General features: G+C 43.1%; 2 protein-coding genes across 2 annotated transcripts; one reads left to right on the top strand and one right to left on the bottom strand.

The window, feature by feature from the left end:
- Nucleotides 1–2219: 2219 nt before the first annotated feature.
- Nucleotides 2220–37639, bottom strand: PAXIP1 (PAX interacting protein 1). The gene is made up of 21 exons (XM_075144167.1): nucleotides 37448–37639; nucleotides 31901–32035; nucleotides 29909–29952; nucleotides 25056–25119; nucleotides 23932–24045; nucleotides 19398–20042; nucleotides 15772–16495; nucleotides 14873–14967; nucleotides 13813–13908; nucleotides 13371–13508; nucleotides 11860–11981; nucleotides 11121–11305; nucleotides 10943–10986; nucleotides 9873–9940; nucleotides 9367–9469; nucleotides 6837–7005; nucleotides 4944–5044; nucleotides 3612–3746; nucleotides 3457–3532; nucleotides 2840–2899; nucleotides 2220–2389 (listed from the first exon to the last, which is right to left on the bottom strand). Exons 1-21 carry the CDS (start codon nucleotides 37532–37534, stop codon nucleotides 2373–2375), a joined length of 3222 nt encoding a protein of 1073 aa, XP_075000268.1. The 5' UTR covers nucleotides 37535–37639; the 3' UTR covers nucleotides 2220–2372.
- Nucleotides 37640–59629: 21990 nt separating this feature from the next.
- On the top strand, nucleotides 59630–61653 carry HTR5A (5-hydroxytryptamine receptor 5A). The gene is made up of 2 exons (XM_075140811.1): nucleotides 59630–60367; nucleotides 61321–61653. Exons 1-2 carry the CDS (start codon nucleotides 59630–59632, stop codon nucleotides 61651–61653), a joined length of 1071 nt encoding a protein of 356 aa, XP_074996912.1.
- The last annotated feature ends 60243 nt before the right edge of the window (nucleotides 61654–121896 follow it).

The following is a 121896-nucleotide window of genomic DNA, read 5'->3' as shown; positions in this document are numbered from 1 at the left end:
TGATATGGCAATTCATCGTTCGTAAGGCACACAGAAGATATGCTGAATGCATGAAAGGTAGAAAGTATTTATTGAAGTTAACAAGTTTTGTGTATCACAACATTTTCAAAAGTCCAAAAGCTACAACAGCTGATATTTGTTTTAAAGGAAAAGACATCCAAAAACTTTCTGCAACCTGGTAAATAGTATAATGAAGAAAGTCTCAAGCCATACAGAGATTAACACAGATTTAGATAATTTCAGTATTACATATTCTGAAGTGCATTTGAAGGAAAAAAAAGAAAGGGCGTACTGTTTTCTCCATCAAAAAAATAGTATTTATGCAATGCATTACTGAAGTTCTTTAGGGTGGGATTCATCTCGCCTATTTTCTGTGTTCTGAAAGATGTGGATAACTAGTTTGCTAAACTGTTAAGAGATGCGCCCTCTGCAGGGGTCTAAGTCAGGTTTTAGAGATATTCTAGAGATATTCTCTCCCTCCATTGACAGTAAAGGGAGACCACACTTGCCAGGTCTACATGTCTGAACAATTTAAGTCGTTTGCACAACAACTCATCAGCCAACAATTAACTCCCGCTGCAGTCCCTCCTCCTTTTTCTACTATTTTTAAATGTTAAAGCATAAAATCATGTCATCAACTTCCAACCTTAGGTCTCCACGTTAAAGACTTTTTCCTAATCTATCTCGTAATGAAGAAGAAACTGTATTATGGAGAGCTGAACATCACACTAAGAAAAATCACACAAGTGCCGTTACAAGTAAACGGCATTTGGGGAACTGTACCATTTTCTCCCACCCTGTACCACACCTTTTTAACCTCCAATGCACCTAAAACCATCTTGAACCAAAGTATAACATTCTTATTTACTATATGTTGTCACCTTACAAAAGTCATGCTGATCGAAATTTTACCATTCTTGTTATCATCATGTAGCCCCTTATTGCTGACAATAGAAACGACAAATACAGCAGTAAATCAGGATAGCTGAGGAACCCACAGCCAGCAATAACAGGCAACAGGCGCAGTACTGACCTCCGTGGGACTTCGCTTGTCCTGAAATTTACTCCCACTGTGTTCTTACAGCTTGAATTTGTCACTCGCTTTAGCATTTTGTTGAACTGAGGCATGGGAAGAAAGGCAACAGAAATAGTGGTCAAGTATCAGGTGGATTTACATTTTAAGCCACAGCACAAAAGAGAGATTTGAAATCAGTAATTTCTCTGTAGAAAGCTTTGCATAAGCTAAAAATAGTAGCCTACCTCCGTTTAATTATACTGCATTTGTAAAAGCTTCTCTGTAAAATGGTTCTGCATAAAAATACAAAACATTTGAAAAAAACCAGCGTGATAAGCTATTGTTTAAAGTATTTTTTTATCTTGTATTTTGAATTGTTTTGTGAATGGTTCACAAGGTGCTATAATACACTTGCTGTACAGGTAAGTGAATATCTGCAATCCCCAACCAGAGTTTAATGGCTTGCTGATCAAAGAGTAAATGCTTTTAGGATGACTTTTTAATCTACTAGAATCTAAACTGATAAAAATGGTAAAGTCAGATTATTAGAACTGAGTGTGTATTAGGAAATACAACTGAATATAGATTTGGGAGACTGTTTTTTAATATTTATTTAGTAAAACTCACTATACAAACAAAAGTTATCACAACAGCGTAATATGCGGGTTTTCTCCTTCCTTCAAGCTATTTCTTTGTTGCAGTAAAAACACGTATATACATTTACAACGATTTCCCTTTAAAGCACTGGGATTTCATATATTAAAACATACCTGGTAAAATAAGCTTAAAATAATTTTACATTGCTTGGAAAAAGATTTGAGTAATTTACTCTTACCAGAGTGCCATTGTTGCACAGTATTCAAAAAAATGAACCACCACTAAAATATAGAGTAAAACATTTAAAAGTACATTTATTTAAAATGTGGGCAAAATATCAATATAAAAGAAAATAGAGTATAAGAAATAAAAATAAAGTACAAAACATTTTCATCTTCAACATCCATAATTTAACAGATAGCAAGCCCTTTTATTTTTACATCCAAATTACACTTTTGGCTGAAGTACCATCATTTACGTTAAAAGGTTTAAAAACGGGCTAATCATGATAGCTAAAGTGGGCTCTTTTAAAATGGTAGTATAATACAAAACATAGTAAATTATGTTTCAGCATAATAAAATTACACATCCTAAAAAAGATGCAGTTTATTTTTGCTTTCCTGCTTTAAACTGCTCATCATCCCTAGGAAAACAGCTGGAAAACAGCATCCACAGGAAGTTTTAGTTGCTTTGTACAATGGCTGAACAGCTAGATTTAATGCTCCAAGGATTCCGAAGCAGTAAGGCATTTTACTATCCATCAAGTAAATTTATACGTATGTTTGTTAAGAAAGAACAACTTTAAGAAAAGACTGGAAAATAGAACGTATATAAAAAACATGCATAAAGACATAGAACTCTTACTGGTCCCTCCACTGCATTTATCAAACAGGGTTTATAATCTTCTGCAGTAAAAAGCTATTTTCCTCATCTGCAAGTAACTCCCGACAAATATTTTCTGTAGTGACAAGTTTTTTTCCTGTTGCGTAATATTCTACTACTGTTACTTACTGACAACCCTGCCTCCCACCTCCACTGAAGTATTTCCTATCAAAAAGTAATTCCGCTTTGAATTTAAGCTAGGTTTATGGGTGTTAAAACTACCCTCCTATCAAGTAAACATTACACATCCTAAAAACCAATAAATAATTAGTTCCTAATTAAGAAAAACTTCTAGTAAACCACACTTCCCAAAGCAGCGGACAGCCTTTACACAAAAAGGATATGATTCATAATCCAGTGTTTGAGTAAGCACCCCAGTCAGGACAAACTCAGCATTGTGGACATCTGAAAATACCAAAAACATGCATACAGTTTACACCCTACAAGGACATTCTTCCTCATTCTGCATGTGTGTCAGGAGGGGCCATTCTGTACCTTTCTGCTCTTCACGCAGAGGCGTAAGGGAGTATTGCCCCACCACTACCAGGACCCTACTGTTAGCCGTCACACACTTCACACCGACTAGACTTCCCCGTGCACGTCTTTGTTAATAAATACAGCACGTCTTGGGGTTCTACACCGATAACGTGAAAAACCCCAAATCTTTAACTAACCTGATGAATACTGAGACAGTAATCTTGCCTCACGCAGGACTGAAGCCCCAAGTTCATGCCTACCCTTCCAGAGATTTATGGTGACCTGGCTATAAAATACCTCTGTTAGAAATACCTAGCAAACAGCTGGCTCAGATTTCTCCATGGTTTGCAGGATAGACCATGTATTCCTCTATTATTATCTGAAAGCTTCAAAAGATGTCTGTACTTGTAAAATAATAATAGTATTTTTTAAAAAATCAAAGTAACAGCTATACTGTTCAAATTACATTGATAGCTTATACATACCTATGCCTCTTGCGAAATATTCTCGACATAAATGAAGGTCATTTTCACAGGAAATCAAGATTATCTCTGGCAAACTCTAAACGAAAGAAACTAATCGTAAGCTGAGAATAACACAGTAAAATATTACCAGTAAATTTTAGAAAGCAACTACACACTTTATTCTGCTTATGCTCCATGAGTTTTCGAAAAGAAGGTTGTTTAGATAATACTTTTCCTCCTGCGCATTCCACGATAGCTTTCATGGTGGAAAGACTGGGACAAATTCCAGGTGTAATGTAAAAATATTTTCCCTAAAAAGAGAAGAGAAAGAATAAGAAAAAACATTATTTTGTTAACTGATTTCTGCAACGCATTAGATTTTATTATCATGTGACTCTTCTCTTACACAATCATGGGGCAGGCTTTGTAAGCTGGTGTTAGTTATCACAGCTTATGGTAACAAATTCATCAGCTGATGAGTTGTCCTCAATTACCGCTGATGTTTTCCCTGGAGGGGCAAACCCACAATTTTGGGGTTTTGAACACCTTAGGTGTGCCTATTTCAACACCTGTAAAATAACATCCAGGAAACCTTCAAATGGCCACTGGTTAAACCATGGTAACTGCAGCTTGGTAAGACATCTAAGAACAACAATGCTCCTTGCTTCTTCAAGCACAGGGACGTCTCAAGTGTCGCAAAAGAACTTTCAACTTTTAACTAATAGCCAATTTATTACTTCCTGACAAAAATTAGCCTACTACTTGACTGAGACCGATACAGGTCATCAGATCACAAAGTAGATTATCTCTGTTTACCAGTTAGGAATAAAAAAAAACTTGCTATTTAGACTGCAAAACTGAGTGAAATGTAGTGTTTAGCTTTTATAATAAAAGACATAGATTCTTATTCATTACAGGTTGTAAAAATACCCTTTTTAGGTGGTTTGCCTCAATAAAGAGTCTCAAATTCAGTTACACTGAAGAATCTCTAGCAACTTGGATCTTCAGATATCTCTCTGCACTGTAACATAATTTTAACCGGAGGCATGAAAACCATCTTGCACCATCCTCGCAAACAGCCTGGTGGTAAGTGCAGTCTCCGAGGAGAATCAGACTAGAACTCCCTGAGGCTGAAGTGCAAACTCACTTTCAGACTTCCATTTTTATGGGCAAGTGCTTTGACTACCAGGCTGGTGTTAAAAAAAGAAGTGGCCTTTTACAAATAACAGAGCAATGTTCTAAATTTTTGTAAGGGAACAAATACTGTTAAGTATACTGAGCATGTTTTGTTCACATCTACAGGATCCAGTCACTCAGAGGGCTTAGATCCATCCCAGCAATGCTTAGGCACAAAGCAGGCATAAAGTGAAAAATAAAATTTATAACTAATGCTTCACATTATATGCTGGTCTGTTTTACTGCCCTCTGCTCCAAAAGCTGTGGTCCCAATGCTGAAAAAATTAGGTTGAAAAGCTCCAAGTATTTAAATGCCCTTTTAAACTGCATACCTTGAACAGTGGAGCTACTTGTGCTCTCTTTAGGGACTCCTCTAAACTAAAGCAGAACAGCACCTCAGCTTCAGCATCTCTGAGCACAAAGTTCTGCTCATCTGAAAAAGAAAGACTGACGATGTAACGCATGAAAGACAAAAACATCCACGTAATCCAGGATCTAATCTGATTAGAAAATGTTGGTGGCAGAGTGACTCTAAATGGCAAACACTCACTAACTTTAACATGATTATAATACTGCCTTTTATTAGGCGCCTTACAGGGATGACCCACGATTACTTGGAGAATACAATTGTGTGTGTATTTTACATTTGTGTATCTAGCAACAACCACTGTCCTATAAAGTCCCTTTTTCTAACTTATTGGAGGAACTTGCAAACTTTTATTTGTTGATTCTCTACAAAAAAGGAACAGAACTATTAAGTTTAAGTTCAAATCACTGTGACAACCTATGGGAGCCCAGAAACTGTCTTCTGTCCAGAAACGCAGCCTTAACAGAGCAAACTTTCCATCTGTTTCCCTTGTCCTGTTATTCAGCTGATTTTTCAGTTTTTATTAGGGATGGAATTTCAGTCTTAACTTCACCTTTCCACAAAAAGCTATGTCAAACATATTTCTAAATCAGATTTAATTCAAAACACCAAAGTTTAAAGAAAAAAAAAATTTTATATGGAGAACAAATTGGTCTTTCTAAGGACAATTTTGACAACCTGCCAGAGATGCTGTTAATATTCTTCCATAAAACAAAGAAAACCAGTAGGACACTTCTTCTAAACAACTGCCATATTTTCCATCATTGTACTACGTATAAAAGCGAAGGCAGCCCATTAGCTACAAATCTACCGAATTTCAGTAGACAAGTAAAGTACTTCAAGTCCTATATCAAAACAGTCATCCTTCTAAATCCCCAGACCTTCTTTACCTTCTAATAGCTTTCAAATGGATTGATTTCTCAGTTCACTGATGCTGAACCAAGCAAGTTTCCTTCTCCAGATTTACAAAAATGTTTGCTGGTTTATTGGTTAATTATCCATAGATTTAAGTCTTTGTGAGGGGTATGCAGCAATGTTATATATTTGCTCCTTACAAACGGATTATATAAAAAGCATAAAACAATCATAAAACAAATAATCAGCCTTTAAGAAGATTTTCTTCAGATCCAACAACCTTGTCAAACAGACCAAAACTATCTATTTTGTTATTTTCAGTTGTCAACAGAAAAGCAGTATAAACACAAAGTTGATATCTTCCAACACAGTTACGGTACTAGACTAATTAATTATTTAAATGCATTTTTTGTATGTATTTCCAACAGTGGCTTAGTGCTTTACAACTTATATTTTAGAAAAATTATTGAAACCAAAAGCATTTAGGGCTTAAAAAGTAATGTAACCATAGGTAAAAATCTGCAAATGTCTATATGAGAAAGAAATACAATGCTTAACAACATCCAACTATTTAATCACCCTAAAGCAAACTTCTAAAGTATTTTTTTTACTTCATTTAATGCGAAGAAACTGTATTAAATCAGATGAAAACTAAATGAAACAAAATGTTCTGTCGAAAGAGAACTTAAGAAAAAAAAAAATTACATAATTTCTTCTTATGACAGCTTTATTTAACAATACCAACACAACCTTCTACCTCAAGTGAAATTCAAACTAGCTGCTAGTACAATTGTTTAAACATCACGAGTTATGAACTATGCCAGTCAGATTTGCTGTAGACTTAAAATCTCTGCTTTCAAAACTGAAATCTTTAGAAAACTGGCAAGAAACACTAAAGTCAGAAGTCAAAACAACGAAGTATATTTAAATATGCATGCCATCTTCGCACACTTAAATCAACAAACCTATGTTTACTATAGAAGTTGATACTAGTTGAACTTACCAACAAACTTCTGGCATTTGAAACACTCTTCTAACCACTCTGGAGTTACTATGTGCTTGACTACAGAAATTGCTGTCAGGAACTTGACAGTTCGGGTCACTTTACTGGCAATTAGATGGGTGCATTTCTGGGCAGATTCTGCTACTTCACCTCCAAGGATATACAGTTTCTGAAAATTGTACAAAACACAAATCAGAATGGAATAGTCCTTTAAAAATTGGAGGAAAAAAATGAAGAATCATAACATCACCATCAAATAAAACTAAGTTCCTAATGAAACAGTAAACAAGAGATTTCTCTATTACAGTCATTCCTAAAGCTGATTAATTTTGACAGAATTTACAGCCATTGAAAATCCAGGTATTTTCAGACATAAATTTAATCTGGCAAGACTGAAAGCTACATTCCACTTCTGCAGTTTTTTTGGTTTGGGTTGTGTTTTTTTTAAGTGAGGAAAGAACTGTAAGATACAAATTAAAAATTTTTAAGTGAAACATTAAGACAGCAGAAAATTTAATAATTTTGCTCTTTTCTATGGGAGGTATAATATACACTGTAACTACAGTAAACTTAACTTTGCTAGTCTTTTCTTCAAAAGAAAAGCATCTCATGAAAAACACGTATTCTTTAAATGCACTAGTTCCACATGTATTTCTCATGATACTGAGCAACTATCCTTTTTTCCTTGGTTTAAACTATCAAACCTAAACTAACTCATCACAGTTGCTGTCTTGTCAGTTAAGATACAAATCATTATCTGAAAGGATTAGTAATACAACTAATCAACTGGTGAGGCATATCAAATTGCCATAGGTGTTAGTTACAAATAAAGAGTGCTTCCTCCCATAAAAATTTAAAGAATGAAAAAATATTTGGACAACTTTAGTATCTATGCGCCATGGATTTCTGATTTTCTTTGACAAGCATTTTGTACAAACAAATAAAAAACCCACCAATATGTTCAACTATAAATATTGACCATACTAGGGTGATTTTATTACATCAGTCATCAGGAGTCACAAATGCAGGAAGGCCTACTGCGTGTATGAAAAACCCTAAAAGATCTCTGACATCCCTCTGTACTCTACTGATCTGATAACAAGGAACAAGTAGGATAGTCAGCAACAATGTTTTAAACTTTTTTTTACTGCGCTGGCTTTCTTTGATGGTTTGCATAGAGATGATACACAAAAGTATTATTTAATGACACTGAACCTCTCTACTATTTATTTCCTTCAGGGTGTGTGTTGTGAATAGTACACTTGTACACCTAATGAAAGGCAAAGGCCGTTATTTTCATAGTTAATACATGTTCACCTCAAACACTGTATACCTATGAGTGCAGATCTTACAAGATTTCCATTCTGCTGTTCAAGGAACCCTTTGGGCATACAGGAAAAAAGACTACCCCTCCATCTCAAGAAGATGAGAAGTATCCAGCCTCAGCTAGGTATCCAAACTGAAAAGTCTTGATGGTATCATCACTGCCAAGTTTAGATTCAACTTCACAAGCCTTGAGGCTGAAGCTCATTTTTTATATTTGTGAGCCACAGCTGTTACCAAAACAGATTCTCCATGTAATTAACCTGGTACCAACATGACAGAAAATGAGGAGCTGACACCAGAACTTTATGGGATGTAATAAAAAATATTTTGTATTCCAAAATATTTAATATCAAGCTTCAAATGCAAACACTGCAAGGGGAAAAAACCTCCAAAGTCCAACTACTTTAAAAACAAGTTTAGGTATAATATAAAAGATATTAGATATTTTTGAGCACACTGAAGTGATGCATATTTCTAAGAAATGTAGCAGGCTCAAACTAGGCTTTATTTATTTTTGATTATTGGAACAGGCATCAGTGGCAGGCTCTTTCAGGCACTACTGAGGTCAGCAGTTAAAAAAACTCCGTGCCTCAAACCTCAGCCAACACGAGAAAAATAATATAAATGAGAAGTTCTTTTGGAACAAATATTTAGTAGTTACTAAGGTTCAAGGAATGACTGGATTTTTATACCTTTAAAAGAAGGTTATAAATTATTTAGATTTAAGTTTTGGGACAGCTTTATTAGGGAACAGAACAAAATCTCCATGGGAACTTATTATCTCACACCTGCCATAAGCTTTGTCATCAGCTTTCTTTGAAGCATCTGGCATTACAGATAGCACCTACACTAGAAGAATCTTGGTCTTATCTAGTACAACCATCACTACTTTTCTCACCTAAATTTGGTCATGAAGTTTGCTGATTTAAAAACAAATGTGGAAGGGCCTTTCTTGCTTTTTAAGACAATCATATGGAAAGAAAAAACAAGTAGCACAGAAGTATGAACGAGTTAACAAAAGCAGAACAGTTACCAACTAAAACTCATTTCACATAAATCTACACTCTAACCTCAGCCCCAGTAAGTATGGGGTTTTATCCACTAGATGTATGCAAATCAAGTCTTAGACAGCAAAACTTCAACATCAAGAAAAAAGTTATCAGATGTTTCAGTGTAGTTCACAAGAGATAAGCATGAAAGTCACCTTAATGTACTGTTGAACTTGCATAGGTTCAAATCCTGTGAAGAGCACCATTGGCGTCAATTCTGGGGTGAGTTTTTTAGTAGGTGGTGGTAGGTCTTCAATCCTAAAAAATACATGAAATACAGCAGGCTGTGAAGTTTGGGCCCAATGTTGTATTATTATTATTATTATTATTATTATTATTATTATTATTTTAAAACTAGACAAGCAAACTCTTGCAACTTTTACCAATGGAAGTACTCAGATGAATGAGGATTAGGCAGAATCAATCTTCTTTTGAAGAAAAAATTTTTATTCTGAGAACAGGACATGTGTCTCCTGTTTCTGTTCTCTCCCAATTCTCTTACTGCTTCACACTCTAATTATTATTTTATTCCTGCCAGTTGAGTAGCTGGCAATATGGAAATAACATTGCTAGTTATTTCGATTCGCAGGGCACAGGATGGAACTTTTTCTGTAGAAAAGTAAATTAAGGACTACCGGCACTGATTGCTCGCTATTCTTACCTTGCTCTTTTGGAAGATGGCTGAAGACTGGATTCATTTTGCTTTGGTTTCAAAGGCAACCTCACACCCTGAAATTAGATCATCTACATGTCTATATCTGAATTGAGCAGGGAAACCAACTTCTATTCTGAAAGACGAAAACTATACACCGATATTCTGAGACTATATTAAAGAAAATTAAACACAAATGAAAAAGATATGCTACTGAATGCATACTGGTGTACCTATTGCTTACACAACTGACTCAAGAGCAAAGCCGAGCATTAACCAAAGTTTCTCCATACAGTTATGTAATCATTTACGTGAACACCAAATAACATATTGTATTGGACGTTCTACATATTCAGAACAAGGAAACAGTTCAGAAGATAATAGGCAGCTTCCACCTCAGCTCTTACACCTGTCTCATGTTTTGCATGTTTCACAGAATACACTACAGGACAAAAACTAAATCTTTTGGTTTTTTTTTTAAGGTACATTCTTTGTATCCTTACTGTTGTTCATTTACACTGCTCTTATTTCCAGGGTTATCAACTACACTTTTCACTTTTTAAAGCAAGATATATTTTTAAGTTATAAAATATATAGTATATATGCCCATGGTTTTAGTTGTTAGAATATTTCAAAGAGATGATATAAAGTAGTTCCACCCTTAATTTACATTATCTATCCTATTTAAAATTCAGTCAATATTCGAACAAAATTCTTACTGATTTTTGGTGCTCTGCCTTAAAAACCCTTATGCGGCCTAATATGCAGATAGTGTTAGGTATTGACTGAAAAAATACTAAGCCCTTTCTAAAGGTCTGATGTAAAAATTGAAGAGTGAAGCACCAGCCCAAGATGTCTCAAAAGTAACTTGATTTTGTATCACAGTGCAGGTTCTTAGTTGTGCAAAGATTATTTCTCAGATTTCTCAAAATAAAATAGAGAGAACACTAGCAAGAAGTACAGCCAGGAAGTTCAGTACGGGTCTGTGTAAGTCCCTCTGGCATGTTGCTCACACACATTAAAAACACAAAAGAGTAATCTTATAAAAATAGCTGTATATATACAATAATTCAACATACCATTAGAAGTTCTGGTGATACCTTTAATGGGACTCTCCAAGCATCTAGGAAATGAAGAACAAAACAAAAATGAAACCATTGCAAAGTTATTTGTAACAGAAGACAGATGCTTCTATTGATTAAACAGGTACATATATAAATGCTACAGAACACGGGATTTTGGGACTGAAACTCTTACCCAAAAGGTTTAGAACTAGATGTTGACTAGGAGAAAGTGGATCTTGAAGACTGAATACTGTATACCGACTGTGCTGTATCTGCCGTAAAGCTTCAAAATTTCCTAGCAGTATGTCACAGAGCCATTGCGCATTTACACATGGTATTCTCCACTCTTTAGCTTTCTCATACTTCAAGCCATTGGGCCTTATTGGTCAGAGAAAAAAAAAATCATATTTCAATAAAATAGGTAAAATAGCAATTTCTATTAATAAACCTAACATACCAATATTCCTGTGTTGGCTTATTATCTATTTTAACCGTGACAAAGTAGCTACTCTGGAAAAATGCCTTTGCTTTACATGCTAGAACAAGTCAATTAGGGGAGTATTTCTGCCCCAAATGGAATCAAGTTAGACCTAGTTAATTTTCCCTCCCCCAACGTTTTAAAACAATTATTAAAAAAAAATATTTTACTTATAGATGATGTAACAGTCAGCATCACTTATAAAATATTGTAAAACAGTGAAATTAGAAATGACTTTTCTTTTGCCTGTCTTCAGAAGGCCAAATTTATCATGTAACAGTGTGCAGTAATTTAGTACAAGAAACATCATCACGAAGTTTATTGCTATCAAATCGCAAAATTGGTTAAAATTAACATTCTTATAATGAGATGTAGTTAGCACCTCACGTTAAGAAAAGCACTAACTGGCAATCAGCAACTGAGAACGTGAGTACTGCAGAGAGAAACCACTTACTCTTTACAGATGAGAACTGTATTGCTGCGACACAGATAGCCTGTGTATTTGGCACCTGCTAGGTAGGCCATTAGTTTGAGGTCATCTCTGTCACTATCAACAAATCCTGTCACAGAGATTATCTACAGATAGAAAGAGACAGTTACAAATAACTGAACATAGATGGTACTTACAAAACACTCCTGTTGAAAATATTTTTCTGTTACTAACTTTTTTACATTACAATGAAATATACAGTATCATAAGTATGGCATATAGGCACTTAATTAAAACATGGCTTGTAGGATACTTAAAGCACAATTTAAAAGTTACTGTTTATACATAAACATTTCAGGTTTCCAGCACTAGTTCTGACTCAGGAAGAATCATTTTCGTTCTGCTGGTCAGCTTTTTCTCATTTACAAAGACTACAGTTTTACTACGAAAAAGCTCACAGCTAGTTTTCTTCTCACACATGCCTCACCTCTTTCTTCTGCTGCAGTTTATATTCAGGGAGACAGAGAAACACTTATACTTACTGGCCCTACTCTACTTTTTCAAATCTCCTGAACGCTCCGCTCTACCCTGTCATGAAGCCAAATAAACTGTGCCAGCTGATCATAGGTAGGGAACTGTAATTCCACCTCTCCCGTTCTTATCCTTAGTCTTGCCAAGTTTTCATTTTTGCCATTCTCTCCTTTTATTTAGGAAAAGGCAACAGCAATTTTGTTGTTGATAATAAACTACATCTATTACGTTACATATTACATTTACTACTAGCCACTGTGTTCACATGCATATTGTTATATTCTAATTTTCCCAAGCCTGTATTTCTTTTTATGCCTTTTAGAACAGGCAAGGCCTAGAACAGGCAAGGCCTAGTAGCAAGACCATCATACTGCATGTCTGCATCCAGCACAAAGAAATCCAATGCCAAGACGTACTTTGGCATCTTGTTTTACGTTGCACAGTGTATTTCAAGATGCATCTGATTCAACTGCAAGTTTGTTTCAACCCCACAAAATTCAACTTCCCCAGTGCTCCTCATTGCACAGGCTACTGCAACTGTGGCCTCCTATTCTCTGATAAACAGCAGAGGCTTCCTTTTCTGATATCTGCTAGGTATTGGCCCAGAAAAAGAAAAACCCTCAAAAAATGCCCTCAAAATATTGGGTTATGGTAAAGGAAGCATATACTGTTAGATGTGCTGTCAGCAGAAAACTACGCAGCTTGGATTCCTGTCATCTTGCTATATATAACTCATGTAATCTTTGCACCTCAGTTTCTAAGACAATAATTCACAAACGCAGGTGTTACTCCTCACCACTCAGAACGCGGTAAGACTTGCAAAGCACTCTGAATCACCCCGCAGTATGCATCACATCAACATAGGACCTTAAGATTAACAGAAGCTTGTCTTCCGAGACAAAAGAAATGTGCGTTTTGCTTTGAGTAAGCACTTTCCAGCTATGTTTTAATACTGCTCATGTAATGAACCAAGCATTTGTTAGACATAAGCTTTTTCTTCTTACGTGTTGAGAGCATGGCTTTCCTCCTGGTGGAAATGCCACTGGAAAATGAAGAGCTCGATGAGGTGGTACCATTTTCTTCTTCTTCAAGATTGAGTTCAGCCAATGTGCTGTAATACATCTCTTCCTTTCTCTTAAAGCCTATGAATTCATGCATAAACAGCTTTTAAAAATCAAAATACATCTTTATTTTATTCTAAACTTTTTCTACAATACAAAGCTTTGATTTTAAGCATTTGTTTTTCTCTACTTTTTCAGGATCCTTCTTCTCATAGCATGCATTATGAAAGTTTGTTACACTATAAACCACAAATCATAAAAAAGCACATCATGAAAAACTTTAATCTTATACTTACAACCTAAGCCTGAAGTACTCACTGAAAAGTCCTACTTTTCCAGTAATAAAATGGAAGCATGCATGAATACATGTTACTAGTTTGCTTACCTGAGCATACATGTTACTGACTTGGCTTTCACACAGAAGATGTGTACATCTGCTTGTAAGGGTAGGGTCCACTGTCCCACCATGTGCTTGAATGATCTGGTAACAGAACAAACCCAAAACTTCTTATATATACAACAATTTTTAAACTACCCTAAGAAACAAACAGTCTGAAATTAAAGTCTACTCTTTAGGACACTGCCACTATTAGCACCATTTCACTGAAAAGTTACCCCCCCAAAAAGGTTTGTTATCTAGCTTAAAAACATTTTTGAAAAAAAAATGGAGAAAACAAAATTAAATATGCACCTTTTCACTGAGCTACAAAAAGTCTATTTTTTAGAATCAATTAAAAAACAAATAAAGATATATAAACAAAAATAACCCTTTTCACGGTTTTTATTTTTGCAGTATAACTACTAAACAATTTTCCATGAACTATTCAATTCTATCTCAGCAATAAACACAAGTGCTGTTAAAAATGTCAACAGCTTACTTGATTATGCAAAATTGTAGGGAAAATTCAACTATAAAATCCATCAGAAGTTTCTGAAGAACATCAAAGTCCTCTCATTTAGGAAAGGATACAATCAGATTTTTCTGAAAAATAGAAGTTGGCAAAAAATAGAAACACTCTATTCCTCCATCTTATTCACTCAGGTGGATACCTCACAGGCCACTAAATGCCAAAATTATATGGAAAAAAAGAGTCTTTTTATACAATCAAGTTAAAGATAGAGAGCAATGCAATATTACATTTGCTGCACTACAGCTGCCTGATTAAAAGCATAAATAGTCAGGAAATAGTTAAGGTTGTAACTTATTTAGCCAATGTTCTGACTAAAGACCTAATTCTACCAGGCTGCACATCTAAAGCATTTTTATTACTTTTTCTGGTCAGTTGCAGTTGAATAATGGTTTTTAGATTGCAACACAAACATTACACAAAAGGATGCCTAAAGAAAAGTGAACAGTGCTGTAGTACTTCCAATCATTCCTTTTAGGATTTAGTCACTGTGACATTATGTTATCATAGTTTTTTAAAAATACAGCAGAATCTTACCCGTTTCCAGGTCGCTAAGAGCTGTTTGTCAGACATCTGTTCCGGGTAATCAGCAATTGCAAAGACACAGCCCAGTAGGAAATACTCTTCTGGAACTGGAATAGTTTAGCACATAAAAGAACAAAAAATTAAATACAAGCCTAAACATATTTGCTACACTAATCTTTCCTATTACCAGGTTATAAACTTCATTCAATTCTGAGGTAAATCTTTCTTGGAAAAAGTAGGATCTACAATTTCAAAGCTGACAGCCACATCTAAAGGCACAGTTCAGCCCAGGGTTTGTTTTTGTTCTGGGTGGTTTTTTCCTGGAGGAAGAGAGGCTAAAGGCATAGAAGGAAGGAACACCAAAAGGAAAACATAAGACAACAACTTACTCTTTTATATAGATAAGCTATGAAGAGTCAAAACAATCAAAAAGCTTTCAGTTCTACTAGCATGGACAGAATTCAAAGCAAGGTATGACAACTTTCTATCCAATACTGAATCCTCACTGATTTACTAGTATTTCCAAAATTTAAGCTGTCTCTCGAGTTGTTACCCTCTTTGAAAGCTTCCCCTTTCCCCTCTTCCAAAGGAAAAAAAAATTTTAAAAATTATGGTGTGCATACACTAACACTGTTCTCATAGCATAATTTATATGCTAGTGGCATAAAGTATATATTTGAAACGAGAAAGTTCTCAGTGCTCTCAGGCTTTTCAGATTCCTGGATTATCCTTAGTTATAATTTAAATCTGTTTGCCTAAAAATTAGTAAAACAGGCCCTGAGCCATGAATGGCGTTTCTAAGTCTTACAATCCCATACTGTAAACACGGCATTATTTTTTGATCTTCTAACCCACATTATGTCATGTCATTAGCGACTTTCTTCCAGGATCAGAAGGCAGTAATTACTAACTCTCAGCTGCTGGATCGTGTCCAAAAAGCGGCTGCTGTTGCAGTTGTTGCTGTTGCTGCTGGTGGTGTTGTGGTTGCTGGGCTGCAACTTGATGCTGTAGTGTTTGAGATGTCTGAGTTAAGTGTTGTGTTGCCTGGTTCTGCATTTGCTGTTGCTGATGCTGTTGGTGCAATCGCTGTAAGTGCTGCTGCTGCAATTGCTGCTGCTGTATTTGCTGCTGCTGATGTTGCAGCTGTTGTTGTTGCAGATTCTGTTGCTGAAGCTGCTGCAATTGTTGCTGCTGTAGCTGCTGCTGCTGCAACTGATGAAGTTGCTGTTGCAAAGCATGCTGCTGTTGGAACTGGAGCTGTTGCTGAGGACGGTGAAGCTGCTGTTGCGCATGTAACTGCTGCTGTGGAAACTGAAGCTGCTGTTGTGCGAACTGGTGCTGCTGATGAACTTGCTGTTGCTGTTGTGAAAACTGATGAGGCTGTTGCTGTTGAAAAGACTGCTGAGAAATCTGGGGTTGTTGCTGCTGCTGCTGTTGTAGCTGCATAAGTTGTTGAGGTTGAAGGTGTAAAAGAGGATGGTGCTGTTGTTGCTGTGCTTGATGTGACTGCTGTAATAAATGTGTCTCTGGTGTTAGTTTCACTTGACTAAACAGCACCGCATTTGGATGTCCCTGTTGGCTATGATTTACTTGTTGTTCTAAACTTTTTGTAGGTGCTGAAAGTGATTGTAATATCTAGAAAACAAAGATTAATTTTGTGACCTTTTTTGTTGTCATTCAGTTTCAAAAATATTTAAAGAACTTCTGGGAAAATACAATTCTCAAAAGAAAAGAACCCCATGCTTAAAAACATTGTGAGCTAAACAGAAATCTTTAACTGTTAAAAGCAAAATGAAAAGACGGGACTTACACATAGAAAAGCATGGAGCTACATGTGGCTTCTAATATAAGGCAATGCACATTTTAGCAAAATTTAAGATTAAAACCCATCCCTGTATTATTGATGATATCGTCAATACCATTATGACTATTAACACTGTATTAATAATTACATTGATCAACTCAATCAACTGTAATATTCATTTTACAATCCTGTTGGCCCATAAGTTCAAGGTTTAGTTCCATAGTCTTATTTTCTTTAACTTAAAAACTGCTAATAATGCTTTTACTAATTAGTGCTGTTTGAAACATGGGAACTTAATACAACCTTGCTTTCTTTTGAACCAATTCAGGAATATTTAGCTCTATTCTTTAAACTGAATCCCAAAATACAAAGAAAAACACTGATCTGCTGAGCACTAATAGTTTCTTGGGGGAAAAAAAAACTAACCAGCCCATACTTAAGAATAATAGATTTTAGATTTATACAGAGTGCTGAAGTAATCTGGAGTTTAATTTCATTTTTAGATGTATAACTCTCTATTAAGGGAAAAATCATTTCACACTAAGCAGACACAAGTTAGCAAGTGAGCTTTTAAAGCATCAGAAAAGGGAAAATTAGGCAAATTCCTAATAGATTAGGATGAGTTCTATACATTTATTAAAATATTTTAATATAAACTACCTATTAAAAATTAGAAGGAGCAATAGGAAACTCTAGACTTGCCATTCATAAAGTCTTTTAAATATGAAATCAGCTTTGGTAATCCTGCAAAGCTTGTTTCCTTCACCCACACTATTTCATCACATACAGTGTAAACTTCAGTGGTGTGTGTGTGCGAGAGACGAATCAAAGCACATCACTAAAACACAAAGCCAATTAACGGTATGCTCTCGATGAGACGCCCATCAACTCTTCATCAGAGGTGGCTCAGTGTTTTTTACAATGCGGTTCAAAACATCTCAGGTTTCATCTAAGTAATTTTGATGTTGTTGGTATAGCATACGTTTACAACCACGATTATCAATGCATCCCCCATCACTAATGTCTAGACAGCACCACAGTATAAACATTCAACAGCTAAAAATAACATACACAGAAAGAATGTTTCCGTGGCTCAGTATGAGGAGAGATCTTCGTGCTGCTCTCAACAGAAAGTCCCAAAAGTCAAAATTACAAAAGCTTCAGGCCACATATTTCAAAATAAAGGGATAAAACTTTCAAAAGTATCCTAGGGCTATATTCAGAAAGTAACTCTGTATCTGCAAAATGCCTTATTATTACAGATCTTGCCATTCAGCAAAAATCTGAGGTTCGAATTAAACGTTAACTTTCCAAGATTGTGCACCAAGACATGGAATCCACCCAAGACTGGTACCCAAGCAGGATACAAAGTACAATTTAACCTAGCCAGAGGGAAGTTATAAGGAAAAGGTAGAATTGGTATTCCTCCCTCTAGGAACAGATTCACAATTCTAAGATGCAAAGCTTTTCTCCACATGCTAGAGCTAGCACAGCAACCTACGCAGCAGCCCGATACGGTACTTGAGAACAGTCCTTGCACACCATAGTCAAGTCCCTAGTCTAACAGACTTTTGGAGAACAAAGTCTAGCTGAAGTACGATACCATCAACTGCCCTGTAGCTCTATAAATATTGCTTACAGAAAAATACTTCCACAGGGATGCCACTAAAGAGTATTTGATAGCACAAGGACTGGGTTGTAGATGCGGTGTTCAGACACGAAAGCATCAGCCAACTTACCAGCACTGGCCAACTGGCCTGGACTTTGGCGGTTCTGCTCAGTCCTTACCCAAAAATCTCAGTCCTTAAACAATTCAAGGCACTGAGAAGAGGAATCTAAGACTCAATTTTAAAAGGAAGCCTGCATTTCCGTTTCACATTCAGAAGTCATATAGACAACAAAGAACCAAGATTTCTGAGTGACTCCACTTTTTGTGTTTAAGTACTAGCTGTAAGCTTCTATATTATTCAGGCACCTTTGAAAGTTTTACCTTCAGATGAACATCCAAATAAATGCACCAGGACAATTATTTAAGTAAAAGATATGTCTAACATTTACCAGCACCTACTTTTCTCATGTTCCCTTCCCATGAACATCTTACAATTTCAATGCTGCAAGTTATTTCAGTGCATGCTCACTTGCTTTTTATTTTCTTCTAAAAATAAATTCAATGCAAAAGCTGCAATTATTTCAACTATACGAGTGGCATAAGAACTTGTAAGTTAGGACTTCTGCATCATAATCCTGACTATACTATATAACAACTTAATGATGCCCAGCAGAACAACACAGCATAGAACCGAACCTACTGTGAGAACAATCAATTTCACAGTTTTATGTGTTTATAGCACAAATAATTCCTTGCACTGAATAAAAAGCTTGAAGGGTATGAAATCAGGTTTCCTGAACTAGCTAAATAATTCTAAATTAACAAATATTTTTTTTTTGCTCTTACCAAGAAATCAATACTGAAACTCTAAACCACGCTATAGTTAAACATAGCTTTAGTCTTCCAAACATTTTTTCCAATTGCATTCTTACTTCTGTCAACCTGCTAGGAATGAAGTTACTTATTATGGAGAGGTTACTAATCCGGCCACAGCTTCTAAGTAACACGGAGAACTTTTAATCCTTTGTACATTTAAAGAACAATAAAAGGAAATTGAAGTTCTTGGATACGATAGTTCCTAAGAAAAAGTCCAATATCTTATAAATTAAAAATCCAACACTTACATGTGCTACATTTGATGGTCTATTAATCTGCTGAATATCAGCACTATTAGTAATATTCCTTAATGTCCGCACAGCTGGACTCCACGTAGCCATCATTTCCTGTCGATCAGAACTTTGGGCACCTTGTACTGAAGCCATTAGATTGCCTCTCATATCCGGAGGCAAAATATTACCTGGCACTGGTGGGACATTGGCACATAAATTAATTAACCCAGAGTCTTTCCCTTGAGGCAACCTACGCTTTGCTGCAGATGCCTGTGGGACTTCAGCTGGTGTCCAATTCAAATTCCTTTCTTGCTTTTCTGGAGAGGAATCTGAAGAATCATCAAACATCAGTTCCCCTTTTGCCTTATCAGCAGTAGTAGATTTTGGTGAAAATACTTGATCACCCAAAGGTGATCCTTCTCGAGAAGATGCTGGACTTGATAATTTTTCATCAGTACTAGCTTCATTTTGAGAATCTTGTTCTTCATTTTCTGCTTCCTCCTCCTCTTCCTCCTCCTCCTCTTCCTCCTCCTCGTATATAATTAAACGAGGATGATAAGGAGTCTCCTCTTTTTTAGTCTTATCAGTTATAGAATCCAGTACCCAGTCTGGTGTTACAATTTTAATGCTGTCCCGTTTACAAGCACATTCATATTTTTCCTGTAAAAAAAAAAAAAGAAAAAAAGATTTTATTTAAAGACAAAAAATCCCAAATAATGTTTTTGAAGACAGGGCTAGAGCATGGAGAGGCAGATCACAATAACAGAAAGTGATCTCTCCCAGAACCAACGGGACAAACTACACTGCTGTGCGTAACCATGAGTCCGAGAGATTAAAACAAAAACCTCCACATTTACAATATAAAGGACTCAGAAGGCACAACTGCAGAAGATTAAGTCTTCACTTGCAAAAACACCACTACCCAAATTCTTCTCAAACCCAATCACCAAAGGACTTGAAAATCATGAAATTTGGTTCTTTTGAAAAAGCCTTCAGAACTCCAGCAGCTAGAAACATCACAGTCAATACTAAGATGCAGCTGATTTTTAGGTGGACATTAAGGTGAGTCTAAATACAGTTAATATTTAGATTTTCTCCACTTAAAAAAGCAAAAAAACACCAAAAATCAAACAAACACCAAAAAAAACACCATGAAAAAGCATTTAGGGAAAAATCAGAATTTCACAATAAGTAGAGACAAATATTTACAAGGTGATCACTGAAAAAAATGCCTTTCAGCAGGAATACAAATCAGAAACGGGTCGGATATTTCCCATACGCCTTCTCAGAAGCTGAGAACTGTAATGTTGCCCTCAACTTGAAAGTTACACTTCTGTCCAAATATTAGCTAAATCCATTTCAATGAGAGGTTATGATGCTGACAAAGTAGAAAACTTTATCCCTCTCCCCTTCCTTCCCATTTCATCATTTGAAGATCTATACAAATAGTAAAACTTCACTGTTTCCTTTCCTAAGAAATAGAAATAGGCACAGGATCAGTGCTCTATTTATTCAAACATCCTCTTTGATGGAAGCCCCTCACAAATATCAAGGCAGTGGGAAAAAAAAAAGAAAACTTTCTTTAGAAGATTTGAAACTAGTTTCAGGATCTCATATTTAAAAGTGATTGAACCGGGATTTTCTTTGTATGTCAAACAATATAAATTAACAACCAGCACATTCAGAGGAAATTAATTTAATTTAATGATTCTCTAGAGTTATTTCCTACAATGAAACTGTCATTCATACACAATAAAGAGATTACAGATGAAACCAAGTTTATTTGCAGATATGAGTTTTCATTCTTCCTTTGTGGTGAGAATTATTAAGAATCTTGTTTTACCATCTTGTGTCTAGTCAAAGCAATCATTTAAGTTTTCACTAGTGTCAAAACTGTTCTCATTACAAACTGCTGCAGATTCCCTTGTAGTAGTACGTCAGAGCAGCAGGACTAGAAGCATTTTAAGTAATCACCCTATACAATTGCTCCCATTCAATGATTACGTAAATTAAACAAGATATTTATTTTATCCTACAGATATGAAATGCTAATGTGTTTTTTTCATTTTCTTGACTGGCAAGCTCCAGATAACATCCTTTGCTCTAAAAAGCTTATGATTTAAGGCAACACTTCTTAAATGTGTATCATTGCCTCTTAAAAACACCATTTTAAGTAGCAAACCTCTCCGTCCAAGCATTACGTTTTGTTGTGTTGGAGGAGACAACTAGGGTGGTGTTGGGTACACCCTTCTAACTCTTCCACAGGAGAAAGACCATGCACTTAAAAAAACCCCAAAACCCCAAAAAACCACACTCCCGCCCAAAAAAAGAAAAAACAAACTACAAAGGTTCTTATAGTTTTAAATGAAACAGGGAAGAAAAAGCAAGCATTTCCCATGTCCACACTTTCTCTTCTCAGAATGCCAGCCCACATTTTATTCTAAAGCACTTTCCTATCTATTGCACACGTAAGTTTATTGTCATTCTACATGTTTTTCTCTATCTTCGTATCAGATAGCTTACACTAACGCCAAAATATTAAAAGGGTCATTGGTGGGACAATAATATACTCAATTTGTATAAAACAACATTAGAAACTTGACAAAGTTTTACAGATTTATGTAAGGAGGTAGTGTATAGAACCTGATCTTAGAGTTACTCACATTCAAATAACTAACCTGTGTGACCCCTCCCACTGATTGGAAATTAAAAAAAATGGTGATGGAAATGTGCTCATGTTATTAAAGGACAAAAAATAAAACACACAAGAATAAAACCAAAAACTTGCTCCATCCACCACATTAACTAAAAGCATCCAAGCAATCATTTTTAAGTGAGCTTCAATTTGTTTTAAGTATTTTCAGTCTCTGAACAAACACACTAAATCTATTACAAATGTACTACTTCTTCAGGAAGAGGAGTCCCTGAACACTTCATGAAGTTTCAGTGAACTAGAATAACCAAAGCATTACTAGCATTATAGTAGAGAAGGCTATTCTGATGTGCTTAATGCTGCCTTTAGCCAGTTTCCTCATCTTTCTGATGCAGTTTCCCCATTTGCATAAAGACAGCAACATTTGACTTCCCACAGAGAAGTAGGAAGTCAAATGATGATACTAAATTAGGAGGAGCTGTGGACTCCCTTGAGGGTAGAGAGGCCTTACAGAGAGATTTGACAGAGAACTGGGCAATCACCAACCACATGAAATTTAACAGGAGCAAGTGCCAGATTCTGCACCTGGGAGGGGGTAATCCTGGTTATATGCACAAACTGGGGGACGAGAGGCTGGAGAGCAGCCTGGCGGAAAGAGACCTGGGGATTTGGGTTGATGGCAGGTTGAATATGAGTCAACAGTGTGCCCTGGCAGCCAAACCATGTCCTGGGGTGCATCAAGCACAGCATAGCCAGCTGACTGAGGGAGGCGATTGTCCCACTCTGCACGGCTCTGGTGCAGCCCCACCCCGAGTACTGTGGGCAGTTTTGGGGACCTCAGTATAAGAAGGACATCAAATTATTAGAGTGTGTCCAGAGGAGGGAGACCAAGATGGTGAAAGGTCTCGAGGGCAAGACTTATGAGGAGCAGATGATGTCACCTGGCTTGTTCAGTTGGGAGATGAGAAAGCTGAGGGGTGACCTCAGTCTACAACTTCAAGGGGGGCAGCGAAGGGGGGGGTGCTGATCTCCTCTCTCTGGTGACCAGCCATAGGACACGAGGAAATGGAATGAAGCTGCGTCCAGGGAAGTTCAGATTGGACATTAGGAAAAGGTTCTTCAGTAAGAGAGTGGTTGGTCACTGGAACAGGCTCCCCAGGGAAGTGGTCATGGCACCAAGCCTGTCAGAGCTCAGGGAGCATCTGGACGATGCTGTTAGTCATATGGTTTACTTTTAGGTAGTTGTGCGAGGAGCAGGGAGTTGGACTCGATGATCCTTATGGGTCCCTTCCAACTTCAGATATTCTATGATGGGAGTGATTTGAAGTATGACTACTTTACCAGCAGTTGGACAGGAATGTTGTGTACTGTTTATCCTACCATCTCTCTTCAAGAGGAATGACTTGAGGGATTTTGAGAGTTCTCTTTTCTTTTAGGGAAAAAACCAACAACAAAAAAGAAAATAACCTGTTCCTCCTTCTGCTCTCTTTATTCCTCTCTCCCTCATAACATCCAAGGGCATTTTATGCAATTTTTCAATTTTGCCCTTCATTTTTCTCCACTGATTCCGTATCTACAGATTTACAAATCACAATCACTAATGATTATGACATGCCAAAATCAGGTTAAGACAAACAGAATAAAGAATAAAAGGCTTTATTCAACCAGAAATACAAATACCAATATGAAATTGGACATCTTTTGAATTAATCAGGCTTAATGCCATGCAGAAAAAAATACGAACTGAATAGCTGCAATACATAATTGTGTTGAATTTAGCTCTTCAAGACTAACCAACAGTCTTAAGAATCCTAACTTTAGGGAGATGGAAAATTTTTGATTATTCAAAAGCAAATGAGAGCTACAACAAGAATTGTACATGTAATAAACTCTTACCCCCTTTGGCTCAGGTACAATCAAATGAGTACACTTATTATTGAGGCTCAGCTGGCAATTCCCTCCATAAAAAGTAATCAAAGCCCATAGCGTACTTCGGTCTTCAGATGAAACCTAAAATGAAGGTAAATAAGCCTTTTAGATTCTATGCAGCCAGCTGCCTTCTGCTTGGAAGGATTTTAGTACAATCCATGACATACCATTTACAAGTCTGGCTAATGTATTACCTATCACTTTTAAATACAAAATTAGCATGAAAGTTATGGACAAAAAAGGGTGATAAAGAGACGCAACAAGAAAAGACATTAAACAACCATTTTTAACCTGCACAGAGAAAAAACATTCTTCACTCCTGTAAAACTCAACACTAATATATCACCTTCCACAAGAGAAAGAAGTTAGTGATCAAGCAAGGAATTATCTTAAGACAACTTGTTTAAATTCATTAAACAGAATTTTAACAAGTAGACCAAATTAATAGCCTGTGTAAACACATGAGGTGTTTATGTCTAACAATTTATGTCACAGCAACATCATCCCCCCCCCCCGCCAGAAAGCCACATGTATTTAAGCCATTACCATTCAGAGTTAGTGACACTATTATAGGAATAATTTTTAAAAAGTCTAAAGCACATATACGCATATATTCCATTAGCACCTAGGACCTTATCCTGTCCGTCTGCACGCACACACTGGTCACCGACAGGCTACTCACAGCTCTATAGAGCTGGCTGTGAACACAAGCCCCTGAAGCACCACCTTTCCACTTACTTTACTCACTGGCACCCTTGTTAAGGTTTCAGTGCATAAGCAGGTAAACCATGTTGACTGAATATTGTGTAATGCAGAAATAGAAGAATAGGAGCAAAGACTTATAGTCTAGTGTACTCTGCATTTTAGAATCACCATATGGCTGAATACAAAATAAACTACTGATTGAATGTTCACCGTTTGAAATGTTCATGCCCTCATTTTCAGTGAAAAACTGTTTTAGGTGATAATTCACCTAACACACAGGAAAAAAGTCATAGTACAACAGGAAAACTGATATCTCTCCTCAAAAAACAAAAGCATCGCACACGTATTGTACATTGGAGTAGACTGAAATATGGTTCAATTCTTACCTGAGAGAGACAGGCAGTGACTCCAAAAAAGATCTGACACGATTCTGGAGAAAAGCCATTTACACTGGAAAGCAGGTGTCAAGGATGCAAAATAATTTAAATGAGAGCTTCCTGAGGGCCATTAGAAGGAAATTAAATAGTACTTCTCAGATATTATCAAGTATTTGACCATTCAAAAACTACAATCTTTAAAAGCATGTTGTCTGTTTCCAGTTCAAGTTGTATGTGTCAGGAAAAAAATGAGGTGCAAATTGGATCAGGACACCTCTAATATGACCGATTTTGGTAATATTACAAACTTGCCTCTTCCCAGAACATCTCCCTCAGCCCATCTCAGGGTCCTAAACACAGAAAGTTCAGCTTATAGGAATCAAATCATTACCAAGAGCTTCCTTTCATTATCAAGTGCTTATCTTCCATGTTTAAAAATACAGGAGAATCTGAAGAAGAAACTTTTGCTACAGTCAGCAACAGATAATATAAAAAGAGTATGATGCACAAGAAATTTGATAAAACAAGTCAGACCAAGAAAAGTGTGTTTTTCTAAAATAAAAGCTAATAGCAGACACCTGTAGAAAGTCACAGTGCCTTTTTTGCATGCTTATTAAAAAATATGGCAATCTGTGGATGACTTCATTTAAAACCAGTAAGAAATAAAAGCACAGTCTTAAAAAAAAAAAAGTTTAGAAAGTACTACAGAAGCCAGAGGTTTCAAAAATGGCAAAGTTTGGTAACCACATGGTAGAATTTTGGTCGAAGACGTCTTTTGGAACCAAACCTGCCCTTTACAATTTTGCAAAGACTGGAAAAGTAGAAACAGTTCCCTAGCATATAGCATGGTTATTAAGTCCACAAAAAGCACTGAAAACCAAACATATCAAGGGGCAAGCTTGTGAGAAAAACAACAAACCAAACAAAGTATTAAACAGATTAACTGCAAAAAGTAGTAGGCAAGTCAGTATAAACAAGTATCAAATCCTCCGCAGCTGATTTGTTCCTACGGAGGGAACATGGGAAGTTGGCCAGGCAACAGATATGGGGGGGAGGGGGAGGCGGAATCTGGGAGCTACTGCAAAAAAAAAACAAACTGAGAAAACATCACACTGGGATGTAAAAACAGAAACGCAGCCTGAAAAACTAACATGAAGTTTTCCACCACGCTTTCAAAATTCAACAAGACCTCTGGTAGCAATGCGTATTTGTTTTCAGATGCGTGAAAGAGATAGATAAATGAAACAGTATGAAAGAGAGAGCTGTGAGAATTTTTACAGACCTAGTAAACATGACTTACAAGAGGAAACTCAAAGACCAGAATTGATGTGTTTAAGAAGCTAAGATGACACATCTTCAAACCCTTTAAAGGCTGCCAAATGAAAAAAGAAGTAATTTGTTCTCCCTGTTCAGAGTCACTCAGATAAATCAAAACAGGGTTAGATTGCAGCATGGTAATGGGGTTAAACTCTACCAACACAATAGTGAGGCACTGTAAGGTGACTGGGGAGACTATGAAATCTCCACTACAGGAGGGGCTTTGTGAAACAGAAGAGAACAGTTTGATAGAAGTGACCTGGGAAAGACAGACGGACCAGCTGACTTCTGTAACTTCCCTCCCTTTTCTGCACTTTCATAACGATTTTGTGTTTAAGACACATGCACACCTTGTTGGAAAAAAGGACTACAGACATAGATGTGCATTGTGTTACAAGTACACACTGAGATTTTTGTAATGAAACAAAATTACTTTCCTCGTGCTGTTGACAGATGCCCCAGCATTTGAGACCCAGAAGTGACAACACACAGCAAGCTGACAACAAAGCCCAGAGCACTTTAAAACTTAAGAATAGATTACTGCCGTTATCCAGAATACTCCAAGAAGTTCAAGTCTGATGAATGTCTTAAATTTCACTGTGTTGCTCAGTATCTCATCTAAGGTAGAGATTCAGTACTGGATCTTTCAAAAGTGTACAGTTGTCTACTTCCTGCCTTAACATCTGCTCCTAGCACATAAAGCAGCAACTGCTCAGTATTTAACTTTTAAGAGGTCCATCAGTTTGACTGCAGCTTGTGCTCTCTAAAGAATAGGAGTGAAATAGACCCTCTTAAAACAGTTACAAGCAGCACAACAATAAGGTTCCAAGTGGGTCTGGAAAACAAAAAAGAGGGAATGCAACAAAACTCACTTTTTTTTATCTCCCAGCAACAAAAATTCAGAAGTGCTCTGACCCTCTTTCATCTGTACAAGACCATGGAAAAATAATCCTTCCTCATTCTTGCTTTTGCTGCTATCAAAAGAATTAAGAAAGAAATCACCAGCCCTCTTTATGGCATTATAACTGAGGTTTTCACACACAAAACTCTATTTCCTCTTCAGGAAGGCTGCTTCCAGATTAATTTTTCTGTTACTTCCCTTCAACTGCAGGTTAGTCAGATTTTGCTAACATCAGTTAGCAGAGAACGCTCTGCCTTCTGAAGTTCCCCCTGATGAAAACAACTTTCACAGTGGAATGTTAAAATGTATTTGTAAGAAACAGGCAAAATTATTACACTTCTATATTGCATTAAATCTTTCTACATTAAACTTCACCTTTAACAACTGACAGGCAAGTACCCATCAAGTAAGTACCAGAATTGGTAAGCAAACATAAAATCTTTAAGGGTCTTATTAGATCCATATATTTAACTGACAAAAGATGTTTCTAGGACTTGCTTCTTCAGTAAATTCAGTGACAACTTTGAGTACTACATCTCCAAATTAAAACATAAACAAAAGACAAAAATGCAGAATCTCAAACCTCTTCCTAAACAGGGTCCAAAACCAATCAACTGGAAAAAGTAAGCTATTCCTATTAACTACATTTTTTTCATTATAGGAGTACCGAAAACCCTAATGAAAGGCAGAATGCCACTGCACTAGAAGTCATAAAGAGACTGAAACAGAACAAAGTTAAGTCTTAACAACACATTTCAGTGAGCCCTATAAGGCTCAGAATAAAATCTAAAAGCACCAGGTTCTAAGGACATGAAGCGCTAGAAAGAATAAAGGCAAAGGTCCAAGGACACATTTATTGCTGACAGGTGAACTTCCTTCTTCCATGCAACCCAAGAATATGATACCACTGAGACCTAGTCTTTTCATTTGGCCATTCCTATATACCCACAATAAAGACTTCCTGAGCAATAGCCATTCAGGGCTACATTCACACATTTATGGTTTTACCTGTTGATTTCTCTTCTGGGTATGTAATAACATCAGCTCTTAGAGCATCCCTTTAAAAACTTTCAGACAGAAGACCAATGTTCTAATAGTGCAACTTCTCCATGAGAAAGAACAACACTAATAACGCAATGCTAGATTACTCAAGCCTGAAAAGGTAGCTAACTCCAAGCTATTTCATTATTTTTTCAGCCAGTCCTCAGAACAAGCAGAAGGCTTACAGACGTGTGACATAAGCAACCGTACACTCCCATCCTGATGATGAAAGGATGATAAACACATTTTTTATTTCCAGATGCAAAACACAGAAATCATCAGCCTAGATCACATCACAATAATCAAATTATTTTTAATACAGGAGTAGCCCTGCTAATTTGGGGTTTGCCATGTAATGTTTGGTGTATTTTTTCCATTTGGAAGCCAAGTCATTCATGGAAGACTTTCTTCTGCTTAGGTCAGAAGACTATCCATGACGATGGCAAGTGTTTCACACTAACTGCTGAATCCTATTTGAGATGTTGATTATCGTAATCAAAACAGCTGCAAAGACCTCACTATATCATTTTATCTGATGATTCAATGCTTTCTCTTCCTACAGCTCACTCCCTGAGCTGAATTCTCTTGGAGAAGTAGAGAATATACAGGCTATTGCCAAAATAGTCGAGGCACAGCGAGATGCAAAGGCACATACCTTGAAATACTGGGTATAAAACATGAATTCTGAATCACTAAAGCACATTAAGACCTGAATTTCTAATACGAACACCTGGATTCTTGCATCTACCACCTCTTGTTTTCTATTATAGACACGACCACCTGCTAACCTCGTTCCAAAATGAGATCTCATGCCTGACAGCATATCTCCCTAGTCCTGGCATTGTTTGCTGCAATCATCCACTCGTATCTGTACTGAAACATATTGCTCTGCTTCAGCTTTTCCATATACAGAATCTTCTTCATGAATGGTCTGAGAAAAAGATGCATGAATTTTTTTCTATAACAGTAGCCATCGTCACCATTCCTATAATCCGAAGAAAAAATTGAGGGGAACATAAATAAAGCTGAAAGAGTAACAACTGACAAGAAGAGAAAGAAATATGCCATCCATATGTAAGAATATATGCTCTGAACAAGTTAAGAAACATAAATCTAGCCAAACATGAACAACAAGGCAAGGACAGACTACCACAAAAAAGGGAATACTAACACTATCTGTTAATAAAGTGTTATTTACAATACAGTGTTGATATGAGTTATTGCATGTTTATCCCTCACTTAATTCTGCTTCTAGAAAAGGCAGAATAGGCCATTCTACTCTGAACCAACATTTGCCCATTTACTGCACTCCAGCGTTTTTCCTGGATCCTCACAGTTCATTATCAACTTCCAGCTAAAATGTTTTGAGTCCATTTGATGACAGTTTTCTTGCAAGGGCCTATTAAGCATCCAAAATAGCCAGAGGGACAGGAAAACTGAAGACAAAGAAGCTCCAAGCACACTGCAATCTTGGCAAGCAAAATACATGCTATCATTTAAAAAATTTAAGCTGTGTATACTTAAACCAGTCTTTAATCCCTCGATGGTATCTATTTTAACATGTTTCGTATAGAATTGGCTCAAATTTGAACTTAAAGGATACGGCAGAAGAGCTCCACAGCGAACAGACAAGATCACCCAGGAAGGCTGAAAAATAAAAACAAGACATTAAAAACCTTGGTCTGCACGTGTGAAACGTGAATTATCTTCCAAGTTCATACTATAGCTAGTTTCAATATACATTTCCAAGCTTTGAAAGTCTAAGTGTTTCACAGACATTGTACTTAGGCCTTTACAAAAAAGACTGTTCTGATTTATTTGTAAGAGATAATATAAAGACTGCTCAAAGGTTGTGCAGCATTATGGGAGCAAGACCCCTTTCTCTTGCCCTTCTGTTGTGCCAGGAAAACCATTTACCGTATTTATTCATCCTCTCCCTTTTTTCAGTTTTCCATGCTCTAAAAAAAATCCCCTACCTCACACTCATCACCAAGGAATCAGGAACCATAACCTCATATAGAAAGAAGTTTCTAAACACACAGCGATGAGAGCTGCTAAGCACACAGGTGATGACCCCTAACTGACAGTATTCTGGGACAGCGTTCCCCCCTCTGGGAGAGAGGGGGGTGGTGGAGAGGGGAAAAGATGTAGGACAGTGGTCCCAATACAGCATATAAGGAAGAAGGGGGAAAGAGTGGCATCACATTCAGTATGAAATGACTTTTCCTCAAAAAACAAACAAACAAATATATTGTGGTAACTATGTATACGGTGTCCCAATTCTTGCTATTACCTCTCCCTTAGAAAAAGGCATTAAAAAATGAACTAAAACCATCTAATTCATAACTCCTCAATCCTCTGCAAAAAACCTGAGATATTCCTCCCTCAAGTTTTTCTTTTTCTCTATGCCTTTTCTCTCGATAACAAGCTACCTTTGCCTCTGACCTCTATTCGTTTAATACTTAGCCTAATTTTCTTGATTACAGATCACACTGTGATGTTTTCAGCTCAAACTAAGTGACATTACTGAAAGACTTGTTCTCTTTTGGCAAATGAAAAAGTTTAGCCAGTAGCAGTTATAAAGAAAATTAAATTATTTAAGTAAATGGCATTAGAAAGCAGAAAGCACTGTTACGACGCTGATGTCCTTCCCTCACGTGAGAATGGCAGCAGTCGTCTTGTTTATAAGATTAAAATTATGCCACAGAACACTTCAGAGAAAGGAACTAAAAATTAATCAGCATGCCCACTATAACCATAAGGTCTCTAGCTAAGCACCTTTTATTTTTTGGAATTAATTCATACTTCTACACTGTCAGGTGAACTCTCATGACATAAGCTATCAAAGTTCTCTACTGCCACCTGCAACCATACGGAAAAAATAACCCAAAATCATGTACCCAAAGGTATTGGCAGTGAAATACTAGTGGTTTTTCTTCTAATCACTCTCATGACTTGCAGAGTGACAAGTTCACATTTTCAAACATGAAGTCCAGAATCTTTCACTGGAGAAATAACCCAGTATTGCAAGATAGTAACAAAATACCGTAATTCCAGTATGAGTAAAAAAAAAAAAATTAAAAACTAAAATCAAGAGAAAAAAAATCTAATTTTCTACAAGCTCTTGTTGTTTAAAATTAGCATAGCACACACATGCAGAATCAACAAAATCATTTTGCACCTTGCCAATTATACATGTTTAAAAAAACCCCTAGCAGTCTACTACTTATTCTAAATTGAGGTTTTCCATTGCCAGAAGCTTGTAAGAACTTTCCCATCAGAAACATTTCTGAAGTACAGCTAATTGGACACCATCTCACAGATAACTGAAGGAAGAATCTGGAAGAAAAAACAAAACAAAACAGAAAACAAAAAAAACCACCACCAAACCACTGATAGATACAGAGCAACAAGAGAAAGGAGAGAACAGAATTGTAAAAGTCGTCTATCAGTCAGGATAAAAGTTTGTGTAACAAGAATAAAAGATTTTTAAAGATATGTTTCATTTGGTCATCATCCAAACCTGAATATTTTCTGTTATAATAATGAAGTATCCATATCAGTACTTTGACAATATCATGGATGAGTCATTTACCTTTACCACAGGGAGATCAAAAACTTCACGAGATTCTCCAACTTCTGGATTGTCCCCATCTTCTGAAATAATATGTGAAGCCAGTGCATTGTAAGAAACTTCCTTTGCTTTCCCAGCTTTCAGAAGTTGAATAACCTAAACCCAGAAGAGAACAGGGAGAAGTCAACAATTTTTAGCACCTTTTATATAAGAAAAACGTTAATGCAAGAACACACTAACACATGAGAGGAATGAATACGATGTTCTCTCTTGGTTGTCCTCCTGTAAGTGGCTAGCACTCTTTTTGAAGTTGCCAAATGCATCCCATTGAAAACCTGATCACCAATGGTTTACACCTCTGACATATTTTAATCATACACGTTGAAGATTTACTTTCGAAAATAATTCAGACTGGGGCAGAAATCTGGAAAGTGTCAAAATTTTTCCAAACATATATTCCTCAAAAAACATCTCAAGATAATTCTCTCAGGCAGGGTAAGAAAACCCTTCTCCTCAGTGTTTCTTTTTATATATGGTAGCTTTGGAAGCATTTGAATATGCTGTAAAAGAAGAGCTTGAAGTTGAAAAAAAGGTAACCCAACAGTTACCTTAGAAAAAGTAACATTATGACTGTACATTGCAGTCTTCATAGGAATTCTTCCAGATTTGTCCAGTTATTTACTTGGATAGAGAAAAAAAGATGTTCATGCATTTTCTGTAAATGTTCATTTAACAGCTAAGAAAAGAATTCCACCTTCACCAAAGGCATTTGGTTCCAATATTTCCAGATCCAACCAATATACCTCATCTGAGAGCATATGAGTAAGTCTGAAGAAGCCACCCAGCTGCTCCAAAACAATGCAGCCAGACAGAAGAACCGAGGACAGAACATGTCTAATACCCCCTTGGTATTAGAAGGATCTGCAAGCAAAAAAAAGTTGTAACCACTGCCTTGAGAAGAGAAAACATTCTAACAAAGAGCTGACGTATTGGGAAAAGAAGTGATGGAGGACGAAGACTGATTTAGAGAAACAAGAAAGAAAAAAAGTAGGACACACACCCCCTAAGTTACTACCTTAAAGAGCTGGAATTGAAATGTCTCACTCCATCACTCTGTCCTCAGAAAATGCAAAACAATGCACATCTCACAAAGCACATCTTATACCTATTTTTGCAAGGCCCATATAGAAGATGTTGGTTTAAGACTTCAGCATTCTCTCAGCTCAATTATAGAGATCTGTATGATGAATCCAGCCCTGCCCCCCAAAAACGGGACTCACTTTTATTTGAATAAAAGTAACAGAGAAGGTAGTGGGGTGTAGAGGGAAGGAAGAGAAAAATGTTTTAAAACAATAAGGTCTAGAGTTCAAATGTTAAAAATGCCAGTTGAGATTATTCTTTCCTTTTTCCTTCTATTATTGGGAAAAGAATAGAGTTTCACTTCATAATGATTTTGCAGAACCAAACTGGTATGATGTTTATCCTCCAAAACTTGCTAGGGACAGATGTGTATCCCTCAAAACCTGCTAGAGACACTCCCTTCCTAACAGGACGCTCTCCCCACAAAAGCGAACAGCAGAGAGCAAGGCATTGCATTTATCAAGCAAAATATTAAGAAATTGGTCCTTAAGCAATAACTACCTACCCTCTACACTAAACAGGAGAGAGAAGGCACTGAAAATGAGACTCTTCCAAAACATGGTGTCGGACTATTATAAAGCATTTATGCTAAGCAGAAAAATAAGGATGGAAAAGCCGCCACCCAGTGAGGAGACAATTTTGGCATTTCCTGGCTGAAGTACTTGACTTTAAAACTTTTTAAAAAAAAAAATCAACTTTTTTCTGCAGTGGACGAGTATGTGATATTATCAAATTACAAAAGAACTACTCTAAAATAACCCAGAAAACTGATCACAAGCTTGCCGTTCTGGCTGCCACACAGTCAGGAACAGGAGAAAATATTTCCATTTTACACACCAATCTCCTAAATCACGGGATACCTTCCTGCATGAAATTCAGTTAACTGCAAGGTAACACAAGATGTTATCATTCCAATGCGAGAAGTTTAATCAAAATAAAGCACTTTTGAAAATCGCAGATACTTAGGAACAGCTCCACCACGCAAGCTCCTTGTCTCGCACAGCTCTGCCCCAGTTACAAGCCCCGTTCAACTCTTTGTTTAAGGGAAGGCTAAAAACAGGAATTGATGTAACGAAAACTGAGCACGTAAATCTGACAGATAGCATGAGAAAGAAGTTACAACTGATGAGCTAGAAGTACAATTTTTTTTTTCCTACTGAAACAATGCTGCATGAAAGAATCTGTGCAAAGAGTCTGCTTATGCAAAAAGTTACACTAGTTTCAGGTAGCAAGTTTAAACACTATAACTATGATAGACAGTAACTTCATGTGATTATTTAAAGCGGTATGAAAAAGACTTTTCCTAATTTAGCTCCTGTCAACTTCAAAACTCCTCTCAGAACATGACTCCTTCAGTTTAAGTAGTGCCTGGAGTGAAAAGTTTTATTGGCACAATTAAAGAACTACACCTATACTAGTACCAACCATATACCTGTAAATAGAAAATAAAATGCTGAAAAAGCCCTAATATGATCATTTATAAATCCTGCACTTTAGGTGTTAGCTTAAATCCATTAAATGAAATTTCATTTTTTGGGCATATAAATTTTATCTTTGTTCTCTCCCTCCAAAGTCTGCGTTGGAAGAAACAAGAAGAAAAGTTCAAAACTAAGAAGACAATGGGCATAAAAAAACATTAAAATAATAATAAAACAAAAGATAACCAGAGACCAAATATCCTGCTCAAAGCCCTTATGCTGCATTGCATTACTTTTTATCTCTTTCTGTATGAAATACTGATTTTAACTGGTGTTAGCAAAGCACGATTGTTTGGGTTTACATCTTTTAGGAAAGCAGGAAAAGCATTTATTAAAAAAAATAATAGCTGACATCTACTCCTCACTCCCTGTAAGGTGTGAGCAGCCAAGTGCACGTCCCAATGGAATGGATTTAAAGTTGAGAGCCAGCAGCCTACTTCTCCCTCATTTGCCAAAGAACATCTAGGCACAATTCCAGACTTTTGTTTCCCTTCTAGTTTATGCTGCATATGTTTTAATAGGGTATGCAGTATAGTGGGTATGCAGTTATTCACCTGAATATATTACTTTTTTTCTTTCTTACTCTTGGATTTGTTTTGATTAGAGTGCTCACTTATGCTAGGCCTGTTTTAATATTTCTTAAGATAACTGGTTTTCCATGAAACCATTTGGAAATTTAAGCTGCTCCTCCCCAAAAGATGAAGCAAGAAACTTCTTTTCAAAATCAAGCTAGCATCCATTTGTATATGAAGAAGTAAAAAGTGCCAAATATATTTGTAATTTTTATATTAGTAATGGAACAACATTTCACTATAAGAACTCTTTTTAAAACCTATTTGTGGAGTTCAATTCAGAATGTCTCCTTTCTGTCTAGGTTCAAAACACAACCAGTAAATACTCCTCCTGTTCGGGTTGTTCCCAGGGTACCAGAGGGGGCACCTGCAGAAGGGAGGACAAAGGCACCCACGAAGAACCGGCCCCAAGCTCAGCACAACGCACTTACTCGCTCTGACTCGGCTCTGCCACCCAGCCCAGGCAGGACTCTGCCCTCCCCGGCCCCTCGAGCTCCCAAGGGCTCAGCAGCGCGGACAGGAGCGAGCCCTGGCCTCCCTGTAACGCTGTGCCACGCCAGCAAGCCGTTTCAGAAACCAGAGCAGCGGAGGGAACAGTGTTTAAACAGGCCAGCCAGCCGCAAAAACAACTCAGATGCACAGGACTTCTCAATTCGGGCATCGCTCATGAAAGTGGCTCAACAGCTTCCAGCATGACCTGATCTTGGGAGCAGCATAACCACTTCTGTGCAGTCCTGCGCCTGACCTCATCAGCTCCACCAGAGCCACCTTCGGTGTCTGCTGCAACCCAGAGAAGCCGTCCACAAATAGAGGAGAATTTAGTGTACCTGATTTAGAGCAAATCAAAGCCTTAAGACAATGACACTAACTGCTAAGAAGAATAAAACTTAACATAAGAAAGAAAGCCAGCTTAAGAGAATGCTTGTTTACTCACTCTGTGGCAATACCGCTGATTGCCTTGCTATGTCAACACAGAACTAACTACATGCCTTTCGGGACACTATTTATATGATAAATGATATACAAGAGTCCTATTGTTTTTTTGCACTCATCTTCATACACATAATAATATTCCTGCTATAGTTTTCTTTTAAATACAGGAATTGTTATTCAAGCTGTAACACGCTGTCAAAAATTTTATGTCTAAAGACCTTGGGGTTTTTTCCCTGCTCTTTAACTATACTCTTAGACTGTATTTATTTTTAGCATACGATTGTTTTATTCCTAGGAATAAAAACCATCTCAACAGGTCAGCGTCTACATCTCAAGTTCATTTGCTGGCTGTAAGAGCCAGCAAATGCCAGAACATGAGATTAAAGGAACCCAATGCTGAACAAAGATTCCACTGCAGCAACTACTAAAGCAGCCAAGACTTTAATTTCAGTGTGAATTCGCACAAAGGTGCTGTCCTAAAGCTAGATACGGTACACTTCAAACACTTGTCTAATTGGACATGCCACAGAAACTTTTTTTTTAACCACCTTCACCCAACATGACTGGGTGTTATTAACTATAAGGCCAACTTCGTCAACCAGGGTATTGCCCTAGGCCCGAGTAGGCCAACCTTGTCATCCAGGGTACTGCCCTAGGCCAGAGGGCTGGACGGTCATTTGTCAGCACCTTCTGCTCCTTGCCTCTCCGGACCAGGGCAGAGAAAACACGGAGATGACACCTCCAACCACATCGGCACCCAACGGGTCCGAAAGGCCCTGGGGCGGGCGCCAGAGCCGCGGGGGTCCTGAGACGCGCCCATCCTGTGGGGCACACACGGAGGCGGGAGGGGAGCGGGCCAGCAGGCACCCCCGTGTGGGGAAGAGCCAGCCAAGCCCTCCTTCGTGCAGCCTCCCCGCGCCGAGAGCGGCCTGTCACTGTCCCCGTCCTGAATCCGGACACAGCGGCGGGGCGGGGGCGGGAGGGGCTGGGGCTGGCACAGCGGGACGCTGAGGGCGGGGGGCCGAGCGCGGCCCTGCGGCGCGCCCCGCACCCGGGGCGGAGGAGCGGCAGGCAGAGCCGCTGCCCCGCGCGGTGGCCGGCTGCCCGCCCGGCCCGGGCTGTAACAGGAAGTCCCTTCGCCCGCCCCTCCTCCGCTCAGGCGGCTACGGGGCCTGCGCGCCGGGGCCGCGGGCTCCCATGGCGGGTGGTGGCGCGCTGGCCGCGGGCACGGCCGCTACCGTCCGTTACCCCGGCCCCCCCCACTCTCCCTCAGGCGCGCGCCCTCCCCGGGAGGCGGCAGGGCGCGTGCTGCGAAGCAGCGCGTGAGCCTCGAGCCCGCGCGGGAAGTGTCCGGGGGGGGGAGGGGAGGGGGGGAAGAGGAGCTGGACGATCCCACAGTGCCCCCCCGGGGGGGGGGGAAGGGGCGGGGGGGTGTGACCCGGTACCTTGGGGTCGATGTCTCCCACCACGAAGAACTTGACATCTTTGAACATCTCCTCCGGGACTTTCAGCTCCTCCTCGTCCGCCGACATGGTCCCGGCCGCCAGCGCCCCGCCGCGCCCCCCCCCCGCGCCCCCTCCCCGATATCCCCCGCGCTCACGGTGGAGAGCCGCCGGGGCCCGGGTCTCCCGTCCCCTCCCCCCGCCGAGCTGCCGAACCGCGCGAGCAAGGCGCGCGCTGCGGCACACACCATCCCCCGCCGGGACGCAGGGGGAGTGGAAGGGGGAGGGGAGAGCCGCCCGGACAAAGCGGCTCCCCCCGCCCGATCAGCCACCCCCGCTGCCGCAGGACAGCGCCCGCTCCTGATCCACGGGCGCTATCGCTGCTCCTCCCCGTCTCTCCGAACCGGACCGGGAGCCAGCATCCGGGTCCGAAGCTCCCCCCGTACGGCACGCAATGGACTCGCCCCGACCGACAGAGGCGGGCAGCGGGGATACCCGGACCCGCCCATTGGCAAACAGGCGAGCGAAGGGGGGAGGGGAGCGCACCGCCCTCCAGCCCCGCCTCTCGGGGCCGCCCCAGGCCCCGCCCCCCGTTCCCGCCGGGTGTGCGACGACGACGCCCCTCAGGCGCCACCGCCCGCCCCTGTCCCGGCTCCGCCTCGCCCGCCCCCGCACCTCGCAGGCGGGCACCCCGGCGGGCGAAGGGGCCCTCACAGGGCCGAGGGGAGCAGTGGGTGGCGGCCAACGGCCAAGGGCCGGGGTTCCAGTGTCCCCCCCGAGTCCTGGCCCCCCAACTGGGCCTTGCGTGGGGCTGAGGGCCCGGGCGAGGCTGGAGCCGCGCTCCTCGTACTCAAAACCACCGTGAAAGCGAGGAGTGAAGGCCTGTGGTACTCCCATTTCCTTCACTGTTCCAGGCTTTCGTCTCTGTTCATCAGGGGAAATCCAGCCACAGCCAGCGGCTCACCCCTGCAAGCAGCGACAGACAATATCCTGTATACGCTGTACACAGGTTACAACATTTTGCCCCTTCCAGTTTCAAAATATTTTTTCAATTAATCAAGAACCTTTCGAAATTCAATCCCTTCCCCAAAAAAACGTTAGCCCTTCCAGCTGGGAGGGTCTGCAAATCCAATAGGTGTAATACGTATTCCAGCATCCAACTCATTAATGAACATACCGACTACTACCGAAATCAGACATTTTCCCTCAAAAGCCTACTCAAAGCGTCCTTCTATGTTGACAGTAAACCATTCAAACCTAGAGGGGGATGTATCTTACCTAACTTGAGATAACTGGTCAGAAAACAGAAATCATCCCTTTACCTTTATATAAATTACCTTTATAGTCAACAGAGAGAAATGAGCACTTTCAGAGCCTGATTCATCTGGTGTATTTTAAATATCCGTGCATTGTCAGATAAATCTTGCCCCCGCACTATGTTTTCCAAAGGAGCTTTGGACTCCTCATAATACTTTTACGTGGACAATATTTCCCTCCCATACTTAAGAGCGATGTTACGAGATGACATCAAAAGGCTTACTGAAATAAAATACAGGACACCTATTGTTTGCATCCCATCTACAAGGCCTGTCACACTTTCCCAGGAAAAAATTAGATTTCTTTAACCTGAGTTATTCTCGAAACACACCTGGTAGAAACTATTAATCTCTTTACAAGCAATTTATTATTTATCCAGTATTTTGGGGGGAGTTGAAGTGAAATTTATAGTATATAAGTTCCTAACTTCCTTTCTGTCCCTTTTCAAGGAGGGCGCTTCATCTGCCTTTCTTCTGGTCTCCTGGATCTCCACAATGACATCTACCCCTTTCCATTCCAGCTGTGTAAGAAATACCCAACCTATCACCTCTTCTTTTCCCACTCCAGAAAGAGATCTTACCCTTTGATTGCAGGTTTTTTTGTATTGCCCCCCCAATTACAATTTACTTTTTTGGTGAAAACCGAGGTAAAAAGTCCTTAAGCTTTTATACGATACACTTTTTTCGTAGTACAGGAAAAAAAAATAGAAATAACCATCTGCTTTTAAATCTGTTTATCCCTTTCGTCCAATAATTCATATTCTCACCTCACTTTCTATCTTTTCTAATAACTCCTGTTTAGGGTCATTTTCTTCTGCCCCAAGTATGTCCTGGACACGTCTCTCAGTCTTTCCATTCATAGCCACTGTCCAGGCCCCAAGTCCAGCCCTTGCTTTCTTTGTTCTATAATTTTCACTCTTTCCAACTCCATTTTGGTCCATTTTGACTTCTTCCCCCTAAATTAGAACTACTTTGACCAAAATCTTCATTCACCTGCAGCGAAATGTTTTTCTTATTCTTCTTGATCTATCAGATATCATTAACACTATTGCTTCCTGAGTTTCCTTTCCTTTTGGATTTCAGTGCCTCTGTAATCATCTGCATCTGCCAGCACCGGTAATCCTCACCTCTTTTCTTTCATAAATACCGCTGTCTCTCAGGTTTCTCTTCCACATATTTCTCTGAGTTCTTTTCTCTTCATGATGTCATTCATTACTTGGCTTCATCTTCTTTCTCAGTGTGATTGCTAAATTGCCCCTTCTCACAAGAGTACTTTCCTTACATCTAATCTTATATGCTATTGCATATTCCCGCTCCACACAAAGAAAACCAAAGTGATTTGCCCTCTTGATTTCTCTGCTCAGCCTATTTTCTTTGTTACTCTAATGAGTTCCCCTGGCCTTCCTATCCTTTGGATTTACCATAGCCACATTATTTTTAGTTCTTCGTACAACTCCAGGATTACAAGTATTTCAAATCAGGCACTATACTAATACTAACAAAGAATCATAATGCAAACAACCAGCACACTTTGAATGTGAATGTGATTTGTAATAATAATGCCCCTTCCCAAACCTTCAACTGACATTGTGCTATTGCAGCATCAGGTGGGGCTACTTTGGATTTTCTGTTTGTTCAACTAGTCAAATCAGAAGAATATGAGATAAATTCAGTATTTTAAATCCCAACAATTTGAAAATTCTCTACAGTATATTATATATTAGCAATACAAGGTCAGATTACTGTGTTAAATCACTGAAATTCATTGCAAAAGCAGTTTTCCACAAAAAGGTACCCATTAATGAGGTGTCAACCTTATCCAGAATTGTTCTTTTGACTAATTATGACAAAAAAACAAGAATAAAGTTTAATTCCATCCACAGTATGGAAGTGTAATGCAATGTGAAAAAAAAGAGAGGTTAAAAATTAACTAAAACAGCTTTACCAGAAGAAATTTGTTTTATAAATTCAGTCCTGGGAAGCAAAGATAAAGTTGTTGGACTCCTGACCTGGGATGTGGGACATGGACATTTGGGTCTGTCCTTCTCTTTCTGAATGGAGTAAAAGCAACTTCACCAAGGCAGAAGGTAGGTATGGCCGCTGGATGCCTACATCCTCTGTATGTTCTTTAACCACAGAGCTTTTGATAAAAATGGGAAGAATGAGACCATCACATCCTCCTTCCACCAAACGAATAAGCCCTGAAAGCAGCTCCTGGACAGAGCCCTGGAGCTGTGCTTGGTGAAAGAAGAAGGACTTGGAAAATCTTGCCTGAGCTGGAGTAGATGTCAGGTAGGTAACCAGCTGTGCGGCACAGCCAAAGCAAAGGCATTTCTGTATGTGCCATGAAACAATGCGCAGCAACAGGTCTACAGAAAACTTGCCTGGTAGAACTTTAGACACCTAATGGTTTTAGTGGCCCCGAGAAGTAATTTTGTAAATCTCAGTATTGGATTTTGGGTCACATAGAGTGGCTGTTGTATTATAAGCAGTGATACTGATCTTCTTACACAGCAGTATCTTTTTTTTATCTGCAGTTTTGTTGGCTTCAGGATGACCACTCCCAGGAAAAAAGACTACTCACATGAGTCACAAATTCCTCCCCTTAATTATCCGCCTTTATCAACGATCTGGACGAGGGGATCGAGTGCTCCCTCAGTAAGTTTGCAGATGACACCAAGCTGGGCGGGAGTGTTGATCTGCTGGAGGGTAGGAAGGCTCTGCAGAGGGACCTGGCCAGGCTGGATCGATGGGCCGAGGCCAACTGTATGAGGTTCAACAAGGCCAAGTGCCGGGTCCTGCACTTCGGCCACAACAACCCCAGGCAACGCTACAGGCTTGGGGAAGAGTGGCTGGAAAGCTGCCCAGAGGAAAAGGACCTGGGGGTGCTGGTTGACAGCCGGCTGAACATGAGCCGGCAGTGTGCCCAGGTGGCCAAGAAGGCCAACGGCATCCTGGCCTGTATCAGAAATAGTGTGGCCAGCAGGAGCAGGGAGGTGATCGTGCCCCTGTACTCGGCACTGGTGAGGCCGCACCTCAAATACTGTGTTCAGTTTTGGGCCCCTCACTACAAGAAGGACATGGAGGTGCTGGAGCGTGTCCAGAGGAGGGCAACGAAGCTGGTGAAGGGCCTGGAGCACAAGCCTGATGAGGAGCGGCTGAGGGAACTGGGGGTGTTTAGCCTGGAGAAGAGGAGGCTGAGGGGAGACCTCATCGCGCTCTACAACTACCTGAAAGGAGGTTGTAGCGAGGTGGGTGTTGGTCTCTTCTCCCAAGTAACAAGCGATAGGACAAGAGGAAATGGCCTCAAGTTGCGCCAAGGGAGGTTTAGATTGAACATTAGGAGAAATTTCTTTACTGTAAGAGTGGTCAGGCCTTGGAACAGGCTGCCCAGGGAAGTGGTGGAGTCACCATCCCTGGAGGTATTTAAAAGACGTGTAGATGAGGCCCTTAGGGACATGGTGTAGAGGGCATGGTGGTGTTGGGTTGACGGTTGGACACGATGATCTTAGAGGTCTTTTCCAACCTGTATGATTCTATGATTCTATGATTCTATGATCTTCTAAATAAGCAGCAGAATTAAATTAATGAATGTATTTTTTACTTCTTCATGTATTTCATGAGTCACCTGTCAACAAATTATTTAAATTCTAGTAATTAGACTATTTCTAACAAAAATGAATAGCTCCAATTTCTGCATCATGTGTGAGATCTAGTTTACAAACCATAAGAACAGAAAACTAGATTGAAAAAGGACGTTATTGAACAGGAAAAATATCCCCTCTATTTGCCAGAAATAAATTCTGGTTTCTGCTCACAGGTCAGCACACAGAACTAAGTCAAACCAGTGGGCTGGTCCCACTGCTTAGTCATAGCATGGTGTAGAACAAAGTGTTCACCTGTATCTAGCCTCAATACGGATTTGTTAGGTTATGCGATAAAACTCATCCACATGAGCTCAGAGCAACAACGGCAGGAGGGAAAGCCCAAATAATACCCTGCCCGGCTGCTCCCAGGCCCATCCCAGGGACCACCAGCCCATGAAAAGCTCATCCGCACAAGCCAGAGGAGCACAGGGGCACACTGGCAGGTGGGAACCCAAACCAAGTACCACCACCTTGTCTTGGCCCCTCCTGGGGCTGTCCCAGCAAAGCCGTCAGCCCCAGATCAATCTGGACCAGGCGGTGAACAGGTGAAGTGGCCCGGGAGCAAAGGGGGTGAGTGGGTCTCTAAGGGCCAGCTCTGGGTGTGAGAGCACCTCTGTATCTCCAGGGGCAAGAGCACGGCGGGTCACCTACGGGACCTGAGAAGTCCTGGCCAACTGTGTGTGTCTGTCGCTCTGTACCACCAGCTGGAGCAGGGCTGCAGCCCCGGGGCTCGTATGTCCAGATTCCAGCGACTGGGGGAGACTGGGATCAAGGGGCCAGCTAACTGGGCAGACTGAGTGTATGACAGCAGCTGCTGGAGGGACCTATGTTGTATATGTGTGTGTATATATATATTCTCACTAGTGGACTTCCATACTGTCCAGCTAGAGGGGGAGCAGGATAAGGCCATTGGTGCTGTCCATATTGGTGTGAGTGCTCTGAGTGTGTCTGTGATGTGTGTGGCTGGCTATACATGTATATATGTATGTATATAGTGTGTGTGTGTGCTTCTGTGTGTGTGCCAGCTGGAAATACATGTTCAGCCTCACTACTGGTTGGACCTGGAGACTGGGAGCAGCAGCAGCCTCACCTCTCTTGGGCTGTAGGATCCGGAATGATATGTTTTCTTCTAACAGTATTCATTCTCCCCGTTCATTTCATCCTCTTTCAGAAGGGTTTGCAGTCTTTCCCTGTCACATCACTGGACTTGTGCCCATCACGTAACGTGGGATGCCCAGCCACATGGTGGCACGCTTACGTGCAAGTCAAGCGACTGTTGGTAGGTCTGATCACAACACACAGGGATGAGACTAGTTCAAAGGAACTTAACTCTTGCAGAGGTGCTGAGCACATGGCAGAACCTTAATCTACCCAAGAAACATCCAAGATTGGACTCTTACTAAGTACAGTCTCTGCTCTGATGCAGCCACAACAGTGTAATTGCATGGGAGCAACCACTTGCAGAGATCAATTATGCCTTAATACGAATTTATTTCTGGCTTAGTTACTCTAGTGAACAGACTGAACACAGATTCTGCACATCACCATAGTCCACAATGATCTGAACAGCACATTATCTATACTATAAACACACCAAGCACAGTATCTAATATGTCTTAACTATGAGAGTTCTGTACATAGAAGTTTATGACCATGTTTCCAGAAAAGCTGTAAAGCAATTTTTATTTTGCAACAGGCGTTGCTTGCACATAGTGAAAGCCTACTGAGTTGACAAGATTTGTGCAGACAATTAGTCCTTGCTTACATAAATGCCTTATTTGTGTGCACAAATGATTATATGAAAAATTCATATGCACCTACAATATCATATTTAGGCATAATTGCTTGTGAAAAAAAAACAGTTTGATTTTTTTTCTTGCAGTTAATTAAACTCAGAGCTTAGATTAAATGTATACTTGTTTAACTCCAGTGAGCGGAAAGCTTTCTGAGTCTTTTGTTAATAATACATACTCATTTGGTAGCAGCTGGCTCTCTAGATGTTACTTTTCCAATAAAACATATCTTCACAAAGTACCCAATTTTTTACAGAAAGCTGATGTTAGTTTCAATGTGTCTGGAAAGTTGTTGAGAAGTCACAGAAGGCATGCTTCCATTATCACCATACCAATTTCTTAACGTGAGTAAGAATCTGGTTTTATAATCTGAACCAAAATATGCAAAACAGGTACATAGAGGGCTCTGCTTTGGCTTTAACTGTCTATGCATTTTTCCTCTTTCTTTCAGTGGGACTACTTGCAATGGCAAATATGATTTATAATTAAAAACCTTCTTTTTATCTGTACTGCAACACTGAATCCTAAAAGGCTCTCTTGGAACGGATAGTTTCATTTTCCATTCTCTTCCAGTTCCAGAATTGCACTGAGAATGCCTTGTCATTTGCTTGACAGTTTTCTTCTTTAATGTAATAGTTACAAAATGTTTTGCAAGTGCCAAGTAACAAAGTGTACCTTTACTATAACTGTGCATAAATGAGCAGGGGAGGAGAATGCTCTCATTAGCACATCTAAAGTAAGGGCATTTTTTATCAGAAGTGAGACATAGTATTAAAGGAGGAGATATACTCCTTTCTATTACCTGCTAAGGAATGCGTCTGGCATACTAGCCCACAGGGAAAGGTGAATGAGATGTTGTGTGTCACATTGCAAGGATAAAAAAACAGCCCTAAGCTGCAGCTGGGTATGCCTTTATCAAAATATAGCTAACGGGATGGTACACAGTGTAATTGCACTAGTTACGCTTGTCTAAAGCCACTCCTGGTCCAAGATCTTCTCCAACAAGTGTAACATTGCACCACATCGTTATAGGGCTTGCTTGAAGTGGGGTCTACTGGGAGGGCTGCATAGTAGTTTTTAGCTAATAAAGGAAATAATTATGCAGACTGATGCAGGGCTCTTCAAAACTGCAGAGTCTCCACACATACAGCTAAAAGCAGCTGCCAGCATGGATGGGGGAGAGCAGGAGAAACCCCTGGTTAATCCCTCTCCTTTAAAACTTCCAGTGATAACATCTACACTACATTCCTGATACCTTGTTGTAGTGTTGTAAAAATTCCTTATGGTTAGAAAGTCCTCCCTAATATCTGATCTGAATCTTCTGTTCTGTAAATGAGGCTGATTCTTTCTTTCAGTCTTTCCCTCAGACTACCAATAACCCTCTCTATATAAATTTTCTAGATACATATATACATACTTTTATATATATATACATTAAATATATATATAAAAAACAATATAATACTTTCTTAATGAGTTCCGGACCTGATTGTAATGCACCAAGAAAGAAGAATGCAAGTCCTCCCAGTGCTCTGGGCAAGAACAAATAATTTGCCACAAATAAAATGTGATACTATAATTTATAGGTTTCATTCTTTGCATCTCAGGAGAAGTCTTTGCCTTTGCTCCTAATAAGGTACCTACCAATTTCTGTGTATTTTCCAAGTTTAAGAAAAAATGTTTGTGAAACGTGGCGGGTAATTATCCCTATAGCCCTTCTTTGTAGCTTGTCAAGATTTCCTTCATTTACAGACATTCCATTTGGGTAAATTGGTATCAGCCAAACAATGAAGAACAGAAATTTTCCTTTAAGCCTGGGCTTACATTCATGCAGGCTTGAAAAAAAAGTTAATGAAACCTGGAGTTACTAAAATGAGTTTTTCTAGAAAGAAACAAACTTGGCATTATTTGTGCCAAATCTTTATTATGTGATTCAAAGGACACTAACACTTGTATTTATTTTTACATTATTAATGCATAAATGCAGAAAAAGGCAACTGTGGTGGCATTCCACAGCATGTTACAGAACAGTGTGAAGACGGAGCCTGGGTACTTCTCTGAGATGATCTCCATTTTTCATTTATGGCTTTGTGTTTGTGAGTCGAATAAAAACCCTAAATTTGTGCTGATAAAACCTTTACATCACATCATTCTCTTTCTGTATGTTGTCCAGAAAGTTAAATGTTTGTTTCACTCATCCGGAAGGAGGAATGGACAGAAGACACTTGCCTGAGGATGTGGCATCACATCACAGCTGCGCTATTTTGCTGGCTCCCTGCTGCTGCTAAGAGGGGCGGGCTTCCTCCCTCCTTTCCATGGCAGCCCCGTCGGCTGGGTGGGTGGGTTTTGCCATACTTCTGTTGCTCCTCTTGAACAGGTTGTGACTCTTATCTGACCAACATGGAGCCAAACTCACTGAAAGCTAATCTTCTGGTCTAGTTCTCTGAGCCTGGATTTATGCAAGGCCTGAAGCAGCATGAAGGAGAGGTCCATGCTGCTGAGATGGCAGGAGTTGTCTGCTGCTCGCTTAGATCCTCCAACTTGCAATCTCACTTAAGTTAATTTAAACCACCCCAAAACCTCCCCTGGTTCTGGTTGCTCATTTCTGTCTCTGCACTTTTTTCAGCACTATGCTCACGCAAAAGTTTCAGTGCCTCGGGGGTGACCCACGCTGATCTCGCTGAGAACAGCCTATGAAAAATGGTTGGTTTTTCCACGGGTCATTTTCCTGACTCAGTTAACCTGGCGCTGGCTTGGTGCGGGCAGTGACTCGGGGTTCACGGACGGGGAGATGGAGGGCCACAGCTACACAAGCCCAACTGGCCGCCAGAGAAATTCGTATGTAGCCACGAGGTCTTAGTGCTAAAACCAATGAAAAATATTTCTGCCAGGAAACTTGCCCTGAGATAAATTCACAGCAACTCCATCATCTTCGGAGCAGTTCCTCCAACTTACAGAGTGTAAGGCCAGAAGGTCACTCGGATTAACCTTTCACATGGAACATAGGGAGCAGAATTGATCACTCCATTGTTTTTCTCTAAAAACAGCCCCAGTCTGGGAGCACATTTCTCCTTTATGGCCTTCCCAAATGTTGAAGCTTAGAGCAGCATTGTCAGGGTAGCCGAAAGACATGTGCCTGCACATCCTTAAACATAGACGCAGAGGTATACATACTTATCTGCCTATGGTATGGTACAGAGAAACTGGTTGCACTTGTCACACGTTTGTGGTTGCAGCTTTGGGAGGCTCCCAGTAGCTACACGTGGATGTTACCGTACTATGCAGACAAGCAGTCATTGTCACTGGGTTGACTACCACTTTCTTTTTCTGTGGAAGGAACCCGATTTCTATTTCTCACATATTTTCAAATGAAATTAAGAACTTACACTGACATTCTTGAAAAATATGTTCTGACAGCATTCTGGTAACAGCCTTGAGGCTAGAAGAAACCAGTAGGTCTTCTGGTCAGCCTTTCTTATAATTAGCCCTTAAATTTCATCCAAAATACCCTTGCTCTGAGCTGAGTATCTTGAGTGACTGGTTAGTCAAAGTGGAACTTCCTGAAAGATACTGAATCTTGGTCTGAAGACAGCAAGAGATGAAGAATTCACTGCTGCTCTTAGTTGATCAATAATTTTAACATCACCTTGGAGCCAGCTTAATTAATTAGAGATTGATATCTAGAACTCTCTGCCTCTTTAGTATGCCAGGCAGAAAACATTATGAACTAACACATTTGTTACTTAAGTCCTTAATTGTCTTCCACTCTTCAATGCAAAAAAAATTAGAATTATTGATTGGGTATCTAGAGTAAGTCTGTTTTAATGATCTCAACTACTCAGTACTAACCAGGAGTTGGGATTCAAAGAAACAGGTCTCACTGTCAAGACTTCTCTCATTAGAGGTAAGCTCAGGACAAATGCAGGCATACTGCTTATACTGTCAGGCCAGTCCTGGCTCTAACTCTCTTCTTTTGCTTCCAGGAGGCTTTCAGGGAAATAGAGGCTCTGTAAGTCCCTAAATGTTCTGGTTACTTGGAAGATATGCTCTGTGATATGCTGAAGCTCCTTCAATATAAACAAATAGTTCTCTGAACCAAGAAAGCCTACAATCGATTTATGTCTCAAGGTTTAATTCCTCCGTGAACTGGCTGAGGCCAAATAAGGTTTAAGTTCACAGTGCGGCTCCTTCAGTGTCTAGTAAGGTCTTTCACCCCTACCATATCCCTGATGCCGTTACAGCCCGGTCAGATATGGTTGAAACTGCCCAGGAATTGGGGAAAAGAGACAACTGCCATACCACATGCAAGAAAATGTGATTGCACTGAACCTCTCTGGGACATCAGACTGCAAAGAAGCTGCCTCTTTTGGTTTTGGTATACTAGAGCCTTAACTTTTTAGCTCTCAAAGGTCCTCCTCCTTCATCACTGAGGCTTCTGCTATATTCATATCGATGTTGGTCACTTTTAATCTATGACACTGCGGTAGACACTCACAGATACAGGTTTAACCTTCAAAGAAGCCACTGAAAACTTCTCTGAGTTTATTTAGAGCTTGCTGAGTTCCCTATATAAATTAGAGCAGCCTCAGGGTCCCAGGACTTGCCAAGTCTGAATTCTCAGTGTTGCAAATGGAAGAAATCTTGGCATGAGGCAGCGAGCACCAAAGCTGTAATGATCTTCCTCCAGGGTGTCAATTACATTTGCTGTTTGCCTTATGGCACACGTAGGTGATTACAGTGTGAAGGCCAGGATACATTTGTTTAATGTATCCTTGAACTCTATTACATTTTCCACTCATCTTGCTAGAGCCTTATCTTCAATTACACTCCCTTCCATGTGCCCCAAGCTGTCATTTGTTACAAGACCAACCTGACCCTCTTGTATCCAAAATGTCAGTGAATTAAATCAAATTTTTATACTTTTCAACTTGAACAGTTATCGCATGATGCACATAACAAACAGAAAATGAGATCTGCATTTTATTAGACACAGTGGCACTTACTGATGTTTAACTATTAGGCAGAACCATTTTGCTGCTCGCAGTTACATTATTTTTCTCTGTAGCTGGATAGCTGTCAATTGATTTAACTCATTCTAGATGTGTAGTACAGTGTCTTCCTTAGTGTTGCTTGCACTCATACTTAGAGGTTGGATACATTTCTATTCTTTTTTCCTAACAGGGAAGGGACATTTCCATAGTTACATTTCTCTACAGTCTAAGCTTTTTGCCTCCTATATTTTGTGACAATTTTCCCAAGTTCTGTCTCTGAGTCAGGGATGCTCCAAAATCACATTCTTAGCTCTAAGCACATCCTCAAACTCTGCTCATTTTGATAAGACTAAAGCACATACTTGAAATTAAACACAGACATGAATAAGGATGCGTTCCTGAAATAAGTCCATGAAAAAAATGACCCACTGGGCACGTTCCAATGGCTAATATATACACCATCTAGTTGTAGTGCGCTACGCATTTTATGCTTTATATGTACATGCTTATGATTCATACAGCGCTTATAATGATTAAATGATAAAAGCACCAAAGTGGGATCTAATCAATGCAAATATTTAGGACCGTCAGAGGATACACAAAGATCCGCCCTCCCCAGAAAAGCCCAGCTACCACGTGGCTCTCCTACATGCCGGGAGTCGACTCACACACTCATAAATAATCCAGTTGGTAAATATCAAAAGGTTACATACCCTCACTGGTTTTGTGTGCGTGCTCCTGTTCTGGCTCAGGGCAAGGGAAGGAAGAGAGCATTGCAGGGAGGTGAATCTGACTCTCTTTACATTAAGCCGACAAGAACAGAAGCCTTTATGTCATCATTTACTGTATCTCAATTTGCAGAGGGTAATTTCTCATAATAGGCTGACTTGATTGCTTACTGAACATACCTTGGAGACTGTTTGGTCTTGCTTTTGTACAGCAAAAGCTCACCCACGTCTCTCTTCACTCTGAAGGATAAAGGATATAAAAGCTACTAGAGGAGTATTATTATTCAGATAAAGAAAAGAAAGCTTGATTCAGATAGGGATGTCTTTTTGAGATTTACTAAGCAGTCCAGAGGATTTAGATACCTACATTTTAGACATTTCAGTTTTATAAAAAAATCTTATTACATTTTAAAATAATAATCCTCCTTGAAATGAATGGAAGAGATGCACCCAGAGCCACAGATTGCTTAAGAAAATCTATTTCCTCACCTATTTCACTGATGCTCACAGAAAGCAGCTGCCATAAATTTTTATAATAAATGCTAGGCATATCGATGGCTAACTCTGTTTACACAGCCCAAGCCCTTGCACTAAACCTCACCTGTGTAAAATAGTCCAGCTGGGTGTTTATCAGTAATTGTTTGCAAGATGCACCTTAATGAACTCCCTGTGGTTCTCCACGACCCACGGTGCTCTTTTGTAACGCTTGTCATTAATCTGAGGCTGTAATGCGGTGTTTAACGGGGCATGCCTCTCACTGGGCAGGAGGGACTATCTGGGGCAAGGACATCGGGATTTATGGTTCCTTAAGTCACAGCTGTCATAAAAACAGAAAAGCTGCAAGAAAACCTCCTTGAAATGGAGAACATGCACTGTGGCAGAGACCATTTGTCTTCGTGCCTCTTCCTCACAACATATCAAGCCCTGGACTCCACTTACAGATGCCCATCGAGGTGCGGCCGCGCCGCAGAAGGGATGATGGCAGGAGAAGGACAGAGCACCGGCAGCCAGTCTGGCTGGAGTGCGACCAAAACAGGCGGGATGGGGAGTACACGTGGGGGGGGGGGCAGCTCTAAAAGACTGAGAATAGTGCTAGGAGTCAAAGCTAAGGGACAGGAGATGTCGTGTATGTGAATGTTCGATGAAAGGCTTTAAAACATTAAAATGTTAAGTGTTTTTTTCTCATTTTTCTGTTGAACTATTGATCGACGTTACAAAACTGCATTTATAACCCCACTGCCAAATCAGTTGCTAGTGGTGATGTTTTAAAACCTGACCATGTTAACTATTCTAGCGCTCAGTAAAGCATAGAAGAGAAGAGAGGCATTAGCATACAGTGAAGATGGTGAAATGTGTGGAGGAGGAAAGACACTGACATTCTGCCCAGAAAGCTCTGAAGATGTATCAGGTCAGATGAAGAGTCCTTTTAAAAAACATCGTGATTTCTTTGTTTCCAAAATGAGATTCAGCTTTTAAAGTAATACATGAGCCATCTTCTGTGCAGGAGGATAATACCTTTTTTAATGAAGACACCCCATGAAGTATGCTCATATGAGACCCTGAATAATTCAGTGGTATCAAAATGGAAGATTTTTACTAAATTTATGCTGAAATTCTGATAGGGAAGTCACCTTTTTGATTCCTTTAGCAGCCGAGTTCAAACCCACTGTGATACAGTCGAAACCTGAAAGTAGAAGGTAACCACAGAAGAGGCAGAAAAAGGAATTACAGAAAATGAACTTACAGAAGCCACCAGCTTAACAAGGCCAGCCGGGTCGCTTGCCTTTCAGGTCACATACTAAAATCGCTGCAGGGACAAGAATTCAACATCTACCTGGAGGCACCTGAAGAAAGGTGGAAGGCAGGGCTCCAAAAAGAAAGAGGAAACTCACTGGTGGCAGATGCCAGCAGCTCCCTCTGAGCCTGGTGGCTTCACTGCGGGACAAGGCAGGGGTGGGCACACAGCTGTACCCAGGGTAACTCGGAGATGCTGGCCTCCGCCGCTCCTGCTGGATCGGTTTTCCCACCACCAGCTCTTGCATGAGCACATTCCCACTGTCACACATCACGTCCCCAGTGTGGGCTGCTGTGGCTCACAAACCGCTGGGCCACCGCCTCTGAGTTACAGTCTACCAACCTTGACTCGCAGACCAGCAGACAGAACAAAAATCAGCTATTTTATAATGAAATGCATTGCTAGACAATTAAGAAAGATCTGGCAACATTTTGCTGTCAAAGCAGTGAATACTGGTTGTCAAAAATAATGATGCTACTAATAAAAATCCTTGTGAAAAACAGAGAGACATTTAGACACATTTGTACAACCGCTTTCATCCCATGGGTTCAGAGAATTTTATAGCAGTAGCAAGAAGACTGCTGCCGTAGAAGGAACCAAAATAAAATATTTGTAACATGGTACTGCCAAATTCTATGAGAGTAATGATGTTTGGGGTCCTTTAAAAATGGCTGTCTCCGTTCAAACAGATGGAAAAGTTTGCTGTCTTGCCTGTGATCAAGAGGCAAGCTTTTTGTCAGCCTACAGGAGACGTCTGCAAATACTCTTCTTGCACAGGCATGGGAGCAGACTCATTTTAGTTGCAGAAAGAAAACGTGTGGTCATATCTTACCATTTGACTTTTTTTAACTTGTAAATAATTCTTCTCATTTGTATGCGCCTCTCACTCAAATAGCAACACAGATATGAAATATAAATAAATAAAATTCCACAGCTTTCCCATTGTCTCTAGTGACATGACCTGCCATGTTGCACGGCTTGAAAATACTGGGAATTTACCTTACTTAAATTAACAGCAGTTTTGCTGATCTGCGTGACCTGGGCAGGCAGGGGCAGGGAAACATACAGGTACGTGGAATAATCAGGGAGGAAAATAATCCACAGCTGGAAGGAAGCAGCACGTGAATATGAATCTGAGACACTCATCAGCAATACCCAAGCTGAGAAAGCTGCACAACTATGCCAATGCTTCCTTTGGCAGGTAGAGATGTGGCTGTGGCTGCCCAGAAATCTCCAGGCAAGAAGGCAGCAACCAACAGCGTATACAGAAGTTAGGCTACTGGGGTGGAAGAAGAGAAAAGAATCTCCCACTGAAGACATCATCTGATGACGGGCATCGGTGGTTTCATTTTTGCATATACTGACAATTTGTTAGAATTAGAAAACCAGTCTTGAATGCTAAAGTTAATGGTGGTTTGGGGATAAGGTACTCCAACTAAGGAAGACGTGGGCATGGGAACACACTGCCAAGGAGCCGAAAGGAGCAGAATGGGGATGGAAGGAGGTATAAGAAAAAAAGTTGAAGAACTGCTGGCCTGGAAAACTGTTTAGAGTGATTTCTCTCCTTATTATGGTAAATGGATCTTAAAACATTTTGCCTCTGGAGTTCTGAAAGAACATTTCCAGACTACAGATGGATTTGTGTAAATAAAGGTTCGGAAACCTACCACCTGCAAGGAAGCAGAAAGGTAGCCCAGAAAACAACACACAACAGAAAAAACCCTGTTCAGCCTAACACTATCACAGCCTTCCCTATAGCTTCACACCTATGCAAATTATCTGCCAAAATGCATAAAGCTCAAGATAAACAAATCTCTTCCACAACATGGCATACGGAAAAAGGGTCTGAACTGAAATGATAATTGAGTTTTAGAGACCCATCCATTTGCTGTCATCGTGCCATCTGTCTCCCTGGCAGAGTCCTGATGGTTTGCATTGGCAGCTTTGATTGCCAAAGCTCATGTATTAAGTTAGTTTCCTAGTCTTCCCACACACAGTTTCTTATTATTTTTCTATAGGCCTGCTATTCTAGATGATTGACAGAACTGCAGGATACCGTGTACTCCCAGGAGCATAATACATTTTGATATTTTTAAACTTTTTTTTTTTTTTTAATCAGAAATAAGGATAATTTTCTATTGTGATTTGTAAGCAACCTGCAGAAACCAAGTCCATCAGAGTCCAGAGAAAGGTTTACTTCTCAGGGACTGACCACAGGTAAAGAAGATCACAGGTGCTGGTGTATATATGTGTTACGTATTTGATATCACCGGAGTAGTAAATGAAAACTGTGGATGCCTTATGAGGGCAGTACCCCCTGAGGCAGGCTCCAAGTTATTGCGTTACTGTCATAACTACTCACTGCAAAGCACCTTTGACTAAAAGCCAATATGACACCTAGCATAACTCTGCTGACTCCCCTAAAATTACACAGCTGATTAATGTTGTCCCTTAAGGTATGAAAGAAGTGATAAAATGATTTACATTTCATTTATTTACACAGAGTGCAACTTTAACTGCGGCACTGATTGACGCCGGAGTTGCCTGTAAGACTTTATGAAGTTACATTCCACCTGGTCCTTTGACCATGAACATGGTTTTTGCTATGCGAGAACAAAGGGTTTAATTCCAGCAGGAGTTAATTCACGTTGAGCAGAAGACAGATAAACACTCCTGGAGGTCCATTTACTGAGACATGCACGGTAATGCAAGGTACCGGAGTCCATCCTCCCGTTAGGCTGGCTGTGTAATAGATTGTGGCCAAATACAAGGGACAGAAGGACTGAGACACTTACCACGCAGTTTACGTATAAGAAGACTATGCTCTAGGCCAGATGGATACACAAAGAGGCTGCTCTGTTGAACAGCTTTTGTTCTTGTTCTGCTTTGTTCCTATTGCAGAATTAAACAATAATTTAATATGTCACTGAAGTTATACAATTGGTGACAATTCCTAAAGGAAAGCTTGCATGCCCTAAGCCAAATGAGACCTGCCTTTAGAGACTGGATGAGGAATAGTTTTCCAGCCACACAAATAAAAAACAGGATTTCAACGCATTGTTTTTATTTCTGCCCCAGGACAGAGAGACTTTTCAAAGTTTCTCATAAGCATCTGGAGCAAGATAACCCAGTTTGGCAAACAGGTCAGTCACTGGGGCACTCTGGGGACGTGGGGCACTCCGGTCCTCCTTGTTCCTGCTCTGAGGTACTCCCACAGTCCTGCTGAGTGTCCTACTAACACACGGCAGGATTAATCTCTGGTTCTCAGCCAGCAGGAATTGCTCCACTTTGCAGTAATTAATTACATGTTACTCGGAGAGAAAGGCTGACTCCATCTTTCCGTTGCTGTGGCACTTGACTGGGATGTTAGAAAACCTCAGGTAAGTCCATGCTCCAGTAAATACGTGATTATTAAACAGCTTCAACATAAGAAACCTGAGAGATAGCTACCCAGAATAGCCAGCCACTTGGCAATTAAAATGCTTACATGGGATATGAGGCATCACGATTCAAGCTCGTAGCCTGAGCTGGGATGCTTTAAACCTTGATTGCCTATGCCCCAAATATATGCTCTCACGGACCACTGCAGGGGGAGGGAATCACTCAGTCTTCCTCCCAGCTAGAGCTACTACCCTGCACCTGAGACAGCTTTTATGGGATGAATTAGACAAAGAGATGAGTTTCATAAAAGCTGGTGCGTGTCCATGAAGAGCTCTGGTTCAGCATTCCCCCTCTCCGCTCCCAAAACTACAGTCCTAACGCCACGGGACACTTGAGCCAGAGGTGGGGCATCATGAGTCTATCACAGTGCTGATATTGGCCACTCTGAAGACCTTGGTTTTGGAAGACTGGAGTGAGACTCAGAAGTGTGGATGGGTTCCGAGGGTGGAGAACAACCTCACAGTTTGTGCATTTTAACTGTCTGTGTTTGAACGTTTTGTTGTTATAGGAGAGGAGCAGGTGGTGTGCAAGGGTCTTCAAAAAGCATGTCTGGATGTAAAAAGTGTGAGCTGGAGTTGATGAATGTTAAATGAAGTTTAAGTAATGATTACCTCAGTTTCAGAAATTGCCTTGACAGGAAGCACGTTTACTGAGCAGTCTGGCTGGCAGCTGAGCAGAGCTTTCGGTGTTGGTGTATATATACAACGAGGAAACGTGTTCCTTTAATCCTTGTTTAACCTAGCAGCTCCACCTACCCTGTAGACTGACATTCTCATGTATTCATTAAGTATGCTCAGCAAAAACACCTCCTGAGCCATCTCCTCTCCCTTTTCTGCCAGTTATAAGTGCAGGGCTTCAAAAGATCTGCATCCAGATTCATGATGTAAGTCCATACACCCTGTCCCCAAGAGCAGATACTACTTGGACGTGCACGTAGGCAGTGGCACTGCAGTGACTGTGTGGGAACTCTCTCCCAGCCTCCAACCATCAGCTACGTATTTAGAATTGGAAGGTACCTCCAATAAATTAGTATTAGTATTAGTATTAGTATTTAGTAGCAAGCAGCGTTTAATGTCTGTACTGAAGGGAACCCTGCTAAATCTAGGGAAATCCTGTCACTTTTAATTCCTCTGGCTCCATCAATGAGGGTGTGAGATAACCCTGACTCTGTAGTGTAGATCCTTTTCTCAGAGACTTTCATAGATGTGATCATTCCACAAACATTATCCACTCACTGCAGATCCCAGCCTTCCACTCGCTTTGTAGGTATCAACAGTTCTGAGGAAATCAATGGGCTTACTAGCGTGTGTAAGGTAAGCAGCATTTTGTCCTTAAAAATAACACCATTCAGTCACCTCCAGAATCTGGGGCATTCAGCCAACGTGCTTAAAGATTGCAGAATCAGAATCATGGAATGATCTAGATTGAAAGGGACCTCTGGAGATCACCTAGTCCAACCCCCATTAAAGAAAGGCCAACTTCAAAGGTAGATCAGGTCACTCACAGTGCTGTCCAGCTGAATTTTGAACATCACCAAGGATGGAGATTTCACAGCCTCTTTGGAGCCATTTCAGTGTTCGACTACTCTCCAGGTGAATATTTATTTCCTAATTTCTAATTTAAATATCTGATGTTGTGACTTGCATTCATTGCATCTTGTCCTATCGCTGTGCACCTCTAAGAGTTTGCCTCCACCCTCTCTACACTCTCCCCTGAGGTGGCTGGAGACAGCAGTAAGATTTTCCCCTTAACCTTCTCTTTTTAAGATTGACTCAGTTCTCCCTCTCTTTATACATCATATGCCAGTCTGCTCATCATCTTGATGACCTTCCACTGGACTTCCCCCAGTATGTCAGTGTCTTGTACTGGGGAACTCCAAACCAGACATAAAATTCCAAGGTTTGTTGGATAGAGGGAAATAGTGACATCCCTCGACCTGATGGCCACGCTCTTGCTCATATAGGCCAGGATGCTCCAGGATGTGCAATGGCACATTGCAGACTGCAACTTCTTGCCCGAGAGGCCACTCAGGTCCTCTTCTGCAAAATGCTGTCTACCCAGTCAGTCCCCAGCCTATACTGTTGTATAGGGTTCTTCCATCCCAGGTGCAGACTTCGCATTTCCATATATGCTCCCTCTCTATATATATGTATTTGTCTACATTTTGTATTTCCAATTAGTACTCCACTGATCCATTCAACTCCAGAATCTGCTAATATATATTTTTAAAAAATATATATCTCCAGTAAGAGAATGAAAATATTCATATTTTTTCATTAGAACATAATCTAGTTTTACTTCTTCAGATTTAATACATTTTATTCCCATTTCCCTTTAAATGTAATTTTTGTCTATTTGTTCCTGAAGCAAAAATTAATAACATATTTTCAGAAGCACATATTCCATAATTTGTGGTTGATTTTGTTAATTCTGAGCTTCATAGGCTTCTCTGGGAAGGGCCCATGCAACAAAAAGCTCTCAGTCCTAGCAGTTGCTAAGTGTTTTGATCAATTGAATGACAGTCAAGGATGTTTGGCACCTTGCAAACAAGGAATTTTAAATCAGGAGGCTTTAGAAAGCCTGCAAACCCCATTTGTCCTTTGAGTTGTAAGTAAAAAACCTACCCGTTCCAAAATTGTCAGTATTCATGTGTATAAAAGACAAAATAATCATCTCTTCCCCAAAAAGATGGCAGTATATTTCCAAAATTATGTAATAGTCTCTAAGGCTACATCTGTTCTAGTAACTACAAGAGGCCAGGTCCTGTTCTCTGGCTCTGAGGACAAATATCACAGCACAGCATGAGTCCATACGGGGAAATTCCCGTCCCACCGAAACAAGGTCCTGGACCTCTTTTGGATATGCTGTCTTGTGTTTCACTTGGTAGCATGGACAAACAAGTAACAACACTAAAAACCTCTCGTTCCCTTAGCCCTTCTTATTGTTACTTTACCGTTTTTCATTAAAAAGTCCGGAGAGATTCAGAAAAGACAGCAGAAAGCACCCGTTAGGTTTTACCCTCCGTATACCACGAGCACAGTATGCATCAGGTACTCCCCTGAACATCTCTTTCATTTGTGTTTTCTCCCCCAACTCTCTGAAAGTGCAGTTCACCAGCGAGGGTCATTGTCACCGATTTTTAACACCGATGCCCTTCCTTCCTTCTCCCCCCAGGGACACAGGCTCTGAGCCCCATGCTAGTGCCTGCTGGCTTCTCACATCATGCGTCAGCTCCTACTCAAAAGCTCTTTGGACTCGTTATGCCGGGACCATCCGGAGAAGCCGGGTGCCAGTGCCGGCACAGCCCTGCCTGAACGCTGTCCAAGGCTGGCAGGCTGGAGCTGGCTGGCATCCCTGCGTGGAGCCGGTGCACGGGGAACCTGCTCGGTGGGTTTAAATTCTGCCTTTCGCTATGAGGCCCAGAATCCCACTGCTCATCACAAGCAGCATGATAAAAACCAGGTGAAATGCTCAAACATTTCCTTAATATTTAATGAAATGTTATTAATGTAACGATTAATAACCATAGCCAAAAGTGATAGATTATTTCTAATAAAAGGCCTGCCGATTGCTAACAAGTTAGGAAATGTCAAAGCAGAAGTTCTCAAAGAAATAACCCCCTGCCACATCCCCCCCGCCGCCCCCAGAATAACCAGGATTACTAACTGGTTTGCTGGACACAGACTCTAGCATACATGGGAGCTGTAGAATTCCCGTGGCATCCCACTAACACATTTTCAGACGAGCCCAGGTGCAATTTCACAGGGATGCTAACTTTCTGCGCCTGGTAAGGGAAGACGCCCCGCGGGGGAGAAGCCGCCCAAGCAGCAGCAGCGGCGCAGACAAAGCCGGGGCTGCACCCGCACGGTGCGGGCAGCGGGCAGCGGGCAGCGGGCAGCGGCTGCCGGCTCTGCCCTCGCCCCGCTCCGACCGGCGCTGGCTCCGAGGGACGATCCGCGCACTGAAATGACTAAGCACGAACTCGCAAGCCCCGAGCCGCTCCCCGCCGAGAGAGCTGCTCGCTCCGCACCCGCGCACGGCGTGGGGGGACTCACCTGCCCGCCCCAAGCCCCGCCAGCCGACAGCGCCGACTCCTCCGCAGGGCCAGCCGCTCCTCCGCGCAGGTTCCGCCGCCGCGGCCTCAGCCAGCACCGCCCCGCTCCGCGCCGCCCCGGAGCCGCGCACCCCGCCGCGCCCGCGGAGCCGCCGCCTCCCGCCGCCGGGGCTGGCGCGCCGGGGCGGGCCGGGGGCTGCCGTCAGCCGGCGGCTGACGCAGGGCTCTTCCTCCCGGGGATGAAGACCCCGGCGGCGGGCAGCGCGGAGCAGCCGCGCTCGGCGCGGCTCGGGGCGGCCGGGGACCCTCCGTGCCCGCGGTAGGGCGGCGCTCCCCCCCCCCCGCCCCTGCGCGGGGAGCGCCCAGCGCCGAGCACCGCCGCCTCGCCCGGGGGAGCCCGGGTGCCCCGGAGCCCCCGGCATGGAGCGCCCGCTCAACCTCAGCTGCTTCGCCGATACGACGCCGGACACCGGCAACCAGAGCGGGTCCTCCGCCGGCCCGGACGACGGGCGGGTACACCTCTCCATCTTCAGTGTGCTGGTCCTCACCCTGTTGGCCATGCTGGTGGTGGCCACGTTCCTCTGGAACGGGCTGGTCCTGGCCACCATCCTCCGGGTACGCACTTTCCACCGGGTGCCCCACAACCTGGTGGCCTCCATGGCCATCTCCGATGTGATGGTGGCGGCCCTCGTCATGCCCCTCAGCTTGGTGCGCGAGTTGTCTGGGCGGCGGTGGCGGCTGGGCCGGTCACTGTGCCAGGTGTGGATCTCCTTTGATGTGCTGTGCTGCACCGCCAGCATCTGGAACGTCACAGCCATCGCCCTTGACCGCTACTGGTCCATCACCCGCCACCTGGAGTACACGCTCCGCATCCGGCGCCGCATCTCCAACATCATGATTGCCCTCACCTGGGCACTCTCTGCCTTCATCTCCTTGGCCCCGCTGCTCTTTGGCTGGGGAGAGACTTACTCAGAGGACAGTGAGGAATGCCAAGTCAGCCAGGAGCCTTCCTACACCATCTTCTCCACCTTTGGCGCCTTCTACCTGCCCCTTTGCGTGGTGCTCTTTGTGTACTGGAAGATCTACAAGGCTGCCAAGTTTCGAATTGGATCTCGGAAGAGCAACTCCATCACTCCCATTACCCCAGAAGCCCTGGAGGTAGGTCAACTCGGTTTTATTTTGCTCTAGTCAACTGCTGGCAGCAGCCAAGCCCTTGCAGCAGTGGGGGAAACTTAGAGCTAAAGTGTGTGAGCAAACAGCATCCCACCAAAGCGCAGTGAATCCTGGAGGCTTTCAAGGGAAAGTTGACTGCAAAGCTTGCAAGCCCAGTCTTTTGACTCCTTCGGAGTCCCCTGAGCACGCAAGGTGTAGCTAAAGCAACTTTGGGCCAGATTGGGAGCCTGAGCTCCACGTGGGCGTGCGCTGACTCACAGAGGTCCCCCCGTGGAATGCTGAATCAGTGCTCACGAGCGTGAATAAGGGGTCACCGTTCCTCCCGTGGGGATGCATGTGGGGGTGTGAATGGATGGGATCCCATCTCCGCTGGGGACGATAACCTGGCAAGCAGCTGTGGCTTTGAGGAGGTTGTGAATTTCCCCACGCAAAAGACACACGTGCAGAGCGTCCTTGTAAATCCTTCCTAATCGTGGCTGCATCATGTCAGTTCATCCCAGGCACGGTGACTGTGCACTGTAAAGACTTCTTGGGGGGAGGAAGGAAATGTATGCTCATTTTCTTGCCTCTCCTACCAAGGACTCATAAACTCAATGGGTTCAGAGAAAGCAAAGAGACTTTTGTGCACGGCATGTGGGTGTGTGCCTGTTCTACTGATCGGATTGTAAATGGGGAAATAATCTTACTGTAATGCTGTGTGAGCAATTCCATGTGCCCATATATCACTACTCTCTTTAGTTTCTAGCCTCACCTAAAAATAGTCTCTGTTACCCAGAAGAGGGTCATACAACCACTCTCCCCTCCATTAGAGCGTGACGTAGATGGCCTGCGTTTCCCCGTGAGCTCTGGCCATCACTTGCATAGTTTGGTTGTGTACCTGCGGTGTGGGATCAGCTGACTGAGGCACATATGGTGCAACTTGTGTTTGTGTTTGGCAGGTAAAAGAAGCTGCCCAGCAGCCACAGATGGTCTTCACTGTCCGTCATGCCACTGTTACATTCCAGACGGACGGAGACACGTGGAGAGAGCAGAAGGAAAAGAAAGCTGCTCTCATGGTGGGCATCCTTATCGGGGTCTTCGTGCTCTGCTGGATCCCCTTCTTCATCACAGAGCTCATCAACCCCCTCTGCTCGTGCGACATCCCACCCATTTGGAAGAGTATTTTTCTATGGCTAGGCTATTCAAATTCCTTTTTTAATCCACTCATCTACACTGCTTTCAACAAAAACTACAACAATGCCTTCAGGAACCTATTCTTTAGACAGCACTGAGCAGAAAAAGCTTTCCCGCTGCCCCAAGAAGCTGATTTCAACTCTCAGTGAATGCTACCAAACTCTTGAGGAAGTTCAAAGCCACAGATGCCGAGGTGATGCTAAAGATGCATCCCCGTGGGTCGTATGTCCCAGCAATGTCCCGGTTCCTACGCAGACTCTCCATCCCAGCCTCTAAGGCAGTTGCTATTTTTCCTGCAAACAGCATGTAAGGGTTTCTCTGGCCAGCAGCACGGCATTCTTCCTCCAGTGCCCCACTGCTTCCTCCTGCCTTCCTAGTGACGTGCTGTTTGGTGGCAGTAATGGTGCAGAGGAGCCTTCTGGCAAAGAGTCGTATTTGAAACTCTGGTTTGGCCACTGCTAGTCTCTCACAGCATTAATCAACTTTGTCCCATGTGCAAAGCTGGGACCCTTTAATGTCAGGAGGTTTTGTGATTATATACGAAACTAGATATTTTATGGCTTGGTTGAAAAGGCTGTTTGTCTTGTCTTTCGCCAGTAGAGATTGTTAAGTGTTTGCATTTGGGGAATAAAACTCTCAGTAAGGGTTAAGAGCAGATTCCAAGTACAAAGCCTTTTCTCACACGCTTTATCAACAACGAATTGTGCTATTTGCTATTGGATTCTGTGTAGCAAGTTTTAAAAAATTTTCTTTATTGTGAAAGCTTAATGCATGGTATACCCTGGAATGAGAGAGAATGCATGGGAAATCCACCTCTCATTCTCTGACTGCTGCGTGTGAGCATCTGCCTCAGACCTTCACTTTCAGAAATACCAGCTGTAAACGTTAATCTTTGTGTCTGTGTTTCCCATCCTAAACCATAAATGTATTTTGAGCAGCTGTGGGGCAGGTTTCCTGTAGTTGCAGGGGATGCAAGGAGTGTATTTCAAATTGCCTGTCAACGAGGAGCTGTGATTTACTATTTCTGAGTGTGATTCAGGTATTCTTGAAACCAAAGCAAAGACCCCACTTTGTTTCTGTGAGCACTGGATTGCAGGCAAAGGGCAGTTAATGACCGGTGATGTTTCCGGAAGCATAACCAAACCGTAGAGGTGCTCATCTGCAAAGACCAGACTTAAATATTTCTTTTTTTGCCCACCCCTTCTTCTCTTCCTCCCCCCTAAGGCTCCAGTCCTGCCTGGTCGTTGTTGCTCTGTCACCTCCCTGCCTTTCCGTGTTGCCAACATAATTACGGTAGTTGGCATTTCACTCCTAGAATTCGAATTACGCACTTTATGCTGCACCGCTGGAAGACTGACAGGCTTTCAGGTAGAGAAAAGCATTAGTTTTAACTATCGGTTCTTTTGGGGCAGCCAGTGAAATCAGACCAGAACTAAAATGGTGGAGGAAAAGACAAGATGGGAATCGGAATGACATGATTTCATGTCAGATATCTCAAGAAGAAGAGATAAAAAGGGGAAAATGTCAATAAATCACGGGAAAGCTCCCTGGGGGTGGATAGGATTAGTTCCTATCCTTAGCAGATCATGAGACATCAGATGTTAAAATTGTCACTGGTCCTTTAAACCAGTCAAAAAATCCTGGCAGAGTTCTTAAAAAAAGACCTTTTCTTCTCATATCTTGGGACAGGTGAAAATGGAAGCTGAGCTATCAAGTGTCGCAGCTCTTTCAGGACCAGTTAGACAAACATCCATCAGGACTGACATAGATGTAGCTGATCCTGCTTTTCAGCGAGAGGAGAGATAGGATGGCCCTTGAGATCTTTTTCAACGCTATTTTGTAAAAGTCTGTTAAAAATACTAGATAAAATCCTGCCCTCGTTGAAAGCAATGGACAAATTCTCAGTGACTTCAAGGAAATCAGAATTTTATCCAGCATGTCTTGTCTTGTAAAAGCATAGTTTTAATGTTAATTAATTCAAGGAGAAGATGGGTGGGATGGGAGTAATCTTCTAACTCCCCTGAAGAAGTCTCTGATCTGCACTAACCATGGACCAATCTCTCCACAGCTAGTAAAGAGCGTTTTCTTTCTTTGTTACGTATTTTAAAGTATTAGTGACATCTCTGACGTATCAAAAATTGTAATAAACTCTTGGGTCGCTTTTTTTTACTGAGGATATAAAGGTTGCATTGCTTTCTCTGGAGGGTCCATCACCAATGCAGAGTTGTTCTTTTTGGGAACTTACTAATTTTGTTGTGTCAAAGGTTGTTTAGCCAAAAGTGAGTTGGAAAAAATGCTTCTTTGTCCAAGCCAGACCTTCAGCTAAGCTTGGTGGTGCCTGAAAGCAGGGGATTACTTGTTAGGCCACCACAGCAACACTTTGAACGCTAAAGCGTGGACTTCAGTCCACCGTTTTAACACATAACATCATGTCTACACAACCCTGTTTCACTCTGGGCTGTGTCCATCACCATTTTTATTTGCTCTTTGACGAGTATTGCAGATTCTCTATCTGTGTTGTGTGGGATCCTTGCACAGGTCGTGGAATCAGCTGCAAACTCAAATTAGTATCCTGTGTAAGCAGACAAAAATTAAACTGAAATCAATGGGAAAGATCCCTACTTTTGCTGCAACTTGGTGCTGGGATGAAGCTCCCTTTCATCATATCCTGTGTTTATTCATTTAAACAGTGACAGAGAGACAGGAGAGAATCTTAAAATGACACTAAATAATTCTAATTTGTCTATAGTCATGGATAGTCCACTATTCTAGTGTAAATTGCATCCACATTTATTTGACAACGCACATCCCATACAATCCATACTGATCTTCTGCAAATAACAGCTTCCACTTGGTGATAAGTTTTGTTCCTTGAATCTCGACATAATTAGCAGCTACATTATGGACCAATTCCTACTGCTCTTACTTGAGACTTAAGACCATTGGCTTTTCTTCTAAATACCATTCCTGCAATGTAACACAATCATGCAGGAAAAATATCAGCATCTGGAGATAGTGCTGAAGAATCGTGTTGAAACATGCCACAATGGTCCGAGCATAGTGAAGGGGCACTTCAAAGAAACCTTGACTTCTGATCCTGGCTCCGAGGCTTTTTACAAACCTCTCCGTATTCAGACACAGATGCTGAGTGGGCTCCCAGAGACCCAAATCATGTTTGAAGACATACACAACCCCGGCTTCAAAGGATGTATCTTGTACCTTCTTGTTCCCATTTATAAAACAGAATCAGTGGTGTGAAGAGATCTGCCTCACCAAGGCTTTGTGAGGATTAATTAGTAAATGTTTGTCATGTACCAGGAAGGTGGAACGCCCTGGTTTGAATGCCGAGCAGCATTATAAATTGGACTTCTATTTAATTCCTCGGAAGAACATTATTACCCATTATTATTGAGTTTCCTATGCAATCTAATGGCTATATAATACTTCCAGAAAAGATTTAACTAACCTTCTTCCACTTACAATTAATTTATTTTCCTCTCGATGCTCTGACAGTTCAATGAACATCTGTAGGGGAGCTTGCTAGCTGGGGCAGCCACGGCGGCTGCTGAATGCTGGCTGCTGAATGTCTCCTCGCAACGCTGAATACATATTGTCAAGGTTCAAGGAGCAGCAGCTCTCAGGGCAGCCTGCTACCGTGTTTCCTTTATTTTTTAGGGAGAAGAAAAGATCACAAAAGAATGCCCTTGGATTACATGACAGGTTGGCTGACCACCTTCCTCCTCCACCCCCATCCCACTGACCTTTCTTCCCGGTGCAGGCAGGTGACTCCCGGACACGTACCCATCCTGCACAGCCAGAGGTGGGCCGTTAATTTGCCTGGACTTTTCCTAAAAAATTACTGCTGGGGGACGTGGCCTTTAAACTGAGTTTCCTGGAAGTAAAGTTGCAGGCAATTAAGGAAATTTCATCTGACAAAGGTAATTAATGACTATTAGTTCCAGCGATTGCTGCCGTGAGGTGCGACTGACGAAGTGTCAAAGTGATTTTTGCAATGTAGTGATTTGAGTTGCTTTGTTCGCCAGGTGCTCGTCGCCGTTTTAGTCTTGGATCCCTTATTTTACCTGCACTGGTATAGCAGCAAACTGGGACACCAGCAAAGTCATGGTGAACACGATACGGGCATCATTAATGCTCCACGTTGAACAGTGGGATAAAATATCCATGGCAAAATCTGCATCCCCCTGCGATACACCCTGGCTGAACATCACGAAACTGCCAGCATATTAACCGAATTTAAGAGGTGGCCAAAGAGCTCTTTAAATCACCATTATTTTCAGTAACACTGATGTGCTGAGGAAGTTGCAGAAGACTGGATGAGAGCTGAAGTTGTGCCAGTATTTTAAAAGGGCAAATTGGGAGAGCCAAGAATTTATAAGGCTAATACTGTTACTGATTTACAGCTTGAAATTGATCCTTGGCAAAAATGTGGAACAGCTGATAAAGGACTCAATGAATAAAAAATTACAGGAAATAAATAGAATTAAAATAAATCACATTGATGTCTGTCTTTTATTGCAGCTCATGGTTCATTGCTGATGGTGATATAAAGTATTCACTCCTCAGTAATGAATCTGACTTGACAACACTCAACACTTCCATGAAAAAGTGAAGAAGATCAATATGAGGTTCAAACTGTCCAATATTTGCTAATGACTCATGGACTGGAAAAGGTGAAAATACAGAAAATGAAGTCACTTGTACAGAGAAATGAGGGTGCAAACCAGCTGGGAGCATTTTAGCCCAGCGCGAGGGAAAGGCACGCACCAGGAGCAGCGGGATGGGGCCCTTGTTGCAGGCAGGGAGGCACGGCCGCGTCAGGGTGCATCTGGAGCTGAACATATGGGACTGTTCAGCATTTTGGGGACAAGCAGATGTATTTCTTACCTGTGCATGGGCTGTGTCCACCTATAGATTTTATTCTGGTCACTGGAGGGGAGGCTACGATTTCAGTTCATTGCCTTTTCACTGTTCGCCCCCTCCACGCCGCTGCCAGGCAGTCAGCCTCAGCATTGCAATTCTCTTGGCCGTGTAATTTCCCATGCTGGCCAAGTCAAATACTTTCCCTAATCATCCTAAAAAGCAAGACAGATGGGCCCTTTCTCCGGATCCCCCAGTGCATTGCTGTTGTTCTTCTGTCTAACTAACAATTTCAGCGATGGGAACAACAGTTTCTGCAACGCCGAAGCCCGGCTGCCTGCTCGGTGGATGGGACCAAGCAGGGCTGGGTGCAAGTCCAGGCGTTGGTCCATGGAGCAGGCACTGCCCCACCATTGCTCTCTGACAGCGACTAGGATGGGGAAAGAGAAAACAGGAGCTATACCCTCGCCTCAGATTTCTGCTGGAGCCGTTCCTGACAAACCAGTCCCTAATCTGCTTCTAGCCAACCTCCCTGCTTCTGGTGAGACCAAACCTGGCCGGGCTGCCCCTGCCGTGGGTCTGGTCATCTCTGCAGAAATGCAAAAGGGAGGGGAAAAGATTTCCCCAACCCACTGCAACCTTAATTGCAGGAAAAAAATACCCCAGCCCTGACTGCCTCTCTGGGAGAGGACGCATTTTCTGCATGGCTTAGGCATCCACCCTGCCCAGTTCAATCCCCTTCCCGCTGCTACCTGCAGAGGGTGGAAATCTCTGTATCATTCAAAACTACCTGCTGCGGGCCAGGTCCTCAAATTTGTTCAAGCGTTGGCCTGAAACATTGCATTTTTGATCAGTTCAGGGCTGCAACCCGAGGTCAGGGCTTCTTCCTTGTGCCTTTCTGTCACCCAGTTGTGGTTACGCACAGGTCCCACCAGCCTCAGCTGCTGGTACAGAGGAGGGCAACCTTTCAAAATTACTTGTCAGGAAAAGACAAGGAAAACCCCCTTGTTTCTGGGTTCAAGGTGCCAAACCAACAGTTGAGGTGCCACAAAATCCCAAGATGTGCTTGCTCTTCCCTAATCTACCGTGATTGAATCACCTGGCTATGCACAAGACACCTGGTTGGGCAGTCCCAGAGCTTAAACCATGCCTACTCTGGCTCATTTTGCTAAGGCCCATCACGTGTCCCACCTTTCTACTGCTCTCCTGTGATGCAGCGTTGGAGATCCGGACATCAGGAAGCTGTTCACACGTTGGTCAGGGTGCTGCCTCTGCAACATCTCCCTGGCCTGGCACAGGTGGACCAAACAGGGCTGTTTCCAATCCAAAAGAGCTTGTGGCACATAGACTATGGTGGAAATTAATGTGATCACCTTGCAACCCCCTTCTCGATCTGCTAACAGCGTTATATCCTGCCCCACGGGTTACCTGTGCTCCTGTCGGGCAGACTTTATAGGGGAAAAGCAGAGCTCACAGTCACGTAGTTTTGCAGTTTAAATGTAGACCTGCTTTCAAGGAGGGGGGAGAAATAATTTTGATGCAATGCCAAACTCGGCTCTTTCGGCGGGCACCGGAGCATATGGAGCCTCTCGCACAATTGCCTGGGAGTTGCAGGTCTGTGATGTTTTTTCTCTCCTCAGCTGCTCGCCTGGTGCCAAAGTTTCCAGATGCATTAAGGCAGGATGCCCCCGCCGCGCGTCTTGGACCTTCCACCCGCACATCACGGCGTCGGGGTGAATATTAAACAGACAGGAGGAGTACAGCAGATGCAAAGTGCAAGTACACTTGCTGGCACAAGGGGTTACTCAATATCTGGAATTTGAATGGAAAAAGAAACTGCAAGCCCACGGTATTAAGTAATTAAGCTTTTCCGAGGCTTTTTAAAAGGAGACAGGTAGATGGCGAGGCGAGATGATGCGGCACTCAGCCACACTCCTCTGCTTCCCGCAGTTTTGCAGCACAGACCTCAGCCTTACCGGGGATTTCAGAGCACATTACGCTGACTAAAGCCCTAGGGCTACTTTATAAGCTGTTAATAGTTGCCAACCAAACTGAGTGTCAGGGCTGTTTCTTATAAAAACGAGCATTTAAGGCACCTGGAGAAGACTGTAAGTAGCATAAACCCTTTAAATTCCTTCCGAAATCCCAGAAGTGGCCAGCGTTTGCATGCACAACGCAGCAAATAACTTTTAAACGAAACCTATTTGAGAGGAAATCTGCCGCTGCTCAGATCAGCTTCTCCACCACTTTTATTCGCACGTGTCTCCAAGGCAGCGCATACCCACCCGCCCTGCGCGCACTACAGCATCTTCCCCAGGTGATTCCTGAATCATTGGCACGTCACTGTCCCGCACGGGGCTGTGCCTTGGTTTCCCCAGCTTTAGGTGCAAGGCAACACCTCTGGCCACACAGACTCCTGTCCCCAGGTGGCCTGGCCTTTGGGGTACACTGGGTAATTCATCTGGGTGTGGAATAACTGGGCTGGTTTTCACGCCGCTCTTCCTCATCCCGCCGGCCGGCAGCCCCAGCTGAGCAGCGGCTCCCACCCCACACCTCTTCTCCCGGCTCCCTTCTTGCTCTCAGAGATGCCCAGAGGAGATCTCCGATGGCTTGGTGGAGCCTGTTTCCTTACGTGCTGCCATGGTGGTGCTCCCGGAGTCAGGGTTGCTCCTCCATTTAAGGGCTCGTAGTGAAGATAATCGCTTCATAAACCGAATGAGCCATGTCCCAGATCAAATGGGATAATAAAAAGCTGGTGGGTTGCACCGGTATCCCTCTGAAATGCCTGTTTGCAATGGGCTCTAGGCACTTCAAAACCATAAAGTAGGCATGATCCTCACAGAGGGGGACTTTTTTCAGGAAAAGAGGGAATCATCTCAGCCCCAGCCTCTCCAGCGCTGTTAATGGGAGAGGCATTTGTTTCTTTTAGGACACCCTTTCTTACAGAGGGGCTTGCATGCACCCCGTGCAATGCAGCAGGACCCCCATCCATCGCAGGCACCCAGCATCAGTGCCACCAAAAAGATGAAGAGCGTTGTGCTTGTACCCCAGCTCGTACATCATGATGTGGATCTCCACGCAGCCTGCAGCCCGCCGGAAAGAAAAGGGATGGCTCTGGAGGCACGGCAGAAGGGTAAGGAGAGAGCGGCTGGCTCCCCGCGGGCTCCGTGGCTTGGCTCTGTCCCGCAGGAGCAGGCGGCCACCGGGGCAGCAGGAGCTGCAGGCGACAGACAGCACGCTCTGCTCGGCTCCGCCGCCGCGGATTTTGGCAGCAGGCAGACGACGAGATGACTCTGCTAGCTTGCAGGGAAGGAGATGAGTTCAAAAGCACCATCTGGCCCGCTCACCTTTCCGCTTTTCTGTGGCAAGATATGAGTCTGTTTGGCAAGACGTGAGGTCAAGGGCTGAGTGTGCTCTTATCTGCTCGAGGGTGGCAGCACAGGGCAGAAGGAGACTGATTATTTTTCATTTCCTTCTGCCAGCTGCCATGCAGGTGGGGAAAAGGAGCAATATCCCTTTTATTGTTCCCAGATGTGGTCCTTAGAGACGGTGAGATGCTTAGACTTTTTTTTTTTATTTGAATGGTAACGAAGCACCTAAATAACCCAAACCTTAGTGCAGACGGTGGAAGGAAAGGAAAAGTGCACTCTCTGCTTTGAGCAAGTATGCTCCAGCTTTGCGAGATGTCTCAATACCGTGCAAAATGAGCAGCGTGTACATGTTGTTCAGCACTTGGATGCTCAGCTTCATACAGCCCTTTGTAAGTGGAAAACATCTTTCTCACTTACCCTCTACAGCTGTTATAATAGCCCTCTGAACCAGATCAAATCCACTGTCCTCTTTCCCCTTCGAGTGCTCTGAATTTCGAGATGCTTCAGAGTAGGATTAGCACTGTTCGTTTCCAGACTCCTTTATCCAGCTTTACACCCTCTAACGTTTCTATTCCATGCAAAGGCAAAGCCGCCCAGCCTGGCTCTTCCCGGCTGGAGTCCCAAGTGATGCATGTTGCTCAGAGCCATGGGCTTCGGGACAACTGCGCAGCATCAGGGAAGAGGCAGCTCTGAATTAACTCAAGCCTCGTTGCCCCAGACACTACATAAACATCCCACAGCACTGAGTTGGCAAGAAAAACAGAATTACCCAGATTGTAGGGTGATATTGTTTCTGAAGAACGGCTGATTTATTTTATGGGGCCAGGATGCAACTTTTTTATGCACAAATGTCCTTAGAAGACTTTAAAGAGATGGGTGAGTACAGGAGACTCTTTTGTCCTTTGCCTTCTGAGCATGCTCCCACCAAGCAAACGGCACTGCATACCTAAATATACCCAGGAAAATATGTTCTCCTTGGGCACAATGACCAGCCCACACGCACTGGAAAATGTCAACACAGATGCATAATTTTCCTACAAAACATACAGACACAGTAGCACACGCACACCTTTTTTTTCCATTTTAGCTGGTTTTTGGTTATTTTGCTCTTGACTAGAAAGACTGTGCAAATGTATGAAGGACAAAGATCTCTCTCAGCAAAAGCTTAATTACTAAAGCCTCTCTCTGATCAAGGATAAGAGGAAAGGCGACTCAAAGGTAAACTGATTTTCACCAAGGAAAATTCTGTTAGCTTGTTGAGTTTTTCTATTGCATCAATTATATGTGATTTGAGGAGATAAAACATTTCCAGAACTCTTTCTGGAGGAGATTAGCAAACTGTTTTTTGGAAATCGCTCTGATCGCCCAGGATTGAGTGCTATTCTATTAATCATTATTCATGAAGGGTTGATGTTATAGACAGAGGCTGTTATAGACAGAGCTAGGAAATGGGACCAGGAGTCCGCAGAATCACAGAATTACAGAATGGTTGAGGTTGGCAGGGATCTCTGGAGATCAGCTGGTCCAACCCCCCTGCTCAAGCAGGGCCGCCCAGAGCTGGTTGCCCAGGACCGTGTCCAGACAGCTTTTTAGTACCTCCAAGGATGGAGATTCCACAACCACCCTGGGCAACCTGTGCCAGGGCACAGTCACCCTCAAAACAAAAAAGTGTTTCCTGATGTTCAGAGAGAACCTCCTGTGTTTCAGTTTGTGCCCATTGGCTCTGGTTCTGTCACTGGGCACGACTGGAAAGAGCCCGACTCTGTCCTCTTTGCGTCCTTCCCTCAGGTATTTATATACAAGGCTCCCTAAGCCTTCTCTTCTTTAGACTGAACAGTCCCAGCTCTCTCAGCCTTTCCTCAAAGGAGAGAGGGGCTCCAGTCCCTTCACCATCCTTGTGGGCCTTGATTGGACTCTCTCCAGTATGTCCATGTCTCTCTTGTATTGAGGAGCCCAGAACTGGAGCCAGCACTCCAGGTGTGGCCTCACCAGTGCTGAGTAGGAAGGAAGGATCACCTCCCCCAGCCTGCTGGCAATGCTTTGTCTGATGCAGCCCAGGACAGCATTTGCCCTCTTTGCTGCAAGGGCACATTGCTGGCTCATGTTCAACATGGTGTCCACCAGGACCCCCAGGTCCTTTTCTGCCAAGGTGCTTTCCAGCTGGGTGTCCCCCAGCTTATATTGGTGCACAGGGTTGTTCCTCCCCAGGTGCAGGTCTTTGCACTTCTCCTTGTTGAACTTCATGAGGTTCCTGTTGGCCCATTTCTCCAGCCAGTCGAGGTCCCTCTGGATGGCAGCACGACCCTCTGGTATATCAGCCACTCCTCTCAGTTTGGTGTCATCTGCAAACTTGTTGAGGGTACATTCTGCCCTATCATCCAGATCAGTAATGAAGATGTTAAACAGGGCTGGACCCAGTATTGACCACTGGGGTACACCACTAGTCACTGGCCTCCAACTAGACTTTGCGTCGCAGATCACCACTCTCTGGGCCTGGCCATTCAGCCAGCTTTCCATCCACCTCACCGTCTGCTCATCCAGCCCGTGCATCAACAGCTTCTCAATGAGGACCTTATGGGACACAGTGGCAAAGGCCTTACTGAAGTCCAGGTAGACAATACAGTTGATGAACATGGTCATCACCAAGTGGTATTTTCTGGAGCATCTTGATGCCTGACTTCCCATTCAAAAGAAGTGAGGTATTGTTAAAAATACACATTTTTCCACTGAGTGTGAAAAAAGCCTACAGGGGCTAGCTCACATTCAAACATTAAACTTGAAGACTTTTCTAGGTAGGTGAGATGAATCTTACTTGGGGTATGAATTAAATTAAAACCAGGAGAAGTACAGAAAATTAGTTTACATTTTTTTCCTCTCTGATAACTGGATAAATCTGGGAGGCTGGCAGAGCTTTTTTCCCCTCTTCCCTCTTTTGATTCTCCTCTCACACATAAAAAACAGGAGATACATGGAGGGTCAGCTTTGGTCCTGCGGGCCTAGGGCATCTGGGCTGTGAAAACCAATTTTTACCACTGTATCATGCTTGCTGCTGTGCTGTCCATTTGCCAAGCTTTTTTGCTTTCGCTAAGGCCCCTCAAACTCCAGCTAACCGAAAGAAACTTGTCATCTTCAAATTTTGCCATGTCTCCAAATCATTGCAGGTGGCAACGTATGTTACTACTACAGTGCTGTAGAAGCAATGTAACGGCAGATGCTACTGAAGCTTGTGGTACTCATAGCTATCCTTTGCCATTATAAACCTCCGTCATTTAATCCTCTTTGCTTCTGTGCATGGTTGCATTCTAGGAAAATATTTTGACTCATGTGCTTTGAGTCTTAGGCTCTCTAGTTACACCTTGAACAGGTCCAAGTATTCATGATACTCCTGTTTGAGCGACTGGCTAAAAACAAAAGCATCTTGGACCATGGATGTTTCAAATTCTATTCTGAGCTTAGAAACCGATATTAGCAAAAACATTGCATTTGCAGAGCTGGTTTCTCCATCCCCTGTTCTGTAACCTGTGTAATTCACTCTTACTTTCAGTAGCTCGTGACTTCAGAGCTAGAACTGACTGTTAGTCTAAAACTATTGAAATTACCTGAGTGAGGTTTGGGGTTTTTTTTGGAAGTTCTTTAGCTTTAGACTAACAGGACAGAAAAACTTGCAGGGGCTAGCATGTCATTTGGATTGCAATATGACAGATGATAACTTTATGTCTTCACATTCATATCCTCTATTGCAATTAAATCTAGGGTATTGTTCCAATTTCTGATTGCATGTGAGAAGCAGGGATATAGCCTGTACTCTGACTTACAGTATTCTAGGAATTAATAAAAACTACTTTTTTTTTAATAGAGAAAAAAATGTTATTGTCTCCTTTTTGTTACTGCCTTCAGGGATCATCTGGAGAATTCTTGTAGCTATATATCTCACAAGTATTTAAGTAGAAAAACATATAATAGCGTCTTTTTTTTTTTCTTTTTCTTCCTTTAGAAAAAAAGTAGTCTGAGTTGCGTGGAAGTTGTTTGGTGGTGTGGGTGTATTATGTGTACATCAAACTCGCCACGGGGAAGCTAAGAAAGAGTGAGCAGTTTTGCCCACAACTTAAACATTTCTTCCAACCATTCATTTGACTGGCATTTCTGGGAAAAGCCAATGGTTTGAGGATTAAATAAAAGCCACAAATGTGGAGGTGACAGACAGTAACGTTCAGCTGTGGCTGATGTTGCAACGCATCTCTGCAATTTCTGCCGTAAGGCTGATCTGTTTGGGAAGACGACAAGCTGCCATTTTGCCATTGGGTTGCGGACTCTTCTTCTTCTACATGCCTTGTGGAGCTCAAAAATGCTCAGCCACCCCCATGCACCACCGAGGAGGCAGCCCCACGTGCCCAGCAGCTGTGTGGCATCTTTGCCAACAGTTGCTTGGGTCTTGTGTCACTTCAGTGCTGGCTCGTGGAAATGAAGGCTAATCCGGTCAGACAGGAAGAGTTTTTGGCAGCCCTTTGGTGTTCTTCTTGTGTGGTGCTTCTGCTTGAGACAGTTAAAATGAACTTTGCAATGAGACAGAGCTCAGGTGTATTAACAGGGATTATCGCTTGATGATAACCCAGCACATCTCAGGCGTGAGATAAATCCGTTAGCAAGAGGATCTGGGAAATACAAGCATTTCTTCATCCAAGAAAAGACTTAGATGATATAAACCATTGTTTTGAGAATAGCTCAAGCATTAATTATGTGGGGGGTTTTTTACTTGGTGGGATGGGAGGGAGCACAGCAGGACTTCCTTCTTTAGCCTCCTTGGAGTGAGTTTGTAAAATCTGTGTAGAGTAGGAGATTTACTACGTCACCAGACAATGGGGAAATGTATGGTTTTTAGAATGACACACCGGTCCTTTGGCTACTGGCCTTTCTTTGTAAATAAGAACATGAATGTCCAAAGGCAAAAATATTGATGCCGTTGCAAGTCATGGCTCCTGTGGACTCAACAGGAAATCACTCTTTGGCAGTTGAGTGTTACAGTAAATACAAAAAGCCTTACCACTGCCAACTGCAAGTGTTACACATATTTTTGAGCCTGGAGACAAAACAGCAGGCTGAACTTCCAACCCACAGTTTCATGTCAAAAGCGACCGTCCTAAAGATGCCAGAGCTTACGCTTTTTTGCCCTTCAGTGGAAATGGGTGTTGGATTTACCAGCTGGATTTTTGAGTATCTGCTCAAGAAGTGAGACATGGATGCACCCTGCTCATGAGTGGGAACAGTGCTTCAAAATACGCCTGCTATCAACTAGTATTAAATAGGTCATATGTGGTTCTCACTTGGTTTTTGAAAATCCATCAGGCAAATAGCAGGAAGTCACCACCTAGATAAGAGTTGACTATTGGTAACACTTTGCATTTCTTAATTATTGTCAGGTTATTCCCTAGCAATTCTGCATTGCAAAATGGTAGAAGGTGCCTGGCTGAAGCAATAATCACCTTATTGCCCTTATCATGGTCTGAAAGCATGAAAATGTCCATTGGGTTGGTGCTATTCTTGTGTTGCAGCCCTGCCTTTGCCTGGCCATGGGCCTCATATAGGCCCTCACCCCAGCCCTGACCCGCCTGGCCTTGGGTCATCCCTGTCCCCAATCTCACAGAAGTGCCCAACGTCACTGGGCTGATGCTGAAAGCGCTTGCTTGGGAAATGCTGTGGAATGAGGGGAGAGTTTAGAACCAAGTTTCTCACTTCTCATGAGGTTAATATAGAATATATATCATATATTTACATATATAGCTTCAAGTGCCAAGTTCCTGGCCAAGGCTTGCACTTCAGAAGCTTCCCGAAGGCTCTGCTGTTCCCCACTGGCCATTGACTGCTGCTCCTCTGAGCTCCCTTTCCACCGCTGGTGAACCAACCATAGATACCCAGGACAATCCTAGACACCAGCCTTATGTTTTAAGTATTGCAGTTAGACGCCTAAAGTATGCAGATAGGCAGTGTGGATCTTGCCTTTGATCTGTCCACATGCACCATCTCCTTTAGTCTTTTACTACCTGTTGTAAAATCCTTCTCTCAAAAGGGCTGTGATCCCAGCTAGGGCTTCTTGCTGCTTCCCTGCTGCAGATGCCGAAAGGATCTATGGGAAGTGCGAGCTGAAAAAAGGGCTCAAAGGAGGAGCTCTCAGTGCAGACAGTTTTCAGTGAGCGGTGCTGGACTGGCAGCGCTGGAGAACAAAACACTCTTTGCATTTGCAGTTCAGGTTTCCACGAACCGAGAGCCGGGAGCTCCTCTCCCAGCACTCACTGTGCTGTAACCTCTCCTCGGTGCAACCCCAGACCTGTCTCTCCGAGCACAGCAAGACTGCGTCCCTCCCTGAGGAATAACCTATTTGTGAAAATGGTGAGTTCCCATTGCCCAAAGCTTGCAGCCGCAACTGTGTGCATCTCTGAAGCACGTGCTGACATTAAGCAGCGATGTCTCAGTGCAGAGCAGGGTCGCTCTTGCAGGAAATTTTCTGTCCTATGCTATAAAAGTTGGAAGTGATGCTCCAGCAAGCTCTGCAGTCTTACAGAATATGAATTGTCCTCTTTTGATCCACTTATCAGATGGCCCTTAATATTTCTGAAGACAGTTTTTTGCATGTGAGGTATACTGCTCAGCTGCATGGTAGGTACCGCTTGATTTAAAAAAAAAAACACCCCCCCCCCAAAAAAAAAAAACCCAAAAACAAACAAGAAGAGCTGTGAGCATGGCTGGTTCCACCCTCTTACTCCATGGGCTGTTCTGGGGTCATCATTCTACATTTTATTATATACATTCTTTTTAAACCCACTCATCCGAATTGCCTTTAAAAGTGGGAAAAAGGACAAAGGCAGGGGTGGGCAGAAGAAAGAGGCAAGTTGTAAAGGATGACAAGGACTTGCCCCTCCAAACAGAGCGGAGGGCAGCGAACCCATCCCAGAGCAGGGAAGTGGTGGTTTTGTGGGATGGAAATAACCTGTGAGCGGATGATGCCAGCTTGGGCAGTCACCCACCCGTAGTCCTGGTGGAGCCTGGTCCTACTCATAATTCAGAAATAAACACTGGACACAGAGGGAGTGAGTTGTAATGCCAGAGGACCTTAATGCTTAAAGAAGTAGGAGCTTCTCATCCAGGCTTGGAAATGTTTGGTTTAGAACCACATATACATTGCGAGGGGGCACGGCTCCGTAGGTAGCCCTGCAGTGTGGTCATAGTGAATGGTGGAGGAGAGGCAAGAGTAATGGTCAGGTGCTGTCCCGGTCTTCCTTTGAATCAGCTCTTGGCTGCAAACCCCAAAGGGCTTTGATGTGAGAAGCCAAAGAAAAAATGTAGTCAGGTCTGCTTGAAATGGTCCACTTGTTTCTGAGGCTAAATCAGCAGAAAGAAAATTGTAGGCAGCAGTGACAGGAGCACCAGCAAGTTGTTCTGAGCCCAGTATTTAGACTTTCAAAAAGCAGCAAAGGATGAAGCAGCAAATACAGAATTTGGAGGGACTTGAACAATCGTGCTCATATTTTCAAAGCATCCTGAAAAGGAAACGCCCTGTTGAATTTCTTTAATTTCTCTAAAATCTCAAAACATTCTACAGATTTCAGAGAAATGGGAGCAAAAAACCTCTCCTGCCATTTTATGAGTCCAACTGGAAAAGAGCTGGGTCAAGAAAACAACCCCGTGTGGCCAGTCAGACCAGAGAGCATGCAGCAAGTAAAGTAATTGTGGATATTTCTCGTGCAAGGACCTTCGTTACATCACCTTCAGACTGAACTGGAAAGCAAGTCACCATAGCTTAGTAGGCTCACAAGAAGAGATTTTCTTAGGAGAAAATTTTGAGAGGTTAAGAGAGTTTGCAGCAGTTTTAGTTAAGGATCTGAGTTCAGTGTTCAGTGCTGAATTTATCCGTGTTGCTGCTCTGGGCTGACACTGGGTTTCAGTGGGAAACGAGCTGAAGTCTTGGTATGGAGACATATCGCAGCACGTGCTCCATTGTCGTTGTGTTGAGCTGTTTATATCTCCTCGAATTATACTAAGTGGAATCACATAATTCACAGTTTCATCCCAGCAAGTTATGGTTAAGTGTAGTACCATGGAACAACACATTCCCTGCCTCCTTGGGTATCTGTATTGCCCTCCCTCGTGTGTCACCCATGGTTGCTCGCAAGCCAGAATAGCTGGGTTTGAACGGCCAGTTCACTGCAGTCCTGAGATTTGGAAGCCCTGTTTGCATATCAAGATCTGAGGTGGGTAGAGGAAAAAAAACCACCTTCTCTCAGTAGAGGGTCCCTGAGGATCACTGCGGAGCTTCATGAGGCCCTTGCCATCACTGCCCTGTAGCAATCCACAAATCAGAGCTTCTCCCACTGCCTGCTTTAATGGTCCTGTTTCCTCTCTCACACGGAGACTCTGACAGTAGGGGCCCTCCTCAATAGGGACTGAAGTGACATTCAACCACATATGAAGAAGCCAAATTTTACCAGGGGAGTTAACTGTGGGAAGGACTAACCAAGCACTTTACCCTTACTTGGAAGCAAATAACTGTTTTTTCTAAAAGATTCAGACCAGGAGAGGCGGAAGGGCTGAGGCTGGTGAAGGAAATACAGCGTGGAAACCTGTAGAAATTATAATAAGAGGGGGTCTTGTGGGATGATCCCAATAGTCACTCAGAGATCTGGGATTATTTCTCCAGCCTCTGCTTGAGTTCTGATTTTAGTTCCCTTAAATACTACTGGCTTCGATACTCACTCTTCCTCATGTTTAAAAATTACTGCCCTGAAGACTGAATCTGAGAGATGCTCACATTAACATTAATGCCGCCTTGGACTCCTAGCCTGCTAATCCAAAAAACCCTGCCATAAACCACTCGCTTGATCCAAATGGTCGATGATATGCACTGAGAAAACTGCAGTGAGACATCCCAGGGTGAACAAGTGCCCAGGGGCGTGTTAATGGTAGGAGGAGAAACCGGCGTTACACCGATGTTTGGATTTGGGCAGCGCCTGGGGCTGTTACAGAGAGATGGGGAATTAAAGACCTGAAGACGGCCAGGATCTTACCTACCCCCAAAACATAGCTTCAAGGCCCAGAGCAAACCCTCAGTGGTCCACAAACTGTTCATCATCCTAGTATGAAAGCTACAGAGGTGATATAATCCAAATCCAAACGTCAGAATTCAGATTGCTGCTAAAATTTAGCTATAGTTAAGAAAATTACCAAAAAAAAAACCAACTCAGAAATTTGGGAATGCTCATTGCTGAGCAAGAGCCGAGAAAACGTGCTTACAGCTTGCTCTCCATTTAGAACAATTCATCACTAAGCCTTGGCTGCACTTCCCACAAGTGACCCAAAAGGATGCCCATCGGGTTGTGTTAAGACAAAGTGCTGTGATAGAGTCAGCTACTGCCTGGGATACGGATGAAAACTGGCATGTTAGCTCACTGCTAATGGGTGATTTACCAAAAAAAAAGAGAAACTATCCATTGAGGTAACAGGGACCACCTTTTTTCCCCTTAATTACTTCCTGATATCTGGACCGAATCCACAATCAAGGAGACGTATCTGAGATGCTCCTGGAGCTCCACAGTCATGGGCTCTTCTCTGGCCATGAAGGAACAAAATGCACTCAGAAGCACACTAAAGGTAAAACTAATGAGAGAGGAAAAAGTGTTTGGAAAAAAGGAACAATTTCTTCCACTATTCTTTGGAAGAGCTACTGTCCTGATGGAGCTGCAGATAAGTGGCCTTAATAGTAGATGCTGGAAAGCACCAGAAAACATGAGTTTGTGTGGGCAGACCCATCCATGAGGTGAGTCTTTGCATTTGGAAACTCTGAGCTTTTCCCAGGCCAGGGGCTGGGTGAGGGACACGGGTTCGCAGCTTCATCTCCAACCACGGGTATCCTTCACTGCTGACCCTCACCTTCCCAGCTTGGTCGCGGACCTGCTTGGTCACTGGCGACATGCCTGGAAACCCGGTGGTGGCCATCGTTTTATCTGCATGGGGAGTCTAGATGGCTGGTTTAGACTGTCAGAGGTTGTTACTCCAGATAGAAAAGAGATAAAAATGATAAATATCCCTCATTCATCAGCATTTTACACACTGTAAAAGGAACCAGAAACTGAGTTTAGAGTTTTATGTGAGAGCATCTTGATCTGAAATAGTTATTTTTGTTTAAATGAGAAATAAAGTCAAGATGAATGTGTGCTATGTTCCCAAACCTTCCCTGAAGAAGCATGAACTTTACAGATTTATAGGCCTTTCTGGAAATACTCAGCTGCATTCACTTAGGTCATTATCACACATAAACCGGTCCAGGTACAGACTTCTAATTACCTTTAAAAATAATAAAGTGCCTAGAACATAATTTCTTGGCATTTTTGATTGCATTTTTTCCCTATACTGCAGACATAAAGTGATCACGGCGGCTCTCAGCTGATGCCTAAGAAACACCAATGAAAACAGAGACATCAAATATTGAGAAGTCTCTTATTTATACATTATCTCTGCAAAAGAATGGCTTTCTTCAGTTAAGCAATGAGTTGCTGTTTTAATCTGTGTTTCCACGTCTCCTTTCCTGTTCCAGTGTAAAGTCTTCAGCAAGGAGAGAGTTTTCCATTTAGGAGATCCATCAGCCTGTCTACACTATCTTTCTGAACACACTTACAATTATTTTGCCTCCAAATGAACACATTTGCATTTTGTAATGCATTCTGATTCCAAAACACATTTCAGAAAAATTACATACCAAAGAGATATTCTAGAGTACATTTCAGTTGACTTTTCCTTAAAGTAATATTTATTAGTGATAAAAGTTTCTTCTTTCTTGAATATCATCTTCTAAAATTAACAGCAATAAGCAACAATTTGAGGCGTAGAATGTTGCTGATCAGATTGAAATTAAAACACCAAGTCATTTAATTACTCAAGCAAGTCACTTTAGACAGAAAGTCAGTCTGGACCACCCAAAGACAGCTGGGTTGACAGCAGCTACAGACCTGCTCCTCAGCACTCTGAACTAGGCTCAGTAGCATTTGGTAACAATTTTGGAGGTAAGGAACATTTCAAAAGCTCTGGTTTTACTTTTTTTCATCTGACCTTTATGACCATCACTGAAATGTTTTAGGTAAATAGGCTCTCTCCAGGTCCCTGTGAAGAAACCAGCATCCTTGCAGTTATGCAAGTGCATTAATTAGGGCTGGCTGTCTCCAGAGGAAAAGGGTCTGCAGAGGATGAAGAGGAACAAGGGGCAGAGTACTGATGCAGGAGAAGGGACATCGGTTCATCACTTACACTCCTGTGAAATGGGTGACCTTTTGCTGTGGATACTGAGAAGTACAGTCGACTTGACTTTAGGAAGCCTTTCTTTACAGAGAGGGTGGTCAAACACTGGAACAAGCTTCCTAGAGAGGTGGTCCATGCCCCAAGACCAGTGTTTAAGAGACATTTGGAAAATGCCCTTAATAACATGCTTGAACTTTTGGTCAGCTCTGAAGTGGTCAGGCAGTTGGACTAGATGATCGTTGTAGGTCCCTTCCAACTGAAATATTCTGTTCTGTTCTGTTCTGTTCTATCTTATCCTATTCTACAGGGAATTGAAGGACTTTATGGACTAAAATTTTCTTCATCAAACTTGCCTACAGGTTGGCCCTGCTGGGTCTGACGGCTCCTCTCTGGACACATGTCCTGGCTGTTGGATGGGGCAGTTGGCTTCTCAACCCGAGCCAGGACACAAACTGGTTTCTACCTGCTGCATCAGACTGCACCCAGGGCCGGCCAGAGCTTGTCCGCGGAGGTTTAGCCTGAGGCAGCGTGCCCCATGTCCTTGGTGCTGCCTTTAGGACTGGCACGGCGGCAAAACATAGCACGTGTTTTGTTTTCCTTGCAGGACTGCCTGGGAAGAGGAGTCTCCCACCGAGATCCGCACCCAGCTGCTCCCACCCCACTGCTTTGCCTTTTCATAGCAGCAATTCCCAACATCACACACTGGCAATTCCGGGGCCATAACATTTACTGTGATTTTATCAGATTCATGTAAAAAATATTTTTAAAAAAGAAAAATGAGTAAAAAATCAGTTTTAATACAAACGTGACCAAGCAGTCCAAACTGGAGAGTGCTTGCCATGCTGGGGTTTTCAGTCCAAATCCCAATGCTGGCAGAGGTAGGAAAGGCTCTTCAGAGAAATCTGTTGCCTTTCAGGTTGTTTGATGTTTCTCAGCTGCACTCTGCTTTTACAAAACAGACTTTCTCACATCAACAATCAAATTTGTCGTCTGGGAAGGGAGAGAAGCAATTCCCACTTCCCATTCTCCTAAACACTCATCTTTTTTTAAACAGGCTTATTACGTCTCCTTTCGCGATGAGAAATGTGCAGAGTAAGAACAGCACAAAGCAATTTATAGCACATTGGCTGAGCTCTTTTCTCGGATCAAGGCAGCAGTATGTTCCCCCCACCTCCCTCCCAGAAGGGAAACCGGCTTCTGCGCTCGCCGCGGGAAAGGGCTGATTTCACACGAGGTTGCACGACGCGCGTTTGTGGGTTACAAACACGATGGAGGCCAGTGGGGTTCAGTTCCCACGTCTGCAGATGTGCCAGACCGCCTGGCCTCCTGCTCTGCAGGGCAATTCTCCGGGGGAAACCCCAGAATACAGCAGCTCTTGCTAGACCAGCAGGAAGGCAGAAGAGTGGCCCGTTTAGCTGGAAGGAGCCTTGCAGACCGAGGTTGTGGCCCTACGTGCTTATTGCCTGGCTCTAACGGCTATGAAATCTGCACACACCTGCCAGTTTTCATACTGGCTTGCTCATATATTTTCAGTCCGCATGCAGTCAGTTGTACCCAAGCCCTAGGGTGGTGAAGCATATGGACACTTAGGTGGCACTATCAGTTTTCTTACGTGCTTTATTTTTTTTTTTGTATCTAAGTTCTATTCGTGTTTACAAGTAGGGTACATATTGCTTACACTCTTCTAACCTACTTGGTGAATGAGAGAAAGTCATATCATTGCAGGGGGAGACTGCCTGAGACCATCTCCCCAAGGCACGTGAAATAGCCCACGTACACCTGTGGCAATCCCTGTAACAAGTGCAGTTGGTCCTCATAAAGTATTTTGGAGAGGTTGGATAAATATCACAAAGTGAGATCACTCTACACGTTTCACTCAACTTGTCCTCGCATCCCACTGCTTGCTTCAGGGCTGTAATTTCTTGTCCAGAACTGCTCATAGTAGCAGCTATCTTTCGACAGAAAAGGATTGAAATCTTCTGTAGTAAGGAGTGTGGGGGTTTTCGCATGCTGTATCCACTTTGTTCGCAGTTTGCAGGCAATTTAAAATCAGCTATTGAAGATACTGAGGCAGGCTCTGCCTATTATGTGAAAAGCTTTTACGAAAAAGCTTGAATCAAATTTGCTGGGGGGTGTTTCATAGTACTGAATATCCATAATTTTAACCAAATACATTTTAAATAATACTTTTTAAACCTGTCATATGAAGTACTGCCTCAGAATAATCCCGCCAGTTTGGAAACCCAGTGCAGCATTTAACTCGTCTCTTCTAAATTGCTCTTTTAGCACATATTCATTCCCCAAATCCTTTTTTAACAGGAGGACTGCCTTGAAAGCCGTGGAAACTACATAAACCTCAGAACAAGATATACAGCATGCCCATTACTGCTTCCATGCAACATTGCCCAACTGGTGTGTGAGCTCTTCATGGCAAGAATGCTATGCTGATTAGAAAGCATGCCCATGTTATTGAGGTTTATATATAATATAAAACAGCCGTATGTATGCATGCCTGGTGATGTGCAGATGGGTGTTTGTCTGAACCTTGGGATTCGGAATTCAACTGTTTTCAGACAAGTGAAGGATTCGTTAAAAAGGAGCAAAATTTAATTTCAGAAAAGAAGCCAAATTTCAAGTTTATATCCAATGAAGATGTGGAGGTTGCTTTCAGCTGTGAATGTTTGCATGTGTCCAGTTGCAAGAATCAAGCCCGCTCAAAGAGAGCATGGACACATGGCCTTTCAAGAACTAGGGGCACAATATATGAATTGAGAAGGATGAAAAATGCTTATTACAGCTGAAATCAATCAAGGGATTTCATTTGTTAAACCAAGCAGACAGTGGTCATTTAGAAAACAGCTGCCCTTTAAGCTCAGATCTCTATTTTTGGGAACACTTTCGGATTTTACCCATTGTATCTGTGACTCTCCTGGTGTCACTGTTATCTCTCTATTAGAATTTCTATTTGCATTGCTTCTCAGTTTATTCTGTCAGGTATATCTGTGCTGCTTTTGCATGTTGAGACACTTATTCAATCCCTCCAAAGCGTTCAAATCCTGCACATCAAAGCATCCGACAGGCAAATCCAGTTACTTCCAACTAGCGTTTATATAACTAGATTTTGTAGTGGGTTCAATAAGCAGAAAACGTATAAGATATTTTCAATGAATAAATTGAGAGGGATTTAGGTGCTTTATATTTATTTGAAACTCAATAGGCATGCTGTGTAATGCTTTCTCCATGAGCTTCCCAAATGTGCCAGGAACAATGCACAGGCTGAAAGCCATCATTTCAAGGTGCCGCAGGCTTTGTTCTGTTCCGAAGGCAGATTTCCCCCCATCCTCTGGATTCACTTCTATTTGCAGTGTTTAAAATCTAATACAGAAAACCCAAAACGGAACCCGCTACAGTCTCCAGGGAGCCATATGTGTGTGCTAATGGATAAGAATCTTAAAAGTCACTTAATTTTGTTTGCTGCCATCTGTTTCTCCCCAGTATCATTTTCTAGTTGAACCGGTGCAGTACAACTTGTATTGAACAAAGTTGTATTTGCCTTAGAGTAGGAGAGCATCTCCCGATTCCCAATCGAAATGCCGCTTGGACCATCTACTGAGGATCCTTAACAAGTGCCGGATGGCACTTCAGCAGCGCTTAATGGTAACGTTGGGAGCTCCGTTTCATCCTCACCCCATTTCTTCTCCCACCAGCCTGATTTCACCCGCTAGCCAACATTCAGGGCTGACCGTCTCTGCTTTCCCACCTGCCATTTGCCATGGACATTCAGCCCACGCAGAAGGCTCTGCCCTGCCTCGCGTACAGACAGATTCAAATACATCTTCCTTTCCCCAAAATGCAGCTTCAGGCTGGTGCAGCTTCTTCTGCCAAAAACTTCTTCCCTGCAAACCAGCCGGGCCACATCTCAAAAAAATGCAAATGCCACAGAGAAACCTGCAGGGCATCTCTCAGATCCCCCTGTATCTGCCTGAATAAAATCCCCCCGCAAAAGACTTGCTCAGCCATTCAGCAGAGCCAGGCTTCTCTCTTGAATTCCCCCAGCCCCTTCTCCACCTCTCTTGGGGTGGTAGCCCCCATCCCCTCACCTCACCTGTGGACACCACGGAGGTGGCTGCCCATCGGATCCATTCGCTGACCTCCACAGCTCGTCTCATCTCAGAGGTGGCTTGTCTGGGATCCAGACGTTCCCTTCACACGTCTGACTATGAAAGGAGCCAAATTCCTGTTGTCCGCCCAGATGGAAACCAGACGTGGAGAGGTGATATTTCTACCTCCAACATTAGATTCTTCAGTTCAGTGTCCCTGTTCGCAGAATGGAGGAGTAATTTCAATTTTAAACTAATTTACCCTGGGTAGTCTTATATTTGTGGTAGCCCTTTTTCTTGCCAATTTTTCCACTGTGCCTGCAGTTAACTGAACTGCTTCCCTTATTTTTTCCATAATCGCTAATTGCGCTGGTATTTTAGACTGGATTTATGACTTTTTCTAAGCATTCAGTAATGTCATGAGCCAGCTGAGGATCAATTTTGTCCTCACGCATATTAAACCCAGCTGTACAGGGAGCTCATGCTCTTCCAACCACTTGGTTTCTAACAAAAGTCAGAATAAGAAAATGGAAAGAAGCTCCTCTTGCTGTGTTTCCCCCAAACTCTGTGAGATCTCGTGTTGTCCAAATGGGAATGGGGAGAGGTTGTAAGAAACCTGACCCGACTTCTGATGGCTGGAGGTCCTTTCCGACCCAAAGTCTTCTCCAGCTCCACAGAATTGCTGTAAATGTCACATCTCTACCAATTACACCAACTGGCACAACTGCATTGCCAAGCCTCTGGCTCACACTGAGTCCTTTCTGGTGATGAATTTTTGCCTTCTGTGCTACCCTTCACATCTGTCAGCAAATCCCAGGTCAGCCAATATTTCTCTGCTTTCCACTGTTTCATGGGAAAATTTCTATAGCAGGTTGTGGGTCTTTTTTTTTTTGAGCTGGTTCGCTGTTCCAAAAAGGAAGATTTGCAGATGGGCTCCCAACACGTGCAGATGTTCAGCAGTTGCTGTTCACAGAAAGATGCTGTCTAGCTGTTTAGTGTTTACAGGAAACGTCTTGGCAGAGATCTGGTTTTATCTCCTTTGGCAAAGTCTCTGGGCTTTAAATACTTTTTGCCACATCCAGGTTTGTGACCCCTTTCTATTTCATGCTCTGCCTTGGCCAGCTCGCAATTCTCCTTAAAAAGCTGGCTACCTCTGCTGTCTTACCCATCACCTCTTTTTATTTTAGTGATATATAAATTAGGGGTCCTGCAAGGTGTTCCGGTTGCAAGACAGAAGGAGAGGCACATCCATCCATCCTTGATGTCACTGTGTTTATGCACAGAGACATCCAGAGCGCTGCTTTGCTGAGCATAGGAGTGAACCAGCAACCCCAAAGAATGTCATTGCTTCCCATTCAGCCAGCACTTGGTCCCAAACCTCAATCTCAAAGGCACGCAGGATTGCAGGGGACATTAAAGCTTTCTTTGCTACCTGCATTGCTTCTCATCACCCACTCATGCTCCTTCCAATACCACGCTCTGCAAACCTCCTCCCAAATTGCTGGCACTCCTGAGTAATTTCACATTTGCTTTTATGAGTACAAGCTCCTGCTTAATCATCTGTAACGCTGCCTCGCATTAAAGGTGCTGATTAAACATCTCACTTCCAATGAGGTTTATTCCACCTTAGAAAAAAATCACCCCCAGGCACGTGCCATACCACTGCCACAGTCAGTGCACAGCAACCTTGACTTTCCTCCCCGGAGAAGCCAATCTTAGTCATCCCTGTAACAACCTTCATGGATTTATTCCTTTATTCAGCAGCCTTCTTCCACTGAACCCCTTCAGCTACTCTGACACTGGGGAAAAAATAACAACAACGTGAGCAGAAATGGGCAAGGGACAGAGTTAGGGTAAAGTTGCATTATTTTATGGTGTAACGTATGTAGAAGTTGTAGCAACCCTAACTTCTCACAGTGATTCTTTTGATGTTAAGAGTCCTGCAAGGGAATATCTGGCAAAAAAATTAAATACTTGAAGAAGTTCTGATTGCTTTCCTCCTAAGGAAAATCACAAACACATCAGTGAAGTTCCCAACCCCCTCTGCAGTGATTCTTCCCAACATACCTCCACAGCAAAGGAGGAAGATCTGTTTGCCATCGCTACACAGCTCACAGGATGCCCAAGTTTGATTTCACTTCCACCTACAGCCCAGTTCACAATACCTGGATCACTTTTGCAACGAGTTTTCTTTTCTTTTCTGCCCCGGCCTAGGCTGAAAGCACTGTTGCAACACAAAATACAGAGTTTGGGAGTCTCAGAGCCATTGTATCATGCCACCTTTCTGCCACGGCTACTCAGTTGGATCTCACTTCACTGGCAGAAATCCCCAAAGCAGAAGTTCAAAGGATAAAAAGCTTAATTTCCTGCCCTTCACAGAACAACCTTCCCACTTAAAGTTGTGAAAAAGTTGACCAGGTAGAAATGGTAAGTCTTTTTTTTCCCCTGGCTGATTTTCCTGTTAGCATCAACTCCTGCTGAAGTAGTTGACCAGTTGACCTCCCACACTGTTGTGATAAAGAAGAGCCCTTCCCTTCCCAGCAGTGCCGTGGCAGGTACCGTGCAGCCTGTGGCTATGTCCAAGATGTGTTTTGTATGTACGGGCTGTTTTTAAAGGGTTTTCTTTCTCTCTCTTTTAGGTTGGAAAAGCAGCTCCACCCACACGTTGCATTGATGAGGGAAGTGGGGTCTGGGCAGTCAACAGAGAGAAGAAATTTCTGCAGGAAAGAGTTGGAGGATTTGACCGGCATTTTACACTATGCAACCCCAAACGAACCCTCAACCCATAAATATTTCTTGTGAAGGCCTGTGCACATCTGAGATGGCTGCTGGTTGCTCATCAAAGCTGCCATTGCCACTGCAGCAGGCACCTGGACGAGTCCCCTCCTGCTCACTCCCAGGTGAGGTGGCTTTTGCACGTGGTAGGTTGAAGGACAAGGCCAGATAATTGTAGGTTTTCTGATTCACGTGGCCACACCGAGGGTCCTTGCCTGTGCGTGCGGAACTGTTACTCACCACCACATCCTGCAACACCAGGACTGGACACAACATCCTTGGTTCCAAACGGTGTCAGGGTCTGCGATCAACTGATGAAGCTGGAGAGTGAATTGGTAGGGAAAATCTCCACAAAACTATATTTTTAAAAGGAATGAGTCAAAACGCTTTGTTTTGCAGTGTTCAAAATGTCACATTTCTATTTTGCAGTTCTAAATGACATTTCTAATCTTTACTTCAACTTCATTACAAAAACCTCAAGAAATTCAGGGAGCTGTTATTTCTCTTCTCTCTCTAGACATTTTTCAGTGTTTTTGTTCAACTTTAAATGATTTTTCTTTCAAACCCGTGGTGCATCTAATGAACTAGCACACCAAAAATGTGTATGAAGCTGTTCACTACCTGGTCTCTGAGCTTTTGTCGTGGCAGACTTCAGCATGAGATCACGGGATATCAAGCTCAGGACTTTCAGGTATCAGCAGCAGCCCAGTTCCACTGCGGGTAGGAGCATCACCATTCATAACAACCTCAAGTAGCCAAAAATCATAGCGTCAACTTAAAATGAGTTTTAAAATAAAACCCAGTACATAAATGTTTTGAATCAAGGACCATCTTTATATTTGGCTCATGGTTCATGATGGGCCACTTAGCCCAGTGTACTGCTATAGACAGGTACTGCAGTTTACAGAAATTCAGCGTGTATACACCAACCAATTTTTATCAATTTTGGCTGTAGGTGGTTTCTACTTTTCAAATTTTAGCCTGTATTTTGGCCTGTGAAGCTTTCCTTTATGTCTATTAACGTGAGGTTTTTCCAGGAGGGAGAGAGAAGTTGTTCACACACTCCCACTACTCCAAGATCTGGCACCCTAGAAACACTGAATGTTATGGGACTTGCAGAAAAAAATGGCAGATCTGGACACTGGCTGTGATCTCCTCATACAAATAACTAACACTGCATCGAGATGTGCTGACTGGGAGCCAAGCATTTTGTAGCTCTGTCAGAAAGCAGGCAGTGTGTTCAGTTGTGCAGGAAACTCGCTCAGCTGAAATATATGCAACCGTTAGTACAAATTTCATCAAGGTAGATTTTTTTAACCACTAAAATCCCTTCTGATATGTTTTAGCAATCTGAAAAACATATTGCAATAATGAGCTGTCTATACAGAGATAATGCCTTGCAGAAACAAGGGACACGTCTCCAGCATCCAGACCACTTGTGGAAGAGCAAATACAAGCACTCACTGAAACTCATCAGACACTGTAGTTCTTGCATTCACAGGTAGAGATCAAACTCTCAACAACATCGACAACTGGGAAATTCAGGAGAATAACGCAGATCAGCCTCCCCTTCTATAAACTGTGGAAGCCGAACCATGTTTATGACCGGAATGTCCCAGGGATGCTCTTAATCAGTACCCTAACTACATGCATCGCATAGACTTGGCAATATGAATCACAGCCCTGCAAAGGCCTGATGCAGCACAGCCAATGCTACGGACAGTCAGCCACTCAAACAACTCTCAGAGCCAAAGAAGTTCCCTGGGTTACAGCTCAAAAGCACACAAGTGCAAAAGAAAAAAACCACATAGAAAAGGACTCACCAGGTCCAAAAGCTCCCAGGACTGGGAAGAAGTAGGAATTAAATGCCAAAGGTATGGGGTGAAAAAGCAGGTTTCTCTGCTGGAGAAACCAAGAAATGAGTGATGACTACTTTCACAGTTCTGGCCATGGAAATTTAACAATTTCATTTCACTAGGACACCGATACTAACTGCTGTTCACCTTGAGCTAAAGAAGAAAAGAGTGGGCAGGGGGAAGGAAGATACTCAGTGACTTAATGAAAGTGTCTAAGAAGGAGAGAGTAGTGCCTCTGTAATGGGAAGTACCTGGGAGGAGCAACCTTGCAGTCGGTGAGGAGCTGGTGGAGAAAGCTTGGGTGGAAGCTTGGGCTTGCTGGCCAAGCAGACTGTGACGAAGGAATGGAAACACCCAGGCGGCTGGTGGTGGTCACAGATTCATGTTATTGCTAGAGAAGACAGTCCATCAAGATGGTAGCTCACATCCTCCTCCCTTTTGGCCAACAACATGGACAGTAAGTGCAAGGTTCACCCACCCCACGCCCCCTGACTATGGGACTCACTCAGCTGAGGGTGCTGCATTTACCACTGAACACTGCTGCTGCTGCTCCCTTCCCCACCAAGGAAAACACCTCCCTGTGGGAGCTCGTAGGGAGCTAAGGCTGGTCCATCCCAGCTCCTGAGATTTCTGTGCAGCCACCAAGGGGAATGGTGGGTCACAATGACCCTGAGGCTTCCTGCAGAGAGAACAAAGTAAGTTTCAGGTTTTGCAGAATCAAACGCTTCTTACTATTTAAATCTTTATTCATATTTTAGAAAAAAAAAACTAAACGAGTCATGTTTGGGTTGAAGCGCTCCTCCTGTGCATTGACAGACTCTGACTTCACTGACTGCAAAACTGCAAGCACTCGTCAAACCTCAGACTCAGACAGAGACAGCTCGGCCCATGCAGGCTGGCGGGCTGAGCAGGCTGTGTATTGAAGGTGAAAAAGATGCACAAGTGTGGAAGACGTTAGTACTTCATTCTCCTGTTAATCAATACCTGCTGTTCTACCAACACAGAAAATGCAAGTGGAAATAGCATGAGAGCTACACCTCGCAAAAAGCACCCCATGCTATTCACTGAACCATGGCTCTGTGCCATGCTGGCGTGTGCTACGTGCCTGGGGGAAAAAAAAAAAAAAACAACAAAACAAAACACTAACCTAAGCAAGCCATAAAAATATACCCAGTCTCCAAAGTAAGCGCCCAAGGTGAAGCCTTGTCGAAGACTGTCATTTACGTGTGCATCTCTCGGTTTCCCACAAATCTCTGAGCTTCCTGCCCCCTGCCCTTGGTTGTGCACTTGGTTGCACGCAATGGAAGGGAGGTGTTGTGCAAATGTTGTGCAGATGTCGTGCAGAAATCAATGCAGCTGAAACCAGAGAAGGGCATTGCTCAGCAGCATCAAGCCTTACAGAGTGTGACCGTCAGTGTCCTGAGGGCACCATCCGCTCTGACCTTTCAGCCTGCTGCGCAGCACTTATTCGCTTCCTCTCCGTGACCCAAACATCTGGTGACACTGTCATAGTAGCAGAAGACACCAAAAAAAAAGCCTTCCAGACTAAGAACTCTCACTTTCTTAATTCAGAAAAACAGGCAAGAGACCCTAAAGTTTTTATGAGTGAACTCCAGGCCATAACATGTGATTTAATATTAAAAGCATGGTGCCATCAATCATGCCACTGTAAATAAGCGGAAAGCCAAAGTTAACAACAACCTAACTGACTGGCCAAGGTTGGCCAACTGTGTTACAGTGGTGGTGTGTTTGAGGAGCAGATCATGCATCCATCACAAAGCCCTGCTCAGGACAATGAGTTTCCAGACAGCAGTAGCACACGTACAATGACCAGGAAAGAGTTTTTCTCTGGAAATGCAGTCTCTTCAGCTCTACGGTCAGCTCTGCACAGATCTTCATGTCACCTTGTTTTTCTGGAGTTCACCCACATGTTGTCCCAAATACACAGCATCACTGCTTCCTGCTCCCATCAGTGTCTTGAGTTCAGGAATGCAGCTACGGACAGTGAAACTTGTTTTGGAAAGAGCTCTTCTTCTGAGAGCTGCTTCTCAGTCTAGTGCGCTTCTTGTTCCTCCTACCAGCCCCATCTGGGAGGAGCTGCAGGTCTGGAGGGTGAAGTTACAGCTGCTATTTCTAAAATGGCAAACAAAATTGCATGCCATTGAATGTCATGCAGATCCAAGTATGTCATTATGTGTATCCACCTACTAGCTCTGCACAAGAAAAAGACTGTGAAAAGGCTTTATAGCTCTAAACTGGAAGAAATGAGGAATCTCATCACAGAGTAAATCCTTTGGTCCCCTTCTGCATTCAGCAGGTGGTACTAGATCTCTTCCCATGACATCGGTCTTAAAGAAAAGAAAAGGAAAAGAAAAAAGCCTCAGTCATCTGCACATCATTCTGTTAATCCCAGCCCATGCTGCTCCAAATGCGAAGGGATACAAGGTCTTTGCTCAGAAATCCAGCTTCTGTTGCTAAATTTGTACTGGCATCTAATGGGTGCCATAAATAAGTATGCCTGATAGTACCCAACTGACTTTGGATGCAGGGTTGGGATTTGCATTACAATTTTTATCAGTTGTTCCAAAGACTGGTTCATTCATTAACTGATGCTTTTGCTTGATAATTATTGCATAGCAGTACCTGTGAAACAGTGATCCTATTTGGTGGATGACTTAATGCAGAAACCTCACTGCATAAAGAAAAGAGGAGAGGTGTCATGTTTATTAATGTTCAGTGGCTGCTACAGTAAGTGCTTTTGCAGACAATACCCACGCTTGCTCTGCAAGAATGTATAACTAATGCACTTGTGGAAATGATCTCCTGAAGCAGAAACCATGAAGGCAAGAACAGATGGGAACCAAACTTTCACTCACTGCTGCATTTTGAAATTAGAAATAATTTCTAAATAAGAACTCAAATGAACAAAGAGATTGCAGAAGCAGAAATGCTCAGGATATGGTACTTCCAGTCTTTACTATGGAACATTCAAGTCTTCTCAGAAATGCATTTACTTTCAGTGATTAACTGCCTTTAAAAAAAAAAAAAAATAAAAGGCGTGTAATTGTGAGAAAATAATTACAGCGGAGTTAATGTGATGTGCTCAGTGAATGCTTCTGTGTATCATTAAATATCCTCAAGGAAATTCTGGATGTGTATCAATTGCAAACCGGGGTTTTTTTTAGCTACAGACAGCTCAAGGAGTGAGAGGAAGAAGAGTTTACTACTGGGAAGCAAGGAACATCATCTCTGTCCCATGTCTTATTAGGCTCCGTCTAAGAAGAAAAAGATGAAAGGAAATTCATCACACACAGGACAGGAGGTAAAGGTGGATGGAAGGACTGACGAGCAAATGCAAAAGCGATTCTGGAGAAATAATGAATAAGAAAGAAGCACGACGAGAGGACCAAGGGAAATAGTTGTGAGTTTGATGAATTTGTAGAAAGCAGTCAGGCATGGTTATTGTGTATTTTTTACCATATGGGAAAAAACTTTTGTGGTCAGATTAGTTCCCTTCCCACCTTGCGACTTTTTTTGCTTGTAGAACAAGAAGCAAAGTAAAATCCATGAGATTCATAGCTTTGAATTTCACCCTACACATGTGCAATGAGTGTGCTCCGCTAGCAGTGGCTCACACAGATGACACCCAACCATGAATTTCAGGGCTAGAGATTGCCTTTGCACCAGTCCCTCCCCCATATGCTACTCGAGGGGCATGAAAGCACCCTGGAAGGGAGATAAAGCCCATGGACATGCCTCAGCCTGGAACAGGGTGGAGAGATCATCCTGCTGATGAGAATCAGACCTTAAATTCCAATTTCTAATAGCTTAAGCAAAGAGCTGTTGAAGAGTGTTCGTTCTGTCCTCCATGCAACAAATCCCTTGGGCAGCTTTGCACTGCCTGAGCTGGGGATAACCTGGACTTCAGCACGGACCATACAATCTCTCTGGCTTCTGCACCGACAGTGGTGAGCTGCTGTTAAAACCATGAGCAGCTCAGAGAAAACTGGGAGTTGGAAATGCTGGAGACTGTCACACTGGTGGAAAATCACCACCTGAGCAAGCAGGAGCCTGCTCCTTATGCAAACCCGGAGATGAAAAGTACATCTCATATGCACTACAGAGGACTAAAGCTGCCCGGACTTTAAGAGGAGATTAAGGCTCATCTTCTGGCTCGTTGAATGATTGTAGACTAATACAGGGAAAATAACGGTAAAGGAGTCAAAGAGAATGTGGGTTAAGTAATCAGATAACTCAGCTAATGGAGATAAAAATGATGGAGATTAAAAGGGTCATTGGTTGGGTTTTTTTCATTTGTTCTGTATTAAAAACACAAAGATGAAAGACATGCAATACCTTTGAGAAATAAGTTTGGCTGAAGGGCAAAAGCCACGTGAACTAGCCAGCATCTTCTCTAAAGACAAGAGACTTCTGTGCAGAGCAACAGAAGCTTCATCTTCCCAAGTTCTCTGAGCACTTGCCTGCACCTTGCAAATGTCCCTGTTAGAGGCACCGAAAGCAGACCCTGATACAAGACTCCTGCCTACTATTAACCCTTTTAAACACATTAAGAAGGACCAAGGTGCTTGGCCTTGGTAGCTGTTCAGAAAGACTAGGCAGAAGCCAGCATTATCCTTTTCTATATCTCTGGTCTCTAATTCTTCTTCTCGCTTTATTTGCAGGATCTTTTGAAGTCCCTGGCAGCAGGTCCCTGGAGCAACTCCTTTCTGCTACATCAGAAGATTTTGATCTTTCACAGACTGTGACCAAAACACCACTTCATGAAAAGAAAGGACATCCTGATGGCTGAGAGGTTCAGCTCTAGCCCACTTTTGATCCACACGTTTGTTGTCCAAATATTTGTCTAATGATCTCACACTGGCACAAACTTCCCACAACATCCAAATCTTTCAGTCTACAGCATCAGATATATGTTAAAGAGACCGCAGGACCACAAGACGTTACAGGATAAACTGTTTGCTGTCGCTTCTCTTTCTTGTTGGAAGTAGAAATTGCGAAGACACTTCTGATTAAAAAAATAAATTGAGCAAAATGCACTGTGGTGGGTTGGCCTTGACTGGACACCAGGTGCCCATCAAGCCGCTCTATCACTCCTCCTCCTCAGCTGGCCAGGGGAAAGAAAATACGACGAAAGGCTCGTGAGTCAAGATAAGGACAGGGAGATCACTCAGCAATTACCGTCATGGGCAAAACAGACTCAACTTGGGAAAATTAGTTTCATTTATTGCCAATTAATCAAAGTAGCATAATGAGAAGTAAGAACAAATCTAAAAACATCTTCCCCTCACCCCTTCCTTCTTCCCAGGCTCAACTTCACTCCCGATTCTTCTACCTCCCCCCGAGTGGCACAGGGGGACAGGGAATGGGGGTTGTGGTCAGTTCATATCACTTCATCTGTCTCTGCTGCTCCTTCCTCCTCACACTCTTCCCCTGCTCCAGAGTGGGGTCCCTCCCACGGGAGACAGTCCTTCACGAACTTCTCCAGCATGGGTCCTTCCCACAGGCTGCAGTTCTTCACAAACTGCTCCAGCGCGGGTCCCTTCCACTGGGTGCAGTCCTTCAGGAACAGATTGCTCCAGCGTGGGTCCCCCACGGGTCCACAGGTCCTGCCAGGAGCAGGCTCCTCTCTCCACGGGGTCACAGCCTCCTTCGGGCATCCCCCTGCTCCAGCGTGGGGTCCTCCACGGGCTGCAGGTGGACAGCCTGCCTCACCATGGTCTTCACCACGGGCTGCAGGGGAATCTCCGCTCTGGTGCCTGGAGCACCTCCTCCCCCTGCTTCTGCACTGACCTTGGTGTCAGCAGAGTTGTTTCTCTCACATATTCTCACTCCTCTCCCAGCTGATGTTGCACAGCAGTTTTTACTCTTTCTTAAATATATTATCACGGAGGTGCTACCACCGTCGCTGATGGGCTCAGCCTTGGCCAGCGGCCAGCTCGGGGGAGAAGGGGCAGGTGTGGGAGAGGAGGGCTGAAAAAGTGAAGGAAAATTAGAGGCTCCAGCTTAATGGAAATGAGAAGGCAGCAGAGGGACATGGAGATGGGCAAAGGTGACCAGACCCATGGGCCAGACTGGGGGAAGGCAGAGCACAACAGCATTTGCCATGGCCAGAGACAACAAAGAGATGCAAGGAGGATGCTCTGAGTGTTATCACCAGCGCTGAGCCGCTGAATTATCCTGTTACAGGCAATGGCTAAATCCCAATTGACTTCAGCAGAAGATGAATCAAGTCCCAAAGCTACAGGTTGTTTCTGCATGACTCTAAACAAAACAGGCACTATGTATTTTCCCCACTGCTTTCACTGCTGCGCTTTTTGATGCTGTCTTCCTTTTCTTCCCCCTAGTTTCCAGACAGGGAAAACTGTTCACGTAAAAGTTGATTTCTTTTAGGAATGTTTGAGAGCATAAAGGGAGGCAGTGTCTTTGTTCATGTTGCTGCAAGCATATCACGTACCAAAGAATAGTTCTTTTCTATATTTACTATGGAGCATCACATCTTGTTTTGCCAATTTTTTTGGCCTGCTAAGCAATAAAAAAATAGGAAGTTCAAGATAACTTGTCAGATCTTAAATTCTGGTTTGCAGGAACACCTTGAAATGCTGTATTTGAAAATTTAAAAAGTTAAGATATTTTTTGGCTATGAGAAGCAAATCATAAATACTTGAGTGGGCTTAGCAGCAGGGGAAAAATACCTTTGATATGGAACAGTACCCACAGTATGAGGAGAGGCAGAATACTGCCTGTTACTTTAATACACAGACTTGTTTACTTTCTGCTTTGCATTGATTTCGTACCATGTGAATTCACTGACTTTATGTGCTGGTTTTGGCTGGGATAGAGTTAATTTTCTGGTTAGAGTTAATTTTCTAGAGTTAATTTTTATTATAGTAATGATTGATTTGTACTAGTGAAAGAGAGCAGAGAATCTAGCCCCATCTGTTATAAACAAACAAGGCTCTTTTGGGGTTTACAGCAAAGATTTTGCTTCAGCGCAATTATAAATGAAACTACAAGTTCCAATTGAAATACAATTTTTTTCCAGGTTCAGACCTTACAGGGGGTGGCAGAGGCTGTTCAGCCACCGGACAGTGGTGCTTCTAGCATCGAGGAAACTGGAAAATCTCTTCCAAGCTGCAGAGGAGTTGCTTGCAGCTTGGCTGCACCTTATATTCCTCATGTTTTTTGCAGTAGTCACAAAATGAACTCCAAACAAGGCTCTTGAGCTCTGTTTTTTCCCTCAAACCCACAAACTCGGCTCGCAGCACTCAGACCCCGGTTGCTGCAGTGGCTCAGCCTCTGTTGCCCTGTCCCTGCACCGCTGCTGAGTCTACCTGGCCGCATTTCTGCCTCCTGGATGTCCTCCATGTCTCCAATGCCCAACCTGGGAAGCACCACAGTAATTTCTGCAGATGAAGGGAAGGCAGGTATGCACCCCTGTCCTGGTTTCGGCTGGGATAGGGTTAAATTTCTTCCTAGTGCTGTGTTTTGGATTTAGTACGAGGAGAATGTTGATAACACACCGATGTTTTCAGTTGTTGCTAAGTGCCCTCCTAGTCCAAGGACAGCTCCCGTGCCTACTGACTGAGCTAGGTACACAAGGTGGGAGGGAACATAATCAGGACAGCCAGCCCAGCTGGCCAATGGGGTATTCCATACCATGTGACGTCATGCTCAGTATAAGAAGGGTAGGCGTCATCCAGGAAGTACCGATCGCTACTTGGTTATCGGTCAGCGCGGGTGGTGAGCAATTGCATTGTGCATCACTCATTTTGTATATTTTATCATTATCATTATCATTATTATTTTCCCTTCTTTTTCCCTGTTCTATTAAACTGTCTTTATCTCAACCCACGAGTTTTTCTCACTCTTACCCTTCCGATTCTCTCCCCGTCCCACTGAGAGGGGTGGGGGGAGTGAGTGAGCGGCTGCGTGGTATTTGGCTGCCTGCCAGGTTAAACCATGACAACCCCTAGCCAGGAGCCAACTGCACCCTGCTCTGCCCAGTCAACACCAGCAACTAACGTCTACCTTCAGACACTTCATCAACCTTCTCCCAGCTAAACTGCTTTACCCTGATTCGCTGCCAATCAATCAGTAATCGGGTTTGTTGACAATCACAAAGGCAGAAATGCACATCTCCATGCTTCAGCACCATGTCTGATCATTCCTTCCTCTGGGCTGCTTTTGTTTTTCATTTGTCCTTGTGCAATTTGGAGCTGGTAAAACATTCCATAGATAATAAGACCCGGGACTGTCACCATCCACAACGAGCCAATAAACGCCCCTTGGTCTGGCAGGGGAGTGTCAGGCATTTGGAGGTTTGAGGTTGCAAGTGACCCAGCCAGTCTGCCCTCAGTTGACATCGCTTAATGATCTTCTCAATGAACACCAAGCCCGGCAATGCTCAGGAGAGCCCGTATCTTTCCATGATCCTTGATTCACTCAAAAAGGAACAAGGCTTGTGGAGCCTGGGCCCATTATGGGCATCTGTGAGGATCTCCAGCTGGAGCTGTGTTTTCCTAAATAGCTGCAATACCCAAACTAATCCCCAGGGAAAGTGCAAGATTACAGCATGCCTCTTGGCTTTGTGGAGAGAAGGCTGAGCAAGCAACAGCTGCCTGGGTACTGCAGGCATCCCTCACTGAGGGACCGCTCGTGTGTTAAGATGAGGTTGCTTTCCTGTAACGAAGCAGTGTGCGCGAGCAGACCTGAGCTACTGGTACCACACTGAAGTTTCCAGGTGTAACACCAAAAATAAAACCCGGCTATGTCTTTATAGCGATTCCAGCAGGCAGCTGTGTCAGCCCGCAATTGCACCTCTCCACGGCCCCACCGGCAGCGCCCTGCCAGGGAAATGCGGCGGTGAATGCGTCATCCGGCAAAACCCCGCTCCCAGTGATGTGGCTTTTTCCCCTGGTGAAGGAAGGTTTTCCTATGCCTGCATAAAATACAGCCTCTTGAATTGTTGTATTCACAGTAAATACACTTTGCAGGTATAATACTCCACAAGCCCAGACCAAGGCGGGTGTCGGGCTCAGCGTTAAGCAGCAGGAGGGATAGTTTTCTAAAGTATGCATGGCCAAGGTAATTTGCCGCACTGAAAGTGCCACACAAATGGGAGCAAATGAGATGGCTTGTTCAGTCTATAATGAAAAGGAGAAACCATTTCCGAACAGAGCAGCCATGAACCTTTTTGGTCTCCAGAAAGCTCCGGAAAGTTCACGGTGGGACATAAATATCACTGTACATGATGAGATGGTGCATGGTTACTGCAGCGGGGGAGAATACAGAGTTCCTGCAAACCAAAATCTCAAGGTAATACTGAACACGGGGGCTAAGGACGAGGAATGATTTGGAGCCTTGCAGCAAGGAGGGAATGACAGACCCCGTCTCTCACCTGCCTTCTCAGGTGGTTGGTGCAAAACAACTCAACTGCCTGCACACCCCCAGAGCTCAAGCTGATGTTACAGAATGGGCTCATGTATAGCTGTCTACACGTGCTGACATGTTATAGGGGTATAACAGGGTAGATAAATAAATAGGGAAGAAGAAAATGGGTTTATTCTCAATGTAGGATAGTTGAAATGTGCTTTAGTAAGACATTGATTCAGCTACATCCAGGAACACAGCTCACAGCCCAAAACACTACGTACTTGTGCTAGCTGCTGACCAGCAGTTACCTTCTGTATGGATGTCTGAAAAAACGTTAGTCCATTTATGTCCTGTGGTGCTGGCGGAATTCTGATTGATTGAGTAGATTAAAGCTGGATGAATAATTCATTAAATAAATCATTTATCTGAAGAATTTCTCTCTGTGTTTTTTTTTTTTTCAGATTGGAGCGTGGCACAAGCAGTATCACACTGATTTGACATTATTTTTCAGCTACTTCCCACCCATAATTGTAGTTCAGTCAACGATGCTGACAGCTTGTTTCCAGTGCTCAATAGCTGCAGTGCTGTTGTCAGGGAGCAGTTCTGGCTGGCTACTGAGAGTCTCAGCCCCGATGGAAGTGGGGCTGGAGTTTCACCAAAGCCAAGGTCAATGCCATGCCATAAGGAGCAGAGCAGAGGGATGAGGATAACAAAGTACCAGGTCCCCCATTGTCTGGGGGGTGAAGAAACCCTGTGACAGCTGCCTCCTTTGGAGCAAGGTTTTTCAGGGTGTTGGTTATATTATGGAAAGCCACCCTGGGCTTCTAAACCCAAATATGTTGTTCATTGAGAGCACAGCCTGTAAAGCACTCTTAAAGCCCTCTTGCCATGTCTCCACAGAAGACATTCGTGGATTACTGCCTGGAGAGCTCAGGCCTAGAGCCAGTACCCATCCACTGCCCCTTCTGCCCTGACTCATTTGCAGGTGGAAAACAATCCTCCTCACCCTAACCCTTGAGTAGCAGTGAAGCCAATCTTGTCACGGCCAAGTAGAAATTGGGTTTCCCATGGAAATTGTCACACATATTCATTTAAGCCAACTATTTACAAATATTTTCCTGTTTATTCTGAAATACTACACACTCATGAGCATTCCTGTGAGTTAAGTCACTGCCTGGAATACCTGTGAGAAAAGGTAATAACACAACCTGCTTTATAACCATGCATATGTTCATGTCACTGCCTCTGCAGCATTTTTCTAGCTTTGGAATTAAGATGGGAAGGGAAGAAACCAAGTGGAAATGGGAAAAGAAAACCCATCCCCAAATTCAGGATGTCTCCTGACTTTTGGTCCCTCCTGTTCCTTTGCTCCTTTGTAGAAACATAGAATCGTTTAGGTTGGAAAAGACCTTTAAAATCATCAAGTCCAACTGTTAACCTAGCACTGCCAAGTCCACCACTAAACCATGTCCCTAAGCACCACATCTACACATCTTTTAAATACCTCCAGGGATGGGGACTCCACCACTTCCCTGGGCAGCCTGTTCCAATGCTTGACCACTCTTTCGGTGAAGAACTTTCTCCTAATGTCCAATCTAAACCTCCCTTGGCGCAACTTCAGGCCATTTCCTCTCGTCCTATCACTTGTTACTTGGGAAAAGAGACCGACCCCCACCTCGCTGCAACCTCCTTTCAGGTAGTTGTAGAGCGCGATGAGGTCTCTCCTGAGCCTCCTCTTCTCCAGGCTAAACACCCCTAGTTCCCTCAGCTGCTCCTCACAGGACTTGTTCTCCAGGCCCTTCACCAGCTTCGTTGCCCTTCTCTGGACACGCTCCAGCACCTCCATGTCCTTCTTGTAGTGAGGGGCCCAAAACTGAACACAGGATTCAAGGTGCGGCCTCACCAGTGCCGAGTACAGGGGCACGATCACCTCCCTGCTCCTGCTGGCCACACTAGTTCTGATACAGGCCAGGATGCCATTGGCCTTCTTGGCCACCTGGGCGCACTGCCGGCTCATGTTCAGCCGGCTGTCAATCAGCACCCCCAGGTCCTTTTCCTCCGGGCAGCTTTCCAGCCACTCTTCCCCAAGCCTGTAGCGTTGCTTGGGGTTGTTGTGGCCGAAGTGCAGGACCCGGCACTTGGCCTTGTTGAACCTCATACAGTTGGCCTTGGCCCATCGATCCAGCCTGTCCAGGTCCCTCTGCAGAGCCTTCCTACCCTCCAGCAGATCAACACTCCCGCCCAGCTTGGTGTCATCTGCAAACTTGCTGAGGGAGCACTCGATCCCCTCACCCAGATCGTTGATAAAGATATTAAACAGAACTGGCCCCAATACTGAGCCTTGGGGAACACCACTTGTGACCAGCCACCAAATGGATTTAACTTCATTCACCACCACTCTTTGGACCCGGTCATCCAGCCAGTTTTTTACCCAGCCAAGAGTACACCCGTCCAAGCCATAAGCACCCCATTTCTCCAGGAGAATGCTGTGGGAAACGGTGTCAAAGGCTTTACTAAAGTCTAGGTAGACAACATCCACAGCCTTTCCCTTATCCACTAAGCAGGTCACCTGGTCATAGAAGGCGATCAGGTTGGTCAAGCAGGACCTGCCTTTCATAAAGCCATGCTGACTGGGCCTGATCACCTGGTAGTCCTGTACGTGCTGTGTGATGGCACTCAAGATGATCTGCTCCATAACCTTCCCTGGCACCGAGGTCAGACTGACCGGCCTGTAGTTCCCTAGATCCTCCTTCCAGCCCTTGTTGTAGATGGGCGTCACATTTGCTATCCTCCAGTCAACTAGGACCTCCCCAATTAGCCAGGACTGCTGATGAAGGATTGAAAGTGGCTTGGTGAGCACTTCTGCCAGCTCCCTCAGTACCCTTGGGTGGGTCCCATCCAGCCCCATAAACTTGTGTGTGTCTAAGTGGTGTAGCAGGTCGCTACCCATTTCTCCTTGGATTATGGGGACTTCATTCTGCTCCGCGTCTTCCAGCTCAGGGTACCTGGAGAACAATTGGTCTTACTATTAAAGACTGAGGCAAAGAAGGCATTAAGTACCTCAGTCTTTTCCTCATCCCTTGTCACTATGCTTCCCCCTGCATCCAATAAAGGATGGAGATTCTCCTTTCTCCTCCTTTTGTTGTGAATGTATTTATAGAAACATTTTTTATTGTCTTTTACAGCAGTAGCCAGATTAAGTTCTAATTGGGCTTTGGCCCTTCTAATTTTCTCCCTGCATAACCTCACGACAACCTTGTAAAAAGACTAAAAAGCAAATTAAATGTCCATTAATTAACATTTCTTTGGCCTTTCTATCTGAAAAGGACCATGATTTTTAAACTATATGATACATGTTGAGTAAATGTACCATCATTTGTGTACCATCTCTTAGAGGTTATATATATTTGAAGCGTCCAAATTGCACTGAAATAAAGGTCAGGGCCCTCTCAGTGCTGCGTTCCCAAAGCAAAGTCTTCAGCTCATCGGTGTTTTTAACTTTCTTTGTGTACTTACTGTTACCTCTTGTTATTTTAACAGAAGAAAAATCCACTTTTAAAACAAGATTTCAATATTGATAGCACTGCAGGCACAGCTTTGTTGAGCTGACTTCTGCCTAGGAATATTCAGTGCATTTTTTCAAGAATTAGCCTGATGGATTTTTTCCTCCCTTGCTTCAGTAGTCTTGAAATAAATGGAATCACACAAGTGCAAGGCAAAACTTCAAGATAATGCAGAATTTTTTGGCACCTTTATTATGAGCAAAGGCATGCCAGCCACAAAGGACTCATTCTGCAATTCAGAGCATTTGGGTTTGCTGAGTAGGGGTGTGAGGAATATTGACTCTTTTTACTTATATATGAAGATCATTTGCACTGCAAGGATAAAGAACAGAAGATAGTTGGGATCTAGTCTCCAAAATTACCCAGGTTCTTTTGAAATTCGTAGTTAGACTCTCCCACTGTGGAGTTACTCAGGAACGGACTGAATTTTGACTGGTAAGAGCACATGAAGGCTAAAATATAATCCTATGCTTTGGAGGAAAACAATCTTAGACTGAGTGTAGATCTGAAGGACATGAAAGCCCATAAAAACCTTGGACTGTGCTAGCAAATCAAACAAGTCCAAGCGTGCAATTGCCCACTCACCTTGGGCTGGGGCCAGGGTGCACCAGGAACCCCTCCCAAGAGGTGCGGGGACAAGGTTGGGCTACCTCCTCCCTACGTGACGACTCCTCTGCTTTATTTAACAATGTTATTTACCCATACCTGTGCATATTTTTAGGCCATTTTCCCCCATGCCCATTACTATCTATTTCACCAGCTGTTTCACTGCCTGGGTACTCAGGAGGACATGGTGATGAGACATGCTCTGCAATGCCAGTGGTTTGGCATCCGCCATTACTGTCACTTCACCCTGTGTTCCCTTTTCCCCAATCATTTATGCTACTTTGAACAGCACAACGCCCAGCGCAGATCCCACAGATCCCTAGCATGAGATCCCACAAGCAGTGTCCCTCTACTGTGAAAATTCAGCATTTCTCCCTATCATTTATTTCCCACTGCTAAGACAGTTATTACACCCAAGGACAGTATGTCCATTACATTATCACACCAAGGTCCAAGGTTGTGCAGGTGACCAGAGCCCTTACACACAGCATAACATTCACTTTTGCTGTGCTTGCATGTAAAATCAAGACCTACTGCACTTGTGATATTGAGGTGGCACCAGATACATCCAGGTTCTAACATCTCTCCCCTTTTGATTAGTTTACCTTCCTTAAAAATCTTAGGGGAAAAGTCCTGCTAAAAGCTTCCTGAGATCCAGATATCATCTATTATTCATCTTCTCCTACACTCCACTCTTTTTGGAGAACTCAAACAGACTTCTGAGGCATGGCTTTCCTCTAAAAATATGAAGTGAGCATTCCCAGGAATCTAACTAAGCACTAATCAATCCTTCAGTGGGACAGATGTGTTTTCTAGTAATAATAGTAATTATCTCTAAAAGCCCTTGAAAGTTTGACTGTTGTTTACCAGGAATAAATAGAAATAGAAGAGGAGCTATTTCAAGTCATAAAGCCAGGCTGCTGCTGCTGTGCTCATAGAACCAGTTCTCTTCTGCAAAGATTTTTTAATGATCACAGTTCCCAAAAAGATTACTTTATTAAAGATATTTCTACAAGACACAGGAAAGGAGAAGGATTGCAGGTGGAGAAGTATAAGCCAGCCTTGGAAAAATGGGGCAGTTGGTAATGAATCACCGCTAAAGAACTCACAGCTATTTAGATTTTGTTAGTTGAATAGAGAAATGACTGTCTAACACACTGACATTCCTGATGGTCTCAGGAAATATACAACCAATGTGCCCATAAATTACCCCCAGAGCAAGTTGTCCAGCAACAGCATAACTGCATTTACCTCCCTCCCACTTGGGCACACACGCACACAAAGGTGGTCCGACCCCTCCACCCTTTCACCGACCAACCTGTTACGGATAAATACAGAAAATAGGCGTTCCACAGCACAGTGGAAAGTCAATCTAAAACCCAATCCTTATAAGAAATATGCACAAAGCTTTCATTAATTCAAATAAAGTAAAGGAGTCTTCTTCAGAGGAGCTGAAGATATGGCATGACAGGTCTTTCCACATAGATGCTTGGCATGGCTGAAATCTCAGAGCAGCTCAGACTTACAGCCAAAAAGGGTTATTAACGCTCTAGGCTTAGAAAAATGCGTTGAAGAAAGCCAACTTTTGTTTTATCTGAGTCTTACTCATTTCCACAGTCATTAGGATTCCAAGGGCAAAATAGGAACAAACTTTGTAACCCCATGGTTGTGCTGGTCCTGTAAGGCATCCGGCACAGAGAGCTCTCATCATCAAACCGAGACCTGTTCCTATGCAGAGGACACAGGGAGCATCCCTAAACCTTAAATCCCAAACCCAGCCTTCACTTTCTTCCTTATATTACCTGTTTTTCAGTCATTATAGTCCCTCCAGACATCACTATCCACTGTCCCAGGCAGCATTATACCATGTGCTTTATACACATGAAGAGGAATGAGGTAAAGAAATGTCATCTTGGGTTAAAAAAACCCAAAACCCAATAACAAAAGCAATTGTTAAGAACAACAAAAAGAAATTATCATGTGAGTAGACATTGTTAAGACCCACAATATAAAAAACTACAGTCTAACCCAGGTCATTCCAAAGTCAGTGAAACTCTTTTTCATTGGTATGCATTGGACCTAAGGCTCCTGTTCCTGGCTTGGTTCTGCTGCCCTGAAGTCTATAGTAAAATTCTCATTAAACTCTGGTGGGAGCTCAGTTTGTCTGTAGTGACTGCTATAAATAATTTCTCTTATAGATGCTAAAAAAAAAAGAGTTATAGCCTTTTTGTGCAAGTCTTATGGATGTCTGAAAACTATAATCACTGTTTACAGTCTCCTGCAATAGGTGGGCAGAAGGAAGATAAATGCAAGTCAGAGTAACAGTATCCTCCTTTACTGCTCTGCCACTTGGACTAATTCCATTTCCAGAGAGAAGAGGAGAAAACAGAAGAGAAAACGAGGGCTCCAGACCAGGGCTGTGCAGCGCCTGGAGTTCAGCTCTGCTTGAAAATTTGCCTTGGCTTGTTGTGCCAAACTTCCCCCTACTCCCCAATTATTTTTCATTTTATTCACAGCTGCACGCAATTGCGATAATTCCTTTCGCTGGGAGAAAAATGAAAGATGCAAATTTTAAAAATATAGCCCTCATACCATGACTTTGTTTGAAAACTCATCTAAATTAATTACCCTTTGGCTTGGCAATGCTGCACAGCTTAGTGCCTTTCCTGCCAAAGACAGGCTTCTTTTAGGAAAAGTCACGATGTCAGATGGAGAGATATTAAGGGGATATTTGCACTTTACTGTGAATTTGCACATTTCTTGGCTTGCAGGCACCTTGCAGACACTTTCAGGTGGCTGCAGGAGGAATTTTTCTAGCGAGAAGTAAACACGAAGGTGTTGGCCTCTCTGGGAGATGGAAAGCAGTTAACTTTGGAGCTAATTACAGGGAGGCTGACAGAGGCTGACAGATGTATTGTCCTGATGAAGGACCTGCCACTGGTTCTGCCGCAAGAGAGGGAGTAAAGCCTCTCTCCTTCTCTCTGCAGGTCCATGACACCAGGGAGCAAGGAGACAAGGATGTCAGGACTTCTAATTATACACCAGGAACCTGCGAAATCGGAGCATTAAAAGTGTTAGTTAAAAATAATGCCCCGAGGTGATGAAGTCAAGCAGGGTGAGAAGGAAGAGTGCAGTGGTGGGAGTGAGGGCTTGGAGAGGAGGTCTTCTGCTCATTCTCTTGCTGATGGGGTCTGGTGGGGCTCCTCACCAGGGATTCACAAAGCATGCGTACGGTTTTATATCTGCTAAAGCCTTGCCTGCATTTTAATTTGAGGTGTGTTTCTGAAAGCAGTTTTAAACTCAGTTTAAAACCACTTCTGTTGAAAATATTGCCAGCATGATCTAGCCAGCCAGTCATCCTCCAGCCCATGGAAAGCTGCTTTCCTGTAAAGAGACGAATGGACACTTACTGGTTAGCCTCAGATTTTGAAGACCTGTGCTCAGTTCCCAGCTCTGCCACAGACCAAGGTCAGACACACAGGCACATCTTGAGTTAAAATTTATTGCAGATACACTTGAAGTCTGCATAAAAAGGGACTTGTGTGCATTGAGCTTTTGACTGAAAATCATCTGACATATTAATATAGGTCACTAAAACCACCTTGGAGGAGTGTTTACTGAAAATCTACCTGCATCCTCATGAAGGGATGATCCACTAAGGGGAATACAGTTATGACAGATACTGAAATGCTCTTTGTCCCTGGAGCAAGACTAGTGGGTAGCTTAATACAAGGGGAAATGTTGACCAGGATCCTGCTGTTGCTGCAGTACAACTGGGCTGTACCAGTGCCGAGTACAGCAAGACCTAGGGGAGAAATTGCACAGTGCTGAGATGCTTTGAAGAGCTGGGCTATAGCACGTGTAGCTGCATTTTGTGGATTCCCTCATTCGTCTTCAGATCCAAATTTTCATTGATCTGGTGGCCTGTAAGGCACACACCCTGTAAATCATTGGATATTAACTGGGCAGGAGAGTCCAATTCTCTACCTACCAAAATGCTCAGTTGGTGGCCCCTGGGTGGGACCCCCTTTCCAGGACATTGTCCATCTCTCAAGCAGCGCTGGGTCCATCCGAGCATCTCTGTGTGCACTGGGTACCTCACCTCACCGTCATCACCACTGCCACAGAGGTGATGGCGAGGCAAGGTATCCGGTGGGGTTTTGAACCCACTCTAGACCAGCCCTAAACCCCAAAACTGGACAATGAATAAACTTGTGGGTCCATTGCTTTCCATCTGGCATGGCTGCTCACCTTGCAAGCTGGTGGCATCGCAAAGGTTAAAACTTGACCGCCTGCATGCAGGAAAGGCACTTTTATTAGAGCAGCACATCCCGAAATGAAAAAGTGCTGCCATCATATATCTGGCTCCTGGTTTTATCAGTGCCCACAGCTCCAAGCCAAAATGAAGTATTAAGAGGTAAATCACCTCTGTACATTTCTCACAGGCACTTAGGAAGAGAAAGCAATTTTAGGGAGGACCACAAGGAATTCCTCTCCCTCAGTGGGGGAATTCTATTAACTCTCCTTGTGCTCTAGCATAGCCCGTCAATATTAAACCAAATAAATAAGAGAGATGGGGAGAGAAAACCAGACAGAAGCAGTCAGGACCCTGAAATGGCAGAGGAGCGCAGCTCTCTGCCTTGGCCCTGCAGCTCATGGCTCCTTTTACCTCGGCAGCAGTGTGGCTGTTGCCCCCATGGAGACAACAGCACAACTCATCCTCTCTGCTGGATGTTGGGCTTTCTGAAGATAACTCCCCTCTTTTTTTTCTAAGGTATTTGCCACAGTTTAGCATCTTCCAAGAGTACAAATTCAGCCCAAGGTGCACAGACATACCAACTTGCCGCCCCCTGAAGAAATGCATAAGCAGTTACTGATGCTCTCATCATCTTTGGTTTTGGGGTTGTTACACTTCATCAGCCTACTCATAGTCATCACTTGAAGGATGACAAAATTTGCCCAATTCTCCCATGAGTTTCCAGAAACAACTTTTAAAAGACACCAAAGCCCCTAGCAAGCTGGGATGAAAGAAGAAGAATGAAAACTTTTGCTTGAGTCTAAGTCCCTGAACTGTGCAGGCTGGACAGCTGGAAGCTTGCAGAGTAGGAGCTCCTGGAAGAAGAAAATCCTCCCAGAGCACTGAGTGCTGCTTTCAGTACTTCTGTGCCATGAAGAGACCTGAAATACCTCAATCATGGGAAAACGATGCAGTGTGCACATTAGCCAGTGCCCATCACTTTACAGTGAGGCACTGGCAAGGCATTAGCTGGAAAACTGCACAAAATGATACAGCTGTACAAAAGCAGCAACAATATTCAAGTGCAACATGAAACACCAAGAGGGAATAATAATCAGTTCTATGTGTCTCTGGAAGAACAAGCAAGCGGCAAGGGCAACGCTGCAGGGTGAAGTGAAGCATGCCTGGAGGCAGTGGAGCCTCCCCCTTTGGAGGGCTTTAGGAACAGCTGCCGGGATTTTATATATAGTTGATCCATTTTCAGGGCAGTGAGAAAGACACTGTACTCTCTTGAGGACCTTCCAGCCCTGTGATCCACATTTCTGTATCGCACACAGCCCTTACGTGTGCTACACCTTGAATATCTCTGTTCTTTCCAGGGAGGGATCACTCTTCCCCACTGCAGAAGGACTTTGAGGATGCAAAATCAAGACTATTTTCAAAGGACTCAGCCACTGCTTTGTTGAGAGGTACTCATAGCGTTGCATAGGTGATACACATCTGCATTGCTTTTGCTAGTTACAAGAGGTTACAGTCATTCTAGACATTTGTTGCCCAACTCTGCGCACACCCTATGTCCATACACAGTCAAGAGTAATCACCAGGACGTGCCAGGCTTCAGGCAAATGAAATACAGCACATGATCATGCTCTGACCATGCAGGAGAAGGGACTTGTTCCAGCAATCTCAGAACCATGAGACAAGCTGCTGGAGTGAGCACGGTGAAATAGGGCCTTGTAATAAAATTGTCATTATGCATGGAAGGAGAGTGGATGAGAAATTATAATAGAAATTGTCTATTCTAATGAGAAAAGGGATGGATGGTGGTGAGCAAAGAAAGGCATTTCAAAGGAAGGAAAATAACACCTTGTGGAAATTGCATGAGGCTGCTGTTTGCTTAGAGGTAGCAGAGGCTAAGACCTGACAGTTTCATTAGAGAAATTGTTTAGGAAATGACCGAGGGAACATACTTCATTGTTCAAATGTCAAACTGCTCATATCTAGAGAGGAGAGTGTGCATTTATCAGCAGCAGAAGTACACACCTCACAAAGAATAGCAGAGAAACCAAAAATTTTATCATAGATCTGCTGTGACTCAGATATCCCTGGTGCTCTGGCTGAAGATACTACGCAGGAGAGGAAGATTCATATTACACTTCCTAGAAGAGAAGAGTGATGGGCAAATACTGAGCATGATATAAGCCCTGACAGAAGAGAAAACAAAGCTTTTCCCAACAATTAGGTGAAAAAAAAGACCGTGCAACAATAAGCGAGAGAGATGCATCTGGAGTAACTGACAGCTGTTGAATTGGGGCAGCCATGAATAGACAGGAGGATTCAATCTAAGAGGTCAGGGGAATACTGCTAAAGTAGTTTGTTTTGTGGACAACAATAGATTAAGACAGATTTGCAAGTAAAAAATTCTACTGAAAGCAATTTTTCTTTAAAAGAACAACTACTATTTTCTAGGTAGAAAATGAACGTCTAAGGGAATAGGAGGAGGATATGTGCTGTGTCAAGAATAAACATGTTTGTTGTGATGTGTCTAGAGGAAAGTGGAAGAGGAACACTTCTTGCTGGAGGTGAATCGCACACAGGGTTTGTTGGAACAATTTTGGTGTAAGAAAAGATTTCTTGCATGACATGCCTTTTGGTTCAAGCCTCTTGTTCTTTTATATTATTGTCTAAAAGCCTCATGTTGATCACAAGAATCTTGTTCATATCATGAGATACTGAAATTGAAGCACAAAACTAGAGTGTCAGAGGTGAGGTACGGGTCTTAGAGTTTGTGGGTTTTCATTTTGCCTTTGGATCAGTGTAAGTGTTGAACGGACCCATCTGTGTTCTGCTTTACCAGACCTGCCACATCCAGACTAAACTGCTTTGGATATTTGTGAATCAAATCTTAGGAAGGCAATCTAGATCAATAACTAGGATGACAAATTTAGGCTAGTGGATGTAAGAGTTAACTGTGAAAAATTGCAAAAGCACTTTGTGCCACTAAGTGTCCAAGCAATAAAATGACACATGGAAGTCTATGTAGATAAATGTAAAGTGATGCAAATGGAAAAATAATTCTAATTTTGCTTGTATAATGATGGACTGTGAGCTATTACCATCCAGGAGAAAAATCTTGGGTTTATAATACAAGTTTATATGAAAACATCAGCTTGGTGCAAAGGGTACATTGGGAATGGTTAGAAAAGGAACAGAAAACACAAAAAAAACATGCTATGCTAGCACATCGAATATAGATCTGATCCTCTAGCTGAAAATTAGTATCACATAAAATTAATATTGTAGAAATGGAAGAATTACAGAGATGGGTGATGGATGATCAAATATGTAGTAAGGTTTCTGCATAAAGAATTTCTGAATAGACAAGGACCCTTCAGCCAGGGAGAGAAATGACTGAGAGGTTCTATGACAGTCATCTCAAAAATAACGAGCAATATTCATTAAGGTCATCATCTCTGGTCCAGCAGCTCCACAAGCCACAAAGTAACTGGAGTCTAGGACAGCAACCTGGGGAAGCCTTACTGCATGTATGGTTGTTTCGCCCTTCCTGAAGTGTTCATTATTGGCTTCTGCTGGAGATAGGTTGCTGGGCTGGGTGGTCTAATCTGACTTAGCTTCTCTTACATTTTTTGGATACTTAGACCATGAATACACTATTTGTATCTCACACAACGTAATGCAGTATTAGTACTTCTTATCTCCTGTAATCCCTCCTACACAAACCATACAGCTCCTCTCCCTCCTATTTGTTAGGATCAACAGTCTGACAGGAGTCCCAAATCTGCTCATTTTTATATTGCTTCCAGGTGGAAGTTATTGCCCGGGTGTCATAATGTGAACCAACACCAGCAAATGCATCTGTCACAGCACATTGCAAGCCACCTGTCTCCTTACTCCTTCTCATATGCTACATCCCAACTTCCTTAGGAAGGTCCATCCACACTGGGAAACACTGACATACCCCAGCCAATTCTGTAATATATACATATACGTGGTACAGAATGACTGGCTGGACCCATACAGCACTGTGGTCTTGTTTGACCCAGAGGCTACAATAATAAGAGATGTTCTGCTTGCAGATGGTAATTTTGTTTGCATCCTGAAAACCAAGGCACGTGAAGAACTGGAGTTTACAGTTTAGCCTGCAGTGAAAAGGCAGCAAGTCTCCCCCGCTATTCTCAGAAGCTACTTGCATATTCTACACGCTGCTCTGATTACTTATCAGCCTTTTTTACATGCATGCAGATATTCAATCATCTCTTGCCTCTTCAGGTTTCTAGGTCAATGGGAAAAAAGTCAATGAGTCAACAAATGAATTAAATTTATGCACCCTGCAGGTAAAGAATAGAGGAGTACAGCAGGTTCTGAGCAGTAATAGAGATTCAGAGAGGAAAATGACAGCAGAGCATTTGAGATGTATACAGCTTTGTATTTATGGTCATCCAAGATGCAATCAGGTAAGTAATTTCTGAATAAGAGTGTGTCAGCTGGTGAAAACTGCTCCATGCCGTTGCTGGTAGACTGATAATACGGTGACATGATTCACATTAGAAAATCTCTCATGCATAAAACCCAGTACACTGTCACCTCAATTGCCTCAACACAGGCACCGTTTGCAACGCCCTCAGTGTCCTGCCTGACCTTCCATCTGGAAGGGCGCAGGATTCCTGTAGGACCTGTGCTATATCTGCCACGCCATGGAGCCATTGGTCTCCATGGGAAAGCTTCAGATGATCAAGTGATTTCAACCCAACAGTGTTTAGGCCGCTGAATCAAGGCACAGGCTTCATGCTTCCCTGTAAAACCGCTAATGTCAATTTTCAAAGAAACTAGGCACAGAATAAGTGACAGCCAAGGCTTACACGGCAAATGAATGTTGAAGCTAGGAAGGGCTCTCAGCCTTCCCGTCATGGCTTCTCTTCCTTAGGTACCAGCATCATCCTGCGCCATGCACGCCACAACGGCTTGCTTCGGGTCTGGGTATGCAGCAGCTGGGATGAGGATGCTCTAGCAGGTTGTAAGGACTCTGTAAGCCTGTGCCTTCAAGTTCAAAGCAAACTTAATTAGTGGCCTGTTTACTTGAAAGAGGACTATGTGCCCAAGTGTTCTTCTTGGCTTCAACTGTAAACAAAGAATTATTAAAAGGTTTTCAAGGATTTGAGATAGTAATTAAAAGAAGATGAGTGATCTTCACAAACTACAGCACGGCTGCTTTCCAAATTAATGTTGCGGAGCTCCTTGGCTGGGATGTTACCGTGATTGCAAATTATCATCTCTGAGGCTAAAGATATAACAGGATTCCCAGGCATCTCTCTCTAAGGCAGCTCTACCTTGCCATGCACAGGGTACACAGCCGCTACCTGACAGACGTGGTACTTGGAGCATGTGGAGGGGAAGGTGGGAAACTTGTAACCAGAGTGAAAAAAGGGTGTAGATAGTCCTGTCAAACCAAATACTGTGGGAATGGGGTGCCTTTCCCATGCCTTTCCTGCAGATCCCACTGGTGAAATGTAAAATCCCCCACCAGTTAAATGGAGATAAAGTTTTTCTTAGGGAGAAAAGAGTTGTGGGGAGCAGCCAGGTATGTGCAGTTCCAGAAAACTGTTCATTGGGAACAGCCAAGTTAACAAGAAAGACCATTTTTAAGACACTGAAAAACTCCTCTGCTCCTTCTTGAATGGAATTTGATGTGTCCTTAGTCTGCTTAGTGCAAGCTAATCCCTCGGCTCATTTGTAAAGAAAATAGTGATATAAATGGATAAAGCTCTCAAGATAGCCGCTAACAATCATGTTCCAAGCCAATTTTCTGCTTCACTAATACTCTGAAGCTAATCAGCATTTTTCTAAATGATCTCTGTATAATACTTGATTTTTCTGCCCACAAAATATTTACTTGGAAATATTTATGCTGGTCACAGACCCTGACACTTATTTATAGTTACCAATTAAAATATGTTTTGCAGAAATATTTCTGGTAGCTGCAGCTCCCAAAACTGAGTGACCTTCTCCCAGGCTGGGTGTTTCCCTGGCATCCAAAGCTGAAGGTGTCTGCGTGCGAGGCGAAGGACAGCGGGATGGAAGACGGGTGCCAGGGCAGATGCTGTCGCAGCAGGTAGCAGAGGGGCAGCAGATGGCCGCGAGCTGGGCAGGTGGAGGCTTCACCGAGCCCCTGATATTGCAGATAAATTGAGGGGCTCGAGCTGGTTTTGCCTGGAATCAAGACTGGGATCTGCAGGTGGGTCCGAAAAAGACACGCAGGTGATGTATCTGCCTTTCAGGGCACATCAGGCACGGGGCTACCAGAAAGTGTTTCTATTAAGTTTCACCACACATATTTAAACTTACTATTGCATTGCCCTCCCCAGCAATCTTTGTAACAACTGGTATTAAATTCACTAGCTCTCAGTTTTCTGATAAAGAGGCATATTTAAGGAGGGAAATACACCATTGGTGGTGGCTCAGCTGTTTCATCTTTGGCTTCCCGCCGAGGTCCTGGATGAATATCACCCAGTCCTAAGTGTTACTGTTCGTTTTACAGATTTCTTCCATAAGCTTTTCTAAACACTTCAGTTGTTGAAGCCTCTGATGAGTCCCAAGTAAAGGAGCTCCCCAAGATACATTAAGATGAACATAGATGAAAAAAATTAATCCAGTTTTTCTGCAACTTACCTAAGTTCTTCTATACCTCAGTCTTCTATGGGATTTACCACTCTTGGGCAGGCCTCCTGTCCTGAAGCATTTAAAAAAATGTTACCATATATTGGTTTTTTGATGTCTTTTGCAAGCTGTTCCTCAAACACTTTTTAGCCTGTCTTCTTTCATTTTTAAACTAGCAGAGTTTAAACTAGCCACCACGTGGAGAGCGCTGGGACTTCAAGGTCCTTGTGGGATGCCCAGCATAAGTCATCTCTAAACATACACCTGCTATTGCTTCCAAAAGCATCTCAGGTCTCCAGGAGAGCAAGGCTGAGCCATGAAGACTACAGAAATAGTAGATAGTTTCTGGAAAAAAACAGAGAAAGTTAGAGATATGGGGCCTTTGCTTTTTCTGAGATGTTGATAATTTTTAGCTGAATTTGTGTTTGAACATCTTAATTTTTGTTCAGTATCTCCATATCAAAAAGTATTTAACCCATTTCTACATTCAGTGCAGGACTATTGCTTATCCGGAGGCTTTCTAAAGGCAATGCCTCCATTAAACAGCACCTTTTGCTACTAAATTTTATTGAAATACCAGGTGTACGGTACTGCAAAAGGGTCAGGGAAAATATTGCCCACTACCTCTTAAGAGCCTTGCAAGGAGGAAAATGATGTGGGCTGTGATAATACCACAGGAATCAGACAAGAATGGATTCAAAAAGCTCTATAATGGGCAAGATGTGGAAAGAATATTGAAATTTGCAGATAACTCAATTTAAGAAAAATCTTAATGAAGATAACTGAAGCATTTGCTATTTATGTCTTTCCATTGACAGTAGAATTCATAATTTCCATAGAATCTGTTCAACAACATAATTTCCATTTTTTCAGCTTCAATTCCATTCTCATCTGAAAGAGATGTACTCCCAGAAACTGAAATCAAAGAAAGCCTGTACAATCCCTTGCAAGTGGCATCCGTCAGAATGTTCTTTCCACTATATTCACTTCAAGCAAATCCTTCTCAAGGATTTCTGAGACACCACGGAAGACTCACAAGTTCTGCGAGCCACAAAAATAACTGATTTAATTTATGCATTTTTACTATTTAGTAGTATGCTTTACTCATTGGGGCAGAGAAGTATCAAGTAGATATAGAAGAACAAGTCAAACTATTGCTTTGTCAGCAAGTCACACTGAATGCAGAGAAAGCATCGGCCCTCGGACTATTACCCATTACTGCTCTTCCATGTAGGTGGTGATGAAGCTGCAAAGTGTAGCCCGAGGGCGATCAAAAGAGACTTCAGGGCCTTGGGATGGTTGGTACGGGAATCCGGAGCACAGGTTATTTTTTCCTCTCTCCTTCCAGTTGCGGACAGCGACATTGGAAGAAACAGATGGGCCCAGTCTATTAATACATGGCTCTGTGGCTGGTGTCACCGCCTCAATTTTGGGTTTTTCGATAATGGGATGGCCTACACTACACCAGGCTTGCTGGCATCAGATGGGATTCACCTTTCCCAAAGGGGGAAGAGGGTCTTTGCTCATGAGCTATTGGGGCTTATTGACAGAGCTTTAAACTAGACTTGAAGGGGGAGGGGGATAATATCAGACTTGCCCATGACAAGCTGTGGGATGACACACCAAGGTTAGAGGGACAGGATGCTAGTGAGAGCCCTCAGCCTGTTGCTCTGAGACGTGCTGGGTACACTGCAGCACACTGGAAGTCTTATGAAGATGAGCCAGGAGCTCCCGAGGTAATAGAAGCCAACAGGGAAACACCAGTGCAATACCTCAGAGGAACTAAGGTGTGTTCCTCAAAGAAGGTGACAGGTCCAACAGCCCAGCTGAAGTGCCTCTACACCAACGCACGCAGCATGGGCAACAAACAGAAGGAGTTGGAAGCCACCATGCTGCTAGAAAGCTGTGACCTAGTTGCCATTACTGAAACTTGATGGGACGAATCCCATGACTGGAGTGGGCTATTGATGGCTACGGGCTGTTCAGAAGGGACAGGCGAGGAAGGAGGGGCAGAGGGGTTGTCCTCTGCATCAAGAAATGGATAGAGTGCGAAGAGCTGTCTCTGAAGAATAGCGATGAGCAAGTTGAAAGCTTGTGGGTAAGAATTAGAGACCGAGGCAACAAAGGGAACCTTGTGGTTGGTGTCTACTACAGGCCACTCGATCAAGGGGAGCCTACTGATGAGCCTTCTTACTCCAGCTACAGGAGGCATCGCACTCGCAGGCTCTCATCCTGCTGGGGGACTTCAACCACCCCGACATCTGCTGGAAGAGTAGCATGGCGAGCTGTAGGCAATCCAGGAGACTCCTGGAATGCATTGAGGATAATTTCTTAAGACAGGTAATAGACAGCCCTACCAGAGGGGATGCAATACTGGACCTGTTGGTCACCAACGCAAGTGAACTAATTGGTGACATCAAGATTGGAGGCAGCCTGGGCTGCAGTGATCACGCACTGGTAGAGTTCACAGTTCTGAGGGATATGGGTCAGGCGAAGAGTAAAGTCAGGACCCTGAATTTTAGGAAAGCAAAATTCCAGCTGCTCGAGGAGTTAGTCAAGAGGACCCCCTGGGAAACTGCCCTCAGAGACAAGAAAGCAGAACAGAACTGGCAGATCTTTAAGGACACTTTCCATAGAGCACAAGAGCTCTCGATACCCAGGTGTAAGAAATCAGAAAGGAAGGAAGAGACCAGCATGGCTGAGTCAAGACGTGCTGGTCAAACTAAAGGGCAAGAAGGAAATGCACAGACAGTGGAAGCAGGGACAGGTATCCTGGGAAAAGTATAGGGACGCTGCCCGGTTGTATAGAGATGGTGTCAGGAAGGCCAAGGCACGGCTGGAGCTGAACTTGGCAAGAGACACAAAGAATAATAAGAAGGGCTTCTACAGGTATGTCAGCCAGAAAAGGAAGGTCAAAGAAGGCGTACGCCCCTAATGAGCAAGACTTGCAAACTGGTAAAAATGGACAAGGAGAAGGCTGAGGTACTCAGCAACTTTTTTGCCTCAGTCTTCACTGGCAACATCTCCTCCCACACCTCTCAAGTGGATGGACGCAAGATGGGGACTGGGGGAACAAAGTCCCTCCCACTGTAAGAGATCAGGTTCGTGACCACCTGAGGAACCTGAACATACCTGAACCATAAGTCTATGGCACCTGACGAGATGCATCCCAGAGTCCTGAGGGAATTGGCTGATGTAGTTGCCAAACCACTCTCCACAATATTTGAAAAGTCATGGCAGTCAGGTGAAGTCCCTGGTGACTGGAAAAAGGGAAACATTGCACACATTTTTAAAAAGGGTAGAAAGAAGGACCCTGGGAACTACCAACCTGTCAGCCTCACCTCTGTGCCTGGGAAGATCATGGAACAGATCCTCCTAGAAGCTATGCTAAGGCACATGGAGGACAGGGAGGTGATTCGAGACAAACAGCATGGCTTCACCAAGGGCAAGTCCTGCCTGACCAACCTAGTGGCCTTCTGTGATGGAGTGACTACATCAGTGGACAAGGGAAGAGCTATGGATGTCATCTATCTGGACTTCTGTAAGGCCTTTGACAAAGTCCCCCACAACATCCTTACCTTTAAATTGGAGAGAGATGGATTTGATGGGTGGACTGTCCAGTGGATGAGGAATTGGTTAGATGGTCGCATCCAGAGGGTAGTGGTCAATAGCTCAATGTCCAGATGGAGATCAGTGACAAGTGGTGTCCCTCAGGGATCCGTATTGGGATCAGTACTGTTTAATATCTTCAATAGTCAGCGGGATCGAGTGCACCCTCAGCAAGTTTGCAGATGATACCAAGCTGAGTGGTGCGGTTGACACACCTGAGGGATGGAATGTCATCCAGAGGGACCTGGCCAAGCTTGAGAAGTGGGTCCATGTGAACCTCATGAATTTCAACAAGGCCAAGTGCAAGGTCCTGCACCTGGGTCAGGGCAACCCCCTGTATCAATACAGGCTGGGGGAGGAGGGGATTGAGAGCAGCCCTGTCGAGAAGGACTTGGGGGTACTGGTGGATGAAAAGCTGGACATGAGCCGGCAATGTGTGCTCGCAGCCCAGAAGGCCAACCGTACCCTGGGCTGCATCAAAAGCAGCGTGGCCAGCAGGTCGAGGGAGGTGATTCTGCCCCTCTACTCTGCTCTGGTGAGACCCCACCTGCAGTGCTGCGTCCAGCTCTGGAGCCCTCAGCACAAGAAAGACATGGACCTGTTGGAGCGGGTGCAGAGGAGGGCCACGAAAATGATCAGAGGGATGGAACATCTCTCCTGTGAAGAAAGGCTGAGTGAGTTGTTCAGCCTGGAGAAGAGAAGGCTTCGGGGAGACTTTTTCCGACCTTTCAATACTTAAAAGGGGCTTATAAGAAAGATGGGGACAAACCTTTTAGGAGGGCCTGTTGCAATAGGTCAAGGAGGAATGGTTTTAAACTAAAAGAGGGTAGATTTAGACTAGGTACAAGGAAGAAATTTTTACAATGAGGGTGGTGAAACCCTGGCACAGGTTGCCCAGAGAGGTGGTAGATGCCCCACCCCTGGAAACATCCAAGGTCAGGCTGGACGGGGCTCTTGGCAACCTGATCTAGTTGGAGATGTCCCTGCACATTGCAGGGGGAATTGGACTAAATGACCTTTAAAGGTCCCTTCCAACCCAAACTATTTTATGATTCTATGATTCTATGAAAGTGCAGCAATACCACAGCCTTTCTTAATGTGTGGTTACAGCTAGAGTGAGTTAAATATTGGAGTTTCTGCTACACGAAACCGTTGTCATTTCTGATAACTTTTTCTTTTGACTCATAAAGCAGATATAAATTTTTTAAATTTCCATCTAAAAAAGAAATTACTGAACAAAATTAATTTCACACACAAAAAAAAAAAAAGAAAAAAGAAACTAAGAAATTCCAAACTATTTTTGCCATTTTGAAGGGAAGAAACAACTTTGACCCTGGGACTCCCCAGACTGCCCTGTAAAATGCCTAGAAGTCCTGTGTATCCCCCTTTGCAGAGACATTAAAGAGGCTTCCCACATCATGAAGCTCCTTTCTCCAGTATCATAGCAACTTTGTCTTCAGTTCAATTTAATAAACTAATCTGTCTTGAAAGCATTTGGCACTGCTCTGGTGGGAATGCTGTGGGAATATTACAGTTCTGATAATTAGAAACTTCCAATTTAATTTCCGGGTTAAATGTATTTGTGGTCATTTTATACCCATTTGCTCTGCTGCCAACATTGCCTGCAACTGAGACCTGGGAATCCTGAGAACTCCAGGACTCCAGAGGAGTAGCACTGCCATTGTTTTTCTCACCTGCATTTCAGCCAAAGCACATCAAAATCAACATTGTCCATCAGAAACTTCCCAGTTAGCTCCAGTTGCAGTCATCTGCTGATCCACCGATAATGCAAACCAAAGGTCTTCACATCTGGGAGATTTTCAGGGATATTCAACTGAACAAATGTACAGAAGGGATTCAGTTGTCTAGATGTAAGCATCTACTGCCATTTTAGGCTTCTGAGAGGTCTGGATGGTGCAGATCGATATGGCACAGCACCTGAAAGGGTCTCACCGCTCTCTGGAAGGCAGGCAGGGTATGTTAGAGCACTCCCAAAACTTTTAGACAACTCTGTTAGGGACCTGAATCCCACCTGGGTGTCCACCATAGTGTAAGCTGGATAGCTCTCTGGGATCTGTTGACTCAATTTCCATTGACTACGATGAGAGCTTAGCCACGGTGCTCGCAAAGAAATATGGACATGTAGACACCTGAATATAGGTGCCTTAATTTCTGACCTGAATCCAACCTGATCTTCCAATATTAACCACTATTTTTCTGGCCACCCTTATCAATGATTTTCTGGACTCCATTATCGACAGTCTACCGTGTATTTGGGACATCATTAGACAATTCAACATATTAATAGAAAAAGGGAGCTAAACAAAATGTTAACCATAGACACACATTTTCTTCTTGCTTTCTTCAAAGGGGCCACAGTGGCACAAGAGTACCACTAATTTTTTGGTGGACATGTAGAGGTTTTTTTCAGCCTAGATTTCCAATGCCAGAGCTTGAGAATTCAACTTTTGATAAAAATTATAAGAAGTCTATTAGAAAACCTGGGCTAACCTAGTTATCCTTAGAAGGCATTAGTTAGAAAAAACGATGTTGTAGGAAAGATTTTGTCCTCTAGAAGTGAGATTTCTTATGGCATTAGGCTACTGTTGCCTGCAGCTCTTGCACTAGAGTCAGAAGGTGTCTCAAACATGGCAGGAAAGTAGGGGAGAGCACTGTAACAGAGAAGAGAAGGAAGAGTGCAGCCAGCATCGATAAGATGGAAACTTAAATAACACATTGGACACCTCTAAATATAGGTCAATAAAATTAAATGGAGGGATAAGACAAAAGAAGATTGTAACTGAATTTCATTATTTCAAGAACACATGAATATGGTGAAGGCTTCGTATGTCCTTGACCCATATGGCAGGACCATTGGCAATCTGTCCCACCAGCCAGCAGAAATGTCTGTAGGAAAGAGCTCCAGATACCTCAAGAACAGTAATGGAAACAAGCAGAGAGACAACAACAAGTGGTTTATACCAGAGAAGAAAACTGTATCTTTAAAGTGAAGACCTGTAGTGACTAAAGCAAAAATTGCCAGTCATGTTTAGCTAGGCCTTGTTACAAACATTAAAGCCAGCAGAAAAATGTTCTGCTGGCACATACATGGACATAAACACAGAGAAACAGGCAAAAAGAGGCATGAAGCATAACTGCACAACAGATGCTTGTCTTCAGCCCCATTTTCAGTCAAGTAGCGCTGATGCTACCGATGAGCCAGAAGAAGGAGGAGGATGGAAACAAGAGCAGGAGCATAGCAGAGTCAGGCTGACCCTAAACTCCAGGAATTTGACATCCAGCAGCCAGAAGGACCCGCTCCCCTTCCTGAGTCTCACGTAGCACCTCTGGGCAGCAACAAGCATTTTAAGCTACTCTATCTAGCCAGGAATAGCATCATATGACCGGAGAATAGCAACTTTAAAAGGGAGAGAAGAAAGGGAAGGAGTAAAATGCTCTTATGTCTGACCTCAAAAACATGTAAGATTTTGAGATCAGATTTTGAAGAAAAGTGTAATGGAGATAAATGACATAACAAGCAGTATGGACTTATCAAAGTTAGCTCAGGAACATAATTGGCTTTATAGATGCAGAGAGTGCAGTAGAGCTCATCCATGCTGGCTTGAAGAAAGCATTTGATTAAATACCATCTGGGAGATTAGCTCGGATGGGGAGGGTGGAAACTAAATGAACTGCAAACTGGGTGTGTTGCTGGCTGAAGGGGAGATGGAAGCACATACTGCTGCAAAGGTAGGGATCAAGCTGGAGGGAAATTATTGATAGAGTTCCTTAAGAAACATTCTTGAGACCAGTATTTTTATTAATTTCTTGGGCACACAAAATGCCTGACAAAATCTGCTAAAGACAAAATTTAGAGGCAGTTTCAATATGGAGGTGGAGAGAGGCATTCACACAAAGAGAGACAAAAAGAGCTCGGCTTGATCAGCCTGGAAAAACAGAGGCTACTGGAGAAACTCTGTATAAATACGCAAGGGGTA

Source organism: Calonectris borealis, chromosome 2 (assembly GCF_964195595.1).
Source record: "Calonectris borealis chromosome 2, bCalBor7.hap1.2, whole genome shotgun sequence".
Classification (NCBI taxonomy): Eukaryota; Metazoa; Chordata; class Aves; order Procellariiformes; family Procellariidae; genus Calonectris; species Calonectris borealis.
Note: the sequence above shows the minus strand (reverse complement) of the source record. Positions and strands in the feature narration are given on the sequence as shown.

Coding starts and splice junctions, on each gene's coding strand:
- PAXIP1 (XM_075144167.1), bottom strand. CDS start 37,534: ATGTCGGCGGACGAGGAGGAGCTGAAAGTCCCGGAGGAGATGTTCAAA. Junction 20,043..23,931: donor TTGTACCTGAGCCAAAGGGG/GTAAGAGTTTAT, acceptor TTTTTTTTACAG/GAAAAATATGAATGTGCTTG. Junction 2,900..3,456: donor ATATTTCGCAAGAGGCATAG/GTATGTATAAGC, acceptor TGGTATTTTCAG/ATGTCCACAATGCTGAGTTT.
- HTR5A (XM_075140811.1), top strand. CDS start 59,630: ATGGAGCGCCCGCTCAACCTCAGCTGCTTCGCCGATACGACGCCGGAC. Junction 60,368..61,320: donor TTACCCCAGAAGCCCTGGAG/GTAGGTCAACTC, acceptor TGTGTTTGGCAG/GTAAAAGAAGCTGCCCAGCA.